General features: G+C 33.3%; 7 protein-coding genes across 11 annotated transcripts; 2 read left to right on the top strand and 5 right to left on the bottom strand.

The window, feature by feature from the left end:
• Window positions 1–20,611: 20,611 nt before the first annotated feature.
• Window positions 20,612–26,133, top strand: LOC129903399 (short-chain dehydrogenase/reductase 2b-like). 3 transcript variants are annotated; one of them, XM_055978949.1, is made up of 6 exons: window positions 20,612–20,785; window positions 21,932–22,020; window positions 23,019–23,322; window positions 23,395–23,472; window positions 24,366–24,548; window positions 25,463–26,133. In XM_055978949.1, the coding sequence occupies exons 3-6, from the start codon at window positions 23,062–23,064 to the stop codon at window positions 25,838–25,840; spliced, it is 900 nt and encodes a 299-aa protein (XP_055834924.1). In that variant the 5' UTR covers window positions 20,612–20,785; window positions 21,932–22,020; window positions 23,019–23,061; the 3' UTR covers window positions 25,841–26,133. The 3 variants fall into 3 exon arrangements, with proteins under 3 accessions (XP_055834924.1, XP_055834923.1, XP_055834925.1); XM_055978948.1 differs by lacking the exon at window positions 21,932–22,020; XM_055978950.1 differs by lacking the exons at window positions 20,612–20,785; window positions 21,932–22,020 and adding an exon at window positions 22,126–22,197.
• Window positions 26,134–46,267: 20,134 nt separating this feature from the next.
• On the bottom strand, window positions 46,268–57,354 carry LOC129903077 (uncharacterized). Its single transcript, XM_055978560.1, has 12 exons — window positions 57,155–57,354; window positions 56,896–57,046; window positions 55,826–55,900; window positions 55,130–55,245; window positions 54,014–54,067; window positions 52,838–52,925; window positions 52,612–52,704; window positions 50,022–50,062; window positions 48,672–48,725; window positions 48,419–48,582; window positions 47,266–47,335; window positions 46,268–46,707 (listed from the first exon to the last, which is right to left on the bottom strand). Exons 1-12 carry the CDS (start codon window positions 57,248–57,250, stop codon window positions 46,582–46,584), a joined length of 1,128 nt encoding a protein of 375 aa, XP_055834535.1. The 5' UTR covers window positions 57,251–57,354; the 3' UTR covers window positions 46,268–46,581.
• A 2,545-nt stretch (window positions 57,355–59,899) lies between these two features.
• Window positions 59,900–63,392, bottom strand: LOC129902791 (non-specific lipid transfer protein GPI-anchored 2-like). The gene is made up of 4 exons (XM_055978197.1): window positions 62,866–63,392; window positions 61,481–61,540; window positions 61,040–61,075; window positions 59,900–60,301 (listed from the first exon to the last, which is right to left on the bottom strand). Exons 1-4 carry the CDS (start codon window positions 63,275–63,277, stop codon window positions 60,180–60,182), a joined length of 630 nt encoding a protein of 209 aa, XP_055834172.1. The 5' UTR covers window positions 63,278–63,392; the 3' UTR covers window positions 59,900–60,179.
• A 5,188-nt stretch (window positions 63,393–68,580) lies between these two features.
• Window positions 68,581–72,273, bottom strand: LOC129902831 (GDSL esterase/lipase 7-like). The gene is made up of 3 exons (XM_055978252.1): window positions 71,753–72,273; window positions 69,891–70,517; window positions 68,581–69,095 (listed from the first exon to the last, which is right to left on the bottom strand). The coding sequence occupies exons 1-3, from the start codon at window positions 72,021–72,023 to the stop codon at window positions 68,863–68,865; spliced, it is 1,131 nt and encodes a 376-aa protein (XP_055834227.1). The 5' UTR covers window positions 72,024–72,273; the 3' UTR covers window positions 68,581–68,862.
• Window positions 72,274–73,307: 1,034 nt separating this feature from the next.
• Window positions 73,308–76,214, bottom strand: LOC129902973 (F-box/WD-40 repeat-containing protein At5g21040-like). Of its 2 annotated transcripts, none has more exons than XM_055978443.1 (2): window positions 76,082–76,214; window positions 73,308–75,286 (listed from the first exon to the last, which is right to left on the bottom strand). In XM_055978443.1, exon 2 carries the CDS (start codon window positions 75,244–75,246, stop codon window positions 73,573–73,575), a length of 1,674 nt encoding a protein of 557 aa, XP_055834418.1. In that variant the 5' UTR covers window positions 75,247–75,286; window positions 76,082–76,214; the 3' UTR covers window positions 73,308–73,572. The 2 variants fall into 2 exon arrangements, with proteins under 2 accessions (XP_055834418.1, XP_055834417.1); XM_055978442.1 differs by lacking the exon at window positions 76,082–76,214 and adding an exon at window positions 75,401–76,032.
• A 5,559-nt stretch (window positions 76,215–81,773) lies between these two features.
• On the top strand, window positions 81,774–89,845 carry LOC129904652 (transcription factor GAMYB-like). 2 transcript variants are annotated; one of them, XM_055980229.1, is made up of 5 exons: window positions 81,774–81,969; window positions 84,319–84,382; window positions 85,965–86,295; window positions 88,346–89,327; window positions 89,425–89,845. In XM_055980229.1, exons 3-5 carry the CDS (start codon window positions 85,966–85,968, stop codon window positions 89,556–89,558), a joined length of 1,446 nt encoding a protein of 481 aa, XP_055836204.1. In that variant the 5' UTR covers window positions 81,774–81,969; window positions 84,319–84,382; window position 85,965; the 3' UTR covers window positions 89,559–89,845. The 2 variants fall into 2 exon arrangements, with proteins under 2 accessions (XP_055836204.1, XP_055836203.1); XM_055980228.1 differs by lacking the exons at window positions 81,774–81,969; window positions 84,319–84,382 and having other exon boundaries at window positions 85,936–86,295.
• An 870-nt stretch (window positions 89,846–90,715) lies between these two features.
• Window positions 90,716–101,370, bottom strand: LOC129902694 (BTB/POZ and MATH domain-containing protein 4-like). Its single transcript, XM_055978063.1, has 4 exons — window positions 100,734–101,370; window positions 96,274–96,619; window positions 95,773–96,052; window positions 90,716–91,150 (listed from the first exon to the last, which is right to left on the bottom strand). Exons 1-4 carry the CDS (start codon window positions 101,147–101,149, stop codon window positions 90,963–90,965), a joined length of 1,230 nt encoding a protein of 409 aa, XP_055834038.1. The 5' UTR covers window positions 101,150–101,370; the 3' UTR covers window positions 90,716–90,962.
• Between the last annotated feature and the right edge of the window lie 18,001 nt (window positions 101,371–119,371).

Genomic DNA, 119,371 nt, shown 5'->3' with positions numbered 1-119,371 from the left:
TCTTCAGTATCCTCATCTTCTTGAGGGTCACCATTATTAAAAGATACGTGATGGCATGCATGAATATCAACAAACTCATCCTCAATTTTTGCATATAGTGAAGTACTTTCCTCATCACAAATTATGATGTGATTTGATGATCCCACACTTTCTTCATCTTTATCTCTCTCCCTAGTGTGAACTATGGTATGAGTTCTTGCTCTCAGGACATTTCCATATGAAACTACTAGTTTTGTTTCTCACCTCATTCTAGAAGGAATCAAACTGGGCAATTCTTGGGTGAATTATGCTCTCGAGCATGTACCCGTTCTTCCATCGTTCTATAATTTTCTTGGCGCTTGTATTTCTTCTTCATTGGTCCCAACCAATCAAACACTAAAGTTTTGGGAGTTGATTCGATAAGCCGATCAAATGTAGAAATATTAGGCGTCATATTATTAAGTCGATCAAACACAAAAGGCTTCTTGTTGAACATCGTAGGTTCTTCCACGGGGGTAATGAAGTTGATGCTCATACTTTTTATAGAGATTTGAACTGGTGACGATTGTTTGTAACCCAAGCCTTCACACGATTGCTTGACAACATACCCTCTCTCTATCATTATCCTTTGAGTTGGATTTAGGTCATGATTTGCATTTTCAATAACTTCAATTGGAAGTTTCCCTACTTTAAAAGCTTTATTGGGATTGTACCCTGCTTTCACCAACAACTTATATGCGTTTGTGTTAAAAGCCTCATTTGTACGCTTTTTAGGAAGTGATTCATATGAATCATGATTTGATGGTCTGACAAATCCTTCTATCATTTTTGAAGGTGATTTGATTGTATCAATTTGCTTGATAGGAAATGTCAACTTGTTACTCTGCAACTCAGAGGGTGGGATCTTGACCTTGTTTGTCTTTGGGACATAGTGAGAAATAGGAATCGCTCTCTTACTTGAAGATGCCTCACTTGTCTTAGATATTTTACTCATATCTGAAGGTGTTTTATTATTTTCAATCATGAACTCGCATTATCAGGTGCTACATCAACCTTTTTTGTGATATCAGCCTTTCTGATAGGTGTCGCGATATCAACTTTGACTTTTTTTGAGACATGATTCTTTAAGTAGAATTTTGCATTGGCAAAGTGCGCTTCTATCTCGGTGAAAGGTTCATCATCAACAACTACCTTCTTTTGAACCCTATCTTCAAACTATTTGAAACATTGATGGTAGGTGGATGGTACCACTTTTTTATCATGTATCCATGGCCTTCCTAACAAGATATTATACGAGGTCTTTGAGTCAATAACATGCATCCATGCACTCGAACGCATATCTCCCATCATTATATCTAATTTGACAGCGCCAATGGCTCTCTGCCCCCCTTGGTTAAATTCCTGAATCATCAGATGACTTTCAGACAATTCATTTATCGAGATTCCAAGTTCCTTTACAGTGCAAATAGGGAGAATATTAACCCAGATCCGTCATCCACCATGATCCTATTTACTTTATGTCCACGCACAAAACCTTCCATATATAAAGGATGATTATGCAACACTTCACCCAATAAAAGATCATCATTAGTGAATGTAAACTTCGTATCACAAGTGTCCACTTCTTTTGAGTGAAACTTGATAGGGCCTTTATGTGATGGAAGTAATCATGGCGATGAGTCTTCTCCCGTTGTCTATTCTTTATCAATGTTACAACATGAGGCCTTGGTGTCACAATGAGAAATCTTTTCACGGAACCAACTTGGTAAGAATTCCTCTAATGTCACCGGAGAATGTTGCTTTTGATAGTAATTCCCCCCAATTTTTGACTTCTTCATATTCTTCTTTACCCTTTGAGTTTTAGGTAGTTTCTTCATTTTTGCTCTTCTCACTTGCTTACTTGTCTCTCTTTGTAAGCTCGTTTTACAACGTCTTCGTCATGTTACTAAAATCCATCCCTCATCATCAGTATAAGTACCGCAAGATTGATTTCCCTCCAGAGGTTTATCTTTCCCTATTACTTCATTCATCAAGGGAACGAGCGATGATGTGTTAACATCTATCGGCTCGAAGTCACCAAATTTAATCATTTTTGGTGATGATATGGCTAGGACATCGCCACCATCATGTATTTTGACAAAGTTGCAAAGAACTATGGGATTGAGTGAACCTAAAGTGAAGAGACTTGATTTGAACTCTCTTTCTCATCTTCAAGCAATATCTTTCCTTTACGGGCCAAGTCCATGATCTTTTCCTTAAAGATAAAACACTTTTCAATAGGATGGCCCATCAAATGATGATATTTGCAGTAATTTGGATCATTAGTCCTCCCAGTTTCATCTAGACGCTTCATTTCGGGTAGCTCAAAGAGTTTTAATACCAGAAGCTCTTCAAAAATTGCTCGAACATCTGAGTCCAAGAATGGATACTCTTTTGCCTGCATTTCCTTCAAAGTCAGCTTTCTACTAGCATGATTCTAAAAGGTCGTGGTCTTCACTCTTTGATTCTTGCTTAGATTTGTAGACACTTTCAAAGGTACGACATTAACATTCATAGACTCCTTATTTCCAAACTTAGGTGCCGATTTTCCTCTTTTCTTTACCTCCATTTTATCTTTTCCCTTGCGAGGCTCATAAATAAGTGGTCCTTTAATCCCATTTGCAGACATGCTTAACTCCATATCATGAGCACGTGTGGCTAGTTCTTCAAATGATTTGGGTTTAATACTCTGTATGATATAATGAAGTCCCAACGCATTCTTTGAGTACAAATTTCTATTCCGGAAGTTTCACTAAGCCTATCCTTACAGTTTAGGCTTGCATTTCTCCATCGATTGATGAACTCGATGAAATGTTCATCTTTCCATTGATGTGTATTTATGAGTTCAACCATGCTCACAGTACGCCTTGTGCTATAGAAGTGATTGAGAAATTCATGCTCAGGCTGTTCGCAACTATCAATAGAGCTAGCCTCGAGATCCGTATACCAGTCAAAGGCATTTCCTTGTAAGGAGCGCATAAATTGCTTAACCAGATAATCTCCATATGTTCCAGCATTATTGGAAGTTTCAACAAAATGGGCAATGTGTTGCTTTGGATTTCCCTTTCCGTCAAATTATTGAAATTTTTTAGGTTGATAACCTGCAGGTATCTTCAAAACATCGATTCTTGAAGTGTATGGCTTTGCATACCTAAATGATGACTTTGAAGACACGTCATACTTATCTTTGATAGTTCCCATAATAAAGTCCTTCAGTTGATGAATGTGAATTCCTCCTTCAATAGATAGTTGCAGCTCATCACCCACATTTATTTACTTTTAACTGAATCTCCCTTTTCTTGTAACATCGGACTTTTTCCAGGTGCATGACTTGAGTCCTCTTCCATAACATTTTCAACTTTGTCCGTCAACTTGACAATTCGATTATCCTGATCTTGCACATACTTTGTTAGACCTTCAATTGCCTTTGTCAAACTCGCCAGTTGTTCTTCAATAGTTGAGGCGTTAGTCATCATTGCTTGGATGACCGTTATGGATGATGGAGCAAAGCATGGATTTTCCCTCAAACTAAAATTTGTCTGAAATAAGTTACGTGGAGTGACTGGGGCAGATCTAGTGATCAAGACATCATCTTCATCTTGAATAGTGCAACTCCTTATGTTAAAAGGACAAAGTCGAGCCAATGTCTTTTCAACAGTATCAGTTATATTCTCTCCTTCTTCCAATTCATTCGGAAAGAATCTTATTCTCCTTGAAGATGGAAGATAAAAAATAGAAACTGATGCGGACGACACTTGAAGTGCTTGTTGTCCTACCAAGTTTGCTCTGTTCCTAGTAATGGGTCCCAAACTCCTCATAGTCACATCCAGTATGTTCTCCACCTCAGAGGAAAACTTGGAATCAGTAGCCTTAGCAACAATAGTCCTGTAGTCAAACTTCTTAGATTTCATTTAAGTATTCTTGAAGTTTTATGATCGATGTAAAGAGATGAGAGGTAGAGATTGTCCCACTAGGCGTGCCAAAATTTGTAAACAACAAATTTCGAGCCGAGAAAAAATAAATAATCAAGAGCAAAATATTTCAGTAATAAATCTTCTTCTTCAATTTTGGATTTGAATTATTCGTCACGAACACTTATATGGTTATGATGAATAATAAATATGAACAAGTAACTTGATCTTGAACTTCTTGATATTTTCCTTCGTTCTTGATCTTGATCTTGAATTTAATTACTTGAACTTTGTAGCTTTGTAGAGAATTTGCGGTCTTTGATCCACGAGCTCTCTTTTTGCTTCTTGTTCTTGGAAAAAAAATCTCTGAGAATAATGAAGACCCCTATTTATAGTTGTAGGGAGTGACATGAGGGTGTGAATTGATTGGTTGGTTTGAACTGACCAATCAGATTTCTTTGGTGAAGAGTTTTAATTTGATTGGTCAGAACATGTTACATATACACGTGACATTATTCTAGTGGCTCATTTAATTTGACTTAGATTGCCACATAACTTCGACACGTGGCATGATTTTAGTGACTTATTTAATTTGACTTGGATTGCCACATAATTTTGGCACATGGCATGATTCTAATGGCTCATTTAATTTGACTTGGATTGCCATATAACTTTGACACGTGGTGTGATTTTAGTGACTCATTTAATTTGACTTGGATTGCCATATAACTTTGACACATGTTGTGCTTTTAGTGGATTATTTATTTGACTTGGATTGCCACATCAATCGAATAATTTTCTTGAGTTTATTATTATCCAAATTAATTTAGGGATTTAAATCCAATATAATTTTAATGTTTATAGTGTCAGATACTAGTTAATTAAAAAAATTAAAAAAACAAAATCACTTTACCCTCATATTCTCTCTTCTTCACACCCACCTACCCTCTTCTTCTTCACATCCACCTAACCTCTTCTTCGTTACACCCACCTCCATTTACTCCCATTTTGAATCTTGATTTTTTTTCTTTCAAAACCCATTAAAGTAAAAAAAATTAAAAAATAAAATCACCCCACCCCACGTCCTTTCTTCTTCACACCACCTACCCTCTTCTTTTTTACAACCACCTCTATTTACTCCCCATTTTGAATTTTGAATTTTGAATTTTTTTCTTTCAAAACTCATTAAAATAAAAAAAATAAAAAACAAAATCACCCCACCCCACGTCCTTTCTTCTTTACACCCACCTACCATCTTCTTCTTTACAACCACCTCTATTTACTCTCCATTTTGAATATTGATTTTTTTTCTTTCAAAACCCATTAAGAAGAAGAAGAATTATTCTCCCCATTTTGGTGGAGAAAGAAGATTTGGGTTTTTTTTTGGGGGGGGGGGGGCGTATAGGTGGTCAATAATTAATTAAGAGTTAATTAGTATAAAATATAGTTAATTAAAGAAAACTTAATTAATAAAGAAAAAAGAAAAGAAAAGAAATATAAAAAATCGGATAGGTGGTTAATAATTAATTAGAAGCTAATTAGTATAAAATATAGTTAATAAAAGAAAAGTTAATTAATAAATAAAAGAAAAGAAAAAAAATATAAAAAATTATAATTTCTGATGTGGCGATAACGTGGCACTAATGTGGCGCCACGTGGCCGCGAATGTAATACACCACATACTATGAGAGTGGTGTTATGCGTTCATGTGTATAATAAATTCACTTTTAGATAGTTTAGGTGTGTAATAGGTCGCCATGATAGTGTAAGTGTGTAACTGATCTTTTGGTAAAATTTCAGAGGAAAATTTATGCCTTTTCCCTTTTGTTTTATATGATGATTGAAACTTCAATTAATTTAAATTCATGTCAATAAAAGTCTATAAAAAATGCTTTTTCAATATGATTTTCTTTTATACTCTGAACTCGAATCTAATACGTTTGATTAGTATGAAGGGATTTTATCAAGTACCTCAAACATTGTTAAGTATAAACAGAGATATTGTTGTGTTTGATTAATTGATTCTCCAACTACCATAAATTATTTTATTTCATTCAATATTTTAATCAATAATTTAAATTTTTAAAGTTGTATAAAGCAAAATGGGAGAATTAAATCAATATTAGAAGTACATTAGAAAAAAAAATCACAAGACAGAATAATCTCTTCATTCCTCCTATAAATCTCTTCCAATATTCCATATTCTATTTTTGAAGTTTATTCCAATATTCTCCTATATAAGAATAATAAAATAAAAAAAATTCTAGTTGAAGAGTTTTTAGTTCTCTTGAAAGAAGTTATACAAGAAAAAGTGAATAGTCACCTCATTCTAGTCGGTGTTTTTTCTCAACAAATGGTATCAGAGTTTTTTGGTGTGGAATAATTCTTTTTAAAATTTTAGTATGCTTTGTGGTTGCAGCTTTGTCTAATCTTCCACATTAGAAAAAAATTCTAAATTAGGATTATTGTTTTCAAGTAGAAGTTTCTTCCTAGTGGAGTAGCAAATGAAGTCTGATTCCGGTGGAGTTTGCTATTCTGATGAAGTTGCTTTGGAATACTTGTATATTTAATAATAGTTGAAATAAGTACAATCTAAAGAGGTTCTGGTTAAAGAAAGACTACGTATTTAAGTGTATCCGTTGTGATCCACCTCTTTTTCGTAGGAACTAATTTAGTGGGTACCTTTTCATTGCTATTGTCCATTCGTTAGTACTGTTAGGCATGTGGGGACAAGATTTGAGAAGTTTGGTTAGAGAATGAGTTTTGGAGCTGGCTGCGCGAGAAAATAAAGTCAAAGCTGATAAGAAATTACCCACAAGTGTTGTCAAAATTTGGTATGCATTAGTCAAGAGATGAAGAAGCTTCAGCGATGGTTTTCGAACTATGGCGGTTGTGATTTATGACGTGTATAATTGTGGTATGAATGTAGCTTTAGGACTTTTGTGGTTCTCTGTTAACGCAAGGAGGGATCAAAAGAGGTGGTCAAAAATTCAAGTCTAGTCAAATGGTAAAAATAAAATTGAGGATTTGACTGGTGGAATTTTGGAATCTTTGTGAACTGGAAATTTTTATCAACAGCTAGTAAACTCGGACAAAGTATGATTGTAAAGAACTGTTTGTCAAAGGCTCAGACAGTACTTATGATATGTTCTCCAAGATTCTCATCATAAAGAATGAAATAATTCTAGCCTGTCCACAATTTGCACATGGGCATTGATTGGTAGGTGATGCAAGGTGTCTGGTGGAAAGAATGTCGATGGCTAATTGACCTTCAGAAAATCAACAAGAGGGTTATACCATAAGGTATTGTCGGTTTTTTTATATGAGCCGAAACTGAAATTCTTGAAATTGGAAAGTGATTCCAAGTGAATTCTTGGATTGGTGATATTCAATCTGAGTGGAGGTACTCTTTAGGATGAGAGTATGATAATTCTTGAATTTAGAATTATGATTGTCAGTAGCAGACAATGTGAAAGTTGCAGTTGCACATGATTGGCCGAGTATAGAGTCAGGTGGAGAATTAATTCTATTATGTGTAGCTGGACAACTGTAAATTGCCAACAAACTGCATCTTCTTCTCTTCAGAAGGTGGTGATTTGTGATGTTGCATTTGAAAAGAAGAAGAGTTAAAGCAATTTATCCTACATCAAAAAAAGAAAAATGGGTTATTGCTTTTTGTACTTATAAAATGAGATTTACTCATTTGGTTTAGTACATTATCAAAAATTCAATACATTGTATATACTAGAGGAGAGGTTTAGAGATAATCTCTTGAACATCTCCTTGGGAATAATATTTTAGGAATTGAGATGTGTGAGAAAAAATATTGTGTATTATATGGTATAATAATTTCTATATAGTGAATATTTTTTTGTAAGGCCCGTGGTTTTTTCCCCAATTGGGGAGTTTTCCACATTTAATCTCTGTATTGTTATTCTCTTTAAATTTGTATGTTATTTTCTGCTTGAATGTCATTCGGAAGGGACAGAAATTAATCGGTGTTTTTTCCTAACAATAATAACATCCTATGGAATATTAGTTTTATTTATGATCTGGTCCATTTTTTGTTTCATTTTATATGACAACTTTGAAAATTGAAAATATGAAGGTCAAATGATACATGATAGGTATAAATAATGTTTAACATTTTTTTCTCCATCACTTCTTTAAAAAATAATTACTATTATGAAATTTTATATTTTATAAGTGAAACTGTATGATAAAAGTTTAAAATTTTATGATCAATAACTATTTTTCAGTTATAAGAATCGAAAAATAGCTATTTGTAAATTTTACCCTTATAAAAGTCGATAATACTACTTAATCTATTTCATTTTATGTGACAAGTTTATATTTCCGTTTAAAATACTTGGTCTAATCACTTAATTGTGAATTCTTTCAATTCTATATAGTAATCACGTAACTAGTAACTACATATAAAAAAAAATGTGAATTCTTCCATTGTTTTAGATTACGATGAATTATTCTTTTTAGTACAATGAACCACACACTCGATAAAAATTCATGTGCGCTAAATAACTTAATAATTATTATTTATATTAGCATTATACTTGTATTATTATAATTTGATCGACTATTTGTATAAATATTCTTTTAACTTTATTGCTGCAATGTCTATAATGGACCAAACTTCTACATGGCCCAAAATAGATTAGGCTGAGCTCATGTTGAGTTTCATTGAGGCGATTAAATTACAGTAGACGGGCATTCGGTCATTTTAATTATCAAAAAAGGTCATTCAGTGTATATTTATGTATACTCAATGTATCTTTCATGTATATTCAGTGTATAGTTCATGTGTAAGTAATCTATATTGGATAGTCGGTGTATACTTTCTATGACTTTTGCAAACTATATTGTATAGTCACTGTATATTTTCTATGATTTTGGCTATTTTTCCATGTAAATAAAAAATAACTATATTTGTTGTAAACTAATTAGTTTATTGTATATATTTAAAATTATTCCTAAGATATATACATTTAAATTTTTTAGGGATAATTACATCAAATAGTCATTCGGTCATTTCAATTACCAAAAAATGCCAATTTCTTCTCCAGCTTCGTTGTCATCGTTGTCTTCTACTGCCACTTTTTCTTTCAGTCTTTCTTCTTCTTCTTCTTTCAGTTCTTCTTATTCTTCCAGTTTCTTCTTCTTTTTAAAAATTTGATGTACCGCAAATGTGAATTGTTTCAAGCGAATTATATATCAAAAGACTTGAAACATTGAGAGGATTTCATATTTAAATTTTAAGACTGTTTAGAGGTGATTTTGAGTTGATTGAGATTGAATATTCAATGTATGCTTTAAGTATACTCAGTGTATATTTCATGTATAGTCAAACTATATTCGACTTTTTGAGTTTATCATAATGTATAGTTAGTGTATAGTTCATGTATGGGTAAGCCATTGTATAATAAGTGTATACTTATATGACATTTGGCAAATAATATTGTATAGTCACTGTACATTTTCAATAATTTTTGGCTATTTTTAAGTAAATAAAACATGAATATATTTATTATAAACTAATTACTTTATTGTATATATTTAGAACTACCCCATTTGTTTTATAACGGCATCTATGTTCAGATATTTTTGGTTTATATAATAAAATATTCATAAAGAAATTATATAATATAACATAAAAAGTCAATTCAAAAAAGAAAAACACTAAACTAGATCATCATAATAGTGTAATATTGTTATGGAAGAAGATTGTTATAAAGATGTCTGGTTATAATAGGTGAAAATGGAATCAATATCCACTTTTAGAGATGATATTTATAATATAATCAACAATTTCAAAATAGTTGAAAGATATTCACACTTTGAAATTGTACGAGAAATCGTAAAATAGTTGAAAAACAACAACAACAGAAAGGAATGATAATGTCCTTAAGTTCAAAATTCTACGATTGAAACTTTAGGATACTATCGTAAAGTTTTAACTTCTACGATGGAAATTCAACAGTCGAAAATATACTATTTAATCATATATATATATATATATATATATATATATATATATGTTAAGAAATATAGTAGTTTAGCAATTAAAAGGAGAAACAGTAACAAAAAAATTAATAAATAGAGAGAGAGATAATTTAGAGGAGAACGGAAGAGGAAGCAGTGTATATATTTTCTATCTTTCTGTGTTCTTCCATTGCCCATTTATATAGGCACAAGAATATGATTACATACCAAGTGGGCAAGTTGCCCACTTACAAGTGGGGCCTACTTGATAAATATCCAATAACTAACACTCCTCCTTGGATGTCAAGAATATTCTAGTTAAAAAAAATATACATATAGTTATTCAGGACCTCCATAGATGTTGTGCCTTATTAAAATCTTACTTAGGAAAAATCCAGTGGGAACAAACCTAGTGAAGAAAAAAGAGTACACACATCTGGTAATATGCCTTGAATGCTGCCTCATTAAAAACCTCACCAGGAAAATCTAAAGGGACAAAACCTTGAGTAAGGGAAAAAGGGTACAACGCATATTTTACTCTCCCTGATGAAAACTTCATTTGATATTTTGGAGACGGTGCATTCCAATTTTATGTCTTAGTTTCTCAAAAGTTGATGTTGTAATGCCTTTGTGAATAAATTTGCAAGATTATCACCTGAACGAACTTGTTGTACATCAATATCACCATTCTTCTGAAGATCATGTGTGAAGAATAATTTTGGTGAAATATGTTTCGTTCTATCTCCTTTTATGAAGCCACCTTTTAATTGAGCTATTCACGCGGCATTGTCTTCGAATATAATTGTGGATACTTTAACATCATTTTCCAGTCCGCATCTTTCTTTGATGAACTGTATCATCGATCTCAACCACACACATTCTCTACTTCTTCATTAATTGTTATTATTTCAGCATGATTTGAAGAAATAACAACAATAGATTGCTTTGTAGAATGCCATGATATAGCAGTTCCTCCGTATGTAAATACATAGCCTGTTTAAGAACGAGCTTTATGTGGGTCTGATAAATAACTTGCATCTGCATAACCAATAAGGTCTGCACAACCTTTGTTAGTATAAAACAAACCCATATCAATAGTACCCTTTAGGTATCGTAAAATATGCTTGATACCGTTCCAATGCCTTCGCGTTGGCGATGAACTATACCTTGCCAGCAAATTAACAAAAAATGTTATATCAGGTTTGATTGCATTAGCAAGATACATAAATGCATCAATTGCACTGAGATATGATACTTCAGGACCTAGAAGTTCTTCATCCTCTTTTAGAGGTCGAAATGGATCTTTTTCCACTTCAAGTGATCGAAATACCATTTGAGTACTCAATGGATGTGCTTTGTCCATGTAAAATCTTTTAAAGATTTTTGCAGTGTAGGCAGATTGGTGGACAAAGACTCCATCTGCTAAATGTTCAATTTGCAGACCTAGACAAAATTTTATCTTTCCAAGGTCTTAAATCTCAAATTCTTTCTTTAGATATACTCAATCGCCTTTTGGACCTCTTAAGGGGTTCCAATGAGATTTATATCATCAACATAAACGGTGAGTATAACAAACTCTGATTTCTTTTTCTTAATGAAAACACATGGACAAATGACATCATTTATATAGCCTTCATTTATTAAGTACTCATTAAGGCGATTATACCACATACGCCCTGATTGTTTTAAACCATATAATGATCTTTGCAGTTTTATTGAGTACATCTCACGAGACTTATTACGTGCTTCAGAAAATTTTAATCCTTCTGGATTTTCATGTAAATTTAATTATCAAGTGAACCATAGTTGTAACTACATCAATTAGATGTATTTTAAGATTTTTTTGTACAACTAGATTGATGAGATATCAAAATGTTATTCCATCCATAACAGGTGAATATATTTCTTCATAGTTGATCCCGGGTCTTTGAGAGAATCCTTGTGCAACAAGGCGTGCCTTGTATCTTACAATTTCATTTCTCTCATTTCGTTTTCGAACAAAAAACCATTTATAGCCAACTGATTTTACATCTTCAGGGTTTGAACTACAGGTCTAAAAACCTCACGTTTAGCAAGTGAGTCTAATTCTGATTGAATTATCTTTTGCTATTCTGGCCAATCACATCTATGTCGACATTCTTCGATGAATTTAGGCTCAAGACTTTCACTATCTTGCATGAGGTTAATTGCAAAATTATATGCAAAAACATTATCAACCGTGATTTTTGATCAGTCTAAATTTATCTCATCACCGGTAGAACTTATTGAAAACTCGTCATTCACTTGAGTCTCAGGTTCACTGATTTCTTCAGGAATATCAGGATTACTCAAATCTTGATCTTCTTCAGGAGGTTCTTGTGTAGTGTCGTTTTTATTATTTCTAACGCTTCTTTTTCTAGAATTTTTATCCTTTGAACCCAATGGTCTACCACGCTTCTTGCGTGTTTGAAATTCAGAAGCTATTATACTAGTAGATGGTCCTTTTGGGACATCAATCCGAATAGGCACATTCATTATAAAGATATGTGACTTAGTTATCCGTGTCAAATCAGTAAATGCATTTGACATTTGATTTGCTATTTTCTGTAAGTGGATGATCTTCTGGACCTCCTGCTCACATGTGCGGGTGCGTGGATCAAAATGAGATAGTGATGAAACTTTTCACGCAATTTCTTTTTTGGGTTCCTTTCTATCCCCCTAACAGTGGAAAAGTTATTTCATCGAACCGACAATCTACAAATTGAGTAGTGAATAAGTCTCTAGTCAACGGTTCAAGGTATCGAATTATGGAGGGTGAGTCAAATCCAACATATATGCCCAACCTTCGTTGAGGGCCCATCTTTGTACGTTGTGGTGGTGCTACAAGCACGTATACCGCACAACCAAAAATTCTTAGATTGACTATATTTGGCTCATGACCAAATACTAATTATGACGGAGAGTATTTATTATAATGTACAAGTGCTGTTGCATGTAAGATAGCATGACCCCAAACAATAATTGAAAATTTTATTTTCATTAGTAGAGGTCTTGATATCAATTGTAGGTGCTTTATAAATGACTCTGCAAGGCCATTTTGAGTATGAACATGAGCAACATGATTTTCAATTTTTATCTCAATTGATAAACAATAATCATTAAAAGTTTGGGATGTAAATTCTTCAACATTATCAAGGCGAATGACCTTAATTGGATAATTTGGAAATTGCACTCTCAATCTTATTATTTGTGCTAACAATTTCGCAAATGCCAGGTTGCGGGATAATAAGCGACACAAATGAGACCATTTAGATGATGCATCTATTAGGACCATAAAATATCTAAAAATCCACTAGGTAGATGAATAGGTCCACATATGTCTCCATGTATACGCTCTAAAAAGCTAGGAGATTCGATGCCAACCTTCAGGGTCGATGGTCTGGCAATTAGTTTGCCTTGATAACAAGCAGCAAATGAAAATTCATCATTTGTAATAATTTTCTGGTTCTTTAACGGATGTCTAGTTGAATTTTCAAGAATTCGTCTCATCATTATTGATCCAGGATGACCTATTCGATAATGCAATAGCACAAATGTATTTAGATCAGTAAACTTATGGTTTACGATCATATGTGTTTCAATTACACTAATTTTTGCATAAAATAGGCCAAACGAGAAAGTAGGTAATTTTTTCAAAAAACATATTTTTGACCTGAGACCCTCTTGTTTATACCAAGATATTCAATATTCATTTCATTTAATGTCTCAACATGATATCAATTTCTGCGGATATTTTTAAAACTTACAAGTTTCTCGAGGATTTAGAAGAGAATAGTGTATTTTCTATAACAATTTTTGTCCCCTTAGGCAGAATTATAATAGTTCTTTCGGAGCCTTCAATCATTTTTGAATTATCAGATATTGTTGTAACATTTGCTTTCCTTCTAAGTAAGTTGGAAAAATATTTCTCGTCTTTAAAAATAGCATGAGTTGTTCCACTATTAATTACACAAATATCCTCGTGATTAATCATTGATTCAAACAAAATTTGAGGCATATCCATATTTTACTTCAAAAAAAATAAAGCAAATATTATAATTAACACATGATTTATTACACAAATTTTATTTATTTACATGGACTAGAAAAATACAAACATAATATTTAGTACAGATAAAATAAAAATAAAAAGAAAGTAATTTAAATATTATTAGTTTTATCAATATTCATATTTTCTTCTGAAAAATTAAAGAAATCAGCTACATCCATATGCATAGGCTCAATATTATCCTCAGAAATAAAATTTGTCTTTGGATTATTTCCTGCTCTTTTCAAGGACGCTTGATATAATTGAACAGAACATTTTGATGACGGGTAAGTCCGCGACCATTGTCGCATAACTCCACATCTATGACATACACTTTCTAAATTTTTCTTCGGTAAAGCTTTTGGCCTTTTACTTTGCCATTTATATTGCTGATCATTTTTCGGTGCCAACCGTGCATCAGAATTATAATTTCTTCTTCGACCATGACCACGACCACGACTGGGGCCATGGTCTCTTTCGCGTTGGTTATAATTTATCTGATTCACTTCAGGGAGTGGCAAAGAACCAACGGGCCGACTATCATGATTTTTCATTAATAGTTCATTGTGGCGTTCAGCAATAAGAAGGTGAGATAATAATTCAAAATATTTTTTAAAATCTTTTTCGCAATAATATTGCTGTAGGAGCATATTCGTGGGTGGAAATGTGGAATATGTTTTTTTGAGTTTATCTTGTTCAGTTATTTCGTCTCCGCATAAATTTAACTGAGCTATAATTTTAAATAAGACAGAATTATATTCAATTATATTTTTGAAATTCATTAATCACAATTTTAACCAATCATGACGTGCTTAGGGAAGCATAATCATCTTCAGGTGGTCATATCTTTCTTTTAAATTTTTCCACAATTTAAGGAGTCTTTTAATGTGTGATATTGTAATTTTAGTCCCTCGTCAAGATGGTGGCGGAGAAATATCATGGCTTTTTGCACGGTCTTGACTAGATGCCGTAGTTTCATCTTTGATAGTGTCTGCCCGACCCATCGATTCTAAATGAATTTCGGCATCAAGTGCCAATGATGAGTAGCTTTTTCCAAAAATATCAAGAGCAACAAATTCAAGTTTTGAAAATATTAGACATTTTAAGAAAATAAAATTCTTACTCCTTTTGTTACCTACTAAAAATATAGCTCAAAGCGACAGAGGCTCGTGCTGATAACGTGTTAAGAAATATACTAGTTTAACAATTAAAATGAGAAACAGTAACAAAAAGATTAATAAATAGAGAGAAAGAGAATTTAGAGGAGAACGGAAGAGGAAGCAGTGTATATATTTTCTATATTTCTGTGTTCTTCCATTGCACATATATATAGGCACAAGAATATGATTAAATACCAAATGGGCAAGTTGTCCACTTACAAATGGGGCCCACTTGGAAAACATCCAATACCTAACAATATAATAATAATAATAATAATAATAATAATAATAATAGTAATAATAATAATAATAATAGTAATAATAATAATAATAATAATAATAATAATAATAGTAATAATAATAATAATAGTAATAATAGTAATAATAATAATAATAATAATAATAATAGTAATAATAATAATAATAATAATAATAGTAATAATAGTAATAATAGTAATAATAATAATAATAGTAATAATAGTAATAATAGTAATAATAATAGTAATAATAATAGTAATAATAGTAATAATAATAATAATAATAATAGTAATAATAATAATAATAATAATAGTAATAATAATAATAATAATAGTAATAATAATAGTAATAATAATAGTAATAATAATAATAATAATAATAATAATAATAAAAAAAAAAAAAAAAAACTTCTAATCAAATCAAAAGTAAACATAATCAACATATGGCTTTTGGCGACCTTTAATCTACATGTATTTGGTTTGAAAACACTGTTATAACTTGTTTCACGTATTATATTGTATCATAATATTACTTAAATATAGTGTTTATTTTTATTTTTATTTTATTATACTATATTATTAAATTTTATCATTATGTAATAATCAAAAGTGTCATTTTATGTAGTGCTCATGATCTTGTCGTTACCTTACTTTTCTTTTCTTCTAATTTTTTTTTATAAAAATTTAATATTGTTAGAAATCAGATGAAAAGCTACGAAATTTTGGGAATTTTCTATATATCATTGCATACTGTATCTGAATGTATTTATACAAATACCTAATGATTAAACTATTAAATAAAATAGAAAAATCCTATACATATTTGTGCTCCTCTTATTGGTCAAATGGATAACAAACTAACTAATTTTGTTTCTATGTACAGGTTACACTAAACTGAGGTGTATGGCTCAGATTCAATTGATCAAACTATTTTCAATGGCTGTGATACAATCTTGGACATTGAATGGCTGTGATGCAATCTCATATATTCAATGGCTTTGATGCAGCCTTGGAAATCAATGGTCCTGATGAAGTGTGTCCACTATCTTGGACACATAAAAGAAGACTCTAGAAGTCTTCTTGCTTTCTGAAGTGTCCGTTCATTTCTGAAGTCTCTGAAGCTGAAGAGTTGTGTCCTCATTTCCTTCTTCTTCTTCTTTCATTTTTCTCTTCATCTTCATCTTGCTTCAGAGATGGCTGTATGCCAACAAATATCGTGATTTTATTTTCTTATTTGTATGTGTGTGTTGTAATGAAACAAAACATATAATCTATCTCAAACTTTATATTCATCCCAACAATATAATACAATACATAATAAAACGTCATTCAAACAAAAAAAATATGAAAAATGGTAAGATTTACCCATGTAGTCTATTTGTTAGTATATTTTTTCAACATTATTATCTTTGACATCCAATTTTTAAGCCATATTTACACATCATTCATTAAGTCCCATGTCTCCACTTATATTTTTCGGGGTGACACCTATGCAAATTATTTTTTCCCAAATTAATTCTAGTCACCCATCTAAAAATATTTAGGCGTAATACATGAAAGAAAGTCAAAAAAAAGTTTGCAGAAAGTAAAGAAAATGTAAAGAAGTGAAAAAGGGCTGCAGAAAGTAAAGAAAAAGTAAAGGTTGACAGTCAACCCTTCTTTATTCGTTTTCAACACGAAAACGCGTAAACTCTTTCCCTTTACGCGTTTTCATCCTCCTATAAATAGAGGGCCTCGTGCCCTTATTTAATTCATTCAGAAAAAGAGAGAGTAAGAATATAAAGAAAGTTATACACCAAGATAAATATTATAATATTGAGTGTCCTATTTAGTAGTTGTTCCTTTTATAAGAGAGAAGTGCTTATTGTTGTTTTTTCCTTAGACTTGAGAGCAGTGTACTCCCATATTATCATAGTGAAATTCTTCTACCCCGTGGTTTTTCCCCTTTATCTGTTTGAGAGGTTTCCATGAAAAATTCTCGTGTTCAATTTAATTTCATTATTTATTATAATATCAAACTTTAGTTGTGGTGCTTCCCCCCAACAGTGTCATCAAAGCCCTCGATTATTCTGTTTGTTTTATGCGATGGTACTATTTGTGAATAGTATTTTTTTGTGAATAGTAAAATTCAGTGAAAAGTACTATTCACATGAATAGTAAATTTTGGTGACGGTATATTTTGTCACGATTGTTCGCAAAAATATTCAGAAATGATCTAGAAGGGTGTGAAGCAAATAACAATGTTAAATACAATAAAGTTTGACGTTGAAAAATTCAATGGGACTAATTTCTCATTGTGAAAAATGAAAATAAAAGTGATATTGAGAAATGACAATTGCTTGGCTGCAATTGAAGGCAGACCCACAGACTTCACTGATGATAGCAAGTAGAACGACATAGACAGCAATGCAGTTGCTGATCTACACTTGAAACTAGCTCATCAAGTGTTATCTAGTGTGGCTGAAAAATGGACTGCGAAGAAAATATGAGATACTCTTACAGGAATGTATGAGGCCAAGTCTTTGCATAATAAAATCTTCTTAAAAAGAAGTTTGTATACTCTTCGAATGGCAGAGTCCATGTCAGTTACTGAACACATCAATACTTTGAATACTTTATTTTCGCAACTTACAACAATGGGTTGTAAAATAGAGGGGACTAAACGTGCGGATCTTCTACTTCAAAGTCTACCTGACTCGTATGATCAACTCATCATCAACCTGACGAACAATATAGACATTCTAGTTTTTGATGAAATTGTAGCCGTCGTCTTAGAAGAAGAAAATCGACGCAAAAATAAAGAAGACAGACAAGCAAGTTCGCAGCAAGCTGAAGCTTTGATGATGGTGAGAGGAAGATCAACGAAACGTGGCCCCAGTGGGAGTCACAATTATTGTAGATCTAAATCAAGAAGTAAGAAGAATATTAAGTATTACAATTGTGGCAAGAAAGGACACTTCAAGAAAGATTATCGGTTTAAGAAGAAGAGTGAACACCTTGAGTCATCAAATGTACAAGGGAATGTTGCAGGTACCTCAGATGATGGCGATATTTTATGTAGTGAAGCAATATCAAATAATGAAGCCTTGGTGTTGGTATAAGAGATTTGATTCCTTCATTATAAGCCTTGGATAAAACATACATATCAGATCCTTGTGTTTATTACAAGAGATTTGGTGATGACGATTTTATTATTTTGCTGTTGTATGTTGATGATATGTTGGTAGCAGCCCCAATAAAGATTGTCTCACAAATTTAAAGGCACAGTTGGCAAGGGAGTTTGAAATGAAGGACTTGGGATCAACAAATAAGATTCTAGGGATGCAAATTCATCGAGACAGAATTAATAGGAAGATTTGACATTCTCAAAAGAACTACTTGAAGAAAATCTTACAACGCTTTAAGATGGAAGATTGTAAGTCAATTTCTATCCCACTTCCTATTAATTTCAAGTTATCCTAAAAAATGAGTCCTAGCAATGAAGCAGAGAGGATGGAGATATCTCGAGTACCGTATGCATCAGCAGTGGGAAGTTTAATGTTCGCCATGGTATGTACAAGACCTGACATTGCACAAGCAGTGGGAATGGTTAGTCGATATATGACTAATTCTGGTAGAGAGCATTGGAATACTGTTAAGAGGATCCTGAGATATATCAAGGGTACCTCAGATGTTGCAATGTATTATGGAGGATCAGAAATTACTATTAAAGGTTATGTTGATTCAGATTATGCAGGTGATCTTAATAAAAGCAAGTCCACCACAGATTATGTGTTTACTCTTGCTGGAAGAGCTGTAAGCTGGGTTTTAAAACTGCAATCTATCGTGGCTACATCTACAACGAAAGCAGAATATGTAGCAGCTACACAAGCTATCAAAGGGGCAATATGGATGCAGATATTACTGGAGGAGCTCGGGGACAAACAAGATAAGGTTGCTCTATTTTATGACAGTCAGAGCGCTTTGCATCTTGCAAGGAATCCGACATTTCATTCAAGGACAAAGTACATACGAGTTCAATATCACTTTGTTCGTGAGAAGGTGGAAGAAGTAGTGTGGATATTCAGAAAATTCACACTAATGACAAGCTAGCAGATATGTTTACGAAGCCGATCAACAATAACAAGTTTAAATGGTGTCGATCTTCTATTGGCCTAGCAGAAACGTAACATTGCAGTAATTGGGTAGAAAGAATGGTGTTAAGACTTAATTCATTCTCAATTAAATCTTCAAGTGGGAGAAATGAAAGAAAGTTAAAAAAAAAAAAAGACTGCAGAAAGTAAAGGAAAAGTAAATAAGTCAAAAAGGGCTGCAGAAAGTAAAGGAAAAGTAAAGGTTGGCAGCCAGCCTTTCTTTACTCGTTTTCAACACGAAAACGCGTAAACTCTTTCCCTTTACGCGTTTTCATCCTCCTATAAATAGAGGGCCTCGTGCCCTTATTTAATTCATTCAGAAAAAGAGAGAGTAAAAATACAAAGAGAGTTATACACCAAGATAAATATTATAATCTTGAGTGTTCTCTTTAGTAATTGTTCCTTTTATAAGAGAGAAGTGTTTATTGTTGTTTTCTCCTTATACTTGAGAGCAGTGTACTCCCATATTATCATAATGAAATTCTTCTACCCCGTGATTTTTCTCCTCTATCTGTTTGAGGGGTTTCCATGAAAAATTCTCGTGTTCAATTTATTTTCATTATTTATTATCATATCAAACTTTAGTTGTGGTGCTTTCTCACTCCAACAATACATATGTATGTCCTTTAACTTGGTTTTAATTTATATTTATGTCCTCTAATTTTGGGTGTGTACAAATATACACTTAAACTTGTATAAAAGTGAATAAATAGACGCATACGTCCTACGTAGCATCCTACATGACAATTTGCGTCATATATGATTTCCTAGTGTATTATGCCACATAGAACTCATGTGTCTACTTGTTCAACTTTATACAAGTTTAAGTACATATTTGTGTACATTCAAAATTAGAGGACATAAATATAAAATAATGTCAAATTAAAAAACATATTTATGTATTATGCCAAATATTTAACCCGCCACCAAATTTAACATATGAGAGGTAAATGTCGTTCGAAAGTTGGATAGCAAAAATAAATATTTTTAAAAGATATAATGAAAGTGTAAATATAATTTTTTTTAGTATGGGGAAAAAATTATTTTAAGCTCAGCAAAATAACCTATATGAATTACGATAATTCTCGCGCTAGTTAATTTTTGGAATTGACTTGGGTTTGATTGTCTTGTTTGGCTGGGTTTGAGTTACCTTATGTGCCATATCTTTACGATATCAAATCCCATTTGCAGATTATCCTTCAAGAACTCAGTGGTTGATTCTATTCTGTTACTTCATTTGCAGGTGAGTCAATTTTTTTAAATTTTTTTTCTGGGTTTTTTGTTTCTTGTCCAGATCTTGGGAAAAATGAGCTAACTTTGAAATGGGGTTTGATCTTTGGTCTTGAATCTTGATTGTTTAGTTTAATGCTGTTGCTTAAAATGTTGGTTGTCCCATTATTGTTAGTATTTAAAGTTTGTGTTCTGAATTTGCCACGAACTCATAACTAGTTTTATGCATATTTAATGAATTTCGTAATACAAAGTCTATTGAGTTTGTTTGAAACTATACATGATAGTGTAGCTCCGCGTCTCCGCCCCTGATTACCATATGGTTCTGTTGTATTATTACAATGAGAAAAAAATTGTAAGAATAAATTAGGATGAATGATTGGAGTTGTACAAAAAGGAGTCACCTTTGATCAAAATAAAAACATGTTTTTTTTTCTAGTTCTTTTAGGTGCCCGCCCTTTATTTATTTAGATGTTGAGTTAACACAAGCTCCACGAAAGTCTAGGGTTGCTCCCAGCTCCATCTTGACCGGTATTTCGTTCTTGAGGGGGTGGGTGTCTTGGAGCGAACTACTCATTGCTGAGCACTCTTCTCGAATTTTTGAATGCATTCTCGCTTTAAGTAGTTATGCACTACTTTCCTATGAGTTGCCATGTTTTCTTCACTGTTTGTTTTGCTTCACATGAGCCAAGGGTCTTTTGAAACAACCTCCGTACCTCCACGAGATAGAGGTTTAGCTCTAGCACTAACTGTTTTCTTATCAAAGTTGGGTTCGAGCTCTAAATACAACAACAACAACAACTCCTCAGTGAAATCCCACAACGTGAGGTCTGGGGAGGGTAAAGTGTATGCAAACCTTACCCCTTCCAAGATAGGACGGCTGTTTTCGAGAGACCCTCGGCTCAAAAGAAGCATAAAAAGAGGTCAGATAAGGCTAAGAAGTTCAAAGCGATATGAGAAAGCAAATAACGAATAACGCAGGGTTCGAGCTCTGAATATAAAAAAAAATCAATGTTAGGAAGCGTTTTTTCCTTAAATATGTCTTAGTGAATCTGCACTCCACATTTGTTATCCTTCAATGAATTAAAAAACATGAAAAAGACAGATGTGAAAGGCCCACTACTCTTGGTATTTGTACTTATTTTATTATTTCTTGCAGCACTAGCACTACCCCTGTACTCCCTTCAATCTCCAACCCCATTTGCAGATTTGTTTTGCAACAAATTTATGTTGTCTCTTCCTTGGCAGGTAAGTCAATGTTTTATTTGGGTCTTGATTGTTTCTGTCCTGAGAAAAAATGAGCTAGTTTTGAAATGGGGTTCTGATTTTTGGTCTTGACTCTTGATTGTTTAGTTTAATGCTGCTGCTCAACAATATTTAGATTCATGTGATTCTTTCCATCTGTCCAAGCCTCGGTAGACTTGAGTAAGTTGATTCTTATATTAGTGGGAGGTAGCACATACCTGTTGGAATTAGTTGGAGTCTCATCTTTGATCCAAATATAAAACCCTGTTTTATCACTAAGCTTGATAATATTGCTTCCGTAGTTTCTTGTCCTTCGATTGCTGTTACTATCTGTTGTTTTTTTGTACCTCGATTATATATCGTATTGTTTTGTTGTAGTTTCTATTCTGTTACTTTCTGTTGTTTTTGTTATTATTTGTTGTTTCTTGTACTTAAGTTATTTCTTTTTCGGTACTTCTTTGGATTGTTTTTTCTTGAGTTCAGACCCCAGCCTTGGTATAACTTGTCTTTGATTGGGATTTTGAAAAGATGTTAGGCTCGGAAACAATATCTCTACCTAGACTCTACCCTCCCAGACCCCACTTTGTGGAACAACATTACTGTGTATATATATAAAAAAGATAATTTTGGCCTTATATACACATTGCAATTTTTTTGGGAGGGGAGTGGTTCGGTGAATCCCGTTGCACCCCACTAGCTCTGCCCCTGACTCTTAGTGTGTCCAGGTTAACAGCCGCAGACACCTCAACTAATCAACTTTATACCGGTAATCCTGTCAATTAAAGCTTAGGTAGATGAAAAAAAAAAGGGCAGCCCGGTGCACTAAAGCTCCCGCTATGCGCGGGGTCCGGGGAAGGGCTTGACCACAAGGGTCTACTTAGGTAGATGAAAAGAATTTGTCATTTCATCTGTGTTAATTTTCCGGTTGATGGTCCCCGAGGTTGTTATTTCAACTCTTGGACTACTCTTGAAATGGTGTTTCTTTTATATTATCCCAACAGGATTCTGAAGGAGAAAAAAGGTTAGAAACATTGGACTTAAGTTATGGGGGATGCTAGTAGGTATGCAGTAGTTACAGGAGCAAACAAGGGAATTGGCTTTGAGACTGTCAAGCAGCTCGCAAATTCAGGTGTAACGGTTGTCTTAACAGCCAGAAACGAAAAGAGGGGAATTGAAGCAACATCCTTTCTGAATGAACAAGGTTTTCCGAATGTTGTCTTTCATCAGCTTGATGTTCAAGATGCTCAGAGCATTGAGTCCTTAGCAAAGTTCATACGAACACAATATGGGAGGCTTGATATTCTGGTAAGAGCATGAACGGATCAATTTCTTCGTTTGAGCTTGAGCTATAGGGAAGTTGCTGATAAGTTTATGCAGGTAAATAATGCTGGAGCTTCTGGAGTCGTAGTTGATGAAGATGTCCTAAGGGCCTTGAATGTAGATCCTGAAGACTGGGTAAGATAATTTTCTCAATGCTTAGTTCTTGTTTTATCACGGATTTCACATGGTAATGAAGCGATACGCGATTCAATAGAACAACAACAACATACAAAGTGTAATTCCACAAATGAGGTCTGGGAGGGTAGGATGTACCCAAACCTTACCCCTACCTTTGTGGGATAGAGAGATTGTTTACGATAAACCCTCGTCTGGCTAATTGAAAATTTTGGTCCTCAAACTTTGATGCAAACGATAGTCCCCTTGTGTGGTCTCTGGTCTTGCTCTGAACTAGACTTAGTCTTAGAGAGACTGTTTTATGTTATAACTCATAAGGATGAGATACAACAAAACCTAGCTGAGGGCATTGGCGAGAACCATGATTTTCACTAAGGGGAGTCAAAGTATAAAGAAATGAACATACGAAAAATCAAAGAGATTCAACATATAGTATATATGCATAATTTTTTTGTCTATCTATACAATGTAATTTTCGAGCAAAGGGACATGAGTGAATCCGTCACTGCTTGAGGGTAATCCCATCTCTAGTTGCTACACCAACCTAGCCCCTCTTTTTAATTTACTAAATTTTTCATAGTACAATTTCTTATTTCACAGTGATTTCCTTAAGAAAAAAAAGAAAACATTCGTGGTCTGGAAGGTTAGAGTAGCCAAAGCCATTGGAATGTTTATTTTATACATTGGAAAAATCCACCTAGGTGTCAAAAGTTCATCACGGAAGAAAGGACCACTAAGTCAGGATCACTAACTAATATGAACTAATATAATAGAAAAAGAACTATCTTTTTTGTATGCTTTCCCTGGTTACATTGCTACTGCAGGCATTAGGCAATCGGAATTATTATATTGATGTAAATGGGATTTACCTATATGCTTTTTGTTGCAAACAGTTAGCAGGGAAAGCTGTCGATGTGATTCAAGTTGCGATGAAAACAACTTATGAGAGTGCCAAATTATGCTTGGACACTAATTACTATGGTGTTAAGAATGTTACTGAAGCTCTTCTTCCACTGCTGCAAAATTCTCCTTCAGCAAGAATTGTTAATGTCTCCTCCCTTAGAAGTGAATTAAAGGTACATACCATCTTTCTTGTCATTTCCTTATAGAATTGCCCGAGCAAAGTTAGGATCCCTTCAGCACAAGCCTGCGCACATAAATTGCTTATCAACAACAATAACAACATACCTGGTAAAATCCTACAAGTGAAGTCTGTGAAGGGTGGTGTGTATGCTACCTTTCCCCACCTTGTGAAGGTAGAAATTGCTTACCAACACGTACACAATTACTGTTCTTTTGTGCTTTAAGTCTTAGCTTTCGAGCTAGTTGTAATTTTGGTTAATATATTATCAGAATCAAACCTTCAATTTGTTTGACGTGTGTAGTTTATCCTTGTTGACCAGTGGCGAAACCAAGAATTTCATTAAGAGTGGTCAAGATTTAATATACATGTATAAAAAGTATTTTTTTACTATATTTTTGGTATAATTTTCCTACGAAAGGTGCTCAACTGATCACCTTTATTGTATGTGGCTACGGCATTTCTTGTTGTAATAGCTTAAACTCCATTTCCTCCATAATTCTTTGCTGACCACTCTCTTAAGTACTTTTGATCTTCCGTTAGACGATATAGTCACACTGCTAGACGACTCAGTGCATGGATGTCACGAGTCCATTGGCATAGGCTTAGGCCTATTTTGTTAGACGATATAGTCACACTGCTAGACGATATAGTCACAAAAACTTTTTTGATAACCATGATGTCCGGACCAACATGTTTGCACCTGGACTAATTCCATGTGATACCTGCTAACATAGTGGGTACCGGATAACCTTGAATCCACAGATATTAGAAGGATACTTTTGTTTTTCTTGATAGGTAATCAAAGAAAAAAGGCACTTTGATCCAACTATTACAACACAAGAAGATTGGGAACATAATCTCTTTGACATTTCATATTTGTTATTGACTTTTTTCGTTCTAATGCAGCGAGTACCAAATGAGGAGAGGAGAAAAGAGCTCGGAGATATTGAAAATCTGACAGAAGATAAAATCGACAAGATTCTGCAGAATTTTTTGTATGATTTGAAACAAGATGCTCTTGAGGTAAACGGTTGGCAGATGATGCTACCAGCATATAGCATATCAAAAGTATCACTCAATGCTTACACTCGAATTCTTGCAAGAAAGTACCTGAAAATGTGTATCAACTGTGTCCATCCTGGATACGTCAACACGGATATAAACTGGCATACAGGAACAATGCCTGTCGAAGAAGGAGCTGAAGGACCTGTCATGTTAGCTCTTTTGCCTGATGGAGGACATACTGGTTGCTACTTTGATCGTACAGTAGTCGCCGAGTTTTAGATATAACAACTATGCCTCAGTCTCAAACAAGTTGAGGTCAGTCGCGAAGTTTTAGATCAAGTCGTGAAGTAAGACTAATTTCTTTCAGTGTCTCTTGGCATTTGGTTAAGTTTATGAGCTTGGTTGGTGTTCTAGTGGTTGCATTAGTAATTGAAATAATGAGGGAAGCAAAGGATAAAAATGTTCCTTTTATTTGTCCATATCAATGGACTCTTGTTTTAGAAATATCTTTTCTTCTTATACAACAACACAAGTCATAAAAAAGTTTTGATTAAGGGGAGATTATTCTCTAATATTATGTTTTTATTAATTTTTGGAGAAAAAGATTATATTTGCACTTGTACTCTCACAAATAGGTCATATTTGCCCTTCATTATACTTTTTAACATATTTGTCCCTTTCATTCAATTTTAGAGTCATATTTGTCTTTGTATTCTAAAAAAAGGTCATATTTACACCTTCGACGTTAAATCCTCGTGTCCTCAATATATTTGCCCTTTTTCATCTAACTTTAGGATCATATTTGCCCATATACTCTAAAAAAGGTCATATTTATCCCTACAACGTTAAATTCATGTTCCACCTTAATTTTCTTATGTGATTTATGAGACATATTTTTTTACAATTAAATCTATTAGCCCATTTATATGGGGAAAATAAGACATTGAACTTCTTACGCTCTTGCAAAATGATAATGTCGTAAGTAAACAAATATACATACTCCTCTTTCTCCCAATGTTTTTTCCCTGCAAAGATCAAGAATGAAACAAAAAGAATACATTAATAAAAATCTAAAAAACGTATATGATACATAAATCCTAACAAAAGTAGTATATCAACTGTCCTCATACATGAGATAGAATAAAAATAACATAATTATTATCAACCAAGTAAAATGGTTGTCCACTTAAAATGGTGGATAGTCCATTTACTTTTTAAGTGGGTAAAATGCCCACTAATATTTTCCTCCACTTGTAAATATGGCTATAAATATAGCCTTAAACTTCAATGTAAATATACACAAAACATATAAAAGAAGATAATTACTATTACTCTCTCTATATTACTACTCTCTCTATTAATACTTTCTATATTATTCTCTTGTTCTTCTTCCTTTATAAAATTGTCAAGATAGTTAATTTATAACACGTTATCAGCACGAAGCTCTAATTTTTCAGAAAATTAACTTCTATATCAGGTATATCTACTAAAGAAATTTAATTTTTAAGTTATCTTTGTTACTTTCAAATTAATTTTCATCATGTCAAACTTGTCAAAATTGGAATTTGTGGCACTTGATATTTCTGGTAAAAATTATTTGTCATGGGTACTTGATGCTGAAATTCACCTTACCGCTAAGGGTCTTGGTGATGCTATAATTGAAGGAAATACAGCATCAAGTCAGGATAAAACAAAGGCTATGATTTTCCTTCGTCATCATCTAGATGAAAGCCTAAAAATGGAATACTTGACAGTGAAAGATCCACTTGAATTGTGGAAAGACTTAAAAGGGAGGTATGACCACCTCAGGGCAACGGTATTGCCAAGGGCTCGTTATGAGTGGATGCACTTACGGTTTCAAGATTTTAAAACCGTAATTGAGTATAATTCTGCTGTATTTAGAATAACTTCCCAATTAAAATTATGTGGGGAAAATATAAATGATGAGGACATGTTAGAAAAGACACTAACTATTTTTCATGCCTCTAATGTAATATTACAGCAGCAATACCGTGAAAAGGGTTTTAAAAAATACTCTGAATTGATATCATGACTTCTGGTGGCTGAACAACATAATGCCCTTTTAATGAAAAATCATGAAGCCCGTCCCACTGGAACTGCTCCGTTACCGGAGGTAAATATGGTAAAGGCACATGGCCAGTCTGAAAGAAGACAAAATAAAAATTATGGCCACAATAATGTGTGTGGACGTGGCAATGACAGAAGACGATTTAATAATCGTCGAGGTGGTGGTCAACATAAAAGGGAGAACAATATCAGTTCTCAAAATGGCCCTTCAAAAAGTAACTGTCATCGTTGTGGCATGAAAGGCCACTGAAAAAATGAATGTCGGACGCCTGAGCATTTTGTAAGACTTTATCAAAATTCTTTTAAAAGAAAGGCAAATAGAGGTGGTGCCTCTTCTTCTAATGCTCGGATAGAGTCACACTTGGCGTTCAAAAATAATATTGAGGCAAAGCCTTTGAATAATGATAATATTGAAGCAAATCTGGCCTTAAGGGATGATGATTTTAATGACCTCAATGATATTACTCATTTGGAGGTTGAAGATTTTTTTAAGGATCTTAATTGATGTTTAATTTCATGTTTTTCAATATGTTATCATGTACTTCGAATTATTGTGTTTTTACGTTTATGTATTTGAAGAAAAAAAATAATAATCAAGGTCACATTTTTATGATAATAGTATATTGTTTATTACATTGTGCTATTTTACAATGTTGTAATTAATTACTATTAGTGTGCTATTATTTAATCTTAATATCATATTGTTACTAAAAAAAATATTCGCCTTATTTAATGTCATTATACTAATTGTTTATTCTTGTTAATGTTTTAGACATTAATAATATATAATGATTGTATTATTTTTGTCAATAAACAAATTATCTATACATGATGAATAATATTATATTAATATTTTATAATATTTATATTTGTTTTTAATACTTGTGTATAATATTTATTTAAGGTTAATAAGTATATAATTCCATAAACTAAATTATTGTAACATTCATCATAATTGAATCATATAATTTTTTAAATTCTAAATTACCATAATTTAACTTTTAAAAAAAAAGGGGACTTATGTTTTTCTAGCAAAATGGTTACTTATTTTATTTCTTACAATGCATTTTTATTTTATGAAGATACATAAATTTATCAGTCTTCAATTGGATTCAAGATGAATAATGGAGATATGTGCATTTTGGATAGTGCCACAACTCATACGATATTAAAAGAAAATAAATATTTTTGTCATTTGATTATGAAAAAGGCCTATGTCAATACAATATCTGGTAGTACAAAATTAATTGAAGGCTCTGGAAAAGTAGCCTTATTACTACCTGGAGGAACGATATTGGTAATTCATAATGCATTATATTGTAGTAAGTCTCAACGAAACTTGTTAAGTTTCAAGGTTATTCGCCAAAATGGCTATCATATTGAGACTGCAAATGAAGGAAAGGTTGAATACCTTTATATTACTACAATAAATATGGAGAAGAAAATTGTGCACGAAAAATTACCTGCACTTTCTTTTGGGTTGTACCATACAAATATTGGTACTGTTGAATCACATGCCATTGTAAACAAAAGGTTTACTGATTCTAATGATTTTATCATTTGGCATGACCGGTTGGGCCATCCCGGTTATAATATGATGCGCAAAATTATTGAGAATTCACATGGACACACTTTGAAGAATCAGAAAATTCTTCAATCTAAGGAATTCTCTTGTGTTGCTTGTTCCCAAGGAAAACTGATTATCAAACCATCAGCAACTAAGGTTGGGATTGAATCTCCTGCGTTTCTGGAACGTATACAGGGTGATATATGTGGGCCAATTCACCCTTTATGTGGACCATTTGAATATTATATGGTCTTGATAGATGTATCTACAAGATGGTCACATGTGTGCTTATTATCAACTCGCAACATGGCTTTTGCGAGATTGTTAGCTCAAATTATAAGGTTAAGAGCACAATTTCCAGATTATGCAATAAAGACAATTCGTCTTGATAATGCTGGTGAATTCACATCTCAATCATTTAATGATTATTGTATGTCGATTGGAATAAAAGTTGAGCATCCGGTCGCTCATGTACATACACAAAATGGTCTAGCGGAATCATTGATTAAACGCCTCCAATGGATAGCTAGACCATTGCTAATGAGGACAAAACTTCCTATTTCAGTATGGGGGCATGCTATTTTGCATGCAGTAGCACTTGTGCGCATAAGGCCAACAAATTATCATGAATTTTCTCCATTACAGTTGGCGTTTGGAAGGGAGCCAAATATATCCCATCTTAGAATATTTGGGTGTGCGGTATATGTCCCAATTGCTTAACCGCACCGCACAAAGATGGGTCCCAAAAGAAGGTTGGGAATATATGTTGGGTATGAATCTCCTTCTATTATAAAATATCTGGAACCTATGACTGGAGATTTATTTACGGCAAGATTCGCTGATTGTCATTTTGATGAATCAGTATACCCAACATTAGGGGGAGAACATAAGCAGTTGAAAAATGAGATAGATTGGAATTCATTGTCACTATCTCATTTAGATCCTCGAACAAATCAATGTGAGCAAGAAGTTCAAAAGATGATTTATTTGCAGAATATTGCAAATCAACTGCCGGATGCATTTACTAACCTTCCACGGGTTACTAAATCGCATATCCCAGCTGCTAATGCTCAAGTTCGAGTTGATGTCCCGGTAGGACAACTTGTTCAAGCAAATGAGTCTAGACCACGCTTAAAACGTGGAAGACCATTTGGTTCCAAAGATAAAAATCCTCGAAAAAGGAAAGGAATAAATGATCAAGATGATCATAATTTGGAGGCGAGTGCTCAAGAAGAGCCCAGAGACACAACAAATGGTGATACCACCGAAGAGGTCCAAGTACCTGAAAATAATGAGAATGAAGAAATCTCAATAAGTTATGTCTCGACGGGAAAACGGTGGAACCAAAATGATATTGTGGTCGATAATATTTTTGCTTATAATGTTGCCATTGAAATAATGCAACAAGATAAGGATCTTGAACCAAAATCTGTCGATGAATGCAGACAGAGAAATGATTGGCCAAGATGGAAGGATGCAATTCAAGCAGAGTTAACTTCACTTGAAAAACGTGAAGTTTTCGGATCAATAGTTCGAACACCTGAAGGTGTCAAGCCAGTAGGGCACAAATGGGTTTTTATGCGTAAACGAAATGAAAAGGGTGAAGTCGTAAGATATAAAGCACGACTTGTAGCCCAAGGCTTTTCGCAAAGACCTGACATTGACTATATGGAAACATATTCTCCTGTGGTGGATGCAATTACTTTCAGGTATCTAATGAATTTGGCAGTTCATGAAAAGCTTGAAATGCACTTAATGGACGTGGTCACTGCCTATTTATATGGCTCATTGGACCATGACATTTTTATGAAAATTTCCGAAGGGTTCAAAGTGCCTGAAGCATACAAGGATTCTCGAGAAAATTGCTCAATAAAACTTTAAAAATCCTTGTACGGGTTGAAACAATCAGGGCGAATGTGGTACAATCGTCTTAGCGAATATTTGCTAAAAGAAGGATATAAAAATGATCCAATTTGCCCTTGTGTCTTTATGAGAAGGTATGGATCTGAATTTGTCATAATAGCAGTATATGTTGATGATTTGAATATTATTGGAACTCCAGAAGAACTTTCAAAGGCAGTAAAATGTCTGAAAAAGGAGTTTGAAATGAAAGACCTTGGAAAGACAAAATTTTGTCTTGGTCTACAAATTGAACATTTTACAAATGGGATATTTGTCCATCAGTCAACATATACTGAAAATATTTTAAAGAGATTTTATATGGATAAAGCACACCCATTGAGTACTCCAATGGTTGTGAGATCTCTTGATATTAATACAGATCCGTTTCGGCCTTATGAAAATGATGAAGAACTTATTGGTGCTGAAATACCATACCTTAGTGCAATTGGTGCATTAATGTATCTTGCCAACAATTCTAGACCAGATATAGCTTTCTCAGTAAACTTGTTAGCAAGATTTAGTTCTTCACCAACACGCAGACACTGGAATGGAATTAAGCATATATTCAGATACCTTCGAGGTACCATTGATATGGGATTGTTTTACTCAAATGATTCCACGTCACAATTGATCGGTTATGCAGATGCGGGATATTTATCTGATCCCCATAAAGGTCGGTCGCAAACAGGCTATTTATTTACATGTGGTGGTACAGCTATATCATGGCGTTCAACAAAGTAAACTATGGTTGCCACTTCCTCAAATCATGCAGAAATAATAGTCATTCATGAAGCAAGTCGAGAATGTGTTTGGTTAAGATCAATAACTCAACACATTCAAGAAACATGTGGTCTTTCTTTGACAAAAGACGCTCCAACAATATTGTATGAAGACAATGCTGCATGTATAGCTCAACTGAAGGGAGGATACATCAAAGGAGACAGAACAAAACATATTTCACCAAAATTCTTTTTCACTCATGATCTTCAAAAGAAGGGTGAAATAGATGTCAAACAAATTCGTTCAAGTGACAATTTGGCGGATATGTTCACCAAAGCATTGCCAACTTCAACCTTTGAGAAAATGAGATACAAAATTGGAATGCATCGTCTTCGAGATATTAAGTGATATTTTTATCAGGGGGAGCAAAATACGCGTTGTACTCTTTTTTCCTTAGTCAAGGTTTTGTCCCACTGGGTTTTCCTGATAAGGTTTTTAATGAGGCAGCACTCAAGGCGTATTATCAGATATGTGTACTCTTTTTCCTTCATTAGGCTTTTTCCCACTGGGTTTTTCCTAATAAGGTTTTAACGAGGCACATTTCTCGTGGACATCCAAGGGGGAGTATTATCAACCAAGTAAAATTGTTGTCCACTTAAAATGGTGGATAGTCCATTTACTTTTTAAGTGGGTAAAATGCTCACTAATATTTTCCTCCACTTGTAAATATGGCTATAAATATAGCCTTAAACTTCAATGTAAATATACACAAAACATATAAAAGAAGATAATTACTATTACTCTCTCTATATTACTACTCTCTCTATTAATACTTTCTATATTATTCTCTTGTTCTTCTTCCTTTATAAAATTGTCAAGATAGTTAATTTATAACAATAATATGAATTATATAATACTCCTAAGTATATATAAACTCATAAGTATATATAATATCTTTAGTTAGATCCACAAGTGCAATCAAACAAAGAAATATGAAAATTCATTTAGAAATTTACCAAACAAACTTCTTTATAGAGGCTTAAATAATTAGATCGTGCACATAAAACTTACACAACAATTTAAAGCCACTAATCTATAGAGTATCACATGGATTTGCCTACCAGGAAAAAGATAGTTAAAAGTGTTAAGACATAAATAATACACATGAAAACACATTTTTAACCAAAGTACCAAAGTTACCTGAATCTTTTCATTTGTTCAAGTCTAGATAGACAGAATTAGTTAATATCTATGTTGGTGGGAAGTAGCACATACCTGTTGAAATTAGTTGAGGTCTCACATTTGACCCAATTATAAAAGCATACTTTATTCGATTGCTGTTACTTTCTATTGTTTCTTGTATCTAGCTCGATTATTGTATTATTTTCTTATAGTTTATGTTCTGTTACTATATGTTGTTTTTGTTATTATTTGTTGTTTCTTGTACTTCCGTTACTTCTCTTTTTTCGGAACTTCTTTGGATTTTTTTTTCTTGAGCCAACTGTCTTCTACCTATGAGGTAAGAGTAAATTATGCATACAATCTATCCCTTCCAGGGTATGTTGTTATTGTTGTAAATACACAAAGAGCTTTAGATTGTGTCAAGGGGATTCAACGTTACTATGTATACATAAAATTAATAATTTAACCTTGTATACATGATGCAATTTTACGACGAGGGGTGGTTCAGATGAACCCCATTATGCCCCACTAGCTTTGCCCCTGACTCTTAGTATGATGAGAGAGTTTTTTGGGGGTTTAATAACAGTAGTGTACATAAAGAAGAAAACATACGACAAAGCCAAGGGGATTTGACAAGAGTGTATTCACCATTTCATGAGTGTAATCATCCCTAGTCACTACATCCCTGAGCCTCTCTAGTCTATCATGTTTTCTTGTTTGTACTCATCATTATTTTTGATTGAGTACTATCAGGCATAATACCTAAAAAGACACTCAAATTTGGTCTCAACCGGCAATTAGTAAGAACTTCAATTTTCAGGATGGACAACTAGACACGTCAACTTGTCTTCAATGTGTTAGTTGAACACTCCAACTTACAAAATGATCATCTAGACACCTCCAAAATTTATATGACATGTCAGCACCTAGTGTCTACAAGACATAGTGATGACAAGTTGAAGTATTTTGTTGTCAAATAAGACCAAGTTGATATGTCTCGTGGTGCTTACTTGTCAATTGATGTCGAATTTTTGAGTGTTTGTTTATATAAACGATCTATTTCCTGCTTGATAAGGAATGATGATTATTACTAGATATCATATAGTAGTTCTTTACTTGACATTATCACTTCCCCGTAATCTTCCCAGTGCAGAAACTTTTGGAACTTCTTGAATGCCAACTTCACATCTGAAAATGATAGATGTTAATGTTATGTACACAAAAGTGCTTTCAATAATCAATACTCCCCAAGAAGCAGACACTTTCTTCTGTGCTATTTTTTCAGTGGAGCTGTTTGTACAAGTTGATTTTGCTAGAACAAATCATGATAGTTCTAAAACTGAAACTTATCAAGAAGATACAAAATTTATATATGCCATTGAACTTTATGTATGTCATACGTTAACAGTAGAACTCGTCTTGCCAGGGGAATATATAGTACGTATAGCTTCGACATGGTCCATGCCATTTATATAGCATTTAGGGGCCACTCAATAGGAATTAGACAATTTTCTCATTTTTTCGTGTGTAAACGCCCATTAATTTTTTGGTGATATGGTTTTCGGGCAATTTTTTTTCCAAAAATTTTACGTGACCCTCCGTAATGACCTTGTAGAATGGTACATATAGCCTCAGCATGATTTACACCATTTATATAGCATTTAGGGGTCATTGAACTAGAATTAAACAATTTTCTCATTTTTTTCGTATGTGTTACCCCTTTAATTTTTTGGTGATATGATTTTCGGGCATTTTTTTTCCAAAAACTTTACAAGACTCTTCGTAATGACCTGAGGGAACAATACATATAGCCTCGGTATATCCATGTCATTTATATAACTTTTAGGGGTCACTCAACAAGAATTATGAGATTTTCTTATTTTTTCATGTGTATTAGCCCATTAATTTTTTAATGATATTGTTTTGGGCATTTTTCCCCAAAAAATTTACAAGACCCTCCGTAATGATCTGGGGGAACAGTACGTATAACCTCAACATGACCCACGTCATTTATATAACATTTAGGGCCACTCAACAGGAATTAGGCGATTTTAAAAGTTTTTCGAGTGTGTTAGCCCATTAATTTTTTGATAATATGATTTTCGCAAAAAATTGATCGAAAGTCATATTATCAAAAATTTCATGAGCCAACACACAAAAATGAGAAAATCGCCTAATTTCACTTGAATGACCCCTAAATACTATAAATTTGCCAGGGATCGTGCTAAGACTACAAGTACTGCTCCATCGGGTACTTACGGAGGGTCCCATAAAAGTTTCAAAAAAAAATTAACTGAAAGCCATATTACCAAAAAATTCATTAGCTAACATACACGAAGAAATGAGAAAATCGCTTAATTCCACTTTAATAGCCCCTAAATGCTACAAATATGTCGTGGATCGTGTTGACGCTATACGTACTGCTCCCTGGCACTTACAGAGGGTCCCATAAAAGTTTCGCAATATAATTGAACAAAATTCATATCATCAAAAAAAATATGGGCTAATACACGCGAAAAATGAGAAAATTGCCTAATTCCACTTAAGTATTCCAAAAATTAAATAAATATGTCGTGGATCGTGCTGAGACTACATGTACTAATCCCATGGTACTTACGGAAGGTCATATAAAGGTTTCAAAAAAAATTAACCAAAAATCATATCACTAAAAAATTCATTGTTAACACACATGAAAAAGTGAGAAAATCAGCGATGACTCAACACATTAGTAGTAAGGAGAAGGGAAATTAAATCCGCAACCAGGAAAAACCCTAGCCGTTGTAGTCATCGTACAACCTAAGCTAGCACTTTTTCGGTGGCTATGACCACCAGTTCAACGGGTCAGCCCCCACTAGGATTGATGGAAACAAAAAGGAGGGAGATACACCATCTAAACTCAATTTTCTGGAGGCAATACGTCCTAAGAATGATGCGAAAACTATGACAATGAAACCAATCACTTATTTACATGGAGAACCAAGAATTATTTGGTAGGAGGAAGAAGTGGAACATATGATTATCAAGGAGAACTTGGACTTTGCAATAATAGGTAAATTCTCTTACGGATGGCCAGAAATACAAGATCTTCGTAAATTAATCCCTAAACAGTGTGAATTGAAATGAGAGTGCAACATTGGACTCCTAAGCAATAGGCATATACAAATTAGGGCGTCGTGTCTGGAGAATTACGTGAATCTTCTATCAAAGCCAGCGTTTTACATAGTTCATCGAGGATGGACATACCCAATGAGGATGTTGAAATGGAAACCCATGTTTAATCCAGAAGAGGAGACATCTGTGACAATTTCATTCCCATTATTGCCACCAAATTTCTTTGTGAAGGAAGCAATATTCTCATTGGCTGTTGCAGTGGGAAAACCGTTACAAGTTGATTTGGCAACTAGAAACCAAACATGACCTAGTTGCGCTAGAGTTAAGGTAGAAGTTGACTTACTGAGAGAATTTTCAAAAAGGATTAATGTGGGAATGAGGAAGCAATCAGGAGAGATAGTGGAGAAATGGATTAAAATCAAATATGATCATGTGCCCAAATATTGTAAAACTTACAAAATTTAGGGACATGACAAGGAGCAATGCTTTGTTATTCACCCAGAACTATACCCAAAGCAAGAAAACGAGAAGGGGGAGGATGTGAAGGGGAACAAAATGGATAACAAAGGAAAGGAAAAAGAGAAGGAGGGAAATCAGAAAAAAATGAGCAGGAGGAGTTCAAAATACAGACAAGGAAAAGAAGTGGATTGGGGGGGGGGGAACATGGAGAAGGAAAACCTGAACAAGTGTGGAACAAGAAGGCTACTCAACAGGAGAAAGAGGGAGTTACAACAGGAAATAAGTATGAGATATTAGATACACAAGAGGACATTGGAGAAAACAATGGGGAGAAAGGAGAGGAAAAAGAAAAAAATAAAAACACTAAGCAGTAGGTAGAAGAAGTATTTCAAAAGAAAGCTACGGAGGGGAGCGAATCAATAAATATTGAAGAAAAGGAGGAAGCTAAAAATGTTATGGAGGGAGATGGTAGTAATGAGAGAGAGATGGGTTTATTAAAAGAATATAAAAACAATGACAAGGAGGAAATTAGAAGTAACATGGAGCATTTTGCAAAGGGGAGAGATGGCACAATAAAGGGGGAGGGGAAAAGGAGACATTGCAAGAAAGTCTACCGGATCTAGAAGAGCCTACTGATGAAGAAATTCAAAAAAGAAGGGAGAAGGAGCAGGATGATGATGTAGAGGGGAATGTGGAGAGAATAGTGAGGGAAGGGGATTTATCACCAAGACATGAAAATCTTAGAGAGTGGTGCTAAAAGGGCCCGATCGAATCAAACATCAATACTATTATAGGTTAAACCAAGGAGTAGTAGAGATAAGAATGACGGAGTTACCCAATGATTGAAAAAGATGTATTTTGGAATATAAGATCTGTTAAAACTCAAAAGAATTTTGAGAGATTAATGGATCTTAATAAACGTCATAAATACAGCTTTATTGCTTTTATGGAGCTTTTTCAAGGTCCATAGGAGATCAACAATTACAAGAGGAAGTTAAGTATGCAAAATGCGCATTATGACATATCAGATAAAATATGAATTTTTTGGGATGATGAAATAGAGGGTGAGGTAATTCGGGATAGCATACAACAACTATCTATGAAATTTACCAAAAATTCAATGCAAGTCATATGCACGATAGTGTATGCTAGGTGTGACCCTCTAGAAAGGCTGGAACTATGGGAGGAGCTAAATGAGTTATCTGCTAATATCAATATTCCTTGGATAGTAAGGAGGATTGGCTTTCACTCAGTATGAAGCATTGAATTTTCATCAGTGTATTAATTCTTGTGCGCTATCGAAATTGAAGTTCACGGGAAGTAATTTTACTTGGTGGAATGGAAGAATAAAAGGGGAGGCTGGATAAATTTTTGAAAATCAAGAGTTCCTTAACGAAGGTAGGGTTGAACACATCTCCCTGCGGCGACATGGATAAGGAAAGGAGGAAGCTCAATTTGGAAATCCTAGTGAAAGTGAATGTTAACTTAGAGCCCGTTTGGATGAGCTTAAAAAAGTAACTTTTATGTATGAAGTGCTTTTAGAATTTTGAAGTGCTGAAAGTTATTTTTATAAATAAGCAGTTGAGTGTTTGGATAAAAGTGCTTATGATGTGAATTTTAGGATTAAAAGAATAAAAAAAGGTAGTTTGAGAATTTAGTTAAGATATAAGAGATATAAAAGTAATTTCCATGGTCAAAGAAAATGACTTTAAGCACTTTGGAAAAAAAAGTTAGGAATCCTAACTTTTCATTTTTGACTGACTTTAAGAACTTTCTGGCTTAAAGTCAGCATTAGGCAAACACGTCCAAAAGCTGAAAAGGGGCTTTAAGTTGGTTTTGACCAACTTAAAGCCAATCCAAACGGGCTCTTAGTTATATATATTAGGGAAGAAGGGAATGGGCTAGGCGGATTTTGTTGCTATAATTTGGGCCTCTCGCCTTTTATTTGTATTGCTGATTAGTTGAAATAAAAACGAGCCTTGAGCTCAAATTTAATTAAAAAAAATAAGTGAGAAAATCACCTAATTTCACTTGAGTGACCCCTAAATAATATAAATATGTCGTAGATCATGTCGAGTCTACATGTACTGCTCCTCCGAATACTAACTAAGGGTTCCATTAAGGTTTTGCAAAAAAAATCGAAAACCATATCATCAAAAATTCATGGGCTAACACAAACGACAAAAATGAGAAAATCACTTAATTCATCTTGAGTGATCCCTTTATACTATAAATATGTTGTGGATAATTCTGAGGCTACAGTATTTCTCTCCCGGTTACTTACAGAGAGTATCATAAATATTTCGTTAAAAATTTAACCAAAAAATTTATGGGCTAACACATACGAAAAAAATGAGAAAATCATCTAATTTCGCTTGAGTGACCTCTAAATGCTATAAATATGTCGTGGATCATGCCGATTCTACATGTACTTCTCCTCGGGGTACTTACAGAAACTCTCATGTAGGTTTCTCAAAAAAATTGACCGACAGCCATATTCCCAAAAAATTCATGGTCTAACACACATGGAAAGAAATGAGAAAATCGCTTAATTCTGTTTGAGTGACCCCTAAATGCTATTAATATATCGTGGATCTTGCCGATTCTACACTTACTTCTTCCGCGGTTACTTACGGAGGGTCCTATAAAAGTTTCAAAAAAACATTGATCGAAAGCCATAACACCAAAAAATTAATAGGCTAACATATGAAAAAAATTAGAAAATTGTTGAATTCCACTTGAGTGACCCCTAAATTCTATAAATATATCGTGGATCGTTTCAGGACTACACATAGTGCTCCCCCGAATACTAACAAAGGGTCCCATATAGGTATCTCAAAAAAATTGACTGAAAGCCATATCACCAAAAATATTCATTGTCTAAATATATTGTGGATCATGCCGAGGCTACACGTACTGCTCCCTGGATACTTGCGGATGGTTCCATAAGGGTTTTGCAAAAAAAAACCATATCACCAAAAATTTGTGAGCTAGCACATGCAAAAAATGAGGAAATCACATAATTCTGCCCAGTGTTATAAATATTCTATAGATCGTGCCTAGGCTGTATTGCTACCTCGGGTACTTATGGAGGGTCCCAAAAATAATTCACAAAAAATTGATCGAAAGTAATATCACCAAAATATTTATGGGCTAACCCAAAAAAAGAAGAGAAAATCACCTATTTTTGCTTGAATGATTTCTTAATGCTATAAATATCTCGTAGATCGTGTCGAGGCTACACGTACTGCTCCCCAGGTACTTACGAAGGATCCTATAAAAGTTTTTCAAAAATATTGACTGAAAGTCATATCACCAAAAAATTCATTAGCTAATATACACGAAAAAAGTAAAAAAATCACCTAATTCCACTTGAGTGACCCTAAATGCTATAAATATGTCATGGATCTTGTCGACGCTACACGTACTGCTCCTCTGGTACTTACAGAGGGTCTATGAAGGTTTCACAATAAAATTCACCAAAATTCATATCACCAAAAAAATCACAGATTAACTCGCACGAAGAAGAGAAAATCGCCTAATTTCATTTAAGTGGCCTCTAAATTAAGCAAATATATCATGGATCGTGCTGAAATTATACGTACTGATCTTACGGATACTTACGGAGGGTCACACAAAGGTTTCACAAAAAATTTAACTGAAAGTCATATCACCAAAAAATTAATGGGTTAACACATACGAAAAAAATAAGAAAATTGCCTAATTCTACTTGAGTGACCCCTAAATAATATAAATAGGTTGTGGATCATGTCAAGACTATACGTACTTCTCCCCCGGTTACTAACGAAGGGTCTCATAAAGATTTTGCTAAAAATTTAACCAAAATTCTATCACCAAAAAATTCAGTGGGTAACACACACGAAAAAAATTGAGAAAATTGTTTAATTCTGCTTGAGTGACCCCTATATGCTATAAATATGTCGTGAATTATGCCAAAGCTATATGTACTTCTCCTCTGGGTACTTACAGAGAGTCTTATAAAAGTTTCACAAAAAAATTGATCGAAAAACATATCCCCAAAAAATTCATGGTCTAACACACATGAAAAAATATGAGAAAATCGCCTAATTCAACTTGAGTGGCCCCTAAATGCTATTAATATATCGTGGATCCTGTTTATGGTACACATATTTATCCTGCGGGTACTTACGGAGGGTCCTATAAAGGTTTTGCAAAAATATTGACCAAAAATCATATCACCAAAAAATTGATTGGCTAAAACACACACAAAAAAAGAGAAAATCACATAATTCCATTTGAGTGGCCCATAAATTCTATTAATTTATCGTGGTTCGCACTGAGGCTACACGTATTTATCCCCCGGATACTAATAAAGGGTCCCATAGAGGTTTCGTAAAAAAATTAGCTGAAAGTTATATCACCAAAAAAATCATGGGCTAACACACAAAAATGAAAAAATCACCTAACTCCGCTTGAGAGTTTCATAAATGCTATAAATATACTGTGGATCGTGTCGAGACTATATTGATCTCTCGGGTACTTATGAAGAGTCCCATAAATGTTTCACAAAGAAATTGACGAAAATATCACCTTGATGGGCTAACACGCACGAAAACAAATTGAGAAAATCGCTTAATTCTATTAATTTATCGTGGTTCATAAATTCTATTAATTTATCGTGGTTCGCACTGAGGCTACACGTATTTATCCCCCGGATACTAATAAAGGGTCCCATAGAGGTTTCGTAAAAAAATTAGCTGAAAGTTATATCACCAAAAAAATCATGGGCTAACACACAAAAATAAAAAAATCACCTAACTCCGCTTGAGAGTTTCATAAATGCTATAAATATACTGTGGATCGTGCCGAGACTATATTGATCTCTCGGGTACTTATGGAGAGTCCCATAAAAATTTCACAAAGAAATTGACGAAAATATCACCTTGATGGGCTAACACGCACGAAAACAAATTGAGAAAATCGCTTAATTCTGCTTGACTGCTTCCTAAATTTTCTAAATATATCATGGATCATGTCTAGATTACATATACTACTCCCCTGGATACTAACGAAGGGTTGCAGAGAGGTTTCGTAAAATATTTGACCGAAAGCCATATTACCTAAAAAATCATGGGCGTTCACACATGAAAAAAAAAAAAATCACCTAACTCCACTTGAGAGGTGCCTAAATGTTGTAAATATGATGTGGATTATGTTGAGGTTGTATTACTCTATCGGGTACTTACGGAGGCTCCCGTAAAAGTTGCACAAAAAATTGATCGAAAGTCATATCATCAAAAAATTAATGGGCTAACAAACACGAAAAAAATCTCTTAATTCCGCATGAATGACGCCTAAATGCTATAAATATATCACAGATCATGCTGAGGCTACACGTACTGCTCCTCGAGTACTTCTAGAGGGTCCCATAAAGGTTTCGCAAAATATTTGACTGAAAGCCATATACATCACCAAAAATTCATGAGCTTATACACATGAAAAAAAATGAGAAATTCACATAATTCTGCTTGAGTGATTCATAAAGGACTTGCTTGATAAAGGCTTTATCAGGCCAAGTACATCCCCATGGGGTGCTCCGGTGCTCTTTGTTCGAAAGAAAGATGGCTCCTTGCGGATGTGTATTGATTACAAACAACTAAATAAAGTCACTATCAAGAATAAATATCCTTTTCCACGGATTATTTTAAAAAATAATAAGATTATTATTTTAGTTAAATGAATTTGATGAATTAAATAAGGAGTAAAAACAGTTACCCATGTTTGAAAATTGCCTAGAAATATCATTTTTGTTCTTTTAGTACTATAATATCACCCAACTATTTATATTTTCTCCAAAATATATACTTCAAACAATAAATACATTTTTCTCTCTCTAGTGGGGTGACATGTCGCATTATTCTTTTTTAAAACAATTTTAAACCATTCATATATTATAACTAATAAAAAATTATATTTTTCCATATTGTTAATTTTTTTATTGTTATTAAATGTCATATCATATTTTTAACCCCGTTTATTTTTAATAAATTTTCTTTTATTTATTATATTAAAAACAAAATTGCATTTGTATTTACCTATTTTATCATATCAAGAGAATAATAAAGAGAAATTTTATTTTTACTTTTAGTTATGGAATGACATGTCACATTATTTCTTTTTTAAACTATTTTAAATCATCCATATTTTATAACTAATAAAAATTTATTACTTTCCATATTGTTAAAAAAAATATTGTTATTAAATATCATATCATATTTTTAACTCCATTTACTTTTATTTATTTTATTATATTAAAAATATAGTTGCATTTGTATTTATCTATTTTATCATATCAAGATAATAATAATAAAAAATTTATTTTTACTTTTAGTTATCAAAAATGGGAAATAATTTAGAATGAATAGTTAATACAAAAAGTAAAAATAATTTTTTTTTATCATTCTCTTGATATGATAATATAGATAAATATATATGCAACTTTATTTTTAATAAAATAAATAAATACAAGTAAATGGAGTTAAAAATATGATATGAAATTTTAATAACAATAAAAATTCTTTTTTTAACAATATGGAACAGTAATAAATTTTTATTTAGTTATAAAATATGGATAGTTTAAAAGAGTTAAAAAATAAAATAATGTGACATGTCATCCCATTAAGAGAGAGAAATATGTATTTATTGTTTGAAGTATATTTTGGAAAAAATATGAATAACTGGGTGATATTATAGTCCTAAAAGAAATAAAAATAATATTTCAAGACATTTTTCCAAACATGGATGACTGTTTGCGGAAATTACTCATTAAATAAGTCTATTATTTTTTTTAAAAAAAAAAGAGGCTTTAATGACATGGCATGACAATTAGGAAAGAATGAGGCTTTTGAAGTGTTAAATATATTTGGAGAAAAATAGTGATAGTTGAGTGATATTTTGGTCCTAAATAAAATAAAAATGATATTTAAAGACAATTTCCTAAACTTGAATCACAAAAATTAGCCATTAATTGTCGATGAAGCCATATTAAAACGTTTATGTTAGTGTGCAGGCAGGTTGAGTGTAATGTCAGTTTACTATAGATATAAGCAAATATTTACCAAAATATACATTGAAACTACAATAATTAAGTAAAAATGTAAGGGCAAAAAGGCAACTGCCAAAAGTAGCACTAGTACTATGGCGCACAAGTTGAATTATTAGGTGTGTGCTCATTATATTTATCATCACTAGCCCTATTGTCACGGACTTAGACTTCAACTAAGACCTTCGTGCGGAACTTGACAATTTATTCACGAATCTTTCACGATCTTGCAAGCTCAAGTAAGCCTTTAAGACTAGATCGCTAAGGGAACGCTAAATTGTAAGAAAGACAAGAGAGCTTTTATGAAGAAAGTTTTATATTACTTGGAAGAATGCTTGATTTCTGAATGGTTTGTTACAAATGAATGCCCCTCTATTTATATTACTCCTAAGGCGCTTAAGTGTAAATAAAAATTGTTATACAAGTTCTTCCATATTTACAAAGAAGTCCCTATTCTAGAATTCTCTACACACTGTAGAGAATTCTAGAGAACTCTAAGTCTTTTAAGACTTCTCTACAAGAATCTAGAGTATTCTACAAGTCTCTCTAAGACTCTAGGTTCTTCCTCCTTCTTCAAGATCAAGTTGCGGGTCATAACATTCTCCCCCACCTGATGTGGCGACGACCGCGGGTCACCACATGACGTTTGTGATTTTAATTAAATGTATTATTTGTTGATATATACATGTGGATGGTTTATTCGATTTTACAACCGTTTACCATTTTTTCGGTTTTAAAAGTAGATAGTCTATTTTTTTTAAAATTAAAAATTGATGTTTTGTGAGTGATCAATTTATTAAGATGACAATTATTTACCCTCAAATAATTCAAGTGAGAAAATAACAAATATGACAACAAAATTGTTCTTCTCCTACCTAGTTAGAAGACCACAAAAAAAATAATCTAATCTGGTATCTATCTATCTTGACTCAATTACATAAATTAGAAAATCTCATAATAATTCAAGGGTATAATTGGAAAGAAGTTTTTTGTAGAGTTTTAATTCAAACACAAGATTAGGTAGAAGCAATGAACCAAACACTTGATAAAAAAATAATCTTTGCATTACTAATCCCTTCATTACTAATCCATACATTATTAATTCATGCATTACTAATTCCTGCGTTATTAATTCTTGTACTTCTTTTTCTGGACTGCTTTGCATTATTTTTCCTTGAGCAGAGTATTTATCGAAAACAATCTCTCTACCTCTGAGTTAGAGGTAAGGTCTGATACATTCCACCCTCCTTAGACCATACTTTATAGGACTACTACATTGGGTATGTTGTTGTAAAAACATGAAGTGCTTTAGATTGTGTCAACGGGATTCAACATTATTAAGTATGCATAAAAATAATAATTTGGCCTTATATACACGTTGTAATTTTTCGACAAAAGGTGGTTCGGATGAACCCCTTTGCGCCTCACTAGCATCGCCCCTGACTCGTAGTATGGTGAGAGAGGTTTTTGGTTTTAATAACAGTAGTGTCTAGGTTAGTAGTTGCTGGAGTTCTTGGACTGGTACGTGATGAAGGTGTCGTTAGGGCCTTGAACATAGATCTTGTAGACTGCGTAAAATAATTTTCTGAATGCTTAAGTAAGTTTTATTATGCGATTCAATCTCAAATCTAATTGTGGGACTACAGTAGGTATGTTGTTGTTGTTGATCTCATATCTAATCGAAAATTTTGGTCCTCAACTTTGAGGTAGGCGATAGTCTTCGTGTGTGGTTTGATCCTGCTCTGAATTAATTTTAGAGGGATTGTTTTTATGTTGTAAACCATAAGGACGAGATAGAACAAACCTACATGAGGACAGTGGCGGAGTCAGAATTTTTCTGTGACACGTTAGTATCCACAAGAAATGGTGGGGACAAGTTGAACTGTTTAGTTGTCAGTTGAAATGTATTGTAGTGCTTACTTATCAATTGATACCAAATTTTTGTTTATATAGCCGACCCTAACTTATTTGAGACTGAGGCGTGATTGTTGTTATTGCTTAATATTGTAAACAGTTACCAGGGAAAACTTTCGATGCCATTCTTTCTAGTTGTGATGAAAGTGCCAACTTATGCTTGGACACTAATTACTATGGTGTTACTTCCACTGCTGCAAAATTCTCCTTCAGCAAGGATTGTTAATGTCTCCTCCCGTAGAGGTGCTTTAAATGTAAGAAAGACCGTCATTCTTGTCGTTTCTGAACATTTCACATTCGGAGATATTGAAAACCTGACAGAAGATAAAATCGACAAGATTCTGCAGAATTTTTTGCATGATCTGTTTCACCAGCATATAGCATATCAAAACTATCACTCAATCCTGGAACAATGCCTGTCGAGGAAGGAGCTGAAGGACCTGTCAAGCTAGCTCTTTTACTTGATGGAGGACCTACTGGTTGCTACTTTTATAGTACAGTAGTCAACGAGTTTTAGATACAACATCAACATTGGTCCTACTCCCTCTCTATCCAGACCCCATTTGTGGGACCGAAATTGGAAAAAGAGATACGAACAGAGAGTAACTATACTTGATATGATTTAGTGAGTTCTCTTCTATTGTAGGATTTCATTTCATACGTTCACTAGCATAATAGCTATAAGATAAGTCTCTAAATTGTGATAACATAAAAAAATTCAGATAACAAAATGGTCATTACAAAGTGAACTGATTATAACCTGAAGTGAACTCCTAAAAACTCAATTTCACTAGTGACAAGAAAGACGAGAGAAATCGTGTAATCATTTACTGTAAACTTACAAGGCACTCCCGTGTAATGAGATTTTTTCAAAAAATGCATGTGCTTTCTGAGCCCGATTTCAATCTCCAATCTGGAAGCAAATGGGCAAGAAGAGTCGATTTTTTGTCCTTTTGCACATCGGATGTTTGTATCTCAGTGTATAATACTCAGTCAAGGGAATAAATCTTGAATGTCAAGGATATCAGCTAGGACACCAGTTGCTGTGGTATCATTTCCTGCTCCAGCACCTTGGATAACCAAAGGTTGTTTATCGTAACAACGGCTGTATATCTCCACCTGCAGACAAACGAATTACAGACGTTCAATCATCATAGTCATTCTTCGACAAAAGCAAGTCATTAATCTTGCTGTTGATATAACCTCCTAAGTACAGGGGATACATTTTACGATTAAGGTAGAGTCGAAGACCTTAACTGCACAAAGTTTTGCAGGTCAACACTAGATGATGCATAAAGAGTAAGACAAAGTAAGGCGTTCGCCTAGGCATGGGTAATGGTGTATAAAAGATGTATTCATATTCTAACAGATGAAAATTAAGTGATATCTGCATCTTCTAAGTGAGAAAAAATAAGCAATTCTTTAAAATCACAGCATGATGTTATACATCACTACACTAAATGACATCACAAAGGGGTTTTGAACAATTAAAAATGTTTTACCTTGATAATCAAATAACAATGCGTATGATATGGTTGAACATCCATAGCAGTTAAAAGAAAATTCGCAACAGAAAACAAAGTAATGGAACAAGAATAAGAGGGACCAAAGAAGCAGCAAAATGGAACAAGAAGAAGAGGGACCAAAGATTCGCAACTGAAAGTGAACAATGCATACCACGTTATCACTTCCCCTTAATCTTCCCAATGCAGAATCTTTTGGAACTTCTTGGATGCCAACTTCACATCTGAAAATGAAAGATGTTAATTTCATGTACACAAAAGTGTCTTCAATAATCAATTTTTCCCCAGGCAGCAGACAGCCAGACACTTTCTTCTTTGCTATTTGTTTTCAGTGAAGCTGTTTGTAGCAGTTGATTTTGCAAGAACAAATCATAATAGTTCTAAAGTAGACACTTATCAAGAAGACAAAAACTTTACAACCAATAAATAGAAATATCTATTTTTTTCTTCAACCAACAAGTATATATACTCCTTGATATAGGTTTGTAGACAACACAAGAAATGAAACCTCAAGCGTTACAAGGTGAGACCAAACCCCTTAAAGAAAACCAAAGATATATTCTAAATTTCTAATCGTATGAACAACATAGCCATTTTGCATCCAAATGAAGCCATCATTACCATATGAACATGGTGGTGAATTATATTCAAACAAAACCAGACAAGTTTCCTCCTCGGACCAAGTTTTTGCTTCCCAATTTTCAATTGATGTTATGCTAAACACAAGAGCTTATAACAATTTTCTCAACACAAGTCTCGAGAAAAAATATGATAATTCTGCATACCCATCTGCCATCTTCCCCACCCCAAATACATGAAAAAAGAACTAATTAAAGAAAATATTTTGGACCCATCATTTAAAGATATTTCCATGTTCCATCATCTATGCCGTTACAGATTTATACTTCTAACTCTTTCTTTACTTGGTCGCGGATAAAAGAGGCGAACAACTGACTAGATGACAAGGGCATAGTGAAATTGTTAGTCGGATTGCCACTAACATAAAACATCTTAACTAATACAACTGGTTTGCAGATATCTCTCAAACTTATATGTTCAAGTGGGTGCATGCTGTCATAAATTTCTAAAGCATTTGTTAAGAGGAATTCAGATTATCTTCTAAGATAAACTTGTCTGTAGCAGTAATCTCCATGCTCATCAATACCTTAACTTGCCATAACACTCCCATCAGTGAGCAAGCTATGCTTTAAGCTGCTAGAGGAATGGTGACTTGCAGAATGTGATTAGGATAAAAGATCAAGTTGTCATTATCCGTTGGCAAACTAGAAATGAAATGAAAGAATTACCTTGCATCATCAATCAAGCAAACATAACGCAGAACATCCCCATTTGCAGAAGCTTGTTTAATCCTATCTTCAATTTTCTTGTCAAGTAAAGGAAGGCCATTCACTAGAAAGTCTTCCAGAGGCATCACATCTGGTCCCATTTCTTTAGGATACAAGCTTTCAATCTGAAAAGGGATTTGCAAAATGCATAAAGGTTTCTGAAGCTAAATAAATTAGTAACAAAACAAAGAGACATGGCGACACGTATCCTAACCTTCATATTATCTAGGTTTAAACGCCGTCCAAGGAGCCGAGCAAGAATTAGAGCCTGTTATGAAGACATCAAAACAAAATGTTGTTATGAGGGATGTTCAACTTCTCAAAATTTACAGAACCATTTAGAACCATGAATGTTTCATGAAAGGTACCGAGAAACCAAGTATTAACTATATCAAGCTGGATAAGATAAGCTTCCCATCACAATCTGCGAAAATGATTCTGCCTAAATCACTGCTTTTCTGCTCCCCAAAGACATCATCATCCCAAGTACCAAACAAGGAAACATTATAACAAAGTACTTGAAGTATGAAACAGAGATGCTCCTTCTACACTCTCATGCACAAATGACAATAGCTAATGTGCCATTTTTCATGATACAAAAGAGTAGTAGAATCACTTCACATACTAGAAGAGACCTTGAATTTTGATCCAGATGGGAACTGGCTTGAATGTTCTCCTTACAAAACTATACTTACAAGTAACCATAATAAGGGGAAAAAACAAGGTAAGCAAATGATAACCACCGATCACTCTACTAGTTTTTCGTTCTTCTTTTTTAAAAATTTATATTAATTACATTCTTTTAGATGGTTAATTCAATGGTTCAGACTCATTGCAGTTGACATTCCAAAACAGAATAATTGTATCATATTGTTTATGTTGGCTTATAAACAAAGAATTGAGTGGTCTTAGAGTATTGTATATTTGATTCTTAGTCATTTCCAGTTGAGTTATATAGTTGTTCCATATGGGTCGAATAGAGACTTTTAAAGGGGTTTATAAGGTTTTAGGTTCTCCAATACTGGAAGCTCAGATCTTTTCACATAATGTCGTAGCCAACCTTTGGTAAGCTTATTCTCACACTCTTCAGTCCATATTAAAGTTCAAGTGAACCTCAAAATCTGGTTACACATGTGAGAGGGTGTTGAGTTATGCAGTTCTAGTCTTCCAAAGGGGTTTATTATACAGGATTTGGTCTATTTCACTCATACCCATAATGCTCAGAAATTCATTTACATTTCCCTTCCAAAGGTCAAATTTTAAGTGATTGTGCAAGATACATAATCTATGCATATTACCATGGGTCCATTCAGCTAAAATTCCTATTCTCATAAATGGATAACATTCAGCATAAGAATATCACAGAAAAAATATACTTCCTGAAAACTCTTCTACAATGAGTGTGAGTATATAGCAGATGAAACATTAGGTCTTAATTATGCATACTGTAAGACTGCAGATAAAGAAGAAAGATAATGCTTTAATCAGCATAATAATTTGGCAATATAAATGGATTGAACTCTTGGACACTGTAAGCTTAATCAGAAGAAAGATGTTTTGTAACCTTTCTTGCTACATCCATACCGCCTAGATCATCCCGAGGATCTGCAGATAAGTATAAATGCATAAGAATAACTTCATACTTCAACTATCGTAATGAGAATTGAGATGAAGTGTGGTGTCAGTGGGTTTTTCCATAATGATATTTGGTTCCTGTTAATTGCTGCTAGAAAGTAGACTGCATCTTGACAATGCATTGAAGACACTGTTATTCTTTATTAGAAAAAGAACCAGAATTTCCTTAGAAGTTTTGGATGGCTCCAAATTTCTTATATAATCCTGCTGGAAACAGAATTACATCTTCACAATGGATTAAAATAATGGTGTTATCTCCTTGGATAAAGCACTAGAATCCCCTTAAAAAGTTTACTTGCCACAAACATTGCATCTTATGTACTTAGAATAAATATATGATGGATTGTAAACTTATTGATACTTCTATGAATTTAAATGTTAAACCTCTACTAGGTTAGGAGGACCCTCTTAGAGCTTCTTAGTAATCTCAAGAGATATAGAAGGTTAGTTCGCAATTTAAACTATCTTATAGGTGACTAGACCTGATGTTGCCTTTCCAACTGTTATTGTGAATCAATTTCTGTATTTGCCATGTCGTATTCAATAGGATGCAATGATTTGCATCTTTTGGTGTATGAAGTCTGTTCTTGGAAAGGATTATCAACGAAAATCGAAGACAATTTCGATGCAAAATGGACAGTGACAGGGGCGAATCTAGAGAGGCGTGAGGGGGTTCACCCGAACCCCCTCGGCAAAAAATTACACTGCATATATAAGGTAAATTTTTAATATTTATGGTTACATATTAAGTTTGAACCTCCTGAACATAAAGCAAAGTGTAGTGCAGTGGTGGTAGATAGACCCCCGCGTCCGCGCTCAGGACTCTCGCGTCCAGCGTTCGAATCTCGCTGTGGGCATGTATTTTTAGCTTTTCTTTATTATTTTGGGAACAGCCATCAGCTGGCCCATCTTTGATCTTTCACGTTTTTTTTCTTTTTTTTAAAAAAGAAGGGCTGAAATAATTGATTTAAACCCAAAAAAAATTAAAGGGTCCCATTTCCAAAAGCTAAATCACTTTTCATCTTTCCAAATCCCTAAATCACTTTTTTTGTTCTTCCCCCGAAAACTAAGAGTCAAATATTAAAATTATATCACATAATTTTATTATTGTTGGCTTGTTTCATACCCAAAGAGGACTAATTTTTTTGCTCTACCTAGCATCCTAGTTGTAGATTCACACATTGTATAGGGGTAACTTTTTGTTTTACTGTAATTACTCCTATTAGTTTCAGGTCTCTTGTTACAGAACTAACTTTTTGTATCAATAAACTTTATACTACTACTTCCCTTGGAATTGTGTTTTCCTACCTTATTCGCACGTTTTATTTTTTGAATCCCCTGAATGAAAATTCTAGATTCTCCACTGGACAGTGATACCTTCTTTATAGGCGTTCTACTTCTAAATACTATATTATACTTTCAGGCAATTTGGTATTATTGAAGAGAGAGAATATTGGGTCATGACTATGGTAACTATGAACTCATAGATTAACAACCACCAAAAGGATCAAAAACGATTGCTGTTAGTTTACCAAATTGGTTAGATGTACCCTTATATGATCTTGGACTAGCTTTTTGGACTGGGTTAGGCCCAAAGTCCATTTTCTTGGTGATATCTCACTCAAGCTCATCCCTAATGTTTAGTTACCCAATGTTAAGCCTCTATGTTATGTTATAAATACTCCATATGTTCCGCCCTGTGCAAGCAATAAGGTGTTAGTCTCACTTCAGTTGAGGATGTATTGTTGTAATCTCTTTATGTGGTCTTCGGCAAGCCTCATGTCACGAGCTAACTTTTAGGCGGAGTTAAACCCGAGATACCTTTTTCTCGAACAATTGAAATTGATCATAACGAAACTTGAGTGTGATAATGAAGTTGTACTTGTATCCCATTGTATGCAGCATCTGACAAGAGGACCAAGCATAGAGAAACTGACTGTCCCTTCCCCAAAAAATGTTTTCATGACAGAGTTATAAAGTTTGGAAAGTCAATTGATCAGCATATAGACTTATTCACAAAACCCTATACAGGTGACATGTATAGCAAGCTCATGTCAGCACCAACTAGAGGGGAGAATTAGATAGCTAAATGTAAATAACAAGAGATAAGTTTAATATAGAGTTGTATGTGCATGTTCACCACATTGGATAAATGTAAGAAGATGCACTGTAAAGTGAGCATATAAAAGAAGAATTCACGTGTAAGACATTTGCCTCACACATCCTCTTAATCGTTTCTCTTGTTTCTCTGATTTCTCTCACATTCAAATTAGTGCTAGACAAACTTTCTAAGCAGAAGACCAGAAAATATTAATGTACCAGAGGAACACTTGCCTGACAGGAAAACGAGTAGGAATTACTCATAGAAAGAGAACATATAAACAAAAAAGTAAGACGTCACTTATTTATGAATAGATAATATCATATTTTCGACGACCACATTTCTGTTTTTGTAAGTCATATCTTCAATACTCATACGGTGATTTTACAACATTAATAGGGTGGTTGTAACTTATCACCTGGTTCAGTGTAGCCAAGGCTTTTAGCAGCATTAACGACTTGGCTGAATGGTTTTCCATCCTCAACTTCACTCATTACATACCCCAGGGTACCTGTTAGATACCAAGATATATGGCATCTTACCATCAAATGCTCCTAATGTTTATAACAAGCAAGATAAATACTAAGGATAATCAATTGCTATTGCATATATAGCCTAAATGATAAATGGTCATAAAATATTACCACTCAAACTCCCAATAATACGGTAGACAGGGTCTCCTGATGAAATTATGCGATTTAAGGATGCTATGACAGGAAGGCCAGCACCAACCTACCACACATATAGCAAGTTCAGACAACTTTGCTTGGCCAAGTATAAACTGAACTACGACAATACTATCCTTCATATACCATAGAAGCTACATTGGATCAATTAAACAAACACAATGCGCTACAAATACCATATCATTGTTTGGGATGTCAAACAAGAAAAGCTTTTAAAGCAGAAGAGGAAGGTTTAACGTGTATGAGACATTTAAGAATCTCAAATACAAGTGAAGCTGGTTTTTACTTAACTAGTGCTCTAGATATCAGATAAACCAAATGATACCCCTCACCATCCATATGATCACTTATTCTTTCTAGCTTCAAATGTATATTTACAGATAGATGCCTAATTACATCCTTCTTTCAGTGAACGGTGGGAGGAATCTGAGGCAGGAAAGTTGGAACTTTCACAATTGAGAGAGTAGGTAAGCCTTCTGATCTAGATGAGTCACTCTAGATATGTAAAATGACATCTTTTTCATCAATCCAGTGAAGAACTCATCCAGCTACTCTGTTATATTCGGAAGAGGATGGGGGAAAGGGAAGAATATTTAATTAACTATATCTCCAGAGTTACTTAGCATTGTTTATTCAAGGGATCTGGATATACGTTTTTTATTTTTTCTTTAACCATCTGGCATCCGTAACCCACTAATCCAACTAATACGATTGACACAAGGATAAGCCACCTACTAAGGGGGGTAAAGCGTTCACTATCAAGAGATTCTCCATTTCAAGACTAAACCCAAGACCCGCTAGTTTAGGATGGAGGGACTCAAACCATCCCACCACACCCCTTGGTGATAAAGGGATCTGGATACACTTGTGTTTAAATTGACAAGAGAAGAAACTACAAAACTGTACTGGTCGCCACCGCAATAAGCTTGGTATAGAATGTCGATATCAAAAGACAGGACAACCAAGGTTTCAGCAAGCGTTCTGGTCTTACTTGATCAAAAACAATTTAATTTTTTCTACCTAAAGACTCGTACACTAGTATAACCCCATAACATGACACTCTAAAAACTTCTTCCACTCCAGCATTCCAGTGCACAAAAGATTTTAACATGCAATATAAATAAGAGAACATACAGTTGACTCGTGTCTAAGGCGACGAGGCTGTGACACCAACTTATCATAATCCTCCTGCAAATAAGGCGAAAATAATCAATACACAAAACATAATAGACGCCATGTTGAGAGGAACTTTTACAGTTTAAGAGATGAAAGATGACAAGGGTTGAAAAGGTGATTGACCTGTAATTCTGAATGTTTTGCAAGTTATGCAGTGTTAGCTTACATCACATACCCCCACCCAACTTTGACCCAGTCTTGCAAATCTTGGTGCCCATAGCAAACATAATAAGCATGCGATGAATCAAGGGAAGCAATAGAAACTGACTTTGACTTTAGCTCTGTTGAATAGTGTGATCTTTATTTATTTAACTGGAGTGTGGAACTGATTGTTTTCTATGGGCCAACTGTCCAAGCACGTGACCTTTTTTATTTTTCTAATGAAGGGTGATGGCGAACCTAAACCCAAAACTCTGCCTTCTCTGCTAGCATAAATAATTAGGTAGTCACCTCAGTCAGAAGTTTAAACTATTAGATTATTTTTTAATGCAGAAGTTTTAACTATTAGATAGATCACACTTGTTCACTCAAAAATATACCTTCAATGGACTCTATATTCATGTTATAGCATTTGACTCAGTTTTTTGTCCTTTGCTCATTTAGCATCTTTGGAGTAACTGGTAAAGTTGCTGCCATGTGATCAGGAGGTCACGGGTTCAAGCCTTGGAAACAGCCTCTGGCAGAAATGCAAGGTAAGGCTGCGTACAATAGACCCTTGTGGTCGGGCCCTTCCCCGGACCCTGCGCATAGCGGGAGCTTAAGTGCACCGGGCTGCCCTTTTTTTTTGTTAGTTTTTAAGATTAAACACGGTTAAATGGATCGTTTACTGCATTTCTGCACGTAAGCATTAATATGGTTGCTGAAAGTTAAGAAAATGAAAAACATGGACATTATCTGCTACATTTTATCCTTCAACTACTAGTGGCACATTCAATGGTTGAACCATATCTAGAGCACTGTTCGTATGCCACAATAACTATCTGGTTTTATCCCTTCCTGCCTACAATACAGCACTATTCCAATATTTAAGCTACACGTTGAAAGAAATTAATGACAATAAAAAGGATCGTTTACCATTGGCACAGTAAGAGGCTTCTTGTTAGCCAGCACCACACAACAACCAAAATCTACGACCTGGTTTAGCACTCCAATAGTCTCAGCACTAGCTGAACAATCAACAAAAGCTAAACCTGCCACAGTTGAATTTCAATCAAAAGGAATCTGACTGTGAAAGAACCCCCCAAAAGCTAACACCTTGATACCTGCATTATCTTATGCCTTCATGTACAAAAAGTTTAAGCAAGTGTAAGAAATATGATAAGCAAGAATAAGATGTATTTCGAACTCATTTCCTCCGGATAAACAAAAAATTCTTTTCATACAGCAAAGTAGACTAGCAACTCCATCTGACTGCAAAAACAAAGCTAATTTACTCACTGCACTTCATGCTTCTGATCCTACATTGGACTAAACAGTGGAAGTATATAAGCAAGGTCCAGAATCATGTAGCAGCTGTAGTCAACAACTGTACTATACTCATCAAAGCATTTAAAAGTCATGGGGGAAGATTTAACAATCGGAGCTAATACAAAGCATTTAACCCATACGGCATAAAGTTAACAGTTACTCATTGTTACTAATCAAAATTCTCAAGTAGATTATTCCTCCACTAGTAAAGAATAGACGATAATATAAGCAGGTATACACTTTGCATAACAAGCCTACCAACCCCAACAATCCCAAAATAAATGTCTTGGACATGCCACAAACCTGTTGATTTGCCAAGAAGTCCAATATCAATTACTTTTTGTATAAGTTCTGGACCAGAAAACACTTGGCATATACCTACATGTCAGAACAAAAAAAGGATTCACCTTTTTGTCATTCTACAAATAAACACACCAAATAATTTAGCAGCTTGTTTGAGTGATTTTTACATGTCTCATAATGTATTGTATCGTATCGTATTGTACTAATTGTTTTGATGAATACAATGTTTGAATAGATTGTACCTCTTTTGTATTTTCATAATGCCACACACTAACAAAAAGAATAAGTTAACAATATCACAAAGAAAATGTAGGGTAGAGGGTAGAGTTACGAAAAAAGGTAGGTTAAAGGCAAAATATGATTATTAAATAAAAAGTAAGGGCAATATGAGAAAAAATAAGGTAACAACTATCGTTACATAAAATGACACTTTTCATCTTTACATAACAACAAATTTAGAATACGATAAGATTTAGAATAGGCATGATACATAGATAGACACTTTAACTTGGCATCAACTGACAACTAAACACTCCAATTTTGAGTATGCAAATCTAGACACCTCAACTCATCTCCATTGTGTCAGTTGTACACTCCAACATGAGATAAAATGGGGACGTGTTGGAGTATTTAATTACCGATTGAGACCAAGTTGAGGCGTCTAGATGTGTACTCTCAAAGTTGGAGTGCTTACTTGCCAACTGAGCCCAAGTTTGAGTGTTTGTTTATGTATTATGCCTTTAGTATATGATACAATAAAATTCAGCTATAATACATAAACAAACACTTAAACTTGGCATGGACTGACAAGTAAAAACTTCAACTTTGATATGCATATCTAGACACCTCAACTCATCTCCACTATGTCACTTGAACATTCCATTCTAACTTACAAAATGATCATCTAAACACCACCAAAATTTGTGTACCACATCAGCATGTCCACGAAACACAATCGGGAAGAATTGGAGTGTTTAACTGTCAACTGAGACCAAGTTAAATATTGCAATACAATAGGTAAGCACACCAAATGACTTAAACAACACAACAAAAAAATGGTGAACTGTTACCAAAATCTGCAAGAGTCTGCAATGAGGAGCCATTGGATTTGACCCGACAAACTTCAAGAAGAAATGAATCATTCAATTCTGCAGTCTGAACATCAGGTACAACCACCAAAGATTTGCTATCACACACACCCACAACTCGCAAATGCACCCCCTGTAAGTATTAGTATTACCCACAAAAACCCAACAAAAATAAACACTAATAACAATCAAAATTGATGATGATTTTCTCAAATTGGTTAAAAAAAACACTTTTTATTACCTGTTTGGCGTGAAGAGATCGACAAGAAACAATGTGTTGGAGCAATTGACGGCCAACTCCTCCACAACCCATCAAAAACAGTGGTAAATTTTTCATCTTTTTGCTTTTACTTTTGGATTCTCCAACTTCCCTATGCCACTCTTCTTCGATTTCTCTTAAAGAATCTTGAAATGTTTCAATCAATGGGGGGGTTTTGGGTTTAAGAGGAAAGTCTTCTGTGCGTACACTTTGGTTCTTAATGTTTCGTATATGACATATCAATCCCATTGTTTTTTCGGGAGGCCCCGATTCTTTTATTAAGAGATGGAGCAATCATAACTCAATAACTCAAAATTGACCGATACAATCCGCATGCTTGCATGTTCCTCTTTCACCGGCTTATTTATACTCAGCTACAATCTTTTTTCTTATAAAAAATCTTTAACAAATAGCAAGTCGAATTAATTACAACTTGGATAGTTAGTCATTACTTATTGTTTGATAATGTATTGTATCGCATAGTATTATTTTGATGAATATAATATTTGAATAGATTATATCATTTTATATTATCGTAGAATGTCAACATAATCAATTTTGAAGAATAAATTTACAAGAAAATAAAATACGGATAGAGTTACCATAAAAATGTAGGATAAAAGATAAAATAAAATTATTAAATAATATGTAAACCCTGCGCATAGCGGGAGCTTTAGTGCACCGGACTGCCCTTTTTTATTAAATAATATGTAAACATGAAATGAGAAGATTAAGAATAACACACGATCGCATTTCCCTGTGCCACTCTTCTTCGATTTTTCTCTCAATAACCTCGAAATGTTTCCATCAATGGGGAGTTTTGGGTTTAAGAGGAGAGTCTTCTGTGTGTACACTTTGGTTCTTAATGTTTCGTATGTGACATATCAGGCCCCCGCATCTTTTGTTAAGAGATGAAACAATCGTCACTCGAAAATTTAAAGTTGACCGACAATCCACGTACTTGCATGCTCGTCTTTCACCGGGCTATTTATACTTGGATGATCTTTACACAAATAGTGAGTTGAATTAATTACACTTCGTATGGATAATTATTACTTATTGTTTGATATGTATTATATCATATAGTATTATTTTTTATGAATATAATATTTGGATATATTATATCATTTTATATTATTGTATAATATCACGCATAATCCATTTAAAGAAAAAACTTACAAGATGTAATGACTATTAGGTCGTTTTGAGTACTAGAGCTTTTTATTTCATAAAAGACTTACCCCGTAAATTTTAATGGGTATTTTGGACTAATCGATAACTACGATTATTGAGTTGAGGGGTAACTTTAGATAATTGATTTAATTGATGGGCTAAGTTGATAATTTATTTAATACCTTATACCACTTGTCTCATATTTATTAAAATAAATTTTAAAAAGGGTTTATTATTGTCACGACCCAACCCATCGGGCGTGCGGGCACCTACTCTAACACCTAAATAGGAGAACTCTTACAAAATATCATGCGGAAGTTTAACAATTACCAATAATAGGCCAAAAGAGTTATGAAATCACTTTATATCAACTTAAAACTCTGATGGTTTATTACAAGGAACAATCTAACATCTCCAAGGATACTAGTCTAAACAGGTACAAGAGCTTCTAAAAATACAAACATCCCTTTATATACATCAATAGCCCATAATTTCCCAAGTCTCAGGATTCCGTTATAACTCAACTATTGTCTACACTTAATCTCACAAGAATCATTGGCCTTCTAAACAGTCTCACCAAGATTAACATTCAAAAATTGGACCTTTATCAGTAATCACATAATAATCATGACCCACAACATACATTCCACCCTAAACAGCAATTGACAGTCATTTAACCATTCAGATTATGTGCCCGAAGGCCTAGACATGAAATCTCCCGTCAATCTACATTACATTAAGCAATGGGAACGAATTTATAACTACTCAATTGAGATAACCTATATATATCAATTTTCACATCTTTTATACTTATGAAAAATATTTTTATAAACAAACAACTTATTCTTAGAAATTATGCAATGCATAAAATTTTGTAATAAAAAAAAATTAATTTGCAAATTCCAATCTTTTTGGGCTCACAATTGGAGGCCCAAATCAGACCTTAAGCAGGAAATGGATCCAAACAGATTTTAGGTCCAGGTTCTCACGGCCCAAACTATTTTACAAAGACTCTTACACTCTGTTTGGATGGTGGTTTTTCATGGTTTCATAATGTACGATACTGTATGATATGGTATGATACTATACTGTACAGTACAATATTATGTTTGGATAGATTATATGATTTGCTATTGTTTAATGGTAATTTTGTTATTTGATTTGATTGTATGGTATTGTATCATAACTGATAAATTTATGAAAATGTCCTTAATTACTATAAATATTAATAATATTTGAAAGGAGAATTTCAATTTGAAATCCCTAGAAGTTTCAAAAATTATTGCGAAGGAGATTGAGTAATACAACCGTGAAAGTAGTAGATATATTAAAGTAACGTTTAATAAAGAATAAAGGATAAATTAGAATTATTTAAAATTAAGTAATTGTATAATGGAAAAAAAATAAGTAAACAATGGAATACCACCAAATTGGTGGTTTCAAAAAGTGAGGGTTTTTATGGTTACAAAACCATGAAACCAAACCATATCATACCATGTAATTAAAGAAACAATCAAAACAAACATAGTTCTCATAGTAACCATACAATACATATAGAGAAAAATCATAGTAAAACATCACCTTACAGAATTAAAATATTCAAATTATATCATCCATGTTACTAGAAAAATTCAATATCAATCGAATTTCTCAAATCAACAAATGATTTGAAAGTGGAAAATTAAAGATAATGAGAATTACAAAACAGAAATTAATTCAATTCTAATTAATAAGATAATTTAACTTATTGATGTCTCTACGAAGAATTAATTCCAAGAATTTGTGGTCAAATCAGAAGGGAATACGAATGCGCCTCTCATAAACAAACATCGACTCAGTAAATAGTTGTGAAAAATATAATTCCCAAGCTAAGAACCAATTGCATCTTGAAAAATGTCATAATTGAAGCTGCATTATTTTTGTCTGATGATGTAGTAGGACTTGAAGCAAAACCTCCTAAAAAAATTAAATAAAGGTTAATTGGGTTGATCAAGAAAATAGGAAAAAAATTAATAATAATTAACAAATATTTAATACTTCATGTGTCCCTATTTTATGTAATAATAAAACAGTCTCGTGCACAAAACATTTTATATTCATGCACAATCTAGAAAAGGATCGTATCTAAAAGGGTGTGATGTAGACAATCTATCCTAATACAAATATTATTGGTTGTTTTTACGGCTCGAACACATAACATATAAATCACACGAAAACAACTTTATCGTTACTCTAAATCTCCCATTTTCCTATTTTATGTGTATTATTACTATTTGAAGAGTCGAACAATAAGCACTAATTAAATAGACCAAGAGATAAAGAAAAAGATTACCTATAAAGGAAAACAAAGTTCATCTTAAGACCAAAAACTTACTATTTTATGGTTAGTTTTGAAAGTGAGTATTTCAAATTTGGTTTTCCAAATGCTTTTTGTTTTTTCACTCTCAAAATTTTAATTTCTAAATATTATTTTTCAACTTAAACTTCAATTATTATTTTTTTCAATTTTCAACTATTTCTATATCCAAATGCATGCTCACTTAATATTTGCAAAGCTCAAGACACGATTTAAAAAAATTAAGTTATATATATCACCAACGTAAGAAATATATATTTTTTCTTTTAATTATTGAAATATTTTATAGAGAATAAAGATAAATATAAAATTAATTAAGTACAAATATATATATTTACCGGGTGAAAGAGCTGAAACTTCACCATTTGTTGTACCTAAACAAAGAAATAAAGGTTAATTAGAAAAATAAAATTATAGTAACAAATATATGTGTAATACTAGTGTCGTTTTATACGTGACACTATTATTATTTAAAAAGATCAAACAATACATTGAAAAAGACGATGAGATAAAAAATGATTGCGCATATAAAAAAAATAAAAAAAGTTCATATTAATATACGTAGAGCCCACAACATGAATTTAATTTGGATCTTAATATTTTTAACCAGACGGCTAAAATTTTCATCCACCTAGCCTTAATTATTTATAATTGGTATTTTTTATTATATAATATAATAAATGTATTATAAGTGTAAAAAACTGTTTTCTTTGGTTGTTGCAATACTTTTTTTGAGAATAAAAACATATATAATAATTAAATGAAATTAATAATTTTACCAGGTGAACCAGCAGGAACTTCAGCACTTGTTGTTGGAGCTGCAACTGGGATACCAATTTCTGTAAAACAAAGAAAATAAATAAATTGACCTAGAGATTATATTTTAAGACATAAATAGAAGTAAAATAATTAAATATTTTTCCTAAATAATGTTTTCTAAAAGAATGCGTAAATAAAAAATATGATAAGTATTTTGAGAAGCCGATCTCGGAGTAGGTATTCTACTACTTTTAAAATTTTGAGTTTATTTAATTAAATTATTTAAGTTTAATAATGATATTTTTCAACAACGGAAATAAGTATTGAACTGCCAATATTTGTATTAGGGTTAAATTAAATTTGAATCAATGCATTAGAGATCTCTTTTTTATGTATTTGATATTCGTATTTGGGTTCGATTAAATTTGGATTCGCACATTACATATCTCATTTATGAGGGTGGTGCTCCTAACATTTTTTTTTCCATTCCTACGGATGTAGACCTGAACTCTTTGATTAATGATAAAGGAATACCGAACCATTCCATCACGATACATGATATCCCCACACCTCTCAAAATTTAATGTCTTTGTTAAGAATTCAACAAGTTTCTAGCATTAGTTACGTTGTGGAAAGGGTAGGTGGTAAAAATTTATTTGAGGCCAATATTTATATCATCTCATACTAATTTATTCTAATTATAAAGTAAAGTAAGAATATTTATCCCTAACTAAAACAAAATTAAAAAGATCTATCACTGTTTAACAAATTGTAACTATATTAAACTTACTTTATTGTGAAATTTTAAAAAAATATACGCTCCCCCATAAAATATTAGGTCACATAGCTCAATTTGTAATATCATATAACATTATAATGTATCAACCTTATATACAGAGGCGTATTCAGGATTTCGAAATGATGGGTGCACTATTACAAAAAAATGGATCTAAGATATAAATTTGATCGGTTTGACATTTAGGTTCTTATCACTGAAAATCATTAAAATTTTAAAATTATAGGTCAAAAATTAATTCTTATATTATATATATATACAAAAAAGCCTCTCGGGAGGGGTTCACGGGTTCACATGAATCTGGTGACCCCCCTACATACGCCCCTGCTTATATAAAAGTGTATATATAACAGTGTATGAAAGGTGTTTATACACAAATATGGGCTAAATCAAATAACAAACTCAAAATATGACCTACGTGACGTAAATATTTTCTTCCAGTAGACATAGATCGTAATTTTCTCAATTTATTTTAACCAACGCAAAATAGTTTTGATAAGTGAGACTTCCAAGTACAAATCAAGATAATCAATTCCAAAGCGTGCATCGAATATCAAATTGAAAAAAAGGAATATAGTAGGAGAGAAAAAGCAAAGAAGTAGGTAATACCTGCACAACTGCTAACTGGTGGAGCATCCAATTTGCAAATATTAGGAAGTTTTAGTGCCCTATTGACATCAATTTGGACACCAATTTTATCAGGATCACCAAGCAATTGACACAAACAAATAGGGTTACTATCCAATAATCCAGCAAGTGCAGGACAGCATTCTTTATCTGGCTTAGTCAAATTGCTACTTTGTTCTACATATGTCAAACAACTTGACATGTTTAACAACACTGTCATACAATCCATCCCACCTGATGTCGTCGGCCCGGCTGCTGTGGCCGGCGACATCGATGGCGACTCTATAGTAGTCGCCATCGGTGGCATTGTTTGTGCCTCCGCGAACGGAGTTAGTATCGTCGAAAATAGAGAGATAAGGAGGAAGAGAAATGTGATGGTTGTTGAGGAAGCCATATTGATTGTGTGTGATAGAAATTTTGTGTGTACAAATGACACAAATATAAAGATGTAGTATAGTAGTAACTATAGTATTATTATTATTCAGTGGGAAATGTGATATAGCTAACTTTTTAGGTAGCCCAAAAAAATTAAATTTTCCAACACCTACTACCAGACTATTTATTAAATTCTTATCATGTTTTATTTTTCTTTTTGGGTCCTTTGTTTTAGGGTAATTTCACTTTTGATCCCTCAATTATTGATGAATGTTAACTTTAGTCCTAAATTTTATTGGCTAGTGATTTAAGGGGGAAAAAAAGTGTAATTGGAAAACGATCCTCATAAGTCAAAACATATAACAAGCACAAAAACTTGTCTCTATCTGAAAAACCAAAGTCTCACCAATGGGCTTTTGTTTTTAGTCCATTTAAAGTGATCAATCAATGAAGTGTTCTTATGGTAAAGGGTAGTTTATGTTCCATCTAATGTTGTAGTTATATCACCGAAGTGATGGAATGAATGAAATTATTGACAGAATAACAACTAAAATTTTGGTAAGGAAATATTTAAATGCAAATATAATTTTTCGGTGAAAGATGTTCAGTTAATCACCTTCAAACATATATATTTAACTCAACTTTCGAGTAAAATTTAATCACTTTTAATTAAATAGAGGTCTCGAATTCAAGAGGTAAGCATTAATTGATCATGAAAAAAAGGAAATTTGTATATTACGTACCCCTCCACCACCTAACTCACCCAACCATAAAAAGAAATTGGGAGTATGAAAACAAGAAGAATATAATGTGGCATCATATGGGAAAATACGTAAGTGGCATGGCATGCTCGTTAGAGGAATAAAGTTTCATACGCAAGACTCTAAATTTTTCGTGATCCGAATTTAATCGGGGCTTCACGGATTGCGGACATCAAAGGGGAAATATATATATAAAAAAAGAAGTTGGATTTCTTGGTCAATTTTTGCCCCGCACCAGAATTATGGCGATTTTTGTCCAATCAATTCGTAGCAAACACAGAAAACGAGTTGTGGAGATTTTTTGGAAACGTCGTTCCAGTTATAATTGTCACGAGCAATATTGTGTGTGTATAAAATACGTGTTTTAATACGTACCATAAGAGAGATCTTGTTTATATAGCCAAAAGAAACTATGAACCAAAATAGAAGAGCTTGCTTTTTCAGTTTGAACTTCATATTTCTCCTATATATTAAGGTTTGCATGGTAGCACGATATTCTACGTGAATCCACGTTCGAAGAACGCCAGGTTCTAAAGAGGTTATTCTACTTTTTTGTCTATCAAACCCCTTTCACTTTTATTGTCACTTCTGACAGGGGTGAATGTACATATGTGAGGATTACTTTTTTCATTTGATAAATGTATAATAGTATAGTACACCTCACGTCATATATTATTGCTCACTTCTACCCCTCCATTTGACAGAATGAAATGTGGCATCCCATGTGTATTAATTTACGTCACATAAGATCTCCACAAAAGCACCCCACCCCATCAATTAAAAGACTCAAATCCACCCATTAAAAGACTCAAATTCATCCTTGACTCTCGTAGTTATGGTTTCCTTGACTCCCGTAGTTATGGCTGCCACAATTAATTTACATCAATTTTTAAGCAAACTATTAATTGGCTATTTAATTTTCTAAAATATAGTTTTCATTCGGTAGACATAGCTAATAAAGGGTGATAGATTTAATTTTTTAAAATGACAATTAAGCAAATATGCTACCTAATCAAGCAGGTGCTGTTCTAGGAAGAAGATGGGTGCGGTCGCGCCTAGAGTGAGTTGCAGAGCAACATAATCGTACGTTCAACGTGATCAATAGATGCTTGGGAAGTAGCTGAAGTGTTCTTCCTAAAGCCAAGCCAACAAGCAGGGGTATCTGACTGCCGCAAATTGTTACGGGAGTTGCTTAAAAACTGCTGCAAATTATTTGTGGCAGCCATAACTACGGGAGTCAAGGAGACCATAACTACTGGAGTCAAGAATGAGTTTGGGTCTTTTAATTGATGGGGTGTGGTGGGGTGCTTATATGGAGATCTTATGTGGCGTAAATTAATACACATAAGATGCCACATTTCATTCCGTCAAACAGAGGGGTAGAAGTGAGTCAATAGTATGGCGTGAAGAATATTTTTGAGCCAATAGTATGACGTGAAGGATATTTTTGAGCCAGAATATAATTTAAAGGTATATGTGCTCTATTTCGAATAATTAAAAAGTAATTTTAACTCTTTTCTGTAAATTATATAATATTCTCGTTGATCATATCTTTCCATTTAAATTCATCTCACTTGGGTGAAAAACTACAGTTGGATGAAAGAAAAACAATTAATTCACCAGCATGATCATTAGCTGGATAATTTAAGTGTATTTTTAGTAATTTGGTTTTACTTTGAATCTTTAATTTTAAGAAAGCTCGTGATTTAAAAGCTCTAGTACTAGTAGTTAATTAATAATTATCTAGGTGACATCAATAATTGAAAATGCAAATTATTGAGGGAAAAAAACACTTCTAATTTTCAAATTATTTAATGTGTTTGTCAATTCTATAGATATTTATTTTGTTTTTTCTCGAGATACTCGTATTCGGTTCCGACTAATTAAATTCATTTTCACACTAAAAAATCTCACATTATAGGGGTCTATCAAGTAGTCTCTAAAAAAGACGACTCTATATTCAAGGTTCGAGTCTAAAGCGTCTATTAAAAACAAAAGAATATTTAATTATCATCCAATCAAAAACTATTATTTGTCAATTGTATAAGTATTTTGCTTATAAAAGAAATAGTCATTTATTATTGGCCCCATGTAAAATTATCTGTGAATGGTCCACAAGGTTTTAATCTCACAAGTTATTGCAAGCTGGAAGTGAGTGTATATATATCTTTTATAAAGAATTACTCTGTCCATTTTAAAATAAATGTCATCTAAGCGGAAAAGAATTATTCCAAAATAAATATTATTTAAAAAATTTAAGACAAAAATTAGTATGTTGATTCAACTATACCCTTATATTCTATTTTCTTAATTATCAATTTTCAAGAGGCATTTATTTAATAAGAATAGTTTAATAAACAGCATATTAAATCTGATTTTTTTAATAAAATGACACTTATTTTAAGACGGGGAAATATAAACAATCCCTTTGAAATCTTTAATTAATAAAAAAAGCATATAAAAAGAAAGACTATAGAATGTGGAAGCATTTAATTTTGTTGGATGAAAAAGGTTGGGAAGATGAGAAAACAATGAGTTGTTCTTTCTTTCTTCTTTTATGTAAAGAAAATATGGTCACATGAATGTTTTTTTCTTGTTTATATATAATTAAATAAAAAGGAGTTATTTTGAACTAAGAATGTGGAAGCATTTAATTGTGTTGGTTAGGGCTGTACAGGGCAAACCGATAAACCGCACCAAACCGACAAACCAAACCAAACCGGAAAAAAAACCCGACTAGTGGTTTGGTTTGACTTGGTTTGGTGTATGAAAAAAAAACCCGACCATTATAGGGTTGGTTTGGTTTTAACTAAAAAAAGTCAAACCGAACCCAAACCGACCCGATTATAGATATACTACTTTTAAATTATGTTATACATAAAAATATTTATTAAAATATAATTTATAAATGTTTTTTAATTTTTTTTATAATTTTTTTTATAATTTTTTTTATAATTTTTGTTTTCTTTCTTACATTTATATTTGGACTTGAGAAGCCCATCTAAATAATATACAAAAAAAAACCATCTTATAAAGTTAAAACTTCAAACAGTGTTCTGCGTCCATCTTATATGTTGATATTTTGTACTAGAACTCTTTTTAAGAAGCACTGCTCTATGCTTTTTATTAGATACTATGAAAAATCCGAAAATCCCAAAAAAAACCGAGAAACCCGAAAAACCCGAAAAAACCCGAAAAACCCGAGAAAAATTGATATTGAAAAACCCGACTTTTATTGGTTTGGTTTGGTTTATAGATTTAATAACCCGACACAAATGGTTTGGTTTGGTTTGTAAAAAATCCGAACCAACCCGGTATATGTACACCCCTAGTGTTGGTTGAAAAAGTGGGAAATTGTGGGGAAAAAATAGACAAATATGTCCATATGAGTTTTTTTTAAAAGATATACTATCATTTTTGATCCATCAAATATTAGTAAGTTTTGATTTTGATTATTATAATATATTGAGTATATTGAACCTTTAGTTAGTTAAAGTGATGGTACAAATACTTTTCATTTTTATGCTTGTGATTTTCAAAATTTATCGAATTATCAATCGTTAAAGTTAAGTATATATTGTAACTTGATATTTGACCATGATATACTTTCATAAATAATTTATATATATATATATATTTTGTATAATAAGACCAAAAACACATATTTAATATAAGGCTACGTAAAGTTATTTACATGATTGAAACTGAAAATAGATGTTCATTCAATTTAAAATCATATATATTATTTCGTATATTGTATATCTCATTTTTAATACAGTGAATGTAAAATTTATTAGTACTAAATAAATTAGGACGATAAAATTCAAATCGCATTAAGCATCATATTCTAGATAGATAAAGAAGATTATGAGAAGTTGAGGTCAATTTAACGTTAATTAGAAAATTTAACACATGATTTGTGTAGAACCTGTTGGTCTAGTACTAGGCGATGAGCATGCTTTGGTACGCTTTAGTTGAGCGCTAATTAGAGCATAAGTTTAGTGAGATAAGAGCCTTTCATGTGTGCCTCAAAGCGTCTTGCAAGTAACTCACCCTAGGGTGAGTCTTGAGTCTAGTCTCAATAAAACTTTTTAAAATAACATTTTATAAAATATATTTGATGAAGCGTAGATTTTTTTTCTCGAATCACGTGTTTTTCTCCTCATAAGACTGAGAGAAATGAATTTAGTGTCGTATCCAAAATTTTACTTGAGTGTTCTTTGCCTATGTCACAACTAAACGAGCTCACATGCTTGGTTTTGACTTTTGAGGTTGTGGGGGTTTTTACTTTCAGTCCAAACTAGAATGAGTCAAAGGGTGCTTATAAATTATAATTTGACCAAACCCACTTACAAGTTTACCTAGATACCTTTTATATATAGTCACAAATAGCCACTTTGCAAAAAAATAATCACTGATATGGAGTTTCAAATTCTACAAGTAAAACTTCAAGATATTGTCATTGTGAAACTCTTGTTGAATTTGAAACTCCAAACCGTGACTATCTTTCAAAAGAACGACCGAAAAGTGATCAGTAAATGCTATTTCTAATATAGAGAGAGATCAAACTGAAAATTTAATTATGTACATTTTCCCAACCTAAGTTTGCTTCTCATCATTCATCATATTGCTGAGTACAAAGTAATGCACAAAACTCATTTTCATCTACTTTAAACCTAATAAAAAGTGTGGTGCTCCTACCCCCATCTCCCCCCCCCCCCCCTCAAAGTCTTGAACCAAAAAGATTTCTAAGTACAAGTAATATACTACACAATACACACTGGAAACTCTCAAGAATGAGAAAGAAACAGTGCTAACTAGGCACTGAACTTGTGATTTTTAGTTAGGATGAAGAGGATCCCAATGCCTTGAAAGTGATCGGACGACAAATGGAAGGCAACGGATCGCCAGACCATGCTGAGTTAGCTAGCAAGATATTCACAGCTTCAGTAGGATTGTATAAATCCCACCATACATGATTTGAAGCTCGAGGGCACGCCATATCAGGTGAAAGGCAGCCTTTTGTCCCGCCATATTCGCCTGCCCCACAGCAAGCATTCTTTGCATCCTCAAACCCTGCAAAGATTATCACAGCAGGGTGAGATTTGTATTATGAAAAATCAGAACAACTAGAGATTTGAGTATATTTAGTACAACAAGAAAACTGAAAACGCGAATTTTTTTCTTCCAAATTTTGAACAAGCAAAATCAGAACTAAGATGTTTCTTTCTTTATCTGTTTAGGATCACACACCTTGACGAAAGGATGGTATCGAGAGAAAAAAAGAAAAACAAACGGAAAAAGGACTACACAAAAGCACAAAGATAGAGATGTGAAATTATTAATGAAGTTAACAAGGCATAGTGGAACAACCAAATTGTATGTGGAATATCGATGTGTGATGAAATTCCAAATCGTATGTAGAATAACATAATGTGAAAATCCTTACAAAAATTTTTGCCTCTTTTGAGTGAAGAAGGCAAAAAAATGAACTATCTAAAGATATAGGCCACCCCAGACCCCACTTGTGGGATCACAGTGGATATGTTGTAGGCAAAGGTAAAGATATCCGCCAATATGCAATGAGAGAGTAGTCTAACACTTCAAATAACATAACCATCATTATAGAAACAATGTTCTATCAAATTTGAGGCATTTCCAAATAATCCAGATTACAAGGTGCTTTAGATTGGTATGATCAAGTAAATGAAGATCATCAACAATGAGTCCAATCAATGAGATGCAAATAGAGATGTAGCAACCATCAAAACATTATATGCAGAAAGCGGTATATCTTGTACTACTTCAATGGCTAAGCAAATTATCAAAAAAAAAAAAAATTTCGCAAAGTGTATGAAGCATTGATCATACCATATGATTGAGGATGAAAAATGAATTCCATCATTGCTCGATAGGTATCACAGAATATGACTTGGGCACCTCGCATTTTGATGCTAAGGTCAACAATCCTCTGCTCTAGCCTTGTATTGTATTCCAAAACTAGCAAGTTGACATCGTTCTCACAGCCCAATTTATCGCCAATGCTTGAATTGTACCTTATGCTCATTACACTCGGTGAACATCCCAAAGGCAGTACGCCCATGCATACAATCTTTCTAACATTTGCATTATAAAGGTTCTCAATGACATTTATCATCTGGTCAACCAAAATATGGGTGAAATTTAGGCCACTGTATCCAGGACTTGTTGCAGATTCATCATCAACCAAGTAGTTGATCAAATCATCTTTCCCGAATGACAGGTAGAAAAGGGAGGATTCAATTAGACTTTTTGCAGTATCTTGGCCTAGCTGAAGCTGCAGTAACTGTATGGTCTCAAATGCTTGGCGTAGTTGTTGGTTGAGGGACTGGTAGCTTCGACTTCTGGGGTACATGATGGTCGCTTGTGCAGCACCAAAATTCACTCCGTTTAGAAGATCCTCCATTGATCCATTCTGGCTGTAGAATGGTTTGACATAATTCAAGCCCATCTTCTTAGCTGCAGCAACCAAGTTCATTTTCATCAAACTTCCGCGGTTTTAAGCCAGACTAAGTATGATACCAAGATAACTCAATATATCAAAGGCTTTCAAACTGGAGCATTTCTATGTGACCTTATTATAATGCATCACAAAAGTTCCAATATATCATAGAGAAGCACATTTCTTGGAAATGACATTCTTCTCAAACCAGGAGAGAAGTAACCAATTCAACCTAAGCCTCATATAGGAAAAGACATATAACTGTTTGTTTATCAAATTGACCTATGGCCATACTCGTTTGATCACACATTTTGGTTCCAATATTTGAAGTAATATATTTGGAGATTGTTTCAAATAACTCTTTGTTTATCAAATTGAGTCATTACTTCAACTTCAAACTTGAAATACAGAATTTGAAGTTTGAAAGTTGAAACACATGTTTTTAGGAGTTTTCAAGTTCGTTTTAAGTTTTTTCTCATGAAACCTCAACGTTGTTTTCATGTACAAACACACAACTTCAACTTCTAAATACCCTTTTTAAAACTTCGACTCCAAATGCTACTTTTTTTCAAATATCAACCAAATCATGTCCAAACGCCTTAAAACAACAATAACATACCCAATGTAATCCCATAGGTGGGGGTCTAGCCGTCAAGGGAGGGTATATTGTATGCAGACCTTCCAAAAAAACCTCAACTCGATCAAAGCAGTTTCAAAATGAAAATATAGAAGTAACGAGGACATAGCAAATAACAGGGAAATTACATAGCATTGGGAAAGCAAGGAAAACGCCTTAAAACAGAAAAAATACTTCCCAGCATTTCTGCTACTTCCATAGGCATAACAAAAACGCCAAATTTACACATATGGCATACTCATTTCAAGAAATAACAGTAAAGCTAAACCCCCCAGTAGCAGGGCCAGGATTTTCATAAACAACGAAGAAGCCAATGGAATTCAACATCTACTATATATAGAAAAATTACTTTAACCTTGAATATACAGTGTAATTTTTCGCCACAAGGGGTTTGGATGAACCCCCTTGCTCCCACTTCGCTCCTCCCACCCCCCACCACACACAACACACACACACACACAATGAAGAACCAGAAAAGAAAACACTGAAAGTTCAATCATTTCTTGAAATTCTCATCACCATAGCTGCACAATCCCAAAAAGAATCACATAGAATAACAATACATACACCAAATAGATAAAGAAAGGCAACAACAGAGAGAGAGAAAGAGAGTACCTAGAATCTGAGGGAGAAGGGTTTGATCCGAGCCATTACAAGGGTTTAAAGATAGATTTTGGTGCAAAATAGGGTAAAAAGGAGTGTTATCCCCACAATCAACAGAAGAATCACCCAAAATGTACATGGATGTAACTGATGATGGCCACCAAGAAGTACCATTTGTAAACACCAACAATTCATCATTTCCCCTACATATATCCATCATTAAGAACAAACCCACATACCAAATTGTTCCAAGAACCCAACTTTTGCCTTCTAAGTACCACATTCTGAACCCAATTTTTTTTTCTTGGTTCCTTTCGTCCTCCCAGTTTCTTGGAAAAGTACTACTTATTCAGCTTTTTCCCACTTTGTATTTGTAATAAAAGAAAATTGATATTCATTTATGGTTGTTAATTATCCTCTTTTTTTTTTGGTGATTTGTCATAGTATAAATTTAATAAAGTGTTTTTTTATTTCAGTCAGACGTTTTAAATTTAAGTTGAGGGTTATCTCACTTTTGGACAAATAGGTTTGGTGATATTTTGGTGCACTGTACTTGTTTCACCATTCATATTACTATATTAGTAGTAGTAGTACTTTTTTCGTGGTTACTTGCATTCGATTTTTGTTACTCCTCGTTATTTCTTATGCTTTGATTTTAATTATTATTATATATTGTTGCTTATTTTCTAAATGTCATGTTATATTTTTTGTACTATTTGTTATGTCCTTTTTACAAGGTAGGAAGAAAGTCCATACATGAAATTACACTGAATATGTAAAGTAATTGAGGTCCACATAATATCGAATAGGAATTGGCATTAATGTATGAAACAACGAGGGGAGCATTGTATTAACGGTAAAATTGTTTCGATATGGCCTATAGCCCGGGAGGAGCTAAGGACGCAAGAGATTCATAGGTGAAAAATGCATTGTCATTGTCTTTTGGTCGCATGCTCAAGTAGTAAAATAAGTCATTAATGTTTGTGTCAAGATAAATTGCATAGACCCTTCTATAAATCCTATTTGAACGTGATATATTTTGCGTACCAAAGTATCTTATTTTTAAAAATAAGGATATCGTATCCGGAGCATTCACATTGTTTGCATCTTATTTCAATTTTTGTTTTATTATTCTACAATCACATATTACTTATTGTAATTGCTGTTATCTTATTCTTTTTGGAAGGGATTTTAATGTAGGCTTTGGAAGCAAAATTTATGTGAACCACCTGTTTTTCCCCCATAACAAAGACCATACATTTTGTATTTCTATTTCCCTTTTCCTTTACCAAACTTTTGATACATACCAAACGTACCTTAAAACTTGTGATCTTAAATAAGTCACCATACTTGCATAGTTATAAGAGTATGCCATTGTTAAGTGTAAAATGATAAGCTTAATTCCGACAGTGACAAAAACAAACTATTTCAAGACCCCTCTCTATTCTCCTTTCGCCAATACGTTGAGCTTAAACAGAAAAACATGGTAAGTGAGAATTCATATAAACCAAAACCGAACCATTTTTAATTGCCAGCATGAACTAAAAATAGGAATAGAGGTTGATCATATCAGAAAAGAAACATTTTTGCATTCTGAATGTATCAAGAATTAACACCAGTAAGCCCTTGTCAGTGACATAAGACACCAAGAAATCAACCAAATAAGGAAAGGGTTGTCAGAGGGAACAGGTTGTTCCTTCAATTTGAATTCCAATGTAAATGAGAAACAGGTAAAACTACAGAAGCTACTTAGACATTATGATATGCCTTTTGCATATGATTAGCTTATGAGCAAAGCATATTTAGGAGATATTGACAAACTGCAATAATTTCTAGGCCTTCAGCTTCCCAGTCACCCTACGCCTGTTGCGCCAGCTGTTCCTATCACCATTCAATTGATTCTTCTTAGCAGCAACGGAGCACTGATCAGCGCGACTACCTTTACCAGTCATTTCAGACTGAAGTTTACGCCTCCTCATTCGGTTCTCTAACCTTAGTCCTCTTAATGCTCGAACTCTCTGCTCAACCTCCAAAGCTTCTGAGAAGTTCCAGATTCTAACAACGCCTTCTTCTCCAGCACATATAATACGATCAAGACCAACATCCACAGCAAACAGATTGCTCCCAAATCCATGTAACATTCTTTGAGGTGGCTCTACATTTCTAGCCCTATTGTCAACCTTCGAAGGCTTCTCCATCACATAACTCCGCTTCGTCCTCAACAGCTTTCTCACATCAATAAGTGAGAGTTTTCCATCACTGGAAACTGAAACAAGCCAAGGGAACTCAAATGCAAGAGAATAAACAGCACCCGAGTGAGGAATCCATGTCGCCACACGCCTGAGATGAAACTTAACATTTCTACTTAACTCGAACATGTGTATAGCTCCATCTTCCCCTCCAGTAAATAGGAGCTTCCCTGTGTGACTTCGCGCCAAGGAAAAAGCATTACCAGCATGAACATTGGTGACAATAGCAAGTTTTGACCCAATATTGGTGTCCCAGACATAAAGATCTGAGCCTGCAGCGCTCGCCACTGTTGTATCATGGGGAGCAAGGCTCCAAACCCAGTCATTGTGCATTAGAACTTTCAGACATTCAAAGGAAGATCGATCCCAAACACGAATAGTCATGTCCCAAGAACCACTGTACATCTTATTCAAATCCAATGCAAGACATGTTATTGGTCCTTCATGTTCCCAAACTCTGAATTCCATGTTCTGGTTCTGAGGTGATGTAAGATCAAATAGATGTGGATTTCCATCCTCTGCTCTCCAACCATGTATGAATCCATCTGTACCCCCTGCTATTAAGAGCCTCGAATCAGCCGCAACTGCCCGAATAGTGCAGCCAAGAGGGCGAGATGATGCAATAGATAAACCTTCTTCCATGTCCCACATTCGCACTATCTGATCATACCCTGAAGTAAACAGAAGTTTCTTTGAAGATAAAACGGAAACAGTTCTAACAGCCTCAGTATGACCATACAAAGTATCAATACTATAGCGTCCCATGAATGTTTTACTACGGAACTCCCTCTCCACGAAAAGCTCCTTCCACGACTTCTCATCTGCATGCTCTGAGCCAAAAGGTGCCAACAATATTGGCTGCCCCCACCTTTCACAATAGAACTCCTTCCACACATGGTGCTCCGAAGCAAGGCGATACAATGATGCATTCACACACGAAACAACACCAAGCTCCTTCGGTTCTAAGCAATTAAGTATTTCTGAGATCAATGCTGGAGGAAGGTCAGTAATAGACCGACAATCAGGCAGGACCTCATTAACAGCGACCGACTCCTCGCATTTCAAAATCAAACTGTCCCCTTTGCCATTCAATCTCCACAATGATTTTTGCTTCTCTGAGTCAAATATGAAACTCTTTGGGTTCTTTGAAGGTTCTATAAAACTAGGATCAGCTTTTCCTCTGCAGGGGTAGTCTACACAATCTATAGAACAATCTTCCAAACCAATCTTAGTACCTCTTTGGCATTCAAATTCCATAAAATTGGTTCCCCTAACCCTAAATATTTAACAGAAGAGCCTACAAGAAATTTCAAGAATCAGCAAAACTTGTACAAACCAATATTCCTTGCAAAAATAAAAAGCAAACTAATCACACCCCAAAAACAAAAACCACAAAACAACAATAACATACCCAATGTAATACCCCACTTGTGGGATTAAAGTGTATGCACACCTTAACCCTACCTCGTGGAGGTAGAGAGACCGTTTTCAGAAGACCCTCGTCTCAAGTGCAGCAAATCAAAGTATTTATGGGAAAGGGAATACAACAGTAAAGAAAACATGTCAATTAATAAAATCAATATGGAGCATTCAAAGAAAAGAAACAATAACAACAGTGAAATAATGCAGTAACGGAAAAGAAAATACATGTATAAGGCTAATACTACGACAGACATGGTGCTCCCAGGCTCCCATCAAGCCTTAGCCCATCAAAAAGTGAGTCACAGCTCAACTACCTATTAACATTCTACCCTAATCCTCACCTTCATACCCCTCCCCAGTACTTCTTCAACCTACCTCTACCTCTCCTCGTAACCACCAAAACAAGACAAAAAAGGTAATCTAAAATTCAAGAATACAATAGAACACCCTAAACAGTGCAGAAACAAGAACCCCCAACAGAGAAAATTAACTCCTAAAACCCCCAAAAGCAAAAAGTTTTCATTTTTTTTCTTTTGTGGGAAAAGGGGGTATATAAACCGATCTAAATAAGACAAAAATATAACAACAACAACAACAACACAAAAATGGATCAAAAGGTAATATAAATTGCCGAAAAAATAGAAACCAAGAAGTGAATAGAGAGAGATACCTATAATAAAGAGAGGAAGAAGAACAATGGCTTCGCTATTTGCTTTGAATTTTAGGGATTTGAATTTTGGGGACAGATAAATTTGGTGAATTTGAGAGATTAGGTGCTAGTACCAGCTGACATTTATTTTGTGCCACTATTTAACTTTTGTCCCTATTTAAAATATCTGTACAAAAATAATATGGAAGAAAAAATATATCTTACTCCCTCTCTTTCGTATTAATTATCAACATTACTAAAACTATCGATCTAAAATACTTGTCAATTAATTGATTTTTTTTATTTACTCTTAAAATTAATTATTTAATTAAAATAAATAGACACCCATATTGCTCATAGAAAAGTTCGATTAAAAAATTGAGTCAAAGAGTCAATTCCGAGCCTTCGAGGTTAAATCTGAATTTTTATTTCAGAATTGATTTTTTCATAAGGTGAAAAATTCACACGCCAAAAATTAGTTAAAACGGGTCTTTAATCAACCCCAAACTCGAAGAATACCATTTGTCAAGTCTAAACCCCCTATTTCAAATCAGTTTAAGGGATTAAATCAGGAAATTAACGATAAAATATCAGTGAAATAGTGAATTCAAGGTTAGTAACTTACTCCACATAAGAAATGAACCTAATGCCTCAAAAATTGCCAAAATCGAGTCTCCTAGATCCCAAAATCAAAAATAGAACTTTGAAATCGAGTAAGAAAATTTAACACTGTTATTTATCATTTATTCGTCATGAACACGACAAACCGTCCTGGCCCAACCCTCTGAAGCACGATGATCCAATAGAGAATGTGAAGCACAGCCTGACCCAACCCACGTATGTCGCTCTTCGAGAACACAAGGACCAACATTTTGCATCCTTCACGATTGCGGTCCCTTCCTACTGCACCACCATCACCAATAGCCAAAACTTTGAATTACCCCTTAAAGTTCATTTAGAATCTCGCGGATACAAATCAAATATGAAAATTGATCATAAAATACGTTTCGGACCTGTTAGAATCATTAAATCACCGATCCAAGGTCTTCTCAGTCAAATTTTGACCATGGACAAATTTAATTTTTTTAAAAAGCTAAAATTTCACTCATGTAGGTTACATATTTGACCAAATTGGTATCGTTATGAGGTGTTGCAGAAGGGCAAGTTCATTGTTTGTCTATTTGAGCTCCGAATAAAATAAGTAGAGACTTTCTTTGACTCTTTATGAAGTGTTAGGGGTCGTTTGATAGAGTACATTAGAAAAAAATAATGCATTCATTAGCTTTGTGTATTTTTAGTTTATACCTTGTTTGGTACACTTTTTCAATCTATAAATACCTAATACGAGCAATAGTTATACACTCTATTTGATATTAAAATATGCATATACTAATACATGAAAATCCATGTAAATATTGCAAAGGAATTTAATGTACGCATTAGCATAATTAAAGACACAATTGCCCCTCAAAACCCTTTCGACATCCTTTCCACCATATTTGTAGAGGGTATTTTTGTAAGCAAATACTATTATTTTTAGAAATTATTTAATTCATGTTATCTTTAATACAATAAATCAAACATTGCATAAGAAATAATCTCAACATAACTAATACAAATATTACTAATGTTAGCATTACTAATATATATATTCAACACTATTTTTATACACCCTATCAAACGACTCCTTATAGTATGAATTAGCTAAATTAAGGGCAAGGGATAATAGGAGTCCTATAATTAGGGGTGTACATGGACCGGGTTGGTTTGGATTTTTTACAAACCAAACCAAACCATTTATGTCGGGTTATTAAATCTATAAACCAAACCAAACCAATAAAGTCGAGTTTTTCGATATTAATTTTTCTCGGGTTTTTCGGGTTTTTCAGTTTTCTCGGGTTTTTCATAATATCTAATAAAAAATACAGAGCAGTGCTTCTTAAAAAGAGTTCTAGTACAAAATATCAACATATAAGATGGAGGAAGAACATTGTTTGAAGTTTTAACTTTATAATATAACTTTATAAGATGGCTTTCTTTGTATATTATTTAGATGGGCTTCTCAAGTCCAAATCTAAATATAAGAAAGAAAATAAAAATTATGAAAAAATTTAAAAAAATATTTATAAATTATATTTTAATAAATATTTTTATGTATAACATAATTTAAAAGTAGTATATCTATAATCGGATCGGTTTGGGTTTGGTTTGACTTTTTTTAGTTAAAACCAAACCAACCCTATAATGGTCGGGTTTTTTTTTCCAAACACCAAACCAAGTCAAACCAAATCACTAGTCGGTTTTTTTTTTCCGGTTTGGTTCGGTTTGTCGGTTTGGTGCGGTTTATCGGTTTGCCCTGTACAGCCCTACCTATAATAATGAGATGACTTATCCTTGAGGACCGATGCCACATTATGAGTAAAATGAGGATTATCTTTTTGATTGATGAATTTTGTGTTTATGTGAACATGATTCTTAAAACGGGTGTATGCAAGTTATTTGCTAGTGCATATGCATTTGCATTTCATTCATCTCTATTACATTACATATATATTGATTCTGAGTTATGAGGCCGTAAAATAATTTTAAAAGTGACATAATTTCCTCCTTATTTAGCTGAGATGATTGGTATAATTGATTTGTTATTATTGAGTCAAATTGTGAAATTCTCTGTTTTAATATATAGAAAATCCATCCTATATATACTATGTAATTTTTTGTCGAGGGGTTCGGATTTCTTTGGCACCCACGTAGGTCCGCCTTTGATTCAAGACATCTCCTTACTAAAATTTTTTTCATATCCAAAATTTAAATTCAAAACCATTAATTCAGAAAAGATTATGCACAACCCCATTCACTACACCACAATTGTTAGGTGGTGCCAATGAATTTTAGTTAAGATGTCATATGACCTTCACACATAAACGAGTTTAGAATTTGATGTCTTGAGTTTCTATATTTATTTTAAATTAATATATTTACACATATATTTCATTTATTTTTGTTATTCATCACTTTTTATATATAATGACATCAAATGCTCCCAAACGTACATGCAAGTATACGTGTTATATAGTATTGATATTATGCATGGATCAGGTATATCATGGCAAATTCTTTAGAAAAAATTTAGTGAATTCAGAGTCGGATATCATATTCACATGGACTTGTGATTAACTATTTATTAAACTAAACTGATCATAATTATTTATTCAAGCGATAAAATCTAAAGATATAATTATCAACTACTAAAAATAAAAGAAAATAAGTAATAAACTTCAGCCAAGAAAGAGCGGATTTTTATGTTACCGATGAGATGAAAAAGATCTAGGGTTACAGCTACTAACAATCTAATTGATTCTTTTGATCGTCACACCAATTGATTTTTTTGAGTTACCAGTTGCAGGTTTATATTACTTATTGAGCATCTTGTTGATAACTCTAAGCCTACTCGACTATCTCTAATGCATAATATATCTCTATGATCGTAAGATAGTAATAAAGTTCATTTATATATATATTTTGTGTTCAACTAAGCAAGACTAAAGGGTATATCTCTATCTACATTAGCAAAATGATTCCCTATTAGAGGTTCACGAACTAGCCTTCTTCTTATAGACCATAGACAAACATCAACGTTCATGCTAGTGTCCAAACCTTAAAACTATCAAGTTAGTTTCACAACACAGACATAAAAGAGATACAACAAATCATCAAAGAAAAATATAAAAATAAATAATACGAAAAAGAAAGGGTAAACCCAATAAACTTTGGCCTGTATGATGGCTAGTAGCTCTTTTCTAGTTAAAAATTGTCTTAAAAGGGATTTGAAACCTAACAAACATATCTAAGCTTCTTATTGCCACTTTTTTTTGGTAATAAACCATAACAATTGGCTAAGCAATACAAATTAATTATTTTTTTAGATTCAGAGATATATGAAATTCATCCCCGTATAAATTTTTCTGTAATGAATCAACTTATAAGAAATATCTCCTTTTTTTTTTTATAAAAGAAATGTCTTTAACTCCTCAAAATCACAATTTTCATTGAAATATTATTAGAATCAGTCTCAGTTGTAATTGTCTATAATTCAAGATGGTGAACAATATTAGGAATCATAAATCCCAATTCACTTTCATCCACAACAAAGACATTAATGATAAAAAAAATAACACTAATTAAGATAACAACTTAAATTAAACTTTCCTTTTTAATTTAAACAAATCATCTGTTGCAATACCTTTTTAAGTAACTATTGCTTAACCAAATGGCATACTCTAAATCACGTAAATCCTATGATTTATCTAAATGTTTATTCTCCTTCACAACATTTCAAAAAAGGATATTCATTTGTATTTTACCATTAATTTCAATGTATTATTGTATTTACTATTATTGGATTATGATAGAGCAAAATGTTTTAACTTTAAATTGAATAATTTACTAGTTGAATTTATATTTAAAAAGTCAAATTCCTTTGTTTTTTAAATTTTATTTACTTTTATTTCAAACGTAGTTTTGTTCTTATGTCATAAAAGGTTATTTCTGAATTAAAGTCTCATTATTGTGGAGTTCACAATTTACTACAATTAGTTTAATTAATCAAGTGTACTTACAAATCATTGATCACTAAATATACCAAAAGAATGGGCTACTAATTTAGTTAATAAGATAGTCCTATTATAGACAATTAATTTACTAAGATAGTCTTATAAGCAAACATTCTGAATATCTATTACATAATTATAATAATTATAGCTCACTTTTTTTTGAATGATATAAGTTCCAAAAATTGGTTAAAAGTTAGTTTTTTGGGGAAATTTCACTTCCACTCACAAAATTTCAAAAAAAATTCAAGTAAAATATATGTCCAAATAAAATGTTTAAATTTCAAAAAACTATATTTCAACACCACTTCAAAAACTTTTCTATTTTTACAAATGTCAACTAAATCCATGATCAAACTCTAGCTTAATTATCATCAAAATATTTTAATAAACTTTATTTGTTTGATTTAGGGAACCATGAAAATAAAATAAAATTCAATCAAAACTATTAAAAAATTCTCATCAAATCGTAGATGCAATATAAAAAGATGCAGTATACACTAAAAATCAAAAAAATAAAGGCAATAGAAATTACACCTCAAAAAATTACATCGAGCTCTACGAAATAGATCAATAATAGTAAAGCTACATTCCATATGTGAGTTCCTGCTTAACTAAATTCAAAAATTTACCAAAATAGTCACTAATTGATAGATGCATAATATATATATATATATATATATATATAATTAATGTATAATGTGTGTATAACCATATATAACAAATTTATAAAACATGCAAAATCTCTTTATAAACACTTATTGCCATATCTGATGTCATTGAACACAGTTCAAAAATCTCTTTTTCTTGCTAGCTTATAACTGTTGGTTAGGCTAGGCCGGTTAGAGAGATTTTTTTTTATAATTCTCAATTCTGATTAAAATAAAATTTAATTTGTATATCTCAACTAAAAAAATACAAATAATAAATTCTAACGGATTATTTATATAAAAAATCCTCACTTTTCACAAACTAAAAATATTAAAACTACTCAAAAATATATTCTAAAGTACTTTGAACCATCAATATTAATCTTTAGAGATCTTGAGTTCGAGTTTTCTGAGTACAAAGTAGTCTTAAGAAATGTTTTAACACCGAAGGTTAAAACAAAAACCCCACTCCCAACCCCGCAAACCCCCCAAAAAAGAAGTTGTTTGAACCACGTCCAAACATGATCATTTTGCAAAGGAGCCTGTGGAGTGACTGAGGCTACTTGTTGATTTGGAAGCAATGAGTTGTAGACGGCGGTATTGGGATCAATGGGCACCGAATGAGAGAAAAACAAACAAACAAAAAGCTGTAAGCTTTTTAGTTGTAACTGTTACTTTCTCTCTTCTATACTCATTTTCCCTTGTCTTCTTGTTTTACAAGTTCTTGAATTCAGCTGTGAGCTAACACATATTAGTTTCAAAAAACAAGTTTTGTGCTTTTGTTTTTATAGTACACCATTTTCTTGATTTCACATTGTGTGCTTTCCCTTGTTTTCTGTTCAAAAAGGTGAAGGTTCTAGACAAGTTTTGCCTATATATGTATTGGGTTTTTCTTTGAAGTTGTAGTAGTGGGGTTCTTTTCTTCTTTGTGAATTTGGGGTTTTAAGCATTTTCTTGGTTCAATTTGATTGAATTTTTACTTTTTTCAATTATTTAGCTTTTGGGTGTTTGTGTTTTCTTGTTTTTTGATCACCAGCAGCTTCTTCAGCTGTTGTCATTCAGGTAAAAACCTAAAAATCCTCAATTGGGGTTATGATTAAAGTTTTGTGGAAGCTCAGTTTCTTTGAATTTTGGATTCAGCTTGTTGTTTTTATAGCATTTTCTTTATGATTTATGTTGTTCCTTTGTTGCATAACTGAGGTTTTCCATCTTGAGCTTTGAATTAAGCTGAGGCATTGTGTGTTTTTGGTGTTAGATTTGATATCAAGCCATTTTGAAGCTGAGTTTTAAGGTTTTTCTTTGTAAATGCATGTTTTGTGTTAATGTTACCAGTTTCAAAACAAAAAAATCATGTTGTTTTTTTAGCATTTTCTTTAAGATTTATGTTGTTCCTTTGTTGGTATAACTGAGGTTTTGCATCTTGAGCTTTGAATTAAGCTGAGGCATTGTGGTTTTTTGGTGTTAGATTTGATACCAAACCATTTTGAAGCTGAGTTTTGAGGTTTCTCTTTGTAAATTCATGTTGTGTTTTTACAATTTTCTTTAAGATTTATGTTGTTCCTTTGTTGGTATAACTGAGGTTTTGCATCTTGAGCTTTGAATTAAGCTGAGGCATTGTGGTTTTTTGGTGTTAGATTTGATACCAAACCATTTTGAAGCTGAGTTTTGAGGTTTCGCTTTGTAAATTCATGTTGTGTTTTTACAATTTTCTTTAAGATTTATGTTGTTCCTTTGTTGGTATAACTGAGGTTTTCTATCTTGAGCTTTGAATTAAGCTGAGGCATTATGTTTTTTTGGTGTTAGATTTGATATCAAACCACTTTGAAGCTGAGTTTTGAGGCTTTGCTTTGTAAATTCAGGTTGTGTTTTAATGTTACCAGTTTCAAAAAAAAATCATGTTGCGTTTTAAGCATTTTCTTTAAGATTTATGTTGTTCCTTTGTTGGTATAACTGACGTTTTCCATCTTGAGCTTTGAATAAGCTGAGGCATTGTGTTTTTTGGGTGTTAAATTTGATGCCAAACCATTTTGAAGCTGAGTTTTAAGGTTTTTCTTTGTAAATTCATGTTTTGTTTTTAGCATTTTCTTTAAGATTTATTTTGTTCCTTGTTGGTATAACTGAGATTTTCCATCTTGAGCTTTGAGTTAAGCTGAGGCATTATGTTTTTTTTTTTGGTGTTAGATTTGATACCAAACCATTTTGAAGCTGAGTTTTGAGGTTTTGCTTTGTAAATTCATGTTGTGTTTTAATGTTACCAGTTTCAAAAAAAAACATGTTGTGTTTTTAGCATTTTCTTTAAGATTTATGTTGATCCTTTGTTGATATAACTTAGGCTTTCCATCTTGAGCTTTGAATTAAGCTGAGGCATTGTGCTTTTTAGCTGTTCAATTTGATACCAAACCATTTTGAAGCTGAGTTTTGAGATTTTTCTTTGTAAATTCATGTTGTGTTTTTAGCAATTTTTTTAAGATTTATGTTGTTCCTTGCTGGTATAACTGAGAATTTCCATCTTGAGCTTTGAGTTAAGCTGAGGCATTGTGTGTGTATTGTTTTTGTGCGTTAGATTTGATACCAAACCATTTTGAAGCTGAGTTTTGAGGTTTTGCTTTGTAAATTCAGGTTGTGTATTAATGTTACCAGTTTCAAAAAAATAAATCAGCTGACATATATTAGTCTCAAGAAATTTTTTTCTTTAAATTTCTCTTCTTCTCTCTTTTACTCTTTGTTTTTTAGTTGAGCATTTTCTTGGTTTCACGTTGTAGCTTTGTGCTCTTTCCCTTTTTTGCTGTGTTTTTAACCCTTCAAAAAAGTGAAGGTTCTAGAGAAGTTAGGTCATATTTGTATGGGTTTTCTTGTGGGTGTTGAAGTTGTAGTTGTGCGATTCTTTTCTTCTTTGTGAATATGTGGTTTCAAGCATTTTCTTGGTTCGATTCGATTTAATTCTTGGTGTTTTCAACTATTTAGTTTGTTGGTGTTTGTATTTTCTTTTTTTTTGAAGGAACTGATCACCAGTGGTTTGGTCCAAGACACTGTCGGCAACTTCTTCAGCTGTTGTCATTCAGGTAAAAACATAAAATGCTCAATTGAGGTTGTGATTAAAGTTTAATGGAAGCTCAGTTTCTTTAAATTTTAGATTCAGCTTGTTGTGTTTATAGCATTTTATTTAAGATTTATGTTGTTCCTTGTTGGTATAACTCAGAGTTTCTAACATGAGCTTTGAATTAAGCTGAGGCATTGTGTTTTTTTGGTGTTAGATTTGATACCAAACCATTTGAAGCTGAGTTTGAGGTTTTGCTTTGTAAATTCATGTTAAATCTGCACTTTTTTGCATTTCTTAGTAGGCGTTTGGCCATGGATTCAAAATACTTTTCCCTTTATTTGGAATGTATGAAGTTGTATCCCCTTTTCAAACTGTTTGGAAAGCTTTAACTAAGCTGACACAACCTCTCTACCTTTACGAGGTAGGGGTAAGGTGTGCTTACACTCTACCCTCCCCAGACCCCACTTGTGGGATCACACTGGATTACTTTTGGCCTCATGTAATTTGATCATGCATTGTCTCTTTCCAAATTATTTGGCATGCTCCTTTATTTAAGCTGAGGGTCTATTGGATACAACCTCTCTATCTCTACGAGGTAGGGGTAAGGTCTGGTACACTCTACCACCTAGACCCCACTTGTGGGAGTACATTGGGTATGTTGTTGTTGTTGTTGGAATTTATGAAGTTGGAGTTGAGGATAGAGTTGTGTTTGGTTATATTTTTTGCAAAGGAAAGAACACTATATTTGGAATTTATGAAGATGGAGTGGGAAAGAAGGTTTGGAGCACTACTACAAATTTGGAATCCAAACTCTAAGTTGGATTTGGAAATTTTATAACCGAACTCTGATTTTGAAATAAAGTGAAAACTATTCCCCAAAAAAGTGAATAACTCTCATGACCAAACGGATCTTAGTGTTGCTTACATGGAAATTGGATAGTGGAAACAACAATTGCTTAATGGAAGAATCCCCTATTAGAGTTGTGTTCCTTAAAAAAAAAATCACTTGAGTTCGTCAGATGTTGATTTTGAGGTTGAAATATTGCATTTTCTTTTTCAACTGCTATGAGGTTTAAAAGTATGTTTACTTGCTTGATGGTAGTAGTTAGATATCATTTCCGTTGTTGTATATGGGTCTCGACTCTCGACCAATGAGGTTTTCCTTGCAAATTTGAGATAATCATTTTGGTCTACGTTCCTTGTTTTATTCCCAAGAGCTTGTTGTCGTCTTACATAAGTGTTAGATGAGATAAGGTGTGCTTATAGGTTTTCAAAAGTTTGGTTTATCCGTGTCTGCTAATTTCGGAATAAGTTATCCATTTTCATCGTTATCGTTAATTATCTTTTCCTTTTTGTCGTTCTCCAAATATCTGTTCTAAATCTTTCCTCTCAAAGTTGACTATTTCGTTATTGTCGCCCACTTCTGATTGGATGCTCAACTAGCTTTTTCATACTCATGAATGAGGTCACGAAATTTGGCACGTTATTTTTATTACAGCCTTGACGTCGTAATTAACAATTTTATATCCCCTTTCATTGGACCTTACATACTATAAGTGTTCAACAATTTTAGACATGGGTATGACAACTGAATGTGTTGACAGGATGACTTCAGAAGTTGGCATAGATTCAACATCTGTTGAAGCAGCTAGTGTTGGAGGAAATATAGGAGAAGGTGTCCCACTTAAAAAAGGTCCTTGGACTAAAGCAGAAGATGCGATGTTAATTGATTACGTCACAAAATACGGGGAGGGGAATTGGAGTTCTGTCCACAGGCGAACAGGACTTCCTCGTTGTGGGAAAAGTTGCCGTTTGCGGTGGGCAAATCACCTAAAACCAGATTTAAAGAAAGGTGCTTTCACTCCGGAGGAAGAGGAACTCATAATTGAAATGCATGGTAAAATAGGAAACAAATGGGCACGAATGGCTGCCGAGGTATGCATCACGTCTCATTTTTTTTTCCAGAAGCTACCTTATTGTTACAGACAAACTATATGGGATGATTAAAAGCTAAGAATGCTATGTGATATAAATCTCAACTATTCCTGGGGATATTGGTTACAGTTCGATATACAGTTTTGGTAAACAAAAATGTACCATTTTCTCTTATTACCATTTAATTCTTGCTCTAACTCCCTACTTGGTTACTGTATACAGATTCATGTATATAGACTTTAGTGTCATTTTCTTGGTCAAAAGTAGGGGTCGGCTTTGAAAAAAAATGGTTTGGTATTCTCAGTATGCTGTTTCTCAAAATACTCCCCACACCCCACTTGTGAGATTACACTAGTTTTTTACTTTTTGGCTTTGATTTGTTTGGTTTGGTTCAGTTTGGTCGGTTTGAGTTTACACTACAACATAAAGGGTCACAGCCGCCAGAGTGTGTGTTTATATATGCAAATGTGTGTGTGTATTTTTTCTGAACTTTCTTGGAAGAAGTGATTAGAGCTGCTTCCTTATGTTTATCTAATGATTATACAAATAATGCATGCTTTTTGGATTAGATGATATTTTCTTTTCTGGGTACTCCTGGTTGTGACTATGCTATCTAAGCTTCTATCTTTTGTTTCCCTTCTGTTGTTAGTTATAGGGCTGTCTTTTTTCTTCAATTTATAATTGGTGATGCTCGATGATATTTCATATTTGTATGCATGAGTGCTGGCTGGTTAAACAATTTAAGTCTTCTTAACAATCAATTTATTTTTTCCCAAGTCTTCTCTACTAGGAGGGAGACTACAAAGATGTGCTTTTCGAAGCTAGTCTGGATAGATAGTCCACTGGGTTGTATTGGGAATCTGAATTCTGTGTGCCTATAAATTTAGCTGAGAAGTTGTGACTCTCCAAATGGCATGATCCTGGTCTCCATTTGATTTAGATCTTGCACCATCATTTTTTTAAAAACAGCCTTCCATTAGTCTTTCTTACACCCCATGCTAAGGAAAAGAGACAACCACCGCCCACCATACTGAAAGCCCTCCTGCTCCTATTTCCTAACCAAGTTCTCATATCTGAGGTTTTTTCCTACTCAATCATCATCTAATAGGATTTTGTAATGAACTGCTATGTACTGTTGAATCCTTTGGCCATTGTGCTTTCTCCTTTGGTTCACTTTCTATCCACTCCATCTAGCCACTTTAGTTTAATTATATATCTTTCTTCAAAATTCTGTACATTTGCACCGAAACATAGCAGAAGCTGGTGAATCAGTGCACCCTTATGTCCCTTTATGTCCGAACGTAGGTCTGCCTCTAAATTTTAGCCTCAACATACTTATATGTAATATTAGTTGTGGTTGGCAGGTTCATACAACCTTATCAAAAAGTGGTTTAGTTATTGTTACACTTGCATTAAGTTCAGGTAGGAGTAACTATGAGATTTAGAGAACTATACTAGTTTTAGTCAAATCTTAATTTTCCTTAAAAGACGAATTTCTTGTCATTATTGGAATTAGAGGGATCCAAATCTACCAGATATGGAGGATTCATCTATTTTATATTTTTTTATATAGTGGATTCACATAGCGGACTGTGAATAGTTTGGATCAAGACCTATTTGTTGCTTGGTTGCTTGGTTGTTAGTTCTCCCTTCGCGAGGACCGGAACATGTTCTGATTCAAATGAATGGGGAATGAAATTATGGAGTGCTACCTCTATCTGCTAGACGCTAGTGATGATTCTCTCTGTCCTTTTCTTCATCTGGATGTTGCTTTAATTGAATTATTGCTGTATATGTTATGCAGTAAAAGATGATGCTCTTATTTGTGGCGAAACTCATATGCAAAGCATATTTGGATATCACTTTTTCGTGTACTAAAAATGTGGACTCTCCTCTTTCTTTCAAAGGACTTAGTTTTATAGCTTTCATTTTCTAATACTGATTTTGTGTAAACTCTCTCAACTTGAGTGGTTGGTGCCATATGACACATTTCTTCAAAGTTGATTAATGGCTATTAACTTATTTTTCCATGGACCTTCTACCTTTTCAGTTCCCTGGCCGCACAGACAATGATATAAAGAACTTCTGGAACACCAGACTAAAGAGACAACGGCGTGCAGAAAAACTTATGGACCCTCCAGGTGTTTTTTTCCAGGAATTTAGTGAGGACAAACAAAATAAAGAGCTGGCCACATCCTCCTCTGCAAATTCAAATCCTGCACTCTTGCCTATTAACAATTTTGAGATTCCCACTGTGGAATTCAAAAATTTTGAACTTAGTCAGCAGTTTTATTCTCCGGGGCTTCTTAATATTGGTTCTAGTAGCTTTCTTGATATTCCTGCAACTAGCTTACTGGATCAGGGTTTCAATTCTTCCTGGAATATTCGTTCTGTCCGCTCAACAGTTCATCCATCCAAGCGTATACGGGAATCAGAATTTTGGTTCTCTGATCTAAATGTTGATCTTTCTCAAGCTCACCATCAATATCAAAATAATGGTTCTCTGTTTACTCAATCCTTGGGGCTTGCTTCATCGTATACTCATAGTCTGACATCTTATCACCACCCATCATTTTCAGTTGACATTCCTGTTAACCATGCCCCTTTAAATGGCAACGCCTCTTCTTCAGTACCTAGCTGGGAGTATACAATGGAGCTCCCTTCAATCCAAACTCCGATGGAAAGTTGGGATTCACCTTCCTCAATTCCTTCACTTGAGTCCTTCAATACTTTGATTCAGACTCCTCCAAATGAGTATACTAATTCGTGCAGCCTCTCACCCCGAAACAATGGTCTATTGGACGCCATACTTTATGGTTCACAAACATCCAAAGCTTCAAGGAATAATTCATATCAAGAGACTTCTCGTGATATAGTACCTGATTCTTGTCCTGTCCTCCGGCAGATTCAATGGGGAACTAACACTAACGCAATCTCCCCTTCAGGTCATTCTATTACATCGGTGTTAAATGAATACACCCCTAGCAGTGGAGGTTCATTGGAGGAGCACCAGTCGATAGCGCCTTTCATTGGTGAGAATGGTTACTGAATTGACTTATTATCCTAATTATCTGCACAGTCGAAAGTGTACAAATGCTTATGTCATTTGATTTTTCTATGTTTTTTTAGGATACGATGTTAATCAAGAGATGGCTAACTTCGCTCCCACTGCTTGGAATGACGATACATCAAACTACCATTTGTTTTTGGGGACTGATTGGTACTTTGATCCAACTGTTTGGCCTCACAGCAGAATGGGGTAAGAACCACAAAGAAATCAAATATGCATTTGGGGTCTGCTCCTTTTTTATAGTTATAGCAGGGACTTCAAGAAAATAGCCAACTGAGTAGTCACAGTATCTGGCGGTGGACGTGGTTGTTCTACCTCAACGAGAGCATGATTTCCGAACATAATTTTGATAAAAATGTAATTTCCTCAGCTTGCACAGCAATACAAGACAATGTAACATTTTGTGTCCTCTGTAATCCTTTTCTGTTGTACTGCTGAAGCTGGTTTCTGGATATAAAAATGTACGTATTACCAGTGTTTCACATGGTTATACCACTACAAATTCAGTTTTGTTGTACTGACTTGATCAAACAGGTTTCACTGCTACATGAACTCAAGTTCAAAAGATAGCCAGTAAAAGTACAAATAGGATATATTCGTCTTTAGTGACCCATGTAGTAGAGAAACAGATAGGATTCTATAATCTTTAACTGGAGGTCTTAAGTTCGAGCTTTAAGAATGAATAACATGTTGGTGGGAAGCACTTTCCTAGACTTTAACCTTACATGACAGAAATCTAAATCAGTCAGGACATCCGAGACGGAAAACTATTTTAAAAAAGGGAAGAAGAGAGAAGATATCTGTCTCTTCAAATATTAAGGTAGTTTTCCATCACTGGATAGAACAGGAAACTATCTTTTCTGGCCAAAAATCATAAGATTAACTTTAGTTTCTTCTAAAGAAGAAACAATAAAAAGCACTAAATGGTAAAATAAATATTTTCTTTTAACAGTATCATATCTTCCAACCCCACGTTGTGGGATTTCACTGGGTTGTTGTTGTTGTATATCTTCCAACAACACAATTTGTAACTCTTACCTACTGATAATTCATGCAAAAGCCTACTTGTCTGTATAGTAGGAGTCGTTTAGTGTGAGGTATAATAATCCTGGAATAAAATGCAAGATTATTATATCCTATGTTTGGTTGGAGGTATTAGTTAGTCATTGGATTATTTATCTCACCATTTATACCATAGTGATAGGATAAATTATTCCGAGATAACTTGTTTCCAACCAAAACACAAGAAGTGACAAATTTTGCAATTCAGTAAATCAGAGCTGAGTCAGCATCTTTTTACTATACAACAGCATGCTTGAAATCCAAACAGAACTATCCTTACATTGATGATTTACAGATCAAGCTTTACCTTACCTGGCCAATGGAAACCAAACCTGGTTTTATCACGAAGGTACAAATTGGTGTATTTAGCAACTTTCAGGTTATACATATAATACGCACGAGACGTTCATCAAAGATGTTTGCAGAAAACTAATGAACATTTACCTTTCTATTACATTGTTGTAGTTTTACCAACATTTCCAGCACATCCTCCAATATACATGCAACAAATTTTAACAATTTCCTACATCTAAAATCAGGTCCGTTGCCTGATCCTCCTCCCATTAGTATCACCGCCGTCTGAAAGCTGTGCCCAAACGCTTCTAGACTTCCCACCTCCACTGCTACTATCATCCTCACAACCTGCCACAGTTTTAAGAAGCTCTGACTGAAGAGAGGGGCAATTTTCTTTAAGGTACTCAAAACCATCTGATTGCATGACAGCTGCCAAAATACAAAGAAATAGATGAATGGAAATCTGTAGTGCGAGAAAATTAAAGAACATTACACAACAGATCAATTTGTTGTTTGTTTTGGGAACACAACAGATAATAATAACTACACCGTAGTCTCATACAAGTAGGGATCGGCTATATGAATCCCCACTTAATAGATGCAAATTCAAAATATGTTACTTTTGGATGTAGTAAAAGTATTCAAAATCCAACTAAACTCCGACAGTAGTCAGCCATTAGCATAAGCAAGGTAATGTGTAACATCGCATTCATAACAACATTCAAATTAATAGCAATCTCTCATGATGTAGAATGGCTTACTCACAAGAGTTTAGGGGACTCAAAAATTATTTTCTCAGTTCTGTAGAAACTTCTGATTCTCTTAATCAGTTTCAATGGTTTATCAGAAAACTTGTTTGAGAACAAAAGTCAAACTCTACTTCCAAAAGAAGCGGCCTTCATAGTTCCCGCAAAAAGCACTAGAAACAGTACAATTAGAATGTGTTTGGTATGGAGGGAAGCATTTTATGTTTTCAATTTTCTCATGTTTGCTTGGTCAAAATATTTTAGAAAACATTATCTCTAAGGAAAACAAGCTCCTTAGAAATGAGGGAAATGACTTCTCTAATGAAATTAGAGAAAACAAGTTCTATAAGTGACATTCCAAGTTCATTGTGTCCTCCCCATCCACCCAACATCAACAATCCACACCACCCTTGACCATCCCACCCACCAACACCCCCGAACCCCCTCTCCTAATATTTTCCAACAAAACATTTCCCATGAAAAATAGTTTCACACCCCCTTAGATCTATATGTTGCACCCAACTACACAGGCCATCAGCTATTCATTTTTCCTTTCTAAATCAGTCAACGATTGATTGGATCTCTTTCAGTCTTTTCTACAGACATTTGACATCCCTTCACACTTGAGCCAAAAGGCTGCGCCTTGCTACCATACCTTTTGAATCTGAGTGTAGGGTCTTGTTAGTGGCTAAAGCTGTTTCAACATCTATATAGATAATTCTTAGTTTCTGATTCTATCTTTACAAGAGATTTGACAACATCGTACGACCAGTAGCCGATTAGCGGCATCCTAACTACCAAAGCTGCATGACATCTGTATTTCTTGCTCTCTGTTAGACTCTTACTAAAAACTACCTGAGACACACTTAGTATTCAAGCCACAAACTGGCTCTGTATGAGCACCACAACCTAACCAAAGAGTTAGAATCTAGAAGGTAGAAAACACATTGCACTTCCAATTTCTAGAATTCTTTTGGGAGAAGGCCAGCAAGAGAACAACACACCCATGCATACATATTTTATCTTGTCATTTTTAAATTCATTTTCCATGAGCATGTAATTTCAGTGGTTAAAATCTATTATATAAGAGATGGAAGTCTATGACACACCAACCAAAACCACTCATTCACTATATTGCAGTCAGCTAAATAGGGTCAAATTCTTTTTAGAGAGTCCTCAGCAGCCACTATATGTATTCCAAAAAATATAGGATCTAGTTCTTTAAGAGAGTCATTAACAGTCGTTAATAATCATATTGCGCTAAAACTAATTGCACATACTCGCTAAGTACCCAACAATTCTGTCAGAGAGTTTACGATGGTTTAACAATTAAATAATTTCCTATTAGTTAATGGAATGGTTTACGATTTCCTCCTTGTTATACATTCATTCAGCAGATAACTTCTTTGAATTCAAAAGCTGGAAAGTTTTACAGGGAAGTTACATCGACTTTGTTATTTTACATTAATTCTGCAGATAACTTGCTCAATCTAATATAACTATACAACAACAACAACAACAACAACAACAACAACAACAACATACCCAGTGGAATCCGACTAAGTGGGGTTTGGGGAGGGTAGAGTGTACGCAGACCTTACCACTACCTCGATGAGGTAGAGAGACTGTTTCTGAAAGACCCTCAGCTCAAGTGCCACAACCCAAGTAAAAGATTAAGAAACAATAAAGACAACATAGCAATGAATAGGAGAGTCTACCGTGAAGAAACAACACTAACAGCAAAAAAAGTGTGATAATAGAGGCACGATACACAACACAATACGTTGATCCTCCACTAATCCCTCACCCCTACTAACCTTCTACCCTAATACGCGTCCTCCACTTCTTCCTATCTAGGGTCAAGTCCTTGGTAATATGGAGTAGCGTCCAGATCACCTCTCCCCAATACTTCTTCGGCCTACCTCTACCCCTCTGATTCCCTCCTACAACCATCCTATCGCACCTCCTCACTGGGGCGTCAACGCACCTCTAACCATCTCAGCCTCGCTTCACTCATCTTGTCTGCCGCAGAGGTCACACCTATCTTCTCCCGAATAACCTCATTCCTAATCTTGTCGCTCCTAGTATGACCACACATCTATCTCAACATCCTCGTCTCCGCAACATGCATCTTCTGAACATGAGAGTTCTTGACTGGCCAGCACTTCAACCCATACAATAGGGACGGTCCAACCACCACTCTGTAAAACTTTCTTTTAAGTTTGGACGGTACCTTCTTATCGCACATGACTCCAACCGCAAGCCTCTATTTCATCCAAGCCACCCCAATCTAATATAACTATATAAGATTTATTTTGATAGTCATTGACGTCATTTACAACCAAATTGAGCTCAAGCTGATATAACCCATTGCCGCAAGTACCCACAAATTCTGTCACTAAGGATTCACCATGGTTTGTCATTGGAGAAGTTCTTTTAGCTTATAGATGTTGAGACTATAATTAAGTAATAAAAATACACTCTTTCTAACAACTTAAGCTTTAAGATGAGATGATCACACACTTCAAACATGTATTAGTATTAGATTAGTTCTATTTTACCTTGCTTACTAATCTAAAAGGAAGGTTGCTTTTCCACTAGTTGAGTTGTTGATTTCACGACTGTTGCAGGTGAAATTTGAGGTGATGTGGGAACTGGTAAAGAGCCCACCTGACATAGTTAACTCATAGACTCATCTTCAACTGAATTGAAGTTTGTGTCCGTAACTTTAATGACAAGACGGAACCCCGGGGCTTTAATCTAGAGGTAAGAGCGATGTATGAGTTAGGCACACATCATGGGTTTGAATCCTGCCTCACATAAAAACCTGGTTTTTAAGTGGAGAAGGGTAAATGAGCCCATTATCCATCAAGTTTCGAACCGTTTCACTGAACCTCAAGGATTTCTCTAGTTACCCCAAAAATGAAAAGTTTAGTGACAAGACGGTCCATGCCAAAATTCACTAGCACGAGTCTATCCCTATTGGCCTACCTCTGCCAGATCACGTAATGATCCACTTCATTTTCCGGGTAAGTCACCTTATTTGCTTCATTGCTGATTTTCTCTCTCTTGCTTCTTCATTCTGGATTTTCTACAACTACCAAAGTGAAAAAAAAGGGATTGGCTTGAGACAAGATGTTTATTATTGGGCCTGATGGGATGTTTTTGTTATTTTTTATGACCATGGTGTCCGGACCAGCTTTCGCGCACCTCGACTAATTCCACGGGATACCTGCCACCTTCCACTAGCAGGAGTAACCAGGTACCTGTTGGGATGTATGCTGGCCACAGAATATTGTCTGGGTAATCTGCAGCCTATTTATATTTGTATAAGGGGAGGAGAGGGAGGGGGGGGGGAGAGAAAGAAGTCATTTCACTTTTCTTTTCTTTTTTATTATTGTTACTTTCTCAAAAAAAAATATTAACAATGGGGTGAAACCCACATACAAGCCAATCTTCTACACAAATAAGGATCTCATGGGTAAACCAAAAGGAAACTTATAACAAAGTCAACAAACTACTTCGCAATTTTACAAGATGTTGTTCAACCCCTTCAAACGCTCCCCTATTTCTCTCTTTACAAATAACCCCACACAATTGCTAAGGGGACAACATTCTGATGTCCATCCCTATGACTAGAGTACTTCCCATTTCTCGTTCTTCCCTTTTGAGGCATGAAAGAAAAACATGCTGAGAGTATGTAAATAACACTGGAAACAAAAGTCAACAAGTCAGGCCTTATAACAGGACATACTCCATCAGTACTATAAGTTCACTTCAGCTCACATGAGCTACTGGAAAATGATTTGATACTCAATATCATAGATTGGATCTTTTTCTTCATGAGTTAAAAAGGATCATCACATACGGGGACAATGTTAGATGATACTCACTTAAGGATATGGACCGAAAATGTTGATCTACTGGGTGGAAACTATAGTGCCCAAGTTTGAACAAGAGAGACAAAACAAAGCAACAAATAAAAACATTAGAAACTGTATCCAGGTCCACTACAGGTAAACTACAACATAGAGATAAAGAAAAAGGTAGGCAGGTGGGTGGCAATGACATCTGAGAAGGAATGTTGACTTGAAGCAGCGGTGCATCAAATGACAAACATGATAGGACTATGTAATGAGAAGATGAGGAGTCTTGTGTACGGTCAATGTCTCATAACAAAGATACAATAAAACATAGCATTTAAGTTTGTTCCAATCCAACATGTGAAGATACAAACAACTTAAATCTAAAAGTATGAGATATCCGCAAAGAAGGGAACATGATGCAAATACAAATATCTCGTACCAGCAAGATTTTCAGCAGAAAAACTTAGGCAAACTGATTTGAGCTCAGCGGCATGGTAACGGTCTGCTAAATCAAGAATTTGTGCAACAGAGCTGATAGAGATATCTTTGCAAAGATGAGACTCACACAACCTCCTCAGGCGTGTTAACTCATACCGATCAGCTGCTGCTAGCAATTTTGCTGTCAGAGTGTCAGATATACAGGGGGTAGTAGAAGAAGTACTAGTTGCTTCTAGCTCTTCTTCTACAAGAGCATCTCTGTATATGAAGTGCAGCATAGCCTTGTACAAGAAAAATCCAAAGAGCAGTGAGTTAGTATTCCACTTCTAGTTTGAAAGAACTCTAATCTATTTTTGCCAAAAGCAAATATGTAGAAGCAATTACAGCCAGACAGATGGAGAAATGTGATAATGATATTAAAAACAGATATACATTGAAAAAACAAGAAGAAATAAAGTTTCTAAGAAGAAATCGCCATAATAAGATAAAAGGAGATGCTCACTTTGAAGACCTCAGGTTCCATATCATTAACCACAATTTCCTGCTCATCGCCTTCCTGTCCATACAAAAATTCAGTGTGGAATACAGGAGAACGAGCAGCCAATACCAACTTATGGGCATGAAACATTTCACCAGCCACATTGAAAATAACATCTGAAGCTTCCATATTTTCCAAAAGCATGCCAAAATGTGCTCCAATGTCCGGGTCTGGGACCTGAATTGTATGCAAGCTCGAACAGTCTATTGTAGAGCGCACAACTCCAACAGTGCAATTAATCTTCAAGCAGTCATCCTTCAAATAATCTGAAGTCTCAAGCAATGCTCGTCTAAAAAACCGTTTGTATCCCCTATTAGCACACAGATAAACCACTTCAGGAAAAGTCTTGAGTTGCAGTATAAAAGATTAAAGCAAAAATAAGAGAAAAGTTTGGCCAAGCAGGCTAATCAGAATGCTATAAACAAGATTATTCTTCTTTTTTTCAAGTTCCTGCCAAAATGGAAGAGAATCTTTTTCCCATTACAAGTACAAAAGCTTCTCTATTTAGCTATAGGGGATCACCAAAGTCTAGTGTTTTCTTTTGAGTTATTCAAAATTAGTTTTTACAACAAAAATACAAAAGGCATAACAATTGAACTTAAGCTGAGATACAACATAAGTTATTATTGGAATTTTGGGTAGATATAGTCCACTAATGCTAGTTCTAACATCAAAATCATTGGTTTTTTCCCTAGTTTTTCAATTCCACCAAGACTCTCCCGAAGGTGAGAAATTTGTGCCTCACTGCAATTTGAGAAGGTGATGAATAATACCCACTAATTATCCTTACCCTAATATAAAACTTCCTAACCATAGTAAAAGAACTCTTAACAAACATCAGAGATAGTTTAAGCATACCAACAACAATTAAGCCTTAAATACGAATTATCTTGTTGCATGGATCCTTCGCTACCATTAAAATATGTTCTTAGTTAAGTCTGCATTAATTCCGACAAAGCCTAGGTTTTTTAGACAACATTTTCTAGTATTTTAGATCTATTCCGTCCTCTTTTACCACCTTCAATCATCATAACATACCTATAAACCAGTCCATTTTTTTAATCCAATCCATCATAATATAGCACCTATGGACCGGTCCATATAAAAATCCACACAGGAATCAGGACATGCCCAAATCATCTAAGACATTCTATCCATTCTATATGCTACTTGCGCCAACAGTTCAACTCACATTTCTAATTTTGTCAAATATTGTATGATGATGGAATCTATCTTTAGAAGGTTGAGAAGGATTATGATGAGCTGGTGTTATTTGGGCAAAGACGGTTATCACATTTTGCTATAGTGCAAATAATCTAACAACATATGTCATCTTCCACTCTCTTTTTTTCTTTGAGGTACAAGGGTCACGTCAAGGATGGTGAAGGAGACAATCACCACTTGATGAGTAATAGGAACCGAAACGAGAATACGACAATTTGGTATCTCTACCAAATACCAACTCAGTGACTAGCTTTTGGGCTGTTAATAAGGTCTAGCAAATTCTGATGCCTTGATTTAGATATAAAAATAAACAAGCAATATTCATTTAATGGATTCTATTGTGCATATGCAAACCCAAACTGATTTACTTTCTCGAAAAGGAACAGCTATATTTAGTTTAATTCTTCATTTGTCATGCCTATGGAAGTAAATTGGATACGAGCAAACACTATGTTCAACAAAACTAGCTAAATTACCACATGCAGCCGCGATGCTTCAAGGTATATGGCCCGCTCTCAAGAGATCGATTGAAATGGCTATGAATCTCATGTTTTCCTTTACCACTCTGATCAACAAGAGTCAACTCAAACAAAGCCCTAACATCCGGTCCTTCACTAGCCAAAGCAATGAACACAGACACATATGTCGAATCTTCGGGATTCTTTCCATCAGGATAGAAGTAAATAGCCCACTGATGACCTCCGACGGTGAAAGTATCACTGGCAATGGGTTTTCCGACACCCATCCCTTTAATCAACGAATAACCCTGGATCACGAAATGGTGTGACCCGTTAACCGTATCAGTCACAAAACGAGAGCTCGTCGGCGGTGCTAACTCGCCGACGGTGATCTTATCGGGAACGTGAGTCATTGTGGGTAAGTCTGACATTGTGAATTCTCCCTACACTATATAGTTTGGAAATCCGTGGATTTTTAGGGTTAAACACAGAAATTAAAGATGAAGAAACAATGGACTTGTAAGATTTTTCTTTGAATTTCAAATCTTTTGGGGAGAATTTTTCTATAAAAAATGGAGGAACTCAGAATTTATTTTTTTTAGTTCTAAGAACTTATAAATCTCAATTGAGATTCGCTACTTATAAGAATGTTATTCAGAAATGAGTTACAATGGTGACCCACCCACCCAAAAAAAAAGAGGAAATCACAGCCAATTTATATTTTTTATACTATAATAGTAAAACGTAACTTACATTTTACAAAGCAAAATTTCAACAGATTATACGGTAAAAGACAAGAGTTCAGTTAATAATCACAAATTGTGTCTTATAAGATCCAGGTTGTCCGTTTACAATTCTCAAATTCCACTTTTATGGGAGTTTACGCCCTTTCTCAAACCTATCGAGCTCTTTCGAACCTTCATCTCTCCTCAACGAAGTCATTAAAGTGATATAATTGAGATCCTGCTGAACTTTTGTTAATGAAGGCATAAGTGTAGTTTCAAAACCCATAAAGTTATGCCTTGAGAAACAATTTTATCGGATAAGACAAGAGTTCTCTAAACTTAAACAAAATTAGATATTTTTTCATATCAATTTATGTGAAACCCTTTTCTTTTTAGTCCGTCTCAAAAAGAATGTCACATTATCTTATTTGGCAACTTTTTAATTGCATCATTTCCATTTTATTCTTATTGGATCCCACTAAACATTTTATTAGGAGGAAAAATCAATTATAAGTAGGGTAAACAACATAAATCCCACTAGTTTAGTACCTAATTGTCTCCCTTCCCTTCAATTTGTATTATTACGAATCCTACCATATTTTTCAGCTCGAAAACATGCATATGTCGCGTCCATATACATGTAGCTATAAGGGGGATCACCAAAGTCTAGTACTTCCTATATGTTATTCAAAATTTTGCTTTTACACGAAAAATACAAAAGGCATATCAATTGAACTTCAGCTGAGATACAATCCAGATAAGTAACTATTGGAATTTTGGGTTGATATAGTCAACTAATGCTAGTTCTAGATTTTTCAATACTACCAAGACTCTCCTGAAGGTGAGAAATTTGTCTCACTACAATGAGGTACTGTACCGCTACCACTTGAGCTTCACATATACAATATATTTGAGTATGTATAAGCATTTTATGAAGTTCATTATCATATGGAAGTTTGAATGACCCCTAGATTATGGGTTGGAAAGGGCGGTAGATTGGTGGTTTGAGAAGATGATGAATAATACCCACTAATTATCCTTATCCTAATATAAAACTTCCTAACCATAGTAAAAGAATTCGTAACAAACATCAGAGATAGTTTAAGTATACCAACAACAATTAAGCCTCAAATACAATTTTTCTAGTATTTTAGATCTATTTCTTCTCTTTTAACACCTTCAATCATCATAATATCGCACCTATAAACTGGTCCATTTTTTAATTTAATCCATCATAATATAGCACCTATGGACCCGTCCATATAAAAATCGACACAGGAATCAAGACATGCCCAAATCACATGAGACAACCTAATCTTGTTCTATCCATTCTATATGCTACTTGTGCCCAACAGTTTGACTCACATTTCCAATTTTGTTGTATAACGATGGAATCTATCTTTAGAAGGTTGAGAAGGATTATGATGAGCTGGTGTTATTTGGGCAAAGACGGTTATCACATTTTGCTATAGTGCAAATAATACAACAAACACATGGCATCTTCCACTCTCTTTTTTCTTTGAGTTACAAAGGTCACGTCAATGATGAGGAAGGAGACAATCACCACTTGTTGAGTAAGAGGGACAGAAAGGAGAATACGACAACTTGAAGGATTGTGTTATCCCGTATTTTTATAATTAGGATTCGTGAAATACTCTGATTCTGACCATTAAGAAAAAAAAACAATATCTGACATCAAAAAAAGAAGATCTTTAAATGGGGTTTATCTCTACCAAGTACCAACTCAGTAACTAGCTTTTGGGCTGTTAATAAGGTCTAGCAAATTATGTGATTTGAAATAGATATAAGAACAAACAAAGCAACATTCATTTAATGGATTCTATTATGTATATGCAAACCCAAACTAATTTACTTTCTCAAAAAGGAACAACTGTACTATACTAGCCCTCTTGATCATCAACTTCAACTAAATTAAGTTCAATTCTTCATTTTCCATACGTATGGAATTAAATTGGATACAAGAAAACACTATGTCAAACAAAATTAGCTAAATTACCACATGCTGCCGCGATACTTCAAGGTATAGGGCCCACTCTCAAGAGACCGATCGAAATGGCTATGAACCTTATGTTTTCCTTTACCACTCTGATCAATCAGGGTCAACTCAAACAAAGCCCTAACATCCGTTCCTTCACTAGCCAACGCAATAAACACAGACACATACGTAGAATTATCTTCAGGATTCTTTCCATCGGGATAAAAGTAAATCGCCCACTGATGACCTCCGACGGTGAAAGTATCACTTGCGATGTGTTTTCCGACACCCATACCTTTAGCCAATGAATAACCCTGGATCACGAAACGGTGTGACCCGTTAACCGTATCAGTTACAGAACGGGAACTCGTCGGCGGTGCTAACTCGCCGACGGTGATCATATCGGAAACATGAGTGATTGTTGGTAACTCTGACATTCTGAATTCTCTAAACTATATAGTTTAATAAAAGGGGAAATTCATGGATTTTTTAGGGTTAAAAAACAGAATTGAAGATGAAGGAACAATCGATTTGTAAGATTTTTCTATGAATTTCAAATCTTTTTTTTTTTTTTGGAGAATTTTTCAGTACAAAAATGGAGGAACTGAGAATTATTTTAAAATTTTTTTCTTAGTTCTAAGAACTTAATATAAATCCCAATCGAAAATTGAGAATCGTCGCAACTTATAAGAAAGGAGTTATAATGGTGACCCCGCACCCCCACTCCCAACCCCCACCCCACCCAATGTATATTTTTTGTTAATAATAGTATAATAATGTAAGTTATGTTTTACCAAGTAAAATTTATGTGGATTATACATTGGAAGAGGTATAAGTTCAGTTCGCAACTCACAATTTATGTTTTATAAGCTATAATTTAGCTTTTGTCGAACTTATGTTGATAGAGGCATAACTTCAGTTTCAAAATGCATAAATTATGTCTTTAAGAGACAATTTTTATCGTACAAGATAAAACAGATGATACAGAGGTGAGAAAATCAGATAGAAAATAATGTAAAACATTCGCGGCATTCTTATCTGAGAAGCGAGTATATTCTGTAACAGACTAAAGAACATGTGTAGCTGCACTTGGAAGGACGAAAGTACCTCTGGCTAAAGCAAATTTGTCATCCAAAATGCGTATGCTTCTAGTAGTTTATACTAAGAAGAATTCAAAATTAGATACTCTCTTTTGTCAATTTATATGGCATTCTTTCTTTTTTTATATATCCCAAAAAAAAATATAGCATTTCCTTATTTAACAACTATATAATGACATCATTTTTATTTTACTCTTATTGAATCTCACTGAACATTTTATTAGGAAAAGAATAATTTAAAATAAATTTAATAAGAACAATTTGCTAAACATTGCAAATCTTTCCTTTATTTCTTTTTGTTTTCCTACAATCTTTTTAGGGGTTACATATTAGCCCCATTAAGTCTAACTATAAGTTGTAACCAATTAAATGGACATTTCAGTCCCCAAAACACCATAAAATGGTGACAATTCATATTTTTTCTTTCTTGTAAAATTCAACAAAAAATCACTTTTAAGTTTAATAGATTTAAAGTGAAAAAATGATTAGTTTTTATTTTATACTTAAAAAGAAAAGGTTTTTTGATATTAATTTTTCATGAAAGGTTATTTATAAATAAAATTTGAATTTGAATTTGAATCAAGAATCTGATTGCTGAATCTTTACAACTTCATATTTCTTCTACCTTTTTTTAAAAATCATCATGAAGATCATGCATCTTAAGATTTGAATATATTGAAATATGTGCATAACAAAAAAATATAATGTAAGACAACAAAGATAAATATGCCCAAAATGTATAATTACGATGAATATTGTACATTTTATGTATTATCAATGTATCAATACATCCGTTATTTACTTATTTGTACAAATTGAACTTTCAGAAGCAGTCTCTCTACTTCTTTAAAGTAATGATAAACTTTACATACACTCTTCAGACCCCACTTAAAAAGATTTCAATGGATATGTTGTTGTTATTGTTATTTGAATTTTTTTTGTATAAAAATGGAGCAACTGAGAATTATTTTTTTCTTAACTCTAGCAACTTAATATAAATCTTAATTGAGAATTAAGAATTGTCGCAACTTATAAGAAATGAGTTAAAATGGTGACCCACGACCCCCCCTACCCCAAATGTATATTTTTTGTATTGTAATAGTATAATGTAAGTTATGTTTTATGAAGCAAAATTTCTACGGATTGTACATTGGAGTCATAAGTTTAATTCATAATTCACAATTTATGTTTTATAGGATATAATTTAGTTCCTGCTGAACTCTTATGTTGATGAAGGAGTAAGTTTAGTTTTAAAACGCATAAAATTATGTTTTTAAGAGACATTTTTTGTCAGAGAAGATAAAACAGACGACACAGAGGTGAGAAATTCAGACAAAAAATAATGTGAAGTATTTGCGGCGTTCATAGATGAGAAGCGAGTATATGCAATAACAGACTGAAGAATATGTGTAGCTACACTTGGAAGGACGAAAGTACCCCTGGCCAAAGCAGATTTATCGTCCCAAGATGCGTTTGCTTCTAGCCGCTTATACTAAGTAGAATGCAAGTTAGATACTCTCTCTGTCTCAATTTATGTGAAAAAGAGTAGTTTTTATTTTATACTTAAAAAGGAAAGATTTTTTGGTATTAAACGCGTCTGCTTCTAGCCGCTTATACTAAGGAGAAAGCAAGTTAGACACTCTCCCTGACTCAAATTATGTGGAAAAGATTAGTTTTTATCTTATACTTAAAAAAAGGTTTTTTGGTATTAATTTTTCAATAAAGGTCATTTATAAATAAAAGTTGAATCTGAATCAAGAATCTCGTCGTTGAATGGATTGGTTTAAAAAACCAAAAACTATTAAAAATATGTTAAAAGAACAAATAGATTTACCTGTTAATCAAGATTTATTAAATACTTGGACTATTCCTAAAGTAGATGTGCAAACTATTTATAAATTAGGCACATTTGAAAGATTTGCTGGTAAGACAACTGTTAAAACTACCGAATTAAGTTTTACCATGGAAAAAGAGAGTGATATTTTCCATCTTTTTACTCAAGATGATATTGATTATTATAAACATAAAGATTTCAATTATTTGCATATTGGATTAGTGCAAGTTGCTTTTAAGCCTTTAACCTTAAAAGGTTTGCCTGAATCTTTTATTGCTGCTTTGAGAGATGGTAGAAATTTAAATTGGAATAATTCTTTAATTGGTACAATCCAATCTAGTTTAGCTTATGGTGCTATTTATTTTAACGCCTATCCAAATTTAAATGTTGCACTATCTGATGTGAATGTTTTACAGTCTTTGATTTTAAATGTAAAAATTAATGGTTATAATTATTTACCTCGTACTGAAGTGATTTGTATTTGTACTAGAATTGTGTATCGACCTTTGTATACTTTATCACCTAGGTGTCGTATTGCTGACCATAATAATGAGACTGTATTATTTGAAAATAATTTTTCTAAGTCTAAAATTATTACACGTAGATTAATTAAATGGGAAGAAATTAATTTTCCTGAAGAATGGATTATTGAGGAGGCTGCTGTCCCTCAAAACATTACTTGTGATGATCTTACTGAAATTTCCCAAACTTCAGATGGGACTGTTAGACTTCGTTTTAATAATGAAAATATTCCTAGAATTACTAATTCTTCTTCTAGATTAACTAGATCTATGTCTTCTTATATTTCTCCGGCTAATTACTTAGTAGATATACCATCTAGGGCATCTACTTCTCAGATTAGAGAAACTATTCCTCAGAGATTTGATCATATCATAATTGATAATAAAAATATTGCTAGAGGAGGAGATTTAAGTGAACCAACAGATTCTGAAATGAATTTTCCAAATGGTTTAGATGGATAGTAAATCCATTGATTTTAGTCCGGATTCACCGGCAAGAAAACAAATATCTGAAGAATTTTTTTGTACAAATTGGGAACCTTTTAGACATTGGTTTTTTCAATCATTTTTCCCAGAAGAAAAGAAATATTTTCAAGAAGATTTTTATACTGATCTAGCTAAAGAAAATATTTTATTATCATTTGTGCCTTGGTTCATGATTAAATATGTAGGCCAATATTTATCTGTCATTGAACATGAATATAGATTATCTACTGGTGATATTGTTATTTCTTCCTTACCTCTCATGCAATCTTTTGATATCTATAAAGAAGGAAAAACAATCAATTTTACTGCTTTTGCTAAATTGTTTAATAATAAAAATGCTTTAGTAAATTGTGAACATGTGAATTTATTATTAAAACAGCAAAATTATGCTAATTATTATTTAAGTGTTTTAGGTGAACATGTTATGTCTTTACATAAGCATCTTGATAATTCTTTAAAACAAATTAAGATTTTACAAGAAAAAATTGATTTATTTACAAACAGAAAAGAAAAAGGAGAACAAAAGATTGTTAGAAATACTTTACAGCCACCTCCTAAAGTTCCTAATTTCAAAACAGAGTCTTCAGAAGATATTGAACAACTTTTAAGAGATAAACTTAAAAGTATTGATTTGTCTTCTCAAATTAAAAATTTGGATTTACAACCTCAACCTGTTTTATCTGCAAAAGAAGAAGCTTTTATTAAACAAAGAGCCCGTCATGATTCTTCTGTGAATAGGATTACTACTAAATGGGCTGATAAACCTATTCAACGTATGTATTATTATAATAGACCTACTCTTGTTGATGTTTTAAATGAAGAAAGGGAACATGTTTTTAATAACAGTTATAATTATCGAGAAATTTATGAATGGAACATTGATGGTTTTAATGATAAACAGATTTTTACTACTGTACATAGAATGTTAATGTATAGTACTATTTCTAAAGTTAATAAGAATTCTGATAAAGAAATTGCTTATATGATTGTTGCTGGTTTTACTGGTCAGTTAAAAGGTTGGTGGGATAATTTTTCAAAAGAAGAACATCGTAAGACTATTATGAATACCACCACTGTTTCTACTATAGAAGGCCAATTAGCCTATCAAACTACGGATGAATCTACTTCTGAAGGCCAAGAAAGGGCCAATGCTATTTATACTTTAGTCACTACAATGGTTGAACAATTTTGTGGTAGATGGACTGATAAAGCTGAAACAATTAGAACTACTTTACAGAATTTACGCTGTAGACAACTGTCTGATTTTAGATGGTATAAAGATATTTTCCTTAGTAGAGTAATGGAATTACATGATTGTAGTCATGAACATTGGAAGTCTAAATTTATTGATGGATTGCCTTCTATTTTTGTTGAACGTGTTAGAAAAACTCTTCGTGGCACTGAAACAAAGATTCCTTATGAAAAACTTACTTATGGTAAGATTATCAGTGTTTGTACTCAAGAAGGTTTAAATGTTTGTAATGAGATTAAAATGAATTATCATATAAAGAAGAATAGATTAAATGAAAAACAACAATTGGGTGAATTTTGTGACCAATTTGCTTTTGATATGCCTATTACTGCTAGAAAAGGAAAAGTTTACCCTTCTAAAGAAAAGTTTTTTAAAAAATCTCGCAAAGTTAAGCGTAGAGAATTATCTAAATCTGATTTAAAAGAGCTTCCTAAAAAATATAGGAAAATGTATAAGCACAAAGTAGGAAAGAAAGATTATAAAAAGAATGTTAAATGCCATAAGTGTGGTAGATATGGTCATTATGCTATTGAATGCAAAACTCAGGAAAAGATTAAAGCATTAGATTTGGATGATAAATTAAAAGATTCTTTGTGCAAAATTCTTTTATATTCTGATAAGGAGGATTCTCCTTTTGGTACTAATGAAACAAGTTCTGATTCTGCTTCGTCTTCTACTGAAGACCAAGTAAAAGTTTTACAAAATGAAGATTTATATTCAGATTCTGATAGATCTTTCTCTGATGATGAATGTGAACCCTGTCAAAAGGGTATGTCTTGTGAAAAAAATGATAGTTTGTATAATTTGTTATCCAATTTTCAGGATTTAAATTTAACTGTTATAGATGATGATAAGATTTTTGATATTTTAAAAACTGTTAAGGATAAAGATTTAAGAAATAAGATTTTTGATACTATTTTTGATGAAGGTACTAGTAGTAGCAAGATAGATGAAAAACATGTTGATATTATCAGACAACAACCTGCTTATTATTCTATGGCTGATTTAAAACAAATTTTAAACAAAAGAAATTTCTTTTCAAAAGAGGTGACTACTTGTGATTTAAGACAAGAAATTAATATTTTAAAGGATGAAGTTATCCAGTTAAAAGCCCAAAACAAAAGTATGGATAAAAGGATTTTAAGTCTTGAAGATTCTAAAACATTTGATTTATTTTTATAGGCTAACAAACCTGATGAAAATCATAAACAAATTATGCTAGAACCTAATTTACAAAATACTGATGAAGATTTTCTAAAAGAGATTAAATTTGATACTAATAGTGAATTCTTACAAAAATTGAGTATTATTACTTCACAAAAATTCTATATTAATATCACGTTGCAAATAGATTATAATTTTAGAAAAGAATTTATTGCTTTATTTGATAGTGGTGCAGATGTTAATTGTGTGCAAGAAGGGATTATTCCTTCTAGATATTTTTATAAAACTACTCATTGTTTAAGATCTGCTAATGGTAGTAAAATGAAATTACGTTATAAATTACCTGAAGCATTTTTGTGTAATGATGGTATTTGTTTACCTCAAAGTTTTATGATTGTTGAAGATATTTCTTGTCCTATTATTTTAGGAGTACCTTTTATGAATGCTATTTTTTCATTAAAATATTGGGATAATAATAAATTAATTGGAACTTACAAGAATAAAGATTTTCAACTAAATTTTCTTACTAAGCCATTTACTAAAACTATTAACCAGATTGTTGATAAATTGATTTTAAAAAATCAGCAAATCAATTTTATTAAACAAGAAATTAGTATTTTAGAAATAGATGTTATTTTGAAAAATCCTAAATTACAGGAAAAAATTGAGTTACTAAAAAACCAGTTTATTTTAAATATATGTGCGGATCATCCTAGTACTTTTTGGGATAGGAAGAAACATGTTGTTACTTTACCTTATGAAGATTCTTTTGATGAATTAAATATTCCGACAAAGGCTAGGCCTTGTCAAATGAATTCTGATTATTTAGAACTTTGTAAGACAGAAATTGATAATTTGTTAAAAAGGAATTTGATTAGACATTCTAGTTCTGCATGGTCATGTACTGCTTTCTATGTTAATAAACATGCGGAACAGAAAAGAGGTGTTCCCAGATTAGTGATTAATTATAAGCCTCTAAATAAAGTTTTAAAATGGATTAGATATCCCATTCCCAATAAAAAGATTTATTAGATAGATTACATGATGCAATTATTTTTTCTAAATTTGATTTAAAATCTGGATATTGGCAGATACAGATTTCTGAGTCTGACAAATATAAGACTGCTTTTAATGTGCCGATGGGTCAGTTTGAATGGAATGTTATGCCTTTCGGATTAAAAAATGCCCCTTCTGAATTTCAAAAAATTATGAATAATATTTTTATTCCCTATACCAATTTTATTATTGTTTACATTGATGATATTTTAGTATTCTCTAAAAATGTTGAGACACATTTTAGACATTTAGAATTATTTCAGAAAATTGTTATTCAAAATGTGTTAGTAATTTCTAAACAAAAAATATTTATTTTTCAGACAAATGTAAGATTCTTAGGACATAATATAGAAAAGGGTAAGATTAGTCCTATAAACAGGAATATTGAATTTGCTTCTAAATTTCCTGATGTTTTAACTGATAAAACCCAGCTACAAAGATTCTTAGGAAGTTTAAATTATATTTCTCCTTTTGTTAAAAATTTGGCTACAGATACTGCTATTCTGTATGATAGATTAAAAAAGGATCCTAAAGCTTGGAGTGATTTACATACTACTGCAGTTAAAAATATTAAATCAAAGGTTAAAGAATTGCCTTGCTTGACTTTAGCAAATCTAAACTGGTTAAAAACAGTTGAAACAGATGCTTCAAAAATCGGTTATGGAGGTATTTTAACCCAGTATTCTCCTATTGATAAAAAAGATTTTATTATTCAATTTTATTCTGGTAAATGGAATACTAGTCAAAAGAATTATGCTACTGTGGCAAAAGAGATTTTAGTTATTGTTAAATGTGTGTTAAAATTTCAGACTGATTTATATAATCAAAAATTTATTATTAAAACAGACTGTCAGGCTGCCAAATTTATGTTTAACAAAGACTGTAATCATAATGTTTCAAAACAGATGTTTGCTAGGTGGCAAGCTTTATTAGCCCCTTTTGATTTTAACATTGAATATAAAAAGGGTATTGAAAATAGTTTGCCTGATTTTTTTACCAGAGAATATTTGAATTAAATTATTTTATGAACAGGATGCACCCTAACTGGTCCGGGTCCTCAAATCGAGGAAGAGCCCGAGGTGTTCAAAACCAGAATAGATTTCAGTCTTTGGGCCAGATTCCAGGCTCTAGCAGATTAATTGGAGGAATTTCTACTCCAGGAGCGTCGTCTTCAACAGTCGACAATGCCGGTATTCGACCCTCCTTTGAAGATTATCAGAATTACTTAAATTTTATCAATGCCAGCAATGCTGGAACTACTGGGGGTAACAATGTTACCAGTCAACCCACCTCAATTGAGGATCCTACAAATGAAGATTCCTTTGCCTCAATTATTGGCAAAACTGATAAAGAGATTTTCTGCACCAATCCTAAAAAAGAATTGATTTTACATGTTGACCCAAAAGATTTTCAGTGGAAGACTAATCCATGGGTCGTGATGAAACGTTATTTAAGCAATGCATTATTTTCAATGCAAACTTACAAAACAAGATTACATTATGAAATGATTTTAACTACTACAGGGTCTGTGGAAATTACCCACAATAATACAGGAGGGCCCAATAAATCATATTTTACATATTCTAAAATTATTATCAAAAAACTAATTTTACCAGAAGAATGGGGATTAAGTACCCTAAAAGATTCTCAGTACACCCATCCTATTGTCAAAACTAGTGTCAATTTTAATTATTGGACTATGTTGATGCTTTTACCAAAATACTGTATTATGAAAATGATGACCACAAACATTCTTGGTTCATCAAGATTTGTCCTCAGATTTTCAAAGCTACTGTAATTCCTACCTGGTTTGTCAAGTGGTGGTCTTATTTTGGCCCTACTAATTCAGTTTTACCCTCATTCTTTTTGGACCAATTTACTTTATGGTTAGAAGCAACCCCAAAAATTTTTGAATTAGAAAAAGAAGATAGACTTTTCATAGGGACTCCCTTAATGAATTTCTTTATGGAATTTTCTATCCCCTGGATTTTCAAGTGGACTATTGAAGTCACTACAGATTCAGATAGTATGCCATGTATTTGTAGATTATTTCATACCAAATTTTGGTCAAAATTATTTCAGAAAGACCAAAATGGAAAGCTTTATGGATAGGATTTGTTAAATGATATTGGTGAAGCCATCATTAAATATGGCAGATTTGATAAAATCAAGATTCCAGAAGAAGAAAGTCATTTTGCCAAAATGACTAAAAAATTGCAGATTAAAAAGGGAGGATTATTGTCCCAAGAAGAACTTGTTGCTGCTTACATGAAACAAGTAAAAAGAGATATTCAGCAACAATTTGGAACAGATGATGATGATTTCATGCCGAAAAATTCCGGAGAAGATAATTTTTTTAATGATGCTCAAAGTTTACACAGTACAGCCTCCAGTGACATTCCAGATATTATTAAAAAGGCTGAAGAAGAGATTATGCAGTTCAAAAATAAAAAGAAAATTTAAACGGACTGCACAAGAAAACGACAGGCGGACAGAATTGATGGCATGAACAGTAGATTTCATTGTGTCAACAGTTATTTCACTATTCAAACGTTGAAAAATTGGATGGTAACTGTAGATTTTACTATTTGGAACTGTGTACTTTTTGACTTTTGCACATTTTACTGTGCACTTTTTTCAATTATAAATGAATGCATTCTGCATTCATTTGAGGGTAAGTTTTTAGCTCCCCCTTCTCTCTACTCTCTCTCTCTACCCTCACACAACTATCTCCTATTGTAATATAAGTTTGTAATATTGTAAAATAAATAAAAGTTTGAAGTTTGCTGTAATCACCCCAGGAGACTGGTGGTCCTCCAGGTATTTACATCTTTCTTTCTTTGAAATTTTTGTTAAACTTAGACCCATGATGGCTAAGTATTTAAGTGTTAAATAATAACTAATATAGGTTGTTAGAATACCAAATGGCAAAGATTCTAACATAAGAGCTTTTCTTTAATGGGTTACGGTTTTGGTCAGGTTAAAGTTAAAATAATTTTATAGTAAACTAAGCTTAAACCATGGCGTTGGTAAGCCCTAAAAGGGGTGTTCCCGACATGGTTAGTGATGGATTAATTGGGTTAAAATCTTGTAATTCCGTTGGTAAGTCCTGTATGGCTGATGATATCGCCTAGGGATGTTCCCGGTTGGATTTTAAACGATTGATTCGTGGTTTACATAAAATAGATTTGACTTTGTAAAATTACCAGACTAAGTAAAATTTCCAATAACCCCTAAGGTCCTGCTCAACACTTGGTATATATATATATTTGTATTATCAATGTATTAATACATTGGAATTTACTTGCTTGTACACATTAAGTGTTGGTAATAAAATGTATATTTTATCTATCAATGTATAATTGATGTATATTCACTAAACTTGAATATATATTGTGAATGTAGTATCCAACCAAGATACATTGAGTATACACTTCTAATACAATAATTATATACTATAACACGCATATTCAATACTATACATTACTTGCCTCTTTTTTCTGTTATTTCTAAACTTGAATGAAATGTATATCAAAGCCAAAATGGTAACTCAAAGTGAAAAACGAAAAAACAATTCCAATTAGTGAGACATTCGTCGAGGTTACATGAAACTTTTTGTTTCTTCCTTTTTTTAAAAAAAATCACAAAATATGATTTGTTAAAAAATCAGTTATAATGGTGACCCCCTTTCACGCCCCGAGAGGGTACCCTAGGCGTGGCCGGCACTCAGAAACCATTTCTGGCTTCCGAGAGAACCACTTGGTCTCATTTCTTATTTATTCATCAGCGGAAGACTTAAGAATACTAATGTGGGCTAGTCATAATCAAAGGAAAAATAGATAATTTTTATAAGAAGTAGTTTCTAAGGAGAACTACTCCGATTACATCATCAGACTCTGTCTATGAAGCCTCTAATACTCTTAGATGGTGCCAATGACATATCCATGGCTACCTCAAAAGAAACATCACACTCAACAATAATAAAAGGATAAGGAGTTCCTTCGAATACAAGAAGGACTCACCAAATAGCTGAAAAGAAATGATCTTCAACGATGCGCCTGTTGAGGATCTCTAACACCTGTATCTGCATCATAAAACGATGCAGGTCGAATGACGTCAGTACGTGGAATGTACGAGTATGTAAAATGGCAGGAAGGTAAGGACAGATATCAAGAAACTCCTCTCAAGAAAACTCAGCTCAGAACTCAACATCATCTCAACATGAATATGTAATGCAAGTTTAAAATATAATAATAAAAATAATAGTAATAAGCAATGCTTACTCAGTTGGGAGTTTCTCTAACCGACAACCATCACTTATGAGCTAGCGATGATACAACGAAGCGATGTCGTTGCCACATCCATCCAATACCTTGCCAGGGTAAAGGACATCACCATCTTGGATCCATTCATCAAAGTCCTCTTTTTGGAATTAAGAGGCATAGCCTCCATCCTACGCTGGCTACGTAGTTCTGGGGTTTGAGTCAATTAAACTCTTACCCAACTCGGTGCTCAATACTACTCCCAAAATATGTGCTCATATTAAACTCATCATCTAGTCTCATTGGACTTTAATTTAAATCATCAAACTCATCTCATTTCATGTTCATCAATCATTATACTTCCAAAAACATCATTTACATCTCATCAAAACATCTTGCTCAAAATATCATTTTTCTCAAATTCATTCAAATTCAACTCTTTTACTCTTTCAAAACTCAATAAAATACATATATAGTATTAATTCATATAACTCTCTTTTTATCAATAAAAATAATAAAAAGCCAACATCTTTACTCAAAACATATGTAAAAATATTCATGAACATCAAATCAATTAGAATTCATGGGAAAGTAGCCATGAACAATAATTCCAATAATATGAGAGATAACAATAATAATAATATTAATGCATAAATATATCAAACTCAATAGAAGAAGAATTAATTCATCTAGAATTCAAGATTTGAATAAAACTCAACTATAACTCAATTATAATAAATTTAAATATTGGGCGCATGGACGAACTCAATCCAATGCTATGAAAGCCTTACATACCTTAAATCCGAAGGTTTACTCCGAATTGGAATACTCTTGGATCCCTAGCCTTTTCTTCTCGCCGGAGCGTTTTGTGTACTACCCGGAATATAAGAATAACCGGAGTAGTATTTTTATACTACTAAAACTAAAACTATATTTGAGAAGAAGTATATAGAGAGAAGAAATGCTTAGGAAAGCTTGATGAATAAAATGAGGAAATAAGGTAGGTATTTATAGGTGGGAAAGAGGGACCTAACAATAAATAAAATAATTATAAAGAAAAATCTGAAAATTTAATGGAATATATTGATGTCATGGATGATGTTAAATGGAGGACAATTTATGTCATGCATGATGTCAAATGCATCTAGATGTTTCCATGGTAGGTAAGATGAGTTCTTTTTAACAGAATACTCATTTTCGAAGCTACGTTTGAATAAGATAAATTCCTTATTAGGATTTGGTTTCTTCATAAGAATTGTGGATATGGAAGTCTAGTTTCATATCGTTCAAGAATCAACCAATTTGGAGCAACCTACAGTGAGATATGAATTTTCTTCTATCAACACTCAATTCCGTCACAGCACTATATCTTGCAAAGATTAATTTATTTGACCTACTTATACTCCGAATTTGAAGTTATGTTCTTCATGAAAGTTGTAGGTAAGGATGTTGTGATTACCCAGAAATTTGAATCACCTAATTTGGACCAACCTATGAAAAGTTATGCCCAAAATACAAAGGCTATATTATTTTTGTCGAGAATTGAAATACCGACATACAACATTTTAGGGGTTGTTACACCCCCTCCCCAATCCCTACCCCCACCAAAAAAAAATCCAAACCCAATGTACATTTTTTTGTATTATAATAGTATAATGTAAGTCATGTTTGAGGAAGCAAAATTTTTATGGATTGGAGAGGTATAAGTTTAGTTTGTAACTCACAATTTATGTTTTATAAGATATAATTTAGTTGGTGATCTCTTATTTTGATGGAGGCATAAGTTTTAGTTTCAAAACGCATAAAGTCATGTCTTTAAGAGATAATTTTTGTCAGACAAGATAAAACATACGATATAGAGATGAGAAAATCATATGAAAATAATATAAAATATTCATGGTGTTCCTATCTGAGAAGCGAGTATATATAATAACAGACTGAAGGACATGTGTAGATGCACTTGAAAGGACGAAAGTACCCCCGGCTAAAGCATCTGTCGTATCAAGATGCGTATGCTTCTAACCGCTTATACTAAGGAGAATGCAAATTAGATATTCTTTCTGTTTCAATTTATATGACACTCTTTTTTTTAATTTGTCCAAAAAAAATGTTGCATTTTCTTATTTGGCACCTATTTAATAATAAAATTTTTATTTTACTCCTATCAGATCTCACTTAACACTTTATTAGGAAAAAAACTAATTAAAAATAAGCATTAAAATAACTTTAATAAGAACAATTTGATAAACATAGCAATTTTTTTCCTTTATTTCTTTTTTATTTCCGACAATCTTTTTTGGAGGTTACATATTAGCCCTACTATGTCTAATTATAAGTTGTAGCCAAATGGAAATTTCAGTCCCCAAAACACCATAAAATGGTAACAATTTATATTTTTTCTTTCTCGAAAAATTCAACAAAAAAAATGATTAGTTTTTATCGTATACTTGAAAAAGAAAGGTTTTTGGTATTAATTTTCATTAAAGATCATTAATAAATAAAATTTGAATTTCAATCAAGAATCTCATCGTTGATCATATTTCTTCTACCTCCTTTTAAAAATCATCATGAATATCATGCATCTTAAGATTTGAACATATTAGAATTTGTACATAACAAGAAAATACAATGTAAAACAACAAAGATAAATATGCACAAAATGTATAATTATATATAGTGTATATTTATGTATTATCAATGTATCAATACAACGGATACTTGCTTGTACACATTAAACTTTGGTAATAAAATATACTCCCTCCGTCCTTATTTACTTGTCAAATATTTTCTAATTTGATTTCCCTTTTAACTTGTCAATTTGACAAATCAAGAAAGGACAATTTTTTTTCTTCCTATTATACCCTCAATTTATTAACATTGAGTTAGTATCTTTGAAAAATTTAGTGAGTAAATATGTTTAAAACTCTATCAATTAATAAGGGTAAAATGGTAAACTTACTATATCAATCATTGTTTTCTTAATAGGTGTGTCAAGTCAAAATTTGACAAGTAAAAAGGGATGAAGGGAGTATATTTTATATATCTTCAATGTATAATCGATGTATATTCACTAAAATTACTTGAATATATATATTATGAATTTAGTATCCAACCAAGATACATGAGTATAGACTTCGAATACAATAATTATATATAACACCCATATTCAGTGCTATACATTTTGGGGTATATACTTACATCTTTTTTCTATTATTTCTAAACTTGAATAAAATGTATATCAAAGTCAAATTTATAACTCTAAGTGAAAAAAGAAAAAATAATTCCAATTAGTAAAACATTGGTCGAGGTTACATGAAACTTTTTGATTCTTTTTTTAAAAAAAAATTAAAAAATATCATTTGTTTTAAAAATCAATAATAAAGCTTTCTACGTCTACACAAAATACGGATAAATTTACTAGGTCTATTTTACTATACATGAAAAAAAAATATATGAATATCATAATGCAGTAGTTTCATTATTTGGTTAATTTTTTATACATGTTAGTTAGCAAAAAAAGATGTATTGCATCATCAATTTTTGGATCGAGAATTAAAGCAATTAAATAACATTTTTTGATTGGGATGATAATCGTTCTTTTTAGCTGTGTTTAGTCACTTATAATTTTATTATGAATTCAAGTTTTTCATTAAAATGAACATTCTACGTATGCAAGATTTTGAACAATCATTATGCTACAATTGACAAATTTATCTAAATTGTGATGACTGATGATACCTACACCTCATTCAGTAGGCAAAATAATTTTCATTATCATTGTTTTCCATTATTAAGAAGCAGCAATGAAATATTTAAATCAATCAAAGTCATAACAACAACTCAAAAGGAGTTGAGGAGGGATCGATTTCGAGTCATCTGTGTGGATAACCACCCTTCAAACTAACTGAGTCATCCTGAAGGATTTAGCAAAACTTTTAATTAACTAACCTTTCAAATATATAAATTTGTCAATATTAAGTACTACTGCATGGAATCAGGAGGAGGAAAAATCAGGCTCACACTATGTGCTTGGAAAGGGCAGGCCAGATATAAGCCCACCAAACATTATTTTTAGGAAAAATTATTTATTTACACATATTATAATTCCATAATTAATAATATTTTCTATCATATGAAAAAATATAAAAAATCCTCTTTTTTTTAACTCTTTCTCCATCTCACTGATACATCACATTTTACTTCACTCAACTATCCTAAATTTCAAGCCTAATTTCAAGCTCAACTTCGTCGGTTTTTTGAATTTCTGTACATCTGTTACTCAATTTCAAGATTCTAACTAAGGTATGTTTAAGTTTTTCCTCATCTGAAATCTCACTTCATTCTCACTAAAACTGATTTTCGTTGCTTTCTTCTAACATTGATTTCCTTTACTTTCTTTTGTAATTTTTTGTGTCTTTTTACTCATATTTTTCATTGATACATATGGAATCCGCTCTATCTTTTAGTGTTGGTCTCACACAGTTAATAAAAACCAAGGAATTCTTATTTCATCGGGTTCTGATTCATCTTGGGAAGGTTACGACAAGGTTAGATCCAAACATCGTAATAATTCAGCAATGATGGATAAGCTACGTGAGAAATTAAAGTCGAAATCTCCAGTTTAACATGCACCCAAAGAAGCAGACAAGAAGATTGAAGGGCTTACAACACGCCCTAATCTCCCAAAGGTATGAGTCCATATAAGATGTTTTTTTTAAATGTAGTTTTTTCTAAAGATTCACTGCTTATGAAACATCTAGTTTATGTATAAGATTCTTATGTATCAAGCTTTAATGCTTCTGATAATCGTGTTTTTGTATCGGATTCTCATGTATCAAGTTTTACTGTTCCTGATACATATTGTTTATGTATCAGAATCTCATGTATCAAGATTTAATGATTCTGATACATATTTTTTTTAAATGTCATTTTTTTGAAGATTTACTATTCCTGATACATATTGTTTATGTATCAGATTCTAATGTATCAAGTTTAAATGATTTTGATACATGTACTGCTTCTGATACATCTTGTGTATGTATCAGATTCTCATGTATCAAGATTTAATGATTCTGATACATAGTATTTTTTTAAAATTTAAAATGTCATTTGTTTTGAAGATTTACTGCTCCTGATACATCTTGTTTATGTATCAAATTCTAATGTATCAAGTTTAAATGATTCTGATACATCTACATTTATGTATCAGATTCTAATGCATCAAGCTTTACTGCTTCTGATACATCTTCTGTATGTATCAAGATTTAATGATTCTGATACATCGTGTTTATGTATCAATTTCAAGTTGTATTTAATCATTTTTCATATCAATGCAGGGAATGAAGTACGTTGTCAAGAAGATCCCTTCCCACTTCTTGAGATTCGACACTGCATATACGACTAATTTTATTGATGATTTCAAATCATCAATAGGTGAAGAAGCTATACAGTTATTTAGGCAAACCATATTTGGTCACTACCTAGATATGCCACAATGCAATTTTCAAGGGCAAATCATCAAATGCCTCTTACTTCTTGAGGTAGAGTAAAAAAACAAAGAGGAATTGCACATTCGTCACGTGCAGGGTAATATACTCCGATTCATAATAAAGGAATTTGCTATTATTACTGGTTTGCAATGTACTAGTAATATCAATGATTTTCGGTACCCAGATGCACCAACAAGTAGATTGTTGTCTAGATATTTTCCTGGTGCAAAAAATGGGGTCAACAAAGCACGTTTTGTTTAGCATTTTCTGGTTGGAGGATGGGAAACAAATGAAGACGTTGTTCAGATGGCCATTCTCTACTTTATCCACACTTTTATTTTTTCTCAACTAGGTGATTCACCTATTTATGTTGATGATTTTAAGATGGTAGAGGATGGTAGGTATGAGCAATACCCATGGGGAAAAATAACATTTTCCAAATTGATAAAAGGAATGAGGCAGGAGTTTTCAAATGCCAAATAAATGTATCATTTGGGCGGCATGCCATACGCTCTGAATGCATGGATCTACGAATGTGTATATCAGGTGCCTTCTGAAATTGTTGTAAGAGTGGGTAATAAAATTTCCAAAATTCTTAATTGGCGTGTTGTTGCCGTCAAGCCAAAATTTGAGACATTCATGTCTACCATATTCAGTGAGGTATATGCACTGAAGATTATTCATTTATGCACTGACTCATTATACATAACATCTAAGATACATTCTATATTCCTGACCTTGATACAATAGTATTTATTGATTTATTTTCTGATTAGCAACAAATCTTTTTTGCAGTATCCATGCTCCAATATTGTGCCATCTCAATATGAAATGAAATCTATTGTCATTCCTGGCACTGAACATCAATCTGAAGCTGCTACATCAGCTGCCAAGGTCAATTTTACAGAACCTGAAGAAGTCCTCGAATTTGAGGACTTTTCAACAAAACCACCCACAGAATTATTAAGAAGATCCAGTCATGTTGCTGATACACCTTCTCCACCTCCTCCCAAAAGAATGAAGACTACCCGTGCTAAAGAATCAATTCAAATAGAAACAAATAACATGCATAAGGATGTCATACCACCAAATTCATCAGAAATACCTATTTCTATTGATATAAAACCAACGACAAAGTCAGTGATAGGCGGTTAATCTTCTGGTCATTCGAAGCAAATTGGTCATATGCAATTCAAAGTATTAAAGAATTCCATAAAGAAGTCTCTAAAGAAATATGCAAGTTATTACTATAAGATGTATCACACAATATACATTTAATAAGTTAATACATTCTGATTTTTCATATTATTGTATTAAGGTTGACCGGAAGTTCAAACGATTAGAGAATAAAATTGATTCAAATCATATTGATCTTTTGAAATCCATCGACAATATAGTGCACCACATAACTGGCACATCATCTCAAATTAAAAAAGATAATTTTGTTCAACCATTCCATGTGGTGGAACAACAAGAAGCACCTATTATATTGGAG

The sequence above is a fragment of the Solanum dulcamara genome, chromosome 9 (genome assembly GCF_947179165.1).
Source record: "Solanum dulcamara chromosome 9, daSolDulc1.2, whole genome shotgun sequence".
Classification (NCBI taxonomy): Eukaryota; Viridiplantae; Streptophyta; class Magnoliopsida; order Solanales; family Solanaceae; genus Solanum; species Solanum dulcamara.
The sequence above is the reverse complement of the archived record's forward strand: the minus strand, read 5'-3'. Positions and strand labels throughout refer to the sequence as shown.

Coding starts and splice junctions, on each gene's coding strand:
- LOC129903399 (XM_055978948.1), top strand. CDS start 23,062: ATGGGGGATGCTAGTAGGTATGCAGTAGTTACAGGAGCAAACAAGGGA. Junction 23,323..23,394: donor ATGGGAGGCTTGATATTCTG/GTAAGAGCATGA, acceptor AAGTTTATGCAG/GTAAATAATGCTGGAGCTTC. Junction 23,473..24,365: donor ATGTAGATCCTGAAGACTGG/GTAAGATAATTT, acceptor TGTTGCAAACAG/TTAGCAGGGAAAGCTGTCGA.
- LOC129903077 (XM_055978560.1), bottom strand. CDS start 57,250: ATGAAAAATTTACCACTGTTTTTGATGGGTTGTGGAGGAGTTGGCCGT. Junction 57,047..57,154: donor GATCTCTTCACGCCAAACAG/GTAATAAAAAGT, acceptor TAATACTTACAG/GGGGTGCATTTGCGAGTTGT. Junction 48,583..48,671: donor TAAACCTAGATAATATGAAG/GTTAGGATACGT, acceptor ATCCCTTTTCAG/ATTGAAAGCTTGTATCCTAA.
- LOC129902791 (XM_055978197.1), bottom strand. CDS start 63,277: ATGGCTTCCTCAACAACCATCACATTTCTCTTCCTCCTTATCTCTCTA. Junction 61,076..61,480: donor AGTTCCTGCTGGTTCACCTG/GTAAAATTATTA, acceptor TTCTTTGTTTAG/GTACAACAAATGGTGAAGTT. Junction 60,302..61,039: donor AGTTTCAGCTCTTTCACCCG/GTAAATATATAT, acceptor TAATTTTTTTAG/GAGGTTTTGCTTCAAGTCCT.
- LOC129902831 (XM_055978252.1), bottom strand. CDS start 72,023: ATGTGGTACTTAGAAGGCAAAAGTTGGGTTCTTGGAACAATTTGGTAT. Junction 70,518..71,752: donor CCTTCTCCCTCAGATTCTAG/GTACTCTCTTTC, acceptor TGGTTGCTGCAG/CTAAGAAGATGGGCTTGAAT. Junction 69,096..69,890: donor TTTTCATCCTCAATCATATG/GTATGATCAATG, acceptor TAATCTTTGCAG/GGTTTGAGGATGCAAAGAAT.
- LOC129902973 (XM_055978443.1), bottom strand. CDS start 75,246: ATGGAATTTGAATGCCAAAGAGGTACTAAGATTGGTTTGGAAGATTGT.
- LOC129904652 (XM_055980228.1), top strand. CDS start 85,936: ATGGGTATGACAACTGAATGTGTTGACAGGATGACTTCAGAAGTTGGC. Junction 86,296..88,345: donor GGGCACGAATGGCTGCCGAG/GTATGCATCACG, acceptor CTACCTTTTCAG/TTCCCTGGCCGCACAGACAA. Junction 89,328..89,424: donor GTCGATAGCGCCTTTCATTG/GTGAGAATGGTT, acceptor ATGTTTTTTTAG/GATACGATGTTAATCAAGAG.
- LOC129902694 (XM_055978063.1), bottom strand. CDS start 101,149: ATGTCAGAGTTACCAACAATCACTCATGTTTCCGATATGATCACCGTC. Junction 96,053..96,273: donor TGGAACCTGAGGTCTTCAAA/GTGAGCATCTCC, acceptor TTCTTGTACAAG/GCTATGCTGCACTTCATATA. Junction 91,151..95,772: donor TTCTGCTGAAAATCTTGCTG/GTACGAGATATT, acceptor GTATTTTGGCAG/CTGTCATGCAATCAGATGGT.